Consider the following 144,179-nt stretch of genomic DNA (forward strand, 5'->3'; position numbering starts at 1 on the left):
GAGAAGAGGCTTTAACGAAGAAGAATGATTTCTGTGGCAGCCATATATTACACACCACAGCATTCCTCTGAGTCAATAATGATGACTAACAAGCACAGGACAAGAATGAGGGGAGAAAACAATGCCTGTGCCCTGAATGCTCTGAGAGGGAATGAAAGACAGCCTGTAATTAGGGTTTTAATTTTGTCTTTTTCCTCCAACTATGAAGGACTATGGAATTTAAAAAAAGATGGTGAATGGAAAGGAAGTACCACAAAACAAGCAAAATCAATAATGCGTTTGTATTTGAATAGATCCTCAGAAACATGCATTTACATTATAAGTGAGTGAAGCACAATGAGATTATGTAAAATGTGATTTCGCAATGATGCATCATGTGGAGTTGATAGTCACATCCAGAGAAAAACATGAATTTGCAATAACTGATCCTTCCTAAAAAGGAAGATTGTGTGTGGTAGGATAACAGTATCCAATGAACCAGGTTTAGAGGCCAAATAATCCACACCTGAGCCTAATTATGTCCTAGGGTCCACCTGGTAAAGCAAAGACACAAACCTACTTCTAAGTTTGCAAATGTCAGTGTAGAACCACTGTGCTTGGAAAGTGCTCATGATAGCTGTCCTGTCTAGCATCCTGGAGACTATTCTTTTTTTTTTTTTTTTTTATTAACTTGAGTATTTCTTATATACATTTCGAGTGTTATTCCCTTTCCGGTTTCGGGCAAACATCCCCTCCCCCTCCCCTTCCTTATGGGTGTTCCCTCCCACCCTCCCCCCCATTGCCGCCCTCCCCCCAACCATCTAGTTCACTGGGGGTTCAGTCTTAGCAGGACCCAGGGCTTCCCCTTCCACTGGTGCTCTTACTAGGATATTCATTGCTACCTATGAGATCAGAGTCCAGGGTCAGTCCATGTATAGTCTTTACGTAGTGGCTTAGTCCCTGGAAGCTCTGGTTGCTTGGCATTGTTGTACATATGGGGTCTCGAGCCTCTTCAAGCTCTTCCAGTTCTTTCTCTGATTCCTTCAACGGGGGGTCCTATTCTCAGTTCAGTGGTTTGCTGCTGGCATTCGCCTCTGTGTTTGCTGTATTCTGGCTGTGTCTCTCAGGAGCAATCTACATCCGGCTCCTGTCGATCTGCACTTCTTTGCTTCATCCATCTTGTCTAATTGGGTGGCTCTATATGTATGGACCACATGTGGGGCAGGCTCTGAATGGGTGTTCCTTCAGTCTCTGTTTTAATCTTTGCCTCTTTCTTTCCTGCCAAGGGTATTCTTGTTCCCCTTTTAAAGAAGGAGTGAAGCATTCACATTTTGATCATTCGTCTTGAGTTTCATTTGTTTTAGGCATCTAGGGTAATTCAAGCATTTGGGCTAATAGCCACTTATCAATGAGTACATACCATGTATGTTTTTCTGTGATTGAGTTAGCTCACTCAGGATGATATTTTCCAGTTCCAAACATTTGCCTACGAATTTCATAAAGTCATTGTTTTTGATAGCTGAGTAATATTCCATTGTGTAGATGTACCACATTTTCTGTATCCATTCCTCTGTTGAAGGGCATCTGGGTTCTTTCCAGCTTCTGGCTATTATAAATAAGGCTGCTATGAACATAGTGGAGCACGTGTCTTCTTTTTTTATATGTTGGGGCATCTTTTGGGTATATGCCCAAGAGAGGTATAGCTGGATCCTCAGGCAGTTCAATGTCCAATTTTCTGAGGAACCTCCAGACTGATTTCAGAATGGTTGTACAAGTCTGCAACCCCACCAACAATGGAGGAGTGTTCCTCTTTCTCCGCATCCTCGCCAGCATTTGCTGTCACCTGAGTTTTTGATCTTAGCCATTCTCACTGGTGTGAGGTGAAATCTCAGGGTTGTTTTGATTTGCATTTCCCTGATGACTAAAGATGTTGAACATTTCTTTAGGTGTTTCTCAGCCATTCGGCATTCCTCAGCTGTGAATTCTTTGTTTAGCTCTGAACCCCATTTTTTAATAGGGTTATTTGTCTCCCTGCGGTCTAACTTCTTGAGTTCTTTGTATATTTTGGATATAAGGCCTCTATCTGTTGTAGGATTGGTAAAGCTCTTTTCCCAATCTGTTGGTTGCCGTTTTGTCCTAACCACAGTGTCCTTTGCCTTACAGAAGCTTTGCAGTTTTATGAGATCCCATTTGTCGATTCTTGATCTTAGAGCATAAGCCATTGGTGTTTTGTTCAGGAAATTTTTTCCAGTGCCCATGTGTTCCAGATGCTTCCCTAGTTTTGCTTCTATTAGTTTGAGTGTATCTGGTTTGATGTGGAGGTCCTTGATCCACTTGGACTTAAGCTTTGTACAGGGTGATAAGCATGGATCGATCTGCATTCTTCTACATGTTGACCTCCAGTTGAACCAGCACCATTTGCTGGAAATGCTATCTTTTTTCCATTGGATGGTTTTGGCTCCTATGGTCACTTGATTTTTGAGACTCTTCTTTAGATCACTATGGTAACCTCACAGTGTTCCATCAGTTAAATCTACATTTCTTTCTATTTTGCCACTAAGATGCTGTCAAAGTAAAGTCCCAGCATTTGGACATTTTAAGAATGAGCATAGCATATTAGTTAAGGGTAGTTTAAATATAATGTGTCTACAGATGAAGCATGGAATATAAAACAATGGTGATGTCCAATTATCACTGTAATATGTTAACAAAGAGGACAAGTTTTCTGCAGCATTTTGCGTGCAAAGCATTATAAGTGGTCTACGCAGTTTTCTACGGCTCTCTATATGAGGATATGAAAAGAACTCCTTCGATCTGGAAGCTAAACAAGATGAAATCCATTTTGATTATCTATCATAAGTGAATTCATAACAAAAATGCTATTTTAAAAATAATTACTAAACTATAATGTCCTTTATTTCTCACTTGATTTAGTCGCTCTGGATAAAATTAGGTTTTAGTTGTTATTTTGTAAGTTGCAAACAATTTTATTCAGTTCTGCACATAGGTACTTTATATGTAATAGTAACTCTCTTCTATATGGAGACTTAGCTTCTAAGTCACTGCAACTTTTACTAAACTGCAGTAAGTATATTTACCACTAAGCTGGTTTATTTTTAAATTTATGACTAAACTAATTAAAATTATGTTCTTAATCTATCAGTTTTAAAGACACATGAATGAAGAATAAAAGGTAAGATAGAATTTTTAATTCATTTATAATTTGAATTTATATTAATTTCCTGATCTAGGAATCTAAGAAAATTAATTTTGAGAACAAATAGGAAGCATGACCTGACATGAAATATGGCAAATGCTGCTGTGTCAGATGAGGATGTAATTAAGAGAGAGATCGCGGGATCTTCCCATACATTGTTCTAAATGAAGTCATATATGCTTACAAAATAATAAAGGTCTAGGAACATTGTACAGATGATAGGGAGAAGGTATAAGATAATATAATTGCGTGTGGAAGGTATATCTGTAAAACCAGGAGGATGCAAAAGCCAGGAGAATTATGGGGCATGTAGATTTGTACACACCTGATACTCTTAAGTGCAGCAGATAAGGCATTCGGGTTCTTTTTGGCAACATGACGGCAGCAATGTTCATGTGGACTCAGGAAACAGACACAGTAACCCATCATGACGGCAGTGATGTGTATGTGGACTCAGGGAACAGACACAGTAACCCATCATGACGGCAGCAATGTTCTTGTGGACTCAGGGAACAGACACAGTAACCCATAGTTTAGCTCTTCTGTGGTGCCACGGGTCTTACTGCTCTTCGATGTAATGAGGTTTTCATTAGTTTTGCTGTTTGATTTAAAGTTCACTACATAAGTGTTGATTAGATACCAACTTAAATATTGGCTTCTGTAAACAAAGTGAATAATAAGCAAATGTGTGGGACAGATTCGTGGGAAAGTAAGGGGAAAATGCTTAAATCAGACTGGAGAGATGGCTCAGGACATACAGGGTTTGCTGAGCAAATCTGACAAGAGAATGTTTATCTGAGAACCTACCCAGGAGCCTCTTGTGTAGGTCTGTCTTTGACTTTCTCCATCATCTTTGTGTCTTTAATTAATAAGACACATGTGACTGTTTATATCACCCTTTTTTGAGGAGGCTTTGATTTTCATAGTACATGATAAATTACTGCTTAGAGCCCTATGCAACTCTCACTCTGAACTTCCTTTCTTCGTTCCCTCCCTCTCTCCCTCCCTCCCTCTATCCATCCATCCCACACCTCTCTCTCTTTACTCTTGTCCATTCTTATGTCATAACTTTCATCCGTTTACGACTTAATGATTTTTCTTATTTTAGTCCTCCTTAGTTTCCCCTCTAAATCTTTTATATTTTCCCCTCCCTCTATCCATCCATCCCACAGGTGGACCTCTCTCTGACCAAGCCTTTAGCTCTTGTCCATTCTTATGTCAAAATGAAAAAAAGTGTAAATTAAGGATTTCATCCACCATAGACTGACTTCTCTTTAATGATTTTTCTTCTTTTTATTTTAGTCCTCCTTAGTTTGCTGAAATATTTTTCTCATTACCTGTTAGAAGTACCCTAAATCTTTATATTTTAATGCACTATCTCCTAAGTAAAATATTTGTTTGGATTGTTATTAAATTTACTGGTATTGACCTATTACTTTTGACATTTAGAATTAAAGATGAAGTTGGGCAGTGGTGGTCAATTAGGCTAAGTGCATCTTTTAATCCCGAAGGACCAAGTCTTGATTTCCAACCTTTGGTATAATTGAGGTGGGGTTAATACATTGAGGCTTTAAAAGGTACTGGATGTCCTGGTGTCCAGCCTTCAGTGACCAATTGTAAGACCTGGTCAAAAGTTTAAAAGAGCTAATTCTGAATATATATATATATATAGATATATATATATATATATATGCATATAAAATTCAGAGGCCTAGATTAGACCCATACAGACTCCCATATTTTCTGTTCAGTCACTGAGAGACATTATAAGCCCTACTTACATGATTTGTGGGTTGTGTTCTTGTCGTGTCCTTGCCTCTCTGGTTACTAGAATATTTTATCCCTATCTTCTATAGGATTTGGTGATATCTACTTAATATTTGACTGTGGTCCTCTTCATCTCTTTCTTTAGTTGGTTACTGAAATCTCTCTGATGAGCATTGAAGAGAATCTGACTGGACATGGAGCACATCAAGTCCACTAGGCTGGCTTACTTGTTAGTTCCACATGTCTACCTATCTCTGATTCTCCTCTGTCACTGTAGTCATACAGTAACAGTTTCAGAGGTCTGAACTTAATTCTTCCAGAGTATATAGTAAGCATTTTAAACCAACCAAAAAAGGGAAGAAGGAGATATCTCAAAATCAATGAAAAACCTTTCAAATATATATATATATATATTTATTTTCTCAGAATTTTTTAAAAAATCTTTTTATTCTTCATTTTATTTTTGATATTTCAAATTTGGTATTATTCCTTAATATTTCCTGGTCTCTTCTCCATTGAACAATCAAGTCCACTAGGCCCTTGTTATCCCCCCTCCCTTTTTACCTCTAAGTAACAGGGTGCTCCCAGAGTATATAGTAGCATTTTAAACCACAGACTCAAATCAATGAAAACCCAGATGTCCCAAATATTTCAAAAGGTGGACCCCATCCCCCTCCCTTTTATAGAAAATATGATACATTCCCAAATAAAAATGGAATACTACTTAGCTGGATGATAAAAATGATGACAGCACAAATGATGGAACTAGAAAATATCATCCTGAGTGAGGTAACCCAGATCCTAATGGACACACATGGTATGTACTCACTGATAAGTGGATATTAGTCAAAATGCTCAGAATACCCACAATACAACTCATAGACCATATGGGAAACAAAATAATCACAGAAGGCAGAGATAGGGAGAGACTTGGGTGGGAAAGAAGAGGGGAAGGAAAAAAGGGGCAGAACCAGGTATGGGGAGAGACAAGAGAAAAGTCCAGAGGGCCAGGAGAATGAATAGAAATAAATAGCAGTGGGGGAGGGGGAGGGTGAACTTGGAGAACCACTGGAAAGTCCCAGACACTAGGGATGGGAGAGGCTCCTAGAACCCAATGGGGATGACATTACCCAATATACCCAACAGTGGGAGAAAAGGTAGAACCTGAAGAGACCATCTCCAGGATATAGGCACAGTCACTAGTTGAGGAATGGGGCCGGCCACTCACCCATCTCAAAAATTTTAACCCAGAATTGTCCCTGTCTGAAGGAAACACAGGAATAAATAGTGGAGCAGAGACTGAAGGAAAGGCCATCCAGAGACGGCCCTACCGTATAATAATAATTCTGTCTGTCTGCAGACAGCAAACTCTATTGCTTTAAAAAGAGGTTTAGAGATTGGAAAGGTTTTTTTTGTTTGTTTGTTTGTTTTGTTTTGTTTTTGTTTGTTTGTTTTGTTTTTTGTTTTTTTTTGAGATTGTGGAAAGCTGCAGCTGCCTGAATGTTTAACCCATCCAAACTCCTGACTAAGTATGATTACCACTGGAATAGGATTAAGGGCTTGGAGGATGGAAAGAAGAGTCTATACTGAGGATATATTATGTGAGGGGGTAAAGACGATTTTCAATAAAAGAAAATTCTCTACCCTCGTGCGTTGGATTGCCTCATATTAAAGGGTCAATTTGGCCATTAAAAAAAAATTGTCTGTGAACGTCTCCATAATTAGCTGACACAGCAATAATTCTCTTGCCAGACGCAGCCACCTTGACGCTGAAATTTCTACTCTGCAGACGTAAAAGCCAGTAAATTTCTTGTTAACATTCCAGCATAATAAAACAGACTAAGACAGTTTGGCAATTGTTGCAGGGAGAATATGGAATTGATGGACTGAAAACCTAGGCTACAGGCTAAACAAAAGCATTGTAAACCAAGCTAATCAACATGTTACTCTATCTGCTAGGCTAATGGTTGTCAACCCTGATTCTACTTGAGAATAAATAGTTTATCTTTTTAGAGGACATCCCTTTCTGGGTTTTAACTTTTCCTTTGGAGGTTCTCATTCGGTAAACAAAAGATATGTGTGTGAGCAATTGCATTTAAGATAGTTTTCAGATGACTCGAATAATAAAGTTTACTTTGAGATATGCAACTCTAGGTTCTAGGAAGTGGATACATATTTTAAAAATTGAAAGACAAAAGCAGAATTATCTGTTGTCCTTCAATGCAAAATTTAAATATGAAAGAAAACTTAGTACATGTGTATAAATTTGGCATATAATTTTTATAAAAAATAAATTCCCCCAAAAAAGAAATAGTTTTTTTTTGTTAGTATACTGCCAAGAAACATCAATTTATAAAAGCAAATATTTATTAGCAGAATGATATAAGACCTATAAAAAGCACTGCATCTATAAAAGTTAGGCCAATGTTACTGTTTCAAAATCTACCAAAGAAATATGTCTTTTAAACAATGTGCCTTCTTCCCTTTAGGATACCCTCTGTCTAAAGCATTTACTTTTGTAATTGGTGTGTGAATTTTCATATATCTGAAATATTCATAGGTTAGAAAAAATGTTTTATGAAGGAAGGTAGCTTGATGGATGCTTCTGTAAAAAAATGAATGGTCTGCATTCGGAAGTGACAAGTTTTATAACTGTGCATAGCGGTGATCTCTTACCAGCTATAAAGCACTTAGCAATGTGTAAAGCTTTGATGATAGAGAAATTTGTCAGGCTTTAATGCATTCTACAAAGCTCTGGGCTCATTTTAATTTTATTCGTACATGTCCTTTATATATTTTTATTCTAATATAAATGCAATTAAGCATATTTAAATATATTCTAAATTATTAAGCTTCTGTGTATTCTGTTCTTCACAGAAGTCACAAAATCCAAATATCTTCTGTTTGCAGTGGACACTATCTTTATTATATAATCTAATATAACCTACTTGAAATTTCATTATATCTTCATAAGATTAAAATCAATACTAATAACTTAAATTTTATATGGAAATTTCAACCGAGTTTATAGCAATGCATGCTTATATTCCCCAAAGCAGAGAAAGATGGTCCATTGAATGCTCACACTTCCCAGTGCTGCACAAAAAGGAACAGTGTATCAATATAACACCATTACCAAGAGTTTTCTTTAGAAATTCATATTACATCTAGTATTTTTCTTTTTGTGTTTGCAATGTTTTTGGTTATTTCTTTTATTTTTGATATTAGAAAGTTATTTCTGTCTGTCCCATACTTTTTTTCATCTAAACTCTGCCATATAACACTCTTTGTTTTCTTCAAAATCCATGCCATTTTGTATTAATGGTTATTGCATGCATAAATGTAGGTCCTTATATTCCTGAATATAAACTGCTCTAAGATTAGTTGTATGTATTGGATTCTTTTAATTACCATTTCAAACTTGTTGGTTACTAAGAATTTCTCTATGTTATTTCTATTCCCTCTACTTAATTATATATATATAAAATATAAATATAATATAATACTAAAATAATATTATATTATTTTATATATATTTCCCCTCAGGTTATAGTTCTGTAGATAACAGGGCCCTTTCCAGGGTGGAGGTTTTGTGGTTCTGTGGTAAAGATGTTGCAATGGTTCTTGAGTTCAGTTTAGATGTGAGTGCTTGAAAATTTGAATGGCATAAAATTCATCCTAAATGATTATTTTAGACAAGCATAGCACATGTTCTTCTCTTGATAACTGCTACATTCTTTGATGCAAATATAAAAGAAGAAAATACTAAGGTGTCCAGAAGATAGGAGTAAGTTCTGTGTTCCAGGAAAGAACAGTAATTATTTTTCATGTACAAATGTATGCATATAACATTTTGCATTAAATTCTTATGACTTTTAGGAAAACTGTTTTGCTAATTTATAACTGTAAATATTTGTATTTATTAAGCCAAAAATTGTTGCGGTAAATATTAAAAAATAACCACAAACCCTTGCTAGTTGGATCGTCAAGCCATATGGCATTAGCTGGGTAAATTCATAAAAACAATTTAATCACACTTCTATTAATACCTGTCAATAAGAAGCAGGCAAATTGTTAAACAAAGATTTTAACCCAAAATTTCTGTGGAGCCCACATTAGAGAAAATATGAACCTCTTGCTGTGGTATATATAAAAATTAACCACAAACCCTCACTAGCCAGTATTGGTGAGCCATATGACCTTAGCGGGGTAATTCATAAAAGTATTTAATCGCATTTTTACTAGTACCAATACCAATAAGAAGTAAGCAACTTGTCAAACTAAGTTTTTAGGCCAAAGTATATCTATGTGTTAAGCTCTCTCCTGGAGCGTCGGACTCTTATTTGTTAATAACTTCTATAATATATGTCTGTATTCACTCTGCCTGGTGTACAGACTTCTATTGTATAATAACCTTTAGAACTGGCAAATATCACCACTCTCTACTTGGAGTCAGTGACTAATCTTCCCTATCTAAGTTCTGGACCTTGGGTGAAAATCCCCACATGATTTGAATAAACTCTGTACTCTTTCCTTCTAACTATAAAAACAAATTTAATCACATTTCCATTAATACTTCTCATTAAAAAGCAGGCAGCTTCTAATCTCCAACTGTCTGTGTCCAGTGTATCCTGCACTTTTCACAGCAAGGGACCTACAGCCTGCTATCAGAGTGCCTCTGTATTTCTTTTGTTTAATGTCCCACACCCACACCCAGCCCCTGTCCCCTCCCCCGTGTGCTTGTGACATCACATGATTCAACATGGTGCTGAACCCCTCATCCCAATTCTGTGGCGGGCTTGGTACATCCCACCACTGCACCTTCTCTTGAACTCAATTATGTTGCCACATGAAAGAACATAGCACACAATAACCTCTGATCCAATTGATAATATATAATTTGCCCATCTAGACAACATAAAATCTTGTATACACCCATACAAATATGCATAGCAATCTGTACCTAGGTGCAGAGAAGAATCTTAACATCTGCTTCCATGTTCTCCCAGCTCCTTCTCCTGTGCAAGTAGACAATTGTCTCTTCAACTTGTCTCGGTTCCTATATTTTCAGACAATATTGGTCGTTCTCAGATTTCTGATGGGGTTCAAACTAGTTATAATCTCATAACCTACCCAGGCTGTTTAACTTTGACAATACATATTTAATTAGATAATTATCAGATAGTACACAGGCTAGCCAGGACATAACATGGATTTTAAGCCTTTGTTAGGCTGGAATAAATAACTAAATGTTCTGTTTAACTGACAACATGATAGAGTAGGTGTTAGGTATATTTTATACTTTTAAATTACAAAATGATAATGGTTGTACTCAGTTTACATTTGAGAGAAAAGTTTATTTTTTTTAATTGGACAGAAAGGGTGAAGTGTAGGCTGATGTCATTATGTAGGTGAAGACAGACAAGATAGAACAATGCCTGTCATTGTACACAAAGGAAGAATGGGCAGGACAAATATTTTAGAAAGAGAAGAAGAAACCCAAGCAAGGAGAAGGAGCTGGGAAAACATGGCAGCAGATGTTAAGATAAATATGTTTATGTACACACATATATGTAAATATTTTATATACATGCATATATTTATATATATACATATATATATATTACCTATACAATTAGGTAATATTTAGCCCTTAATTTTTTAGAAACATATTCAGAAGACAATTAAAAATTTTACACACCAAGCCCATACAATGAAAACAGTCATAATCTCTATCCTATTTCATTTATCATTGAAAATAGAAATGGACGATTTTGACTAAATCGTCCTATGTATAACCAGTTACACTATCGTAATAACAACAATAACATTTACATTTTTTCATTCATTCTTTTAACATCTAGTCTACAAAAAGTGTTCTTTTTAGTTATTTCTAAGTTGCATAGAATGTGATTTCAATTCTTTTTGTGCTTTCTCTCCCTCTCTTTCCCTGTCCCCTTCCCACTAATTTTAAAAGTGCATACTAATGGTGCTTACAAATTGGGTGTTTTGTGTGCCAACAAATTAAAAACCCCACTTGCTCTTCTAGCAGATTTGGTGCATTTGGCTTTGTGTTGAGGTCTTCGTCAGTCCGTAGTTGAAATTTGTGGGGGATGATAAAGATTAAATCATTTGCATTCTTCTACATTCAGCCATCGAGTTGACCAGCACCATTTGTTGAAAATGCTTTTGTTTCTCCAGGGTATATGCTTATCTTCTTTGTCCAAACAGAAGAATCTATAGGTGGGTGGATTTACATCTGGGGCTTCAATTCAATTTCATTGATCAATATGTTGGATTTAGTACCAGTGTCATGGTGTTTTTATAACTATAGCTATGTAATCAGAAACATCAAATCAGAAATGAAGATATGCCTATCAGTTCTTGTATTACTTAGGAAAATTTTAGCTATATTGATTTTTTTGGTTTGTGTGTGTGTGTGTGTGTGTGTGTGTGTTTGCATGTGAAGCTGAAGATTGTTCTTTCAGTTTCTATCAAAAGAACACTTGTTTTCTTCAAGTTCTTTATTTGCTTAGTTAGAGTTATAGAAGTTTCCCAGTATAGTTTTGGGGGTCTTTTATTCATTAAATCATATCATATTTAAATATAGATACTTTGATGTTCTTTTTCTGTTTGGATTCCTTGATATCCTTTATTTTTTTTTTTTTTTTTCGGAGCTGGGGACCAACCCAGGGCCTTGTGCTTGCTAGGCAAGCGCTCTACCACTGAGCTAAATCCCAACCCCTCCTTGATATCCTTTAATTGTCTTAATACTCTAGCTAAGGCTTTAAGTACTATATTGAACAGCGACAGAAGAATGGTCATCTTTTTTGTCATACCTGATCTTAGAGAAAATTCTTTGTTTATCTCCATTTAGGTTGATGTTGGCTGTGGGTTTGGTTCTAGTCTTCAACAGTTAATTTGACAAAACTAATCATAGCATACTTACACTTTAAGTCTGTTAACTCACAATCTTTATTAACCACCTAATACAGATCATGTAAGTATTTCCTATATAATTTAGTTTGTACTTTTTGTTTAGGACTACAATGCCTAAGCAACATTTGTGCAACTTCAGTTTCAGACCCTAAAGAACTAAGAACAAACTTCTCGAGTAAATGCAAAGAAAAAATACGTACAACTCAGCCGAAAAATATAAATATCCTTGCAAGACTATCATTGACTACAGAAATAGCTTCTGGCAATTACTTAATTCCATCTCTGGAGGTATATTACTCATAATTTATTTTATAAAAATAGTAGAAGACAAAGCCAAATAAAATAAAACTTGCAGTTATTCTTTAAGTATATCAAATTGTGTCATGCAAAATAAGAATAATTTTTGAACAGTTTGTATGTAGTTAATTATTTTAAAAAATATGCAATTGTAATTAAATGGTGGTGAATGAAGACTATAATAAAACATTAGTAATTTTTGGAGTTTTAAGACAAAGGGGATCATTTCCCTTGTGTGTTGGACAGACATGTGTTTGGCAGCCACCTTGAATTTTTGTCCAGGTCGTATTGTAACTAAACCTTATCTGCATTTCATACAGAGAGATAGGGAAGAAAGCCAAATCCCAGTCTGCTGAGGCAGGAGTGCACGCATTGTGAATCTGATACAGTTCATTCTCTCCAATGAACAAATTTCTGGCAGTTTACCAGATCATGGTAAGAAAAAAAAAAAGATTTCCTTTCAGAGGTAAAATTAATTTCTAGTAAAATTGAATAACTTTCCACTAGCAGTTTGGCTTTTGTTAATATGACTAGCAAATACAAATTTATAAAATGGGCTGCTATATGAAAAGGAAGCAATCAATTTTAACACTATAATATTATTTTTGCAGCCAATTTATTTGTTGTTATTAAGTTGTTCATGAGTAAGGTAATTTTCACTAATTTGAAAAATATAAAAAAGATAAAACCACATTATTTAAAATATTTTTATGAAATTGTCTTAGAAGTGACAATGGTGTTATATGTTAGGTTCGGAGAACTTAAAGCATCTTCTTCATATTCAACTTACATAGGTATATAAATATAAGTATATTAGTAAATATAAATAAGGCATAGTGTTTATTAAATCTGTTGTATATTTTGGCTAGAGAGCAAATATTTTATCATATGAGGTTTGGTGTAAGTAACTTTTAATTGCTATGTATTTTAGTGATTGACAAATACAATGATAATTATTGAATTCATTTATATGGATAATATGCAGGAAAATGTGTTATTAATGGTACCAGTTCATCATCATTGTTATGGTGATAGTAATAAAATTATTTATGTTTGATTATTGTAACTAAATACAAAGGGTTTTTTCTTTCATTTACGTTCATGGATGGACAATTTTCAAAATAAAAAGGAATGTAACACACATTTAAAAATTGTAAGACCTGGGGCATAATGGTTTTACTATGATAATGAAGATGGAGACAAAAGAGAAATTGCATGTTACTAACTAAATTAAATCTTTATAGGGTCAAAGTCAAAGGAATGAACACACAAACACACACACATACACAAATATATATACATGTAAAGCAATATGCTAGTATGTTTCATTGTTTGCTCATTTATACATGTGAACCATATAATGTCTTAAGTTATTCTTTTGCTTAATATTTAACTTGGAGCAATATTTTAAGAACTTAGACATATGTCTTTTTCTTCTCCAAAACCATGTACAATGACTAGTTAAATTACTTTAATTATAGAAATTGTTGATTTTAAAAAACATTTGTCAGGCAATTTACATAGAACCATTTAGCAGAATCACTTAATGCTAATAAAATTATTTAATTATAAGTAAAATATTTACGAAAGTAATTTAACAGATTCCGTAATTACGTATTCAGAGAACATAAAGCCTTTAGTACAATTATTTTACTACAATCATTTTAAAACATGAAATAAAGGTTTGTTTTTCATACATAATCTACATTTTGATAATGTGTGACTTGCATATGATTAGTTCTGATAATAATAGCTAAACATATTTTATTTTCTCTGGTATATATATATTTTTGTCTAACTTCCATGCTGATTTTCATAGTATCCTGACTTTTGCTCATATCTTCACCAACATTTTTGTTTGAAATATTTTTCCATTTTAATAATTAATTAATTAATATTGCATCAATTAAATTATTTATTCATTTTACATAAAAGTCCCCTGTCCTATCTTCCGAGACACACCCTCACAAACCCCTATCCCCATTACTTCCTCCTCTTCTCTTTAGAGAAGGGGAAGCCATCATGAGTATCAACCCACCCTGGCAGAAGTCACAGTAGGAGTACCTGCTTAATATTTTTTAAAGAAAAACTAGTAATTACAGAATATATTCTTTTGTAAAATGTAATACCATTTTATTTTAATAAGTCTTAATAATATCTTGATATTTTATATTTAGAGAAACAAAGAAGATAAAATTTCAGAGAGCCCCTATAACATACCCCAGTTTTGGGGTTTCTGCTTGTTTGGTTTGGGGTGTGTGTGTGTGTGTGTGTGTGTGTGTGTGTGTGAGAGAGAGAGAGAGAGAGAGAGAGAGAGAGAGAGAGAGAGAGATTCTCTTTTGTGTTTTATTCATTTACATCCTGTTCACTGCCCCCTCCCAGTCACCCCTCTTGCAATTGCCATCCATTCCCCATCTCCCCAACCCTTTTCCTCTGAGTAGCCCTCACCCTGGTACATCAAGTCTTTGCTAGACTAGGCACATCTTTTCCTACTGAGGCCAGACAAGGAAGACCAGCTAGAACATACCCCACATACAGACAACAGCTTTTGAGATAGCCTGGCTCCAGTCGTTTGGAAGGGAAAGTCCAGCCTGCATGTGTGCTCTTTGGTTGGTGGTTCATACTCTGAGAAACCGAAGAGTCCAGGTTAGTTGACTCTGTTGGTCTTCTTGTGGAGTTCCTATCTCCTTCAGGGCTCACAATCCTTCCCCTTATTCTTCCATAAGAATTTCTAAGCTCCACCTACTGTTTGGCTGTGAGTGTCTGCATTTAAATCAGCGCTGGGTAGAGGCTCTCAGAGGTCAGCCATGCTAGACTTCTGTCTGCAAGAACAACAGAACATCATAGTGTCAGTAATTGGTCCTTGCCCCATGGGATTTGTCCCCAGTTGGGCGCATTATTGGTTAGCCATTCCCTTAGTCTCTGCTCATCCCCAGTGCCGTGCCTGCATTTCTTATAGTCAGAATAGATTTTGGGTCAAAAGTTTTGTGGGTTGGTTTGTGTTTCTATTGCTTCCACTGGTGTTTCTGCCTTGCTACAGGATGTAGCTTCCTCAGTTTCCATATCCCCAACACTGTGAGTCACAGCTAAGTTCATTCTCCCTGATTCTTGAGTACCTCAGTTATCCCAGGTCCTCATCTTATACTAGAGATGCCCATGATCTCCCAACACCAGTTAGTTGAAGATCTCCATTAATTCTCATGGCCATCTGCCCATCTCTCCTGTCCCTCCCCATACTTGAATCTCCCCTCTTCCCTCCCAATCCCCTCTCTAACCCAATTCCCTTTCTCCATCTTCATCTCATGGCTATTTTATTCCCCCTTTTAAAGGAGATTCAAGCACCATCTCTTGTACCTTCCTTCTTGTTTAGTGTCCTTGGGTGTGTGGAGTGTAGCACGGGTATCCTGTATTTTATGGCTAGTATCCACTTGTAAGCGAGTAGATACATGACATTTCCCTTTGAGACCGAGTTGCCTCAGGATATTCTCAAGTACTGTCCATTTGCCTGCAAAATGTGTGATGTCTTTGTAGTTAGTAGCTGAGTAGTATCCCACTGTGTAGATATATCACATTTTCTCCATCCATTCTTCAGTTGACAGACATCTAAGTTGTTTCCAGTTTCTGATTACTATGAATAAATCTGCTATGAAAATAGTTGAGCAAGTGTCTTTGTGGGATGGTGGAGCATCTTTTGGGTATATGCTCAGGAGTAGTATAACTGGGCCTTCAGGTAGACTTTTTCCCAGTTTTCTATATTTGGGAAACATCCATTGACAAATAAGTTTACATATATCCTCAAATAACTTAAACATATTGAATCATAGGTAAACACAGATATAGTCACCAGATACACACTAAAGGACGTATATTCACACGTCATTAAGAAAATCAGCAAATGTGATATACAAGTTGTCAGACTCAGCATGAAGTTGCTTATGGCAAATGTAGTCAAAATTTTAAATACATTCTGATGATTGTGGTGGAAGAGCTTTTTTATCTGTTGATCTCAGAGCAAGAGTGTAGAAAGATTCTTCTATGAGCAAATGTTTCCAAAAGGATCCAAGCCTATTACACAAAATGAGGTTCCACAGCTGTGTACACAAACTTGAACTGATGGTGTTGTATGGATAACTGTATAGTTCCTGGAAAATTATAATCTCAGCACCCAACACCAGACAGAAGTACTTATGTGTTGGGCCCTACCTTGGTCTTTCCCTTCCCCCTCGCTGAGCCTTTTAGCCTGCTATAGCAAGAAGTTGTTTACACCCTTGGCAGCTGCTCTTAACCCCTGATTTGGGACTGGGATGTTCCATGGCACCCTTCCTCCCCACCTAGCCTTCCAGCTTGTTGTTGTTAAGAAGTTGTTTATGCCCCTGATTGGGCCGGGGACTTTCCACTACACAGACTTTTCCTGTTTTTCTGGTTGGGGATTTTCACTTGCCCTGTTGTTTTCCATGGCTTTTGCCTCGGATATATAAGGAGATCTCAGTAAAGCCTTGGTGGCACTCACTGAAAACGGGTGACCTGTGTACGTGTTTTCTTTCAATCCCACAGACCTATGCCCGGTATTCACACACTGGCGGTGCAGGCGCCGACATCTGGAGGCTCCACCAAGATCGGGAAAGAGAGGACAAACTGATGGGATCATTCCAAAAGGCTGGCCGGCAAGGAAGCGGAATATATTGGAGACAAGCGGCGACCACGGGGCAAAACTGGAAGTAAGTAGCGCTACAAAGGTTTTGCCTTAGCCATGGGAACTACAAGTTCCTCATTATTGGTCGTAGATCAGCTTGTAAGTTTATTCAAACAAGAAGGTACTGGTATTAAGGTAAAGATAGCCCAAGATTTTGTTAAAACTATAGAACAAGTCAGTCCTTGTTTTATAGCTAGTGGCGGTTTGAATATTCTGGATTGGAAACAGGTTAAAAGGGACAAGGTAATATTGGTAAAATGTTTTTGTGTATGTGTTCTTTTAGGGTTATGCTAAAATCTAGAGAAGCAAAGTCAATTCTCATAGATGCTTTTAGTCTTTGGACCCTGACTAGAGACAGTTTACACCCTGGACAAGAGAGAGAATGGGGTTGAGAAAAACAGTCCTCCCAGACTCTCCACAGATTCTTTGGCAAAAGAAGGAAATGAGATTAAGCATTTTTGGAGCTCTCCTGGGGACAGCTTTCTCTTGCCTCCTTGCTGGCTCCTATTGGAGAAGTGCTTATTTCTGGATCTGGGTCCTTTAGGTAGGATATCTGGGTCCCTTTGGTGGGACGCCATCTAGTTTTTTCCCTGTATGTCTATTCTCTGTCCTTGGTGCACCAAGCTGTCCATATATGTCAATTTATGTCTTGGTTTTGCTTCTCATTGCTTGAATGTTTTGTTTTTCATGTTTAAAAAAAATGGTTAACACTTTAAATGCTGGTTAATTCACCCATTGATGTAGTTTTAACTCCTTTCAAGAAAGGAACAAATAAATAAAAAGCAGTTTCAATTGGATTTTGGAGCCCTGCATCTGTAGCTAGGAGCCTAAGTCTGCTGGGCAAGCTCCCCAGGGGGCTGGCTAAATGTTTACACTAGCCGATCCTAAAGGGCCAGGAGCTTCACAGCTTCTATGGTAATGGAACTGATGGCTATTTCTCTTAGAAAAATCTTTGACTGTGATTATTGGACTCAACAGGTGACAAGGTGTTTCTCTTAAAACTACTGCTAGAAAAAGTAAAAATGGTGATTGATTTAAATATTAAAGATATGTGTAGCCACTTCATTTTTTTATTTCTGATTGGTTTTAAATGTATAATATGCTCTACATGTCTTGGTTACTGGCTTTTAAGTTATTGGGTATGTTTAAAAAATTGTACCATTGGTAACATAAATTGGCTTAAACTTCATAATTCAGATGGAGTAATTTTAGACAGCACGTGGCATGAGACAACCCAGGGAAACAGGTGTAAATTAGAATAATATTTTAGTATAATTGTTATCCGAGAAACCACACTTAGAAAAGAATTTGGGGCCATGTCTCTTATTTGAGGAATTAGAGCCTGCACCATCGTTTGTTCACATGCAAGAATTGGCAGTCAAATTTTAAAGCATGAGGAATGAACTTGGTGTTTTGGAGAGACTGGATTTTGGAGAATAGATGGTTTGTTGGAGGTTGAGTTTTGCTTTCCAAAGTTATGGTTGTACTCTGGCATTAAAAGGGAAACTTAAAGATTGTGGTTAAAGATTGCCAGTGTTACATTGGCTATAGTTTACAGTTTGATCACAGACAGGCTCAAGATTCTAACTCACACATATTTGTAATTAAGAAAAAAATCAAACAGGTGGAGATTGTTAACAGCATTTATGAAAGGTTGATGTGGCTATGGAACTTATAAGAGCATTACAGCCTGTTTGCTCACTCCAACTGCTATTTCAAGAAACACATATACAATTATTATAAATTTAGAAGATTGTTTTTATGCTCTTTCTTTACATCTTGGCGATTGTGAAAGATTTTCATTTAGTGAGCTTGCTTGTGATTTTGGAGAGCCCATGAAGTGATACCATTGGAAAGTTTTGCCTTGAGGAATCACTTTTGACCCTACATTATGTAAATTTTTTTGTCACTGCTTCAATACGAAAAGCTAAGACTTTGAATCTTTCAGTGTATATTATTCATTATATAGACATTTTAATTTTACTACAAACCTTTACTCTTACAACATCTTTATATTTTGGGAAGTAGCTGCTGCTCCAGAAAAGATTCAATATTTCTTTTCAATATTTGAGACATTGGTCAACTAAGAAGAGAGAAAAAATTTTCTAAAACCTGTGCCATGCACGTTGGCACCCTTTTCCTTTTTGGTTTGGAATGGGACTAAGGCAGTGTCAAGGGAGGAGATTCTCAATTGTTCTTCCAGGTACTGTCCTACCAGTTGCTGAGAACAAGAAGATTCTACATGGATTGTTCGAGTTCCTGGTGTAATCCCCATACCTCTGGATGAAGGCTGTTTCCCAGTGGTACTCTACAGGCATAAAAGAGACTTTGGAATTACTGCGACAGTCATTACTACCATCACCATTTCAGCCACTGCTGCTGCAATGGCCTGTGTGGCCATATTTCACTCGGCAGCTGTCGTTGGGACTGTGGTACTATGGATACATTCTGGAGAAGTCTCCACAGCATTGACTGTGCAGAATAGCATTAATATTCAGATTCAGTCGGTCATTCTTGATCTCAACCAACAAACTGTTCTAAATTGGATTTCCTCTGGAAAACCCATTGTTCTACCTTTTATCATTCTATGTGTATAACCCCTGTTAAGGTCCTTAATAGCAACAAGGCTGTTTGAGATGAATGCTTATCTTGATTGCTTGCTCTTAGAAGCTGCTCTTGGGCTGTTTTAAAGTACCAACAGATCCGGTCCTAGGCTGAAAGCAAACAGGTTTGGTTTTCATTGGCCGGGAATAATCCATCGGCCCAAATTAGGCTCAGTTTGTAGGACAAGTAGTTAGCCAAAGACGGACTACCTTCTGGGACCATACTCGCCTAAGACAAAAATCCTGAAGCTGGCAGGATTTTCAGAGATGGGAAAGAGTTTTAGAAACCCAGATTGATCCTAAGAGAGGCACTACTTAAAAAAAAATAAATAAATAAAAGAGGAGGAATTGTTGGGCCCTACCTTGGTGTTTCCCTTCCCTCTCACTGAACCTTGTTGTTTTCCACGGCTTTTGCCTTGGGTATAAAAGGAGATCTCAGTAAAGCCTTGGTGGCACTTGCTGAAAATGGGTGACCCGTGTACGTGTTTTCTTTCAATTCTGCAGACCTACGCCCGATATTCACACATTGGCAGCGCAGGCGCTGACACTTATGAACTATTTGTAATTACATATACTCAGAATATAAATAATTCAAGATTAAACATCACGAGCCACTTGGGCTGGGGGCTACCTGATGTGTTATATGAGATAAATTGGTTTAACAGCATAAAAACTTTACAGATGTTCCTTTTGCCTCAACAATTTTAAATTCCATATATTCTACTAAACTATATTGTCCCCCTGTCTATCATTATTCTTATGAAATTGCTTTCTTGATTTTAAAAGTTTTAAACTGATCACTGTACAATTCCAGGACAATTATAATCTCGCCACTAAACGTGATGCAACAGCACTTACCAAACATTTTTAGTAATATACTCAGAATATAATTAATTCAGACACAATCATCACAAGCCATTAATGTTTTGGGCTTACCTGAAGTCTCATATGAAATGAATTGACTTAACAGCATAATAACAAATTAGTTCTTATGCTAAAGGACGGTGACAATGCACACGTAGCTTTAGAAATGTACCTTACTGAGTTTAGTGTTGACATGTTTTTGAGGAATCATCAATCACATTTGCATGTGTGCTGTTTTTCTTCCTCCATCAGGGGAGAATTCCTTCATCGTTTTGTTATCAGAACACCACACTGACTAGGTCATTGTTTAGACATAAAGATGTATCAAAATTATTAGCATGTTTGTCTTGGACCTCTGTATTTTGCTTTAACCATTAAGAATAGTTGGTGGATGATAATGTATGGCATCCTGGGATGACTCTCTACCCCTTTGCTCTTTGACTTTCTCTCTTGTAGCATTTCACATGTGGAGCTCCTGTGATTAATATTTTATGCTGGCGTTCTTACGGACAGCGTGATACAGTGAGTGCCATTCAAGTCTCCAATAGCTCAGCTGCCACAGAGAGGTAACTAATAGCTAAAGCTACACATCCTGTGGCTCTGGGAGGTCTCCTATGAGGAAGAAACAGACAATATCTTGTCACATCATAAATTTATAAGGAGTTAATTAAAGGCCTCCTTTTGCATCTCAAACACATCCAGAATCCCCTATCACAAGAAATGATTTCCATTTAATTACCAGAGGCTTGTAAAAATTTGCAGCTCAAAGTGTATTTTAATGTCAAGTAGAATATCAGTACAAATGCAAACCTGTTTCTGGAATACACCCAAATCACATAGCGCGTCTCACCACTGTGTGCATGCATTTTTAAATTAGTTATGTGTAGACTGAGATGCATGGTTTGATTTTTTTTTAAAACATGAAACTATCACAATCATTTATGATGTCTTAGGCTGAACAAAAGAACACATGTTGATTTATTTTATTGTATTTAAAGTTGCCAGATTGAATATTTATTATATTTTGCTTGTTTCTATCCCACATATTGTTCTAAACAAACCCGTTCTATACATTGTTTTGCCTCTGGGATGTTGACCAATTTTAAAGAACTCTAGAAATGCCATCTTACAAGTGATTTGGTTTATATTGTGAATTTTCCAACATTCTGAATGTAAGAAACATGATAAAGATCAGATTTTAACAAGGTTCAAGGGAAATTGGGGGGATGAGTTTAAAAATCAGTTTAGATTAATCTAGAAGAAATTTACCCTAAAGGCATACTTGATTATTTCTGTTAGATGACCTATTTGGGCTAATGTATAATAGATAATCAGTTTAGGTGCTCTTTTCTGAAGCCCTGAAGCTGTTTCTGCAGATCTCAATAGATTATAATTTTTCTGTTGAAAAGGAAATACTCAAAATTACACTAAGTAACCATGAAGAGTGGTATTTGTATTCCAAACAGTTTTCAGTAACTCACAGTTGATGATTCAGAAGCATTTTTTTAAAGTTGTGAATCTCTGTTAGTAGATACAATTTAGCACAAAAGGAACTTTTATTCCTATACCTAGTTTAATTTGTTTGTTCATTTTTATGGTGACTAGATATGGGCTCTAGAAATGCATATTTGCTTTATAAAAAGTCTCATAAGTTATATTTACTTGGATTTTTTTGTTTTAAAGTAATTTAAACATCAGAAAAGGATGTTTATTTTTAGACCAGCGTATTAGCAACATGAGGGGTTTTCCTGGTTTCAGTTGTTTTATGAGTTTACTGAGAAAAAGAGTCACATTTGGAGATGGAAAACCTAAACAATGCTCCTCCTTTGAAGTATGTTTGTGTTTTATATACATTTATATTTTTCTTCAATACTCTTTGTAGGAATTTGAAGGCCAAGGGGCTTTAAAATTAAAAGAAAAAATGGAACAAGAAGACTGTGCATGAAATTTGTTTCTAGCCAAAGTTATGGGAAAGACCAGCCTTCTGAAGCAATGATAATGTAGAGTTATCCAGAGAGATTCATGATAACTTACCCAGTGTGCAGGAATGATCTGGTATTCTGGGCATGTTTTACTATATATTTCCCATAAACTTATAAATTATCAAGGTCTACTTTAACAAATTAACTTTGTATTCTCATTTTGGAAAGGCTCAATTCTTTTGGAAAGGAAGAAATTTTATGAGATAATGCATAATTAACGTTGGGCAGGTAGCTCTGTGTGCAATTGTTTTAGCTGTTGCATATCAAAGTACGAAAGCTTAACTTGGTAAAGAAAACTCTTTTCCTGGGTCTGATTCCTCCCCTGTTTTAGCGTGGTTTCATACAATTCATTTTAGGTGGGTTTGTCACAAACTGAACTGCAGTACTTTATCATGGTTAGGATTCTGCTTAATTGGTCAGATGAGAGTGAAGGGAAAATGATGGGTGGTGAAATTACTGACTTACGGCTTCGGTAACTCATTTCGGTAACTCATTTTAAATCCTTTGCAATTTGCCTAAGGCTTCCCTTAATTACATTCATTTACCAAGTACTGTTTCTTTCCCAGTACCTACTTTACTAATTGCGTTATATCTGCTGTATACGGCCACTAGATCCTACAGTTTGAAAAGAACTGAACAAGTACCAGATACCATAATGTATGTCACATATTTTGATCACGTACTCATTTTAACATTCTTATGACGCAGGAGTATTAGTTTGGCAGAAGGGAAATTTAGGAAATTTGGTTACTATTCAATGTAGTAGACCTCATTAACCCTGTATGTTAGATTCCTAACCAGCCATAATCTACATACATGACTCAAAGTACCCAATGCTCACTCTGCCACAGTATGTGTGTATGAATTGAAGTGCTAAGTACATATATAGAGTCATTTTTCTGACTGTAGACTATGAGAATACATACCATAAAATACCTTGTAGATAACACATTTTAAACAAAAAATTTCATACATATTTTAGTACCTTTTGCACATAGTCTGAAGGTAATGTTTTCTAAACATTTGTGCTGTCTCTGATGAGCCTAAGCTATCAGTGGTGACAATTTTCACTTCTTCTTTCAAGTGAAAACTTAGGATTTTTCAGTTTTTGGAGCATTCCCAATTTCAGATTTCTACATTAGAGATACTCAACCTTACTTTTAAGAAATAATTCCGTGAATTTTTATGAGGAAGCAGATGCTATCTAAGGGTCAGATGAACATTTGCCAAATATGTGTCAGCTAATTAAAGAGGGAACACAATTTAAATTCCCTTGGGACTCTGAATCACATTTTAATACCGTTCTAAAGAATTAACTCTTTAATGAACACCATTTTACTAGAAACTTGTTAAATAAAATCTATTATTTCTACTTCACATGTAGTCATTCTATAATAATTAAATTTAGTAGAAAATAGAAAAATGTGGAAGCAAAGGAAAACAAAACAAAGCAAACAATTCTGTAAGGACAGCCAGGCATACATGCTCTGTGCTATGGGATTTGCATTAGCGAGGTTTAGACCTGTGGTTAGTCGTTTCCTAGGAATATGTCAGTCTAGTGTGTGGTATTGGATTAAAAAGGGAAATCTGTCCTTATTTTGTGTGCTTATGAAGGAATATGGCAGAAACACTTTCTTTAGATACTGTTGCCTCTCAGACTAGCCTCTGATCTAACCTTGACAGGAATCAGAGATCTGCCCCTCTCTAATGTCATGCCTATATCTCTTGCACCTTTTCTTGTTTACTGAAGTCCACATAGCTTTGAGCATGGCTACTTAGACCTGCTACCTTATCCTTCCTTTGCCTCTAGTAGCCTTAAACCATTGCTGAGAAGAATCAATGATCCTTACATTTTGCACTCGCAATATAAATCCAGGTTTCTGTTTTCCAGTTCTCCAGACTTTGAGACTGGTGCTGAGTTCCTGTTATTGACTAAGAAGGCTGGTACCCGCCGCCCCCTACCCCCAGTGTAGGGGAATGTCAGGACAAGGAGGCGGGAAGGGGGTGGTTGGTGAGGGGGGAACACCGTTATAGAAGGGGGTGGGGAATGGGATCAAGGGCTTATGGAAGAGAAACTGGGAAAGGGAATAACCTTTGAAATGTAAGTAAAAAAATATCCAATAAAAATTAATTAAATTTAATAAAAAAGCCATAACTGTAAAAGGCTCCAAATGGCTCTTCTGAAAATCTAGACAGGCAAAAAGAGAGGGCAAATGTAAGAACTGTTCAGAAAAGTATTGTTATTTGGAGGATGGGTGGAGAATCTTGGTTATTAGCTCCCACCTAAGTGGCTGCCTTTCAGTAACTGATTGAATACTGTTTGCCCCAAACTCTCAGAAACTATTTTCTCTCTAAATGGATGTTTTTCAGATGAATTAAATAAACATCCTGAAAATGATATCACATTTAGAGCAGAGTGGACGATAAAGGCCTTCCTAGAGCTTTGTCACAAGTGGCAAAAATGAGCATCTAGAGATGTAGAAGGAAGGTATAGGTCAAGTGATGAAGATTCTGAACAAAAGAATTTAACAGCCTATGGAAACTGAAACTCCTGATAAGAAGATTCTTCTAGGATTTTTTTCTCCAACTAAGCAGGTCTCCATTACAGCATAACTTCAAATTCTAACTCATGAGAGTGCTAACAAACAAACAAGCAAACAAACAAAATAAGCCACTAAGTTTGGGGCCATTAAATATGACAGCGCCATAAATCTACTACGGCTGCCATCCCTTCCTTAATTCCCTGGGGTTTTTATAAAAATCTCATAGGCATGAAGGCACGTCCAAAATAAACCACCTGCCCTTAAGCCATTGACTCAAGTCTTGTTACAGGCCCAGATTTGGTCTGATTCGTGATTCAGTTTTCTGCAATATAATCGGTTCTTGAAATGACTGAAATTGAGTCCCGACAAGAAGTCACACTGTGTACATATCTGGCTTGATATTATGGACTTTCTCTGGGGACTGGATGATCTATAGACTCATCATTTAAAGAACTAAATCCACTGTTTCAACAAAGCTTTTTGTACACTTGTCCTCATATTTCTGAGAAGCAAGTTAGAATGACAGTAGTGGAAGTTAGGCTTGAGGTTTTGGCTGCACCGAGGTCAGTCTTAGCCAACTCTGCTGCTCTGACTTTGCTTTAGAATAATAATTATTGTTGACTTGAAAAAGGTCCAGGAAGTGCTCCATCAAGTGCCAAGAAAAATAAATTTATTTTTAGGTTTGTTCTGTAAAATCTATTCTCCTAAATGAGGGTAATTTTATTTGCTTTAGTGTATTTATTTTCTTTTTACTGAAGCAATTTCATGATATATCAAAAAATTCCAATTATGTAGGATAAAAACTTCTAACAAAGATGTATTCCCTTTCTTCTTAGTTATTTAAATGCATTAAAGTAAATGTTCATTAACTTTGGTCATTCAAGCATGTGCCTGCTTCTCAAGTTCAAGTGTATTATAACTGCTGTTTTCCCTAGAAAAGAATAATATATTTCTCCTAAATTGTAAGATATAACAAACTTCTAACATGTAATTTAGAGATTTATTGAAAACTTAAGACACAACTAATTTAATTAGGAGTTTTGTTTCACACTGTGATCTCTCACGAATGCTTTGTGAGTGAATCAAGACTTATTGTATTGAACATTGCTTTCATTTGTTAAGCATTTCACTTGCTATTAGTAGGTCTTCTGTCTCCAGGTGACCACGAGGGAGAATAATGTATAGAGCAGGTTAAACTGCACAAACGGACCTAAACTTTGGAATAAGCACTACCTTCCCAGTATCAAAGGGAAAGATTTTCTATTTCTAGTTCTTGTTTATTTTTGTTTTGTCATAAATGTTACCCAAAGAGTTTATTTTCTTCTGTTTGATGGCAAGATATGACTATTTAAAAATTATATCTTACTTATTTTATTTAAATTTAAATATAAGTACATCACTTATTGATTTTCTCCCTTTCAATACTATCCACCTCCCTCCAAACTCTCCCACTCTCACCACTCTTACTTCCTCTCAAATTTCCTATCTTTCATTATTATTGTTACATATACATATATCTTTATTACTGTTATTACATAAATGTGTAATACTTTAATATGTACATATAATTTACCCAAATATTTTAATTAATTTGCTGAGAATTATATACAACTTATTGATCATATTACCTCCTCCAATTTTCCCATATTAACTCTCTATCTGTATCAACCCATCTACCTCTATTAACGTACTATCCACTTAACTGTTGGCTGTGTTCTTATTTATTTTCTTCAGAGAGTCCAATTTGTGTTCACCAGCACAAGCAGGCCCTTCAGCCGATGGTAGTATTTTGTGCCCATGCTCATTCTATCTCCCATGCTGGGATTTTTGCCTGGCAAGATTTTGTATGTGTAACTGCCTTGTTTGGTCGAGAAAACATCATTTCCTTGGAGTTTTCTACCCCCGCTGGCTCTTATAGTCTTTCTGTCTTCTAATCTATGAGAGCCACAAGACTGAGGAGAAGGGGGAGTCATATGTAATGTCCCATTTATGGCCGAACACTCCATGGTCTCTTATTCTAAAAATGTTTGCCTGCTTTGCCTCTCAGTGTTAGTTGCCATCGACCTCACAAACAAGGTTCTCTGTTGAAGTTTGACAGAAACACTAATGGGCATATCAACAAATCACTGAGTCATTTAGGTATTATGGATATTATTAGCATAATAATATTAGTTTCTCCCATAATGCCTTTGACCTATCTAGGAAATGGCTCCCTCTACCATTTACCATTTACAGTGTCAAGTATGAGTTCTATCTCAGGGGACAGGCTTCAAATACAATCAGAAAGTTGTGGCTTCTTTAACAGTCATCCCACAAGGGAGCTCGTCGCTCAAGAGAACTTGTTAAATCTCGCAAGGTTCACAGTTGGATGAAATTAACGAATAATTTTTACCTTTGCAGGCAGGCAATACTTCAGCACAATAAAAGTTAGCTAGCTGGAATGAAGGTGTAAATAGGAAGCCGCTGGATTTCTCCATGTTTTATAATTCAAGTGTATGTTGTCTTCATTAATAATGGGTTATATTTAAGTATCAGCGGTGTCCTGTAATGCTTTATGGTCTGCAATAACCCTATGTCCAGAACTCAGAGAAGATATTAGTTCTGAAAAATTCATTACAGGACTTGAGGAACATTGGCTATTCGGGGGGGGGGGGGATAAGATTATCTCTATTCCTGTAAAGTCACTTGTCTAAGTCAGGTACTAAACTAATCTAAGACATAAGGTCACTTTCATGTTCTTATTCTTGAGTATGGACTATTAAATTAATACAGTTCTATAATGAATATAGAGCTGGAATTGCTCAATTAGTATATTTCCTAAATAAGGACTTTCCAGGGCGGGAAGAAATTTCTATTTTGAGTAACAATGAATGAAGGCTGATTCTTTTCTTCATACTATTTCCTATCAATTTATATCATTGAATTAAGATTCTTGCCACAGTAGTTATTACTGAGCTCTGGTAACCATATGCTTATGAATCACTAGTGGAGCCATATTTATTTGTACAGGGAAGAATATAATGTTTAGTGCTAGTTCATCATGCTAGATTGTAATTATCTTCTTCAATCTCATGGTTTACCTCCACAGAAACTTTTATAGAGATTATAGTTAATATAAGTTGTAAGTTATATATTAATATAAGCTATAATTAATATAAAAAATTACTACTTTATTTTCTGTATTATAGCACCATTTATGCAAATTATAATTAGTAAAAAGTATTACTTTATTTTAATGCAGTCAAAATAAATTCCTAATGATATAAATTAATATATATTATAAGTATTCACATCATTAAAAAGAATTTTTATTGCTTAATCTTTTTATTTTGCTTTTAAAATATAGACCCTATCCATGTATTTATTCCCCTGTGAGTAGTTTTAATTTCTGTCCCAAAGTCTGTGAAATTTGTTATTCTAGATGCATTTTTTTTGTGCATGAAAAAAAGTACAATTTAAAGCTTATTCAGCAAATAGAATGTTTTATTTGTTTAATCTAGTAAACATCTCGTTTCTTCATGATGGAACGGCTGTGCCATATTTGCCATTAAAACTCATCACAGCTGGTTCACATCCTCTCCTGCTGCTGCCTTGATCTATTAGTGTGTTATTACCATTGGGTTTATTTATGTTTATTTTGCAATGTCTTAATAAGTAATAGAGATAAATACAGACTATTTTTCTCTTAATTCTTGGTTGTATCTGATTATCATTCTTTCATAAAAGTTTTGAAAATAATTTTCAGCATTTCTCACACAAAACTTTAGAGATGATTAATGTTTATAAAATAATGCTACCACACTCTTATAAGCCTAAATAAATATGCTTATTTTATATATCAGCATGCTTGCATGTGGATTTATTTGTTTTTAAGATAGTGCTTATTTTTAATATCTTGTATTAGAGGTAAATAAGTTATTTTTATTCAATCATACGTTAAAAATATTAGCACAGATTTTCCTTTAGAAATTCTAATATATTAGCATGCTGACATTGGCATTTGCTTATTTCAATGGTTCCTTCCAATATATCTAATATTTTCTCTCATTTACGACTCATACAAAAGCCACGATATCAAATAATCTTGGAATTGCAAGTATCTCACTTCTGTTAATCATTTCTTGTTCGTAATATACCATCTGCCTACTACTATTGCCTGCAATTTATATGTGGGCACAGAGGGGGCTGCCCAAATTAGCATAAATTAAAAGTAACACCGGAGCCTGTGTAGGTGATCACTAGCTTCGGAGATAAACTTCCTGAAATGAGGATAGCTCCTGTGTGGGGGGTGGGGTGGGGGTGGGGGTTGGGTTGATTAGATGCCTCGATCACTGTCCTTTGATTAGCAGAGCACTGCTTTTCATGGGGTGTTTTATGCATATTTTTTATTTGTATAGTTTCCATGGCTTTTCTTTTTCTCAGGTCCCTTAGTCCTCTCCAGCAAAGCCCACAACTGCCCTTCAAATTTAATGCCGCAGGATGGATACCCATCGCTCTAGTTCCTCTTCCCTCTTCCCTCTTCTTCATCTATCATGGGCCATTATATAGCGTGCTTCACTCCAAAATAACTAGAAAAGAAAAACCAATCAATAGATAAATCAATAAAGACTCTCTCTTTAATGGAGGTGATATTATGTTGAGAATGTGTTCAATTATTTTATTATAATAAATAATAATAAAAATTAATATTTTTCAATTATTAATGATTTTGTTATAACACTAAACTTTTTATGTGGGATAAACTTTTCTCTAAGTATAACTTGGCTTCGTAACTCATATTCATATAACTTAAAAATAGAATTTATGTAATAGCTGTCATTTAAACACCAGTTTCCATAGTTACATAAATAAGAGAGGCTGTTGTTTTGAAGCTTCAATAACATGCTGTTTATTTAATGACATTAAAGATAGGCGAGGTGAAGTTGTGACACCAAAAACTTATTTGAAGTGTTTTTCTTCATCTCAGCAATTACATTGTCTACAGTTTTCTATGGAGTAGGAAGACACTTGGCATTACGAAGGATGTTTATTAACAACTTACTCTGTGCATGTGCATTTTTCTCAATCTGTCATAGTGGGAAAGTTATGACAGGCATTGTGCAACACTTTGGTAAAAGTAAATTTGTGAAGTTTCCCTTAACTTGAGGTGACAACTGGGAAAAATACAAGGGCAATTTCTCTGAAACTCACATATGCTTCAATAGTAAATAATTAATTCACACTTATGATCTGTGTAGTTTAATGAAAATATTATTAAGGCTTCTGATATAAAAACACCAATTAAGTCTAAGTGATAATATATGAAAATGGATAGTTTTGATCTCTACACTCCAAATAATGTATATTTTTATGATTACATCTTGCTAATTTTACCTTATTTTTTCATTTTTATTTATACATTTAGGATATGTTTAGAAAAACAAACTTTAGAAAAAATAAAATAATTATATTTCTTAATTCATGTAAATTAAAATATTCAATGAAAATTATAAAACCTTCATTAGTAACTATATTTTAGAAAAGTTTTTCTTTAACTCAATACACGTATTTATTAAGCATGCCTTCCTGTGTGTCTATATTTTACATTTTGGTGTGTGTGGTATTACCTCAATTGGTTGAACGAGCTGGACATTTCATTATGTTAAGTATTATTATATATTATCCATGTACAGCTTCTGCACACAAGAGGTGCTATACAATAGAATGCAAATGTTCCTTAATTGTGTAATAATTGCCTAAAATATGGATAGCCCTGTTTTCAGTTCCCAGAAGTTAAAATGAAATCTTCAAAAATAACACATGAACAAGTTCCCAGAGTAAGGTAGAAGCAAGCTGTTTACCTATTGTTCTAACCTTGGGATACGCCTCAAGACCCTCCACAAAATAAAATAACTAAGAAATTTAGCAAAGTAATTGAGGCTTAAGATTTATTTAATATAATAAAATCATTACCACTTTCTCTCATTACCTATTCGTTCTATGAATTCAAAACTCTAGTTTTAACTGATATTTGTATGTGTTTATGTGTGTGTGTGTGTGTGTGTGTGTGTGTGTGTGTGTGTGTGTGTGTCTGTGTCTGTGTGTTTTCATGTGTGTGCATTGCTTGCCCTGTATAAGCTTGTTCTGTTGTGTGGGCACACTTATATTTGAGGTTGTACATGTGTATGTGTGTTCACACATGTGAAGTTCAGAGGTACAATTCATGTGTCTTCTTTGATTGCTCTTTACATCATAGACTGAGACAGAGACAGGCTCTCTCACTTGAACATGGAGCACGTTAACTTTGCCAGCCTGGCTCATTCTGAGGGACCTCTGACTCATCATCCTGAGACGTGGACTACAGAAAAGGCCTAAAATCCACCAAATACACTTGGATGATGGAGATCTGATCTCCAGTTTTGACTTCAACATGTCATGCAATGTACTCATCATTAATTTTTTGTGAAACAATTTTCAAGGAGCAAATTTAATTCATGCAAATTAAAATTAATGAAATAAATGATATTAGACTTCAGATATTAGTAGATACACCACATCTTAAAGCATCTATGTACTTCAACAAATGTTTAAATTTCTCAACTGGTTTTCAGCATCTTTTGGAAATTACATGATTTTTTTCATAAATCTGTTAATAGAGACATCGCCCTAGCATGTTTTGAAGCTTATTTTAAACCTGAACCCTTTTTATTTGTTTGTGACATATTATTTGTAGGAGAAACAGATCCTGCTGCCAGGGCGGTGGCCACGTCTACATAAGCAGTCAGTAAATGGCAAGTGGGGTCCTGCAGCTAAATATTCCACATGAGAGCCAGACTGAGGCCTGCCTGAGAGCCTAGAGATTGATGACGCAGCCAGTGACAGCCAGTTGGGAACTACGACTTGGAGGACATACTTGCTTGTGACCAATGGGATATGGGTGGAGGGTATAAAAAAAAAGCTAAACAAAGAAACACACTTATAAATATGAGTCAGAGTTAAGTCTCCCACTCTCAGCATTACCACGTTGTTTGTGTTTTGTGAAGCACTAGGTTCCTGAGGGCCTTTCCCCATCTACTTCAGCGCGTCCATTGTTGTTATAGCTCAGCTCATGTTTACACTGTAACGTTAGTGCACTGCAAGGTTAGTTAGACTATGCATGTGGGTACTCTCCTTACTCAGACACAACTTCAAACTCCCTCATCTCATATTCGTCATAACAACTAAGAAAGATCTAACTCTGTCCTTCGGGAAATTCCTCTGTTTTACTTATCTATGAAAACTGGGCTTCATCAGTAATACACAAACAAAAAGCACAAGGAACAGTGAATTAATAAATTAATAGGTTGGTGAATAAAATATAATTTATAAACATTTCCAATCCATACTTACAGTTAGATACAATATTTATAGATTCTGTGCTAATGACAATTTTTTTGTAAATTCCCACTCTCTGTCCCCTCCTCTCCTCCCAGTAAGCCCCTCATATACTCCTTCCCCATTCCTCCCTTCCTGTCTTCTATGTGAAGTGGGAGGACCTCCTTGTGTATCACTCAACCCTGGCACATGAAGTCACTGCTGAACTAAGAACATCCTCTCCCACAGAGGCAAGGCAAAGCAGCCCAGCTAGGGGAATTGAATCCATAGGCAGGCAACAGAGTAGGAAAAGGCCCTCCTTCTGTTGTTGGAGAACCACATAAAGTCCAAGCTGCACATTTGCTACGAGTGTGTAGGAACGTAGGTCCATGCTTACACTTTGGATGGTGATTTAGCCTCAAGGATCCCGAAGGATCCAGGTAAGTTGACTCTGTTGATCTTCCTGTGGATTCCTGATCACTTGCAGTTCCTCAATCTTTCCCCCAACTCTTCTAGAAGACTCCCCGAAATTCATCCAATTAATATTTGGCAGTGAGTCTTTGCATCTGCCGCCATTGGCCGCTGGGTGGAGCGGCTCAGAGTAGTTATGTGAGGATCCTGTCTCATTCAGGATTCCCAGACTTTTTGTCAGACACTGTCACATTTCCATTGCAATTCGTATCACCAAGTTCCTTTATAAAAGTCTTTAAGGCTCAAAGGTGCATCTTTACTCTTCACCCTATAAAAGCGTGTAGATGTATTCTTTTCTTTGGCATCTATTTCTCTACAGTCTATATCTCTGCCATTCTTACGAATTTGTCTGGAATTTGAAGGAGTAATCAAGCTGAACTCATTAAAAACAGACAATGCTTTCCAGACCATGTGATAAGGTTAATTGAAAAAGCTTTTCTTTGGCAATGCTGAAGTTTTTCCTGATGAATTAAATTATACAGTCCATTAGAAAAAGAAATTTATATTAAGCCAGCCATATTCAATACACAGATTGTGTGTCTGGCCTTAAGGTTACGTTGCCTTCAATAGTTGCTCTTGGATTACTTCCTGGAAGAAACTATCAATACATGCCCAATATTTAAGGTATTTAGTCACAGCATGGGCATGTATTGAATATATCCTATATTGAAGTAATGCTAACAGAGAAGCCAATATTTTGTTAGAGGTTTTGTTTTACTTTTTAAATTTTATCTCTGTGAGTGTTTTATGCATGTATGTGCTCTATGCGTGTGCCTTGTGCCTTGCGGAAGCAGAAGAGCGTGTCAGGTTCTCTTGGAACAAGAGTAACTAATAGACATAGAAGACTACATGGATGGTTCAAAGCCAAGCTTGATACTCTGTTAGATCACAAACTTCTTTTAACCACTGAGTCACTGCTCCTTCCCAAGAATGATTATTCTTCTGTTCTTTGTGTTTCAGTCACACTACTATTGTCTGGAATTCTAATGTTATGCATATGCTCATATTTTGAGCTATTGGTCTCCAGTTTGTGGCTGTATTAAAACATGTTCAAGAGGCTTTAGAAATAGAGCCTTGCTGGAGGAAGTTGGTTGCTGGCATTAAGTCCTATTACCTTGGGCTGCTTCCCCTTCTCTCAGTTGGCATGTTACTCTCGCTGCCATGCATTCTACACATGACACAATATGATGTGCGCAAGAATTGTGAACCAGAAGGAAGTTCTTGCTTCCCTAAGTGCTGCTTACAAGGTATTCTGCTATAGCAATTAGAAAAATAGCTCATGTAGAAAATATGTAACAACAAACATCTTCAAATGCTGTAAGCAGAAATGAAGGGGCCATTGTGGAGGAAGATTGAATAATCAAAAGGCAAAGAGGAACATGAACAGTGGAGGCCCAGCTCATAAGGGCTCAAGGGAAATAAGACCTTACTGGAAACTGAGCTAGTGGTTAATTCTAAGATGTGCTCATAAAAAATCTACCTGCCTGTGTCTGAGAACACAAGTGAGTCTGAATATGATAGCATTGAACTAAATATGCTAAAATTATATGTGCTGAGTGACCATGACACATGTATTCAAACAGCCTAACTTCTAAAACAAATGACATTTTTTGTGTTTACATTTACTAACCTCTTTAATTAATTATTTTATTTACACTTCAAATGTTGTACATCTTCCTGGTCTCCCTTCTATGAACCTCTCACCATATCCCCCCATCCATTTTGCCTCTAAGAGGGTGCTCACCCACCCACTCCTGTTTCACCCCACTAGCATCCCCCATCTCTGGGGTATCATGGCTCCACAGAACCAAGTGCCTTCTCTCCTTCTGATGTCATATGAGGCAGTCCTCTGCTACATATGTAGTGGGAGCCACAGACAGGCCTATGTATAATCTTTGATTGGTGGTTTAGTCCCTGAGATCTCTGGGTGGACTGGTTAGTTGATGTTGTTGTTCCTATTGGGTTGCAATCCCCTTCAGCTCCTTCAGTCCTTCCCCTAACTATTTCATTGGGATCCCCTGGCTCGATCCAATGGTTGGCTATGAGTATCTGCAATGTTTTCTGAGCCTTAGATGAAGGGATTATATTGTAGAAGTACCAGTTGAAACTGGGTTCTACAAGTCTGCATTTCATTTGGTTGTTGTTTTATTTAATATTCTTTGTGGCAAAGATAAGATTGTTTGACAAGGATTGAGAAATACAAGGAAGAAGGAGGGTAAGAATGTCTGCAAAAGTCATGAAGAATCATACTATTAACTATTTCCAAAAACCCCATAATTCTTGTATGTATATATATATATATATATATATGAAAATTTCTCATATAGACTGACAATGTTTCTTCAATGCATTAAAGGCCACCAAACAAATACTCTAATGACTGACAATAAGAAGCCCTGTTTGGAAATGCTGGTCAGTGCTTTCAGAAATCTCCCAAACATAAAGCCTACTGCTACTGCTGACCTTTGTTACTCTTCAGAGATAGAGAGTAATTCTTATTGAAGTTGCCCTGTGCTTTCAGACATAGGTCCCAGACCCCTCAGAAGTGGAACTAACCTAAATGCCTCACCAAAGGCTAGCTTTTATGGTAACAGAAGGTACCACGCAAGCTTCCAATGGAGGAAGACAAACAACAGTCCTACCAAGCGATGATGCCTATAACTGCAGTACTGAACAGCATGACACCATTTTCCTCAGTGTGTATCAATGGCATGCATACATCATTGATAACCAACAACTCTTTTGCTGAACATGAGACTCACCCTAACAAGAAGGACAGACATAATGCCTAGTACTGGAAAGTTACTATCTTGGGCTTTTAAATTTACAGATCTTGGAGAAGAAGGTACAAGCAACACTTTATTAAAAATAAAATAATCCATAACTACATTCTGAATGGTTGTCCTTATACCCACCTTCCTTTGGATTTTGCTTCATCAGTTCAAGTTTTATCACCACATAGTCCTGTTTGGACAAGAACCTCTCCACCTCTGGTAACTGATCCTTCCAGTCTGGTCTCCACAGAACATCCATGGTCCTTCTGGTCTGGTTTAAGAAAACATTCCGTGAGTGAACACAGCACAAGATCCCCTCAAGATTTCTCTGCATCCATTTTACTGACTTCCCCTATGTAGTCTAAGCCTCTTGTCGTATCCACAGTTGTGATAAATCTCTCAACTCAATAGGCATATCTATTGGAAAAACTTATCTGCAAACTTTTTATTTTTGTCATTTTGACAAAGATCAGGAGGGTATCTGTGTTTACTTAATACTGTTTGGCTTTGTGTTAATGAGATAGCCTTATATTTACTTCATCATTAGATAAATCTTAGCAAACATGTCATTCCTTCATAGTATTATATATCAATTGTTAGAGAAATTCTAATGGGGAAGGGATCTGTACAGTGTTCATGCTTTACACTCCTGCCTTTAATGATAGATCAGTATTCAGTACATGTTGCTACCGAAAACAAAACAAAAGAGAAAGCAGATCGCCTATGAAAAATTATTATGTGCTGTATTTGAACAGATAGAAAAGGAATCTTTATAGATGAACATGAAAGAGATTGTGAAGAGTAAGAAATGAACTCCATGATTGAATTATACAGAATGTTATTTTTTACATTCAACAATACTTAGCCCCAAATTGGGAGAAGGAATTCTAGATCTTAATTTCAATGAGTAGTGAACAACAGCCTGGACTGTATTTATTAATATCAAAATTTTGAATACTTGCTCATATTAAATAACATCAAATTAGGAAAACATCAACTTGATAAATTTGATTTTAATTAATATTCTGTAGAAGTTATTCTATTAAATACCAAGATTATTTATTAAAATAAATCAGTTAAGTAAAAGCTTTAATTGGAAGTAATAAGGATAACATGTTTAATTTTGTTAATTATAAAAATTGCAAATTAATATTAAGAGTACAGAAGCCATGAAACATTTTACATATATGCCATTAATTTTTACATGATAGTACATTTGTGGCATATGACATTTGTAAATACTTAACTTTCTCATTTGTTTTAAAAAAATGGTTTTTCCTATTCAGTGTTTATGCCCCTGCTGTTTCAACAGGACTTTCTTTCAAATCCAGATCTTTTATTTTCTTTCATTAATGATAAGAGATGCTGAGATTCATGTCTCCTATCCAGAAAAGATTTTCTAAATAAATGTGGAAGTTATGTATTACAAATATTCAGTTGCATCTTGTATAAAGATGTTTGCTTTGGAAGGGATTCGAAGAATGTTTCTTTGCTTTTCAGATTAAATCCTGTTGTATGGATTTACTTCATCCAAAAGATTTTATTTTCCTGTTTTCGTAAGATACTTTAGAAATTCATTGGATGACATTGGATTACCATATAAATAGATTCCAAAACAATTTTGTTCAACATAATGCAATATGTTCCTTTTTACTGTATTCTTTTGATTTGTCTCTTTGAAAAATGTAGGTAAGCTCTATTGTGGGAAAAGATTATAAAGTCCTATATTTTTGAAAATCACTTTGGAATATATGAATTACATTACAAAAGAAGTTACTCTTATTCTATGAACAGTCACTAAAATAATTATCAAAAGTAGAATAATATAATATATCACCTTCAATTAATCATCAGTATCAAGATTTAAATATTAATTTAATGAAAAATTAAAATTAATTATTAATATTAGGAATTAAAAATTAAATTGAAATTCCTATCTTTAACATAAGAACATGTTTGAATTTATCAAAGATGTTTAGAAGCAATAAAATTAATATCACAAACTTTATAAATAAATTATAAGTATGTGATAATGAAAAATAGGTTAATAAAAATTTATAATTAATAACAATTGGAATTTTTCCCAAATCATATAGATTATAAGGCTGAGGATACCAGAATTTAGTGCCTATATTTATCTTTTGTATATTTATTATATGTACTTTTTAACTGTAATTGTAATGATTTTATATTTTATTTTATCATGCAAATTTCTTCTGTGTATATTTCCCCATTAATTAATTTATTAATTACATTATTTATTTACTTTGTATCTTGACTGCACCTTTCTCTCCTCTCCTGCCAGTGATTTCCTCTTCTCCCCCCATCCACTTTTACCTTTCTCTTCAGAGAAAGGAGGCCTCCCAGGGATATCACCCTGCCTTGGTATATCAAGTACAGTAGGACTAGGTGTATCTATTGAGGCTAGCTAAGGCAGATCAGTTATGGAAAAGGGATCTAAAGACAGGGAACAGAGTTAGAGACGGTCCCTGCTCTTGCTTTTAGGGGCCCCAAATGAAGACCAAAATTCATATCTGTTTCATATGTATAGAGGGCCTAAGTCTATCCCATGCATGCTCTCTGGTGGGTCAGTCTCAGTAAGCCCCTGTATGGACCCGGGTTAGTTGACTCTGTAGATTCTCCTATGGTGTCCTTCAGATCTTTTAATCCTTTAATCTTTTCTTCCCTTCTTTCCCAAAATACCTTTGACCTCTTACTAATGTTTGGCTGCATCTATTTCCCTCAGCTGCCAGGTGAAGCCTTTCAGAGGACAGTTATGCTAGGCTCCTGTCTAATACTCCAGCAGAGGATCATGAAGTATGTCAAAGTTGGGTTCCCTTTCATGGCACCAGTCTCAAACTGGGATAGTCACTGTTTGGCTATTCTTCAATTTTTGCTCTCTCTTTATCCCTGAACATCTTAAATGCAGGAAAAATTGTGGGTTGAATGTTTTGTGGCTGAGTTGGAAGTCTTACCTGGTTAGAGGTGCTTAAGGTTCCATATTCCCCATTGCTAGGAGTCTTAGCAAGGGTCACTCTCAGAGATTCCTGGGAGATTCCATTGTTCTAAGTTTCTTTCTTTGTTTTTAATTAATTGGATATTTTATTTATTTACATTTCAAATGTTATCCCCCTTCCTGGGTTCCCCTCCAGAAATCTCCTATCTCATCCCCTACTCCTGCTTCTGTGAGGATGCTCTGCCACCCACCCACCCACTGTTATTCCTGCCCTGGCATTCCACTACACTGGAGCATCGAGCCTTCACAGGACCAAGGGCCTTTCCTCCCATTGATGTTCAACAATGCCATCCTCTGCTACATATGTCGCTGGAGCCATGGGTCCCTCCATGTGTTCTCTTTTGTTGGTGGTTTAGTCCCTGGGAGCTTTGGGGGGTCTGGTTGGTTGATATTATTGTTCTTCCTATAGGTTGCAAACCCCTTCAGCTCCTTCAGTCCCTTTAAGATTTTAGCTCATCCTTGAGATGCCCCCTCATCTCCCTGCAACCAGTTCCAGTTATCTTTCCCAATTCGCTCTCCCTCTGTCTTCCCTGCAATTGATCCTTCCTGTTTCCTCTGAATTTGCTCTCCCACCAAGGTCCTTCTCTCTATCCATCCCTATGTTTATTTTATTTCCTCATCTTTGTGATAGTCAAGTATCCTACCTTGGGCCTTCCTTGTCACTTCTCTTCTTAGGTTCTGTGAATTGTCATATGGTTATCCTGTACTTTATGGGTAATGTCCACTTGCATACAAAGTTTGTATTATTCAATGATATTGTCTGTCTTAGTGGTATTTGTATTATTTGCAAATATTTTGTCATCATTGAATTGATATAATATCCTCATAGAAGACAATACTGTCTTCTACTCACAAAATTTTCTTGTAGTGTCTTGCTTTACTTTATTTTTTTGTGACATTGGTGTGACAAATGCCACAAAGATTAGAGATTCTTCATAACCGTACAGATCGGTTAGTCAGGATGGCAGAAGTGTAATATAGCTTACCACATCACATCCATAATCAGGAAGCACAGAATAATGAATGTGTGCTTCTGCTCAACTCTCTCTCTACTTAGAGTTCAGAGTCCCAGGCAGGGAACAGTACCACATATGACAAATGTGTGCCACTCAGTTTAATACTTCCTCCCAAATACTATTGACCCTGTCTAGTTGCTGGCCATCATAGGCCTTAACAAGTGGTAGAATACTTCCATTACCTCATGTTTTTCATACCAAAATATTCTACATTTGCTTTAATTGAACTGAAAATTACAGAGTAATTGTAAGGATTAAATAAAATAATTTATAGTACTGAAAAAGTAATGCTATAATCCAAATTCAGTAAGTATTTCTACAATGTTGGTTAATAATTCATATAGAAATTATATAATCTGTCAGTCTTATTAAGAATTGATAATATATCCACTAATTATACCCCACTAGTTTACCCACTAACTAAAATCAGCCAAGACAAAATATTTCTCAAAAGATTTATCCACTTTAAATTTTGGAAGGAAGAAATGTTTTTCTTTCGTTTTAAAAACTACATATTTTTCCAGAAAGTCATCAATTTCATAAACATTGAGTCCAGTCAGAGCTTTACATCAAATTGTTAGGTTTGGTCATACTAATTCGGGTAGCCACGGAGGCGAAGGTGTCCTAGTGTGATGTATGGGGGCACTTAGTAAAGCCAGGCTTTCATAGCATTGACCATGAATAATAGGTCAAACTTTTCACAGACTGTTGACGACATTCAAGGACTGAGCATAGTGAAGATATGCTCAGACACCTTTGACAAGAGAAGGGTCACTTCTGAGAAGAAATACTTGTTACAGAATGACATGCTCAAAATTATCCAAGCTACACTGGAAAGAAAGGAAGATTCTTCAGGCCTGTCCTTCTGTGTAATATCACTGTGTTTTCTAAATATCAACTTTACAATTGCTACTAGTTTTCCATTCAGTTTTTCCCAATTCTTAGTCTTAGCAAAATATTTTAGACTAATATGTAAGCTAGTTGGTATAATAGAAAGGCATTTCTCACATTTCTATTGTCAGGGAGTTATGAGATCAAGGATTCATGCATTCAGTACCTGATGAAAGCTGCTTTCTGTCCACAGTATGTACCTTGCTGCTAAAGAGGTTGGGGGGGGGTAACATTGTTATATCACAAGATGTTTCACTAAAGTTCTAATATCCTAATACCACTAATGGTATAACAGTCTTAATAATGTAATGGAATGTATTAATATGTCAAGATATATGATTATTAATTTTCAGCATATGATTTTCATGAGTTATATTCAAAGGATGTCACACTTAATATGTTGGAGTAGTGTAATGTGTCCATATGATATATGTGCATGTGGTATCTGCACTAGCTTTCCATTCAGTTTTTCCCAGTTCTTAGTCTTCTTTTGTGCTACAATAGCAAAATATTTTAGACTAATATGCAGATCTTGTGTTACCATGTGTGTATGGAAGGAGCAGTGGATGGAGGATGCTGGGTATCTTCTTTTATCACATTTCATCTAATTGCTTTAATACAGTGTCTGTCCAGAAAGGGAATGGAGCCTATGGGAGGTGAGATGGGGAATAACTGGTAGGACCATGGGGAGTGTTGTATCAGGATAGTATAAGGAACGAATTAGTTTTCACTGAAAGGATCTCTCACTGCCTATGGAACTTGCTAATTTAGGTCCTCTGGCTACTAGAGGACTTTTGGGATCCTGTCTATCACTCAGAGTGCTGAAGTTTCAAGCATGTCAAGCATGCCTGGCTTTTATGTGCATGCTGAGTATTTGAACTGAGGACCATGTGTTTTTGCAAAGATTCTTACTGAGTCATCTCACTAGCCTCCAGAATACACATGTTTAACCTTTCCAGGATGTTTCATCAATGTAGTAGTTCTTCCTTTATCTTTACTAATACATATTTTCTTTATAAACAATGATAAACTATAGAATGAAACCATAAGCACAAAAATATCACATACAGAATTATTTGAAATATTGGTGACTATAAAAAAGTGACAATAATCTGTTCACCATGAAATATTTCCATGTATATTTCCAGAGAAGCATTCTATCTTCAGACATCTAATAAGGGAATGTAAAGTGTCAAAATATGTTATTAGACTCGAGTGGTATAATTGTTCAGGGAGCAATTTTTATATTAATATGGATTTTGAAATATATCCTTTCTTTTAAAAATATTTAAAATACATTTATTTACATAAGGCATGAAGCGGCACACATGTAGATTAGAGTATACCCTGTAGTATTCCGATCTATCCTTCCTGTTAGAGTCCCTGGGGCAGGACTCAGTCCTCAGTCTTGTAAGCAGGATCCTATAATCACTCTGCCTTCTCACCAGCCCACTATATCTTTTCTTGAACCAAATTCTTTTGATAATACAGTTTGTATCTTAATGAGAACTGCTGCAGAATATAAGTTTTTCAAGCCTTCTGGGGCCTTCCAAATTATTCTATACAATCCTCACATTTAAATGGAAGTGAAATAGTCCTTCGAAACAAGAAGGTCACAGTTGTTAGGAGAAACAGGATTCAAATTACCATCTCTAATCAGCATCTTTTCTTGTAAAAGTGCCGAACCTTTGCTTGCTATTAGACATTCCTTTTTAAGAGATTTACATGAAGCTTCCTCTATCATTCCTATATCAGATATTCAAATGCTTCTCAGCACCAAATGACTCCAAAGTTACACAGAACAAATCTACATGTATTAAGATTCCTGATAAAAGCAGCTGGGGATTAGGAAAGACTTGTTAATTGTGGCAGATCTAGAGATCTCTACCTTAATGAAATAAGAGATTATTAATGGATGCTGAAGCTTGAATTCAGCTGAAAGAATTCTTTGCACCTGACAAGTCCAATTATAATTTCATTTGACTTTAAGTGCTAAAATTCAATTTTCCTTCACCCTTGTTTAAAATCATGGGGTCATTAATCTAATTTCATTGTTGTATATGATTAAATATTATTTTATTGAATGCATAATGCATTCTTTTAAAATATTACTGATACAATAATGAAATTAATTATCGTTTTATTTGATTAATATCCACATGCTTCAAAACCCTGTTTCCTCAGAGTTTATGCTAATATGTAGTAATCTTCTTTTAATCCTAGAGAGAGCCACAAGTGTGAATTGGGAGGGGTAAAATTCTGCATGCTCAATATATGTTAATTCCAAAAGGATAGAGAGGGATCATGGTGTTCTAAATGCAAATTTATAGGGGCGCACAGAAAACTCATGATAAAATCTGCCTCAAATGAGAAGGATTTTCAATAATGATGAGAAAACATGGGTCATGGTCTCTGGAGACATTGGTAAAAATCTACAATGGTAATCTCAAGCAGCAAAGCCTATTATGCAGCAAGCATCCTAGAAAGAACAATGGGGTCACAAACTGAGGAGAGAAGAAAGTAAAACATTCTCACAAGAAAAATGCTCTCAGAGAAAAACAAACCATAGAAGACACAGATACATAACTGGAAAGATTTAAAGAATATTTGAATCGTAAGAGAATTAAAAGAGAAAAGATAGAAAAGTTAAAACTAGAATGTTTAAATTATTCATTGAATACAATTTCCAAAATACATTGCCCAGAAAATAATCAGTATTTTTTTAAGAGACTGGCTATAATATGGGAATATGAAGATCATGACTTTTATAAGCATCCAGTATTCTCAGTTAAGCAATTCCTCTAGTTAAACTTCAATCTAATCATGTACACTTTCCTCTACTTTTTACTTAAAATTTCAGAATATACAGCGAGGAATGACATTCAATTTTTCAGACCCTGAATTTAATTGCAAATAAAATTACTGATTTAATTTACTACTACATTCCACAAATTAAAATTGCTTTAGCATTGATATTTCAGCTTCAGAATACCCTGGTTATCTTAAATTTATCAAATAATGAAACTGAGATTCAATAAAGTAAAAATGATTCTAAGTTCTACCTGTCCAGACACAAGCATTGTGAACGCTTTAGAAAAGTGCTTTCTGATATTCATGCGACTCACATTATTAGCAGATACTTTATGACGATATAATAGAAAGTGTAGAGGAACTTTATTCCAGCAACATGATCGTCTTGGCAAGGGATTTTATCTAAAGACCTTCTGGGTCTACATGATCTGCTGAAATACAGACATGCCAGGCACTTTTAATCTCACTGCCTGAATACAGACTACCCTTAGTACATACATTTAATTCTAAACAATGAAAATAAGGTAAGTTTAAACAAAGGGCAGCCATATTTTAAAGTGACATTTAATTGAGGGACAAACAAAGTGATGGATTGGAAACATTTGATAGAATGAGTCAGAGATAGGATATACCCAAGTCTCATAAGAACTGACAGGAAGAGAGGCTATTTAAGAGCAGGGAAGAGTGAGGACAAGTGAAGAGTGAGGGCAAGTCAGTCAGTCAGTGGAGTTAAGTTTGGTTGAGTTCAGTTCACAGGCAGCTTTTACCAGGAGAGTTCAATAGAGATCGGTTGCAGAGAGAACAACCTAGACACTGATGAAGATGAAACAAGCCAGAGAATGAGAAGAAGCCAGGTAATTAGAACCTATTGTCAGAATTACTTTGAGGTCTCACAGAGCAACTCAGTAAGAAGCCAAGAGAAACCAGATTGAATCGGTCAGCATTGAGAGGTGTTTGAGCCTAAACAACTGAATTGAACTAGTTATACAGGGTTCAGAAAGAGCTTGAAAGGGTGTGATTATTTATCAGTAAGACTCTCAGATGAGAGTTACATCTGATAAATAAAATTTACTCTTACAGATTATATATTTATGGAATATGATTGATGATGATTTTTGTGTCTTTTTATTGAATATTTTCTTTATTTACATTTCAAATGTTATCACCTTTCCCAGTTTCCCCTCTGGAAACCCCCTATCCCATGCCCCCTCTCTCTGCTTCTATGAGGGTGCTACCTCACCCACCCAACCACCCACCCACCCACTCCCTCCAACCTCCCTGCCCTACATTCCCTTATACTGAGGCATCAAGCCTTCACAGGACAAAGGCCCTCTCCTACTCCTGATGCCTGACAAGGCTGTCCTCTGCTACATATAAGGTTTGAGGAATGGGTCGCTCCATGAGTACTCTTTTGTTGGTGGATTAGTTCCTGGGAGCTCTGGTAGGGTCTGGTTGGTTAATATTGTTGTTTTTCCTATGGGGTTGCAAACCCCTTCAGCTCCTTCAGTCCTTCCTCTAACTCCTCCATTGGGGACTACATTCTCAGTCCAATAGTTGGCTGTGAGCATCTGCCTCTGTATTTGTCAGGCTCTGGTAGAGCCTCTTAGGAGACAGCTATCCCAGGCTCCTGTCAGCAAGCATTTCTTGGATCCCCAATAGTGTCTGGGTTTGGTAACTGTATGTGGGATTGATCCCCAGGTTTGGCAGTCTCTGGATGGCCTTTCCTTTGGTCTCTGCAACACACTTTGTCTCCATATTTCCTCCTGTATTTTGTTCCCCCTTATCACCTGTGTAGGTTTTTGTTGTTGTTGTTGTTTTGTTTGTTTTGGTTTTTTGTTTTTGTGATTAAGTTACCTCACTAAGAAGGATATTTTCTAGTTTCATCCACTTGCCTAAGAATTTGTGTCTTAATATTATACAACAGATTCTTGCAATACCTGTCTAAAATCAATGAATTGTATCCTCATTGTGAATACTTGATGTATTTAAGGCAAAAGAAGTTGATAATAATTATCTTTTTGTTATATCGCCAAACTTTCTAGGACTCTATTACTCTAGAAATTATTAATTCTATTTGCTAAGAAATTATTCTTGGGTTAGAAGTGACTCTGCTTCATCCTCTTCTGTAAAATGGGGAATGTCACCTGCCATCCTTGTTTGAAGTAACCTGACTTATCAGAAAAAGTATTTTCAAGTTCACATGCTTGCCATTTTTCTTCATGTAATTTGATCAAAAATTCTTAATCTTTACATTAATAAAATTGATCTATTTCTACTGGTACTATTTGCTATGTTCTGTAAGTTTGAAAGTTGAAGTTTATATAGTAGAACTCACTATAAAAGCTTGATCTTTTATACTTACATTTTATTCTTATTTTAAGAATATCATAGAAATCAAGTTATTCTGAAATGCAAAAATAGATTTGGAGAAGCACTCAAAGTGTAGGTATCTAAATCCATTTAATGAATCATATTTATACTTTTGACACTGATATAAGGTAAATATTTAGACTTCTTTCTGATCTGGTAAGTAAATGAGAGTTAGTCTTAAGTAATATACTTTTGAGGACTGTCCATTGGCTGTTTGTCCTTTTCTGTCCATCCTAGACACTATTTGCTTTACTTTTTTGGTATGCAGATCTTTAAGTGGTGTATAAGAAGTCATCCTAGGAAAACATGTAATTTTGCTTTATAAATCATCTTTCATAGATTTAATATCACATTTAGAAAGCTTGCATTTGAGCATTTATTTTATTCATATATCATTAAATGCATAAAATCATCACATTTAAGGTGAGGCATGAAGCATCCCTTTTTAAAGAAAGGGATGGAGAACATCAGAATAAGGAGGAGCAGGCAAAGAATAGGAATGTCATCGCATACCTGATGTCATGAGTATCACAGGACGAAACCTAATACATAAGCTGGCAGTCAGAAAAAGAAATACTTGAATGCTGTTCAGGAAAATACGATTTTTCTCAGGCAGTATGCAAATGTTTATGCACCAATTTCATAATGCATAATAGGACTATTATCAAAATACTAAAATACTTAGCTGTTTTAATTGATAGATATTAATAAGAAGATGTCTACAGATGGTTGTGTTTCTCACCACTAATTTTTTTATTTCAAGATATTTTATTTTCAAAATGGGTCGCAACATAAACTTTTGTCCCATCCTGGCAATGTACAAGCAACAAATGCCTGCTCAGCAGCTGAGGGGCACTCATTAGTATCAGGTCTGAAAAGTGAGTGAAAACCCATATAAAACAAACATTAAAGTTTCCATAGCAACACAGTGTGACTGCCATTTCCTAGCCTTCCATATGGCATTGATGCCAACACTGCTCTTACAAAGACATTCCAAACTAGCAGTAATAAGTTAAATGCTTCACCCAAATGCTTTAATTCAAGTTGAACTTGCATGTAAGAGCTACAAGAATGGCATCTACACCTTGATACTAGCAGACACAGGCTGCAGATTGACGGTCCATTCTGCTCTCCTGAGCACAAGATATGGGCATTGTGCCAATATTCTGCTCCTCCACTTCCAGCGGGAAGTCATGCTTATGGATCTGCTTCATGAGTTGCCAGATTGGCAGTGACTTTACATAGTAGATGTTTGGTCTCTGGAATCCATTGAAAGTAGAAGCAGCAGCAAAGGTGTATGCACCCATATTCTCCAACAACGTCCAGTCCCCCACATGCATTTCAGGCAAGTTACAGTGCTCAACAATCCAATGAGGGCATCACATGTTAAACAAGCTTCTTTATGTAACAGATAGAGACAACAGATAGAGATTAGAGATTACGGGACTGTGGGATGACCAACTCCAACTGGTATAGCCACAATGATGCTCTACACTTAAACACTTAAGGCTTAGGGAAAATGAAAGATTGTTAGAGCCTGAAATTCAAGATGCCTGTGTCTAGTGTCCCATAGTGATACAGGGAAAACTCATATGAAATATCAACAATATGGTTACAGGGACAGTATAAGTATAATGGCTATCCCACGTGCAATAGCAACATAGAAAGTAGAAACTCTTCAGAGCTCTACAGGTAGATGAAGAACTACAGGTAGTAAATGGTTACTAAAAGAGGGAAAAACCATTTCCTTCATAGGCAAGTTCCTTCATGGGATGTCAAATCCTAGTGGTCAGCTCTGAACACATATTAAAAAGGACAATGCTAAGTACAATAAGTATATTGTATATGCATGGGTTAATTTGATTTCTTTGGCTGTGATAAAGCATCATGATTAAAAGCAACTAGGGAAGAAAATAATTTATTTGGCTTACAGATTTCAGTCTTTGATTTTTAAAGCTATGTCAAAACTCCACAGGCAGAAACTGAAGCACAGTCCACACATGGCAGCCTACTGGCTTGCTCTGAAGGGCAGTCTGCTTTCTTATGAAACGTCAGACAACCAATAGGGGCAACTCCATGGAGAGGGGACCGGGCCCTCTCATATGAAATATTAATAAATAAAATAATCCTCACAGGCTTGCTAACAGGACATTGTAATTTGGGGCATTTTCTTTCTTTCTTTCTTTCTTTCTTTCTTTCTTTCTTTCTTTCTTTCTTTCTTTCTTTCTTTCTTTTTTTTTATTAACTTGAGTATTTCTTATATACATTTCGAGTGTTATTCCCTTTCCTGGTTTCCGGGCAAACATCCCCCTCCCCCCTCCCCTTCCTTATGGGTGTTCCCCTCCCAACCCTCCCCCCATTGCCGCCCTCCTCCCAACAGTCTAGTTCACTGGGGGTTCAGTCTTAGCAGGACCCAGGGCTTCCCCTTCCACTGGTGCTCTTACTAGGATATTCATTGCTACCTATGAGGTCAGAGTCCAGGGTCAGTCCATGTATAGTCTTTAGGTAGTGGCTTAGTCCCTGGAAGCTCTGGTTGCTTGGCATTGTTGTACATATGGGGTCTCGAGCCCCTTCAAGCTCTTCCAGTTCTTTCTCTGATTCCTTCAACGGGGTCCTATTCTCAGTTCAGTGGTTTGCTGCTGGCATTCGCCTCTGTATTTGCTGTATTCTGGCTGTGTCTCTCAGGAGTGATCTACACTTCTGCACTTCTTTGCTTCATCCATCTTGTCTAATTGGGTGGCTGTATATATATGGGCCACATGTGGGGCAGGCTCTGAATGGGTGTTCCTTCAGTCTCTGTTTTAATCTTTGCCTCTCTCTAGCCTGCCAAGGGTATTCTTGTTCCCCCTTTTAAAGAAGGAGTGAAGCATTCACATTTTGATCATCCGTCTTGAGTTTCATGTGTTCTAGGAATCTAGGGTAATTCAAGCATTTGGGCTAATAGCCACTTATCAATGAGTGCATACCATGTGTGTTTTTCTGTGATTGGGTTACCTCACTCAGGATGATATTTTCCAGTTCCAACCATTTGCCTACGAATTTCATAAACTCGTTGTTTTTGATAGCTGAGTAATATTCCATTGTGTAGATGTACCACATTTTCTGTATCCATTCCTCTGTTGAAGGGCATCTGGGTTCTTTCCAGCTTCTGGCTATTATAAATAAGGCTGCGATGAACATAGTGGAGCATGTGTCTTTTTTATATGTTGGGGCATCTTTTGGGTATATGCCCAAGAGAGGTATAGCTGGATCCTCAGGCAGTTCAATGTCCAATTTTCTGAGGAACCTCCAGACTGATTTCCAGAATGGTTGTACCAGTCTGCAATCCCACCAACAATGGAGGAGTGTTCCTCTTTCTCCGCATCCTCGCCAGCATTTGCTGTCACCTGAGTTTTTGATCTTAGCCATTCTCACTGGTGTGAGGTGAAATCTCAGGGTTGTTTTGATTTGCATTTCCTTGATGACTAAAGATGTTGAACATTTCTTTAGGTGTTTCTCAGCCATTCGGCATTCCTCAGCTGTGAATTCTTTGTTTAGCTCTGAACCCCATTTTTTAATAGGGTTATTTGTCTCCCTGCGGTCTAATTTTTTGAGTTCTTTGTATATTTTGGATATAAGGCCTCTATCTGTTGTAGGATTGGTAAAGATCTTTTCCCAATCTGTTGGTTGCCGTTTTGTCCTAACCACAGTGTCCTTTGCCTTACAGAAGCTTTGTAGTTTTATGAGATCCCATTTGTCGATTCTTGATCTTAGAGCATAAGCCATTGGTGTTTTGTTCAGGAAATTTTTCCAGTGCCCATGTGTTCCAGATGCTTCCCTAGTTTTTCTTCTATTAGTTTGAGTGTGTCTGGTTTGATGTGGAGGTCCTTGATCCACTTGGACTTAAGCTTTGTACAGGGTGATAAGCATGGATCGATCTGCATTCTTCTACATGTTGACCTCCAGTTGAACCAGCACCATTTGCTGAAAATGCTATCTTTTTCCATTGGATGGTTTTGGCTCCTTTGTCAAAAATCAAGTGACCATAGGTGTGTGGGTTCATTTCTGGGTCTTCAATTCTATTCCATTGGTCTATCTGTCTGTCTCTGTACCAATACCATGCAGTTTTTATCACTATTGCTCTGTAATACTGCTTGAGTTCAGGGATAGTGATTCCCCCTGAAGTCCTTTTATTGTTGAGGATAGTTTTAGCTATCCTGGGTTTTTTGTTATTCCAGATGAATTTGCAAATTGTTCTGTCTAACTCTTTGAAGAATTGGATTGGTATTTTGATGGGGATTGCATTGAATCTGTAGATCGCTTTTGGTAAAATGGCCATTTTTACTATATTAATCCTGCCAATCCATGAGCATGGGAGATCTTTCCATCTTCTGAGGTCTTCTTCAATTTCTTTCTTCAGAGTCTTGAAGTTCTTGTTGTACAAATCTTTTACTTGCTTGGTTAAAGTCACACCGAGGTACTTTATATTATTTGGGTCTATTATGAAGGGTGTCGTTTCCCTAATTTCTTTCTCGGCTTGTTTCTCTTTTTTGTAGAGGAAGGCTACTGATTTATTTGAGTTAATTTTATACCCAGCCACTTGCTGAAGTTGTTTATCAGCTTTAGTAGTTCTCTGGTGGAACTTTTGGGATCACTTAAATATACTATCATATCATCTGCAAATAGTGATATTTTGACTTCTTCTTTTTTTCCGATCTGTATCCCCTTGACCTCCTTTTGTTGTCTGATTGCTCTGGCTAGAACTTCAAGAACTATATTGAATAAGTAGGGAGAGTGGGCAGCCTTGTCTAGTCCCTGATTTTAGTGGGATTGCTTCAAGTTTTCTCCATTTAGTTTAATGTTAGCCAACTGGTTTGCTGTATATGGCTTTTACTATGTTTAGGTATGGGCCTTGAATTCCTATTCTTTCCAGGACTTTTATCATGAAGGGTGTTGAATTTTGTCAAATGCTTTTCAGCATCTAATGAAATGATCATGTGTTTTTTGTTCTTTCAGTTTGTTTATATAATGGATCACGTTGATGGTTTTCCATTATATTAAACCATCCCTGCATGCCTGGGATGAAGCCTACTTGATCATGGTGGATGATTGTTTTGATGTGCTCTTGGATTGGTTTGCCAGAATTTTTGTTGAGTATTTTTTGCGTCGATGTTCATAAGGGAAATTGGTCTGAAGTTCTCTTTCTTTGTTGGGTCTTTGTGTGGTTTAGGTATAAGAGTAATTGTGGCTTCATAGAAGGAGTTCAGTAGTGCTCCATCTGTTTCAATTTTGTGGAATAGTTTGGATAATATTGGTATGAGGTCTTCTATGAAGGTCTGATAGAATTCTGCACTAAACCCGTCTGGACCTGGGCTCTTTTTAGTTGGGAGACCTTTAATGACTGCTTCTACTTCCTTAGGAGTTATGGGGTTGTTCAACTGGTTTATCTATTTCTGATTTAACTTCGGTACCTGGTATCTGTCTGGAAATTGTCCATTTCCTGCAGATTTTCAAGTTTTGTTGAATATAGGCTTTTATAGTAAGATCTGATTATTTTTTGAATTTCCTCTGAATCTGTAGTTATGTCTCCCTTTTCATTTCTGATTTTGTTAATTTGGACACACTCTCTGTGTCCTCTCGTTAGTCTGGCTAAGGGTTTATCTATCTTGTTGATTTTCTCAAAGAACCAACATTTGGTTCTGTTGATTCTTTCTATGGTTCTTTTTGTTTCTACTTGGTTGATTTCAGCTCTGAGTTTGATTATTTCCTGCCTTCTACTCCTCCTCGGTGTATTTGCTTCTTTTTGTTCTAGAGCTTTTAGGTGTGCTGTCAAGCTGCTGACATATGCTCTTTCCTGTTTCTTTCTGCAGGCACTCAGCGCTATGAGTTTTCCTCTTAGCACAGCTTTCATTGTGTCCCATAAGTTTGGGTATGTTGTATCTTCAATTTCATTAAATTCTAAAAAGTTTTTAATTTCTTTCTTTATTTCTTCCTTGACCAGGTTATCATTGAGTAGAGCATTGTTCAATTTCCACGTATATGTGGGCATTCTTCCCTTATTGTTATTGAAGACCAGCTTTAGGCCGTGGTGGTCCGATAGCACGCATGGGATTATTTCTATCTTTCTGTACCTGTTGAGGCCCATTTTTTGACCAATTATATGGTCAATTTTGGAGAAAGTACCATGAGGAGCTGAGAAGAAGGTATATCCTTTTGCATTAGGGTAGAACGTTCTATAAATATCCGTTAAGTCCATTTGGCTCATGACTTCTCTTAGTCTGTCTACGTCTCTGTTTAATTTCTGTTTCCATGATCTGTCCATTGATGAGAGTGGGGTGTTGAAGTCTCCTACTATTATTGTGTGAGGTGCAATGTGTGTTTTGAGCTTTAGTAAGGTTTCTTTTACGTATGTAGGTGCCCTTGTATTTGGGGCATAGATATTTAGGATTGAGGGTTCATCTTGGTGGATTTTTCCTTTGATGAATATAAAGTGTCCTTCCTTACCTTTTTTGATGACTTTTAGTTGAAAATTGATTTTATTTGATATTAGAATGGCTACTCCAGCTTGCTTCTTCTGACCATTTATTGGAAAGTTGTTTTCCAGCCTTTCACTCTGAGGTAGTGTCTGTCTTTGTCTGTGAGGTGTGTTTCCTGTAGGCAGCAGAATGCAGGGTCCTCGTTGCTATCCAGTTTGTTAATCTATGTCTTTTTATTGGGGAGTTGAGGCCATTGATGTTGAGAGATATTAAGGAATAGTGATTATTGCTTCCTGTTATATTCATATTTGGATGTGAGGTTATGTTTGTGTGCTTTTCTTCTCTTTGTTTTGTTGCCAAGACGATTAGTTTCTTGCTTCTTCTAGGGTGTAGCTTGCCTCCTTATGTTGGGCTTTACCATTTATTATCCTTTGTAGTGCTGGATTTGTAGAAAGATATTGTGTAAATTTGGTTTTGTCATGGAATATCTTGGTTTCTCCATGTATGTTAATTGAGAGTTTTGCAGGATACAGTAGCCTGGTCTGGCATTTGTGTTCTCTTAGGGTCTGTCTGACATTGACCCAGGATCTCCTGGCTTTCATAGTTCTGTCCAGAAGTCTGGTGTAATTCTGATATGTTTGTCTTTATATATTACTTGACCTTTTCCCCTTACTGCTTTTTATATTCTTTCTTTGTTTTGTGCGTTTGGTGTTTTGACTATTATGTGTGACGGGAGGTGTTTCTTTTCTGGTCCAATCTATTTGGAGTTCTGTAGGCTTTTGTATGCCTATGGGTATCTCTTTTTTTAGGTTAGGAAGTTTTCTTCTATGATTTTGTTGAAGATATTTACTGGTCCTTTGAGCTGGGAGTCTTCACTCTCTTCTATACCTATTATCCTTAGGTTTGATCTTCTCATTGAGTCCTGGATTTCCTGTATGTTTTGGACCAGTAGCTTTTTTCCGCTTTTATATTATCTTTGACAGTTGAGTCAATGATTTCTATGGAATCTTCTGCTCCTGAGATTCTCTCTTCCATCTCTTGTATTCTGTTGGTGAAGCTTGTATCTACAGCTCCTTGTCTCTTCTTTTTGGTTTTCTATATCCAGTGTTGTTTCCATGTGTTCTTTCTTGATTGCTTCTATTTCCATTTTTAATTCCTTCAACTGTTTGATTGTGTTTTCCTGGAATTCTTTCAGGGATTTTTGTGATTCCTCTCTGTAGGCTTCTACTTGTTTATTAACGTTTTCCTGTGTTTCTCTAAGGGAGTTCTTCACGTCTTTCTTGAAGTTCTCCAGCATAATGATCAAATATGATTTTGAAACTAGATCTTGCTTTTCTGGTGTGTTTGGATATTCCATGTTTGTTTTGGTGGGAGAATTGGGCTCCGATGATATCATGTAGTCTTGGTTTCTGTTGCTTGTGTTCCTGCGCTTGCCTCTCACCATCAGATTATCTCTAGTGTTACTTTGTTCTGCTATTTCTGACCGTGGCTAGACTGTCCTATAAGCCTGTGTGTCAGGAGTGCTGTAGACCTGTTTTACTGTTTTCTTTCAGCCAGTTATGGGGACAGAGTGTTCTGCTTTCGTGCGTGTAGTTTTTCCCCTCTACAGGTCTTCAGCTGTTCCTGTGGGCCTGTGTCTTGAGTTCACCAGGCAGGTCAGTTGCAGCAGAAAAGTTGGTCTTACCTGTGGTCCCGAGGCTCAAGTTCGCTCGCAGGGTGCTCCCCACGGGCTCTCCTCGGTGGCAGCAACCAGGAAGATCTGCGCCGCCCCTTCCGGGAGCCTCCGTGCACCAGGGTTCCAGATGGATTTTGGTGTTTTCCTCTGGAATCAGTAATGTGTGCAGAGAGCAGTCTCTTCTGGTTTCGCAGGCGTGTCTGCCTCTCTGAAGGTTTAGCTCTCCCTCCCGTGGGATTTGGGTGCAGAGAACTGTTTATCCGGTCTGTTTCCTTCAGGTTCCAGCGGTGTCTCAGGCAGGGGTCCTGCCGCTCCTGGGCCCTCTCCCACGGGAGCCCAGAGGCCTTATACAGTTTCCTCTTGGGCCAGGGATGTGGGCAGGGATGGGCAGTGTTGGTGGTCTCTTCTGCTCTGCAGCCTCAGGAGTGCCCACCTGACCAGGCGGTGAGGTCTCTTTCCCACGGGTTCTGGGAGCAGAGAGCTGCTTCAGGCCGGGATCTGCGGGTGTGGGACTTCCGGTAAACACAGGACGTGCCAGGTCCTAGAGGAATTCTGCCTCCGTGCGTCCCAAGATCACCAGGCCGCTTTCTTGCAGCAGAAAAGTTGGTCTTACCTGTGGTCCCGAGGCTCAAGTTCGCTCGAGGGGTGCTGCCACGGGCTCTCTGTGGCGGCAGCAACCAGGAAGCGGGGCATTTTCTTAATTGAAGTAATCTCTTTGGATGCTGAGAAAAAAACAAATAAAGCAAATCATTATACCCATTTTATATGTGTGTACACATATAACAATTATTAAAAATTGACCATGATTATTGGAGGGGATAAAAGAAAGGTGTTTGAGAGAGCTGGTGTTAATATAGACAGAGTACTCATGTACAAGTTTGCAGAATCTTTAAAAATTATTTTTAAAAATAACAAATTGCCTTTTCTTGGGTTCTTTACTTCTGTTGGTTTGACTTGCCCAACACTTAAGTGATAGTTTTCGTTTTACCTTATATTTTATTTTGTTGTATATTTATAAATGAAAGAATGAATGAAACCTAGGCATTAGGGTAAACGTTAACAACGGACCTGTCATGTATACCTCATGAAAGTTAAAATCAACTTTCTCTAGTGGAATAACATTTAATATATCAACCTCCAAACCATCCCCTATGTTCAGGAGTAATTGAAGAACATAGATAATGAACTTCACAGGTTTTTCATTTGTTCAATTTGTTTAGGTTTTGTTTTGGTGTTCGTGTGTGTGTGTGTGTGTGTGTGTGTGTGTGTGTGTGTGTGCTTTTATTTGGTGTTTTGATATGTTTTGTCTTGTTTCTGTTTGTTTTCTTTGTTTGTGGTGCTCCTGCTGCCTATTGGATTTTTTTTTTCTTTTTTGTTATTTTCTTAAGAAAAACTTTAAGCTGAGTGGTTAGGCAGGGAAGCAGAACTGAAGGGATGTGAAGGAGGGAAAGTATATGATCAAAATACATATAAATTTAAATATTGTTTTAAATAATAAAATAATAAAATGATTTAACAATCAATTGATTCATATTCAATATATTTTTATCAGTTGAAATGAAAGTATTATTGTACTCAATCACTGCTTATTAAAAGTTAGCAAAACTACTAGCACAGTGTATATATTTCTTCAAAGAGATCTCTATTTTTCAATAATAATTAGAATTGTAAGTTCCCAATAAATGTTTCCAAATTTGATATCAAGTGAAACAGTAAAAATACAAGTTGTTTGGTTCATATAATATCTCTAATATGATTATAATTTTAGGAATAGCCATTTTGTATTACATGATCAACTGATATGGTCTATTCTAGGGGAGATAACTTCTCTAGTTCTCAGCTTTCTGGATGTGCCTATAAATTTTAACTAGACTTGAGGTGTCATGAGCTTTGCCTAGCCATGTTAACATGTCTACTGTTATCATATTTGATCAGCTCATGTTTATGCCATCATGCTGCTGAGTCTTTACTTGTGTAGCTTCTGAAGTTTTGAGGAAACAGGTACCACTTGTTTTCTTTATAAACATTCTATTTATGGAGCATCAATATTTCAAAAAATTACAGAAAGTCAGCTTATTAGTAAGCAGTAGCACATCTATGCTTTAAGCGTGTTACATAAATTATGCATTCCTAGACCTTTATTTCACTGCACTGAATATTAAAGTTTAACCACATGAGGAGCTATTCAAATGTATGATTGCGCTTCTGGTGCCTGCCTTTGAGCAGTTCTTCAATGTCCATTCAAATCCATCCTCTCTAATTGTCTATGATTTTCTGCTCGAAGAAAGTATCTTACATAAGAGAAACTCAGGAAAGTTCAAAGGAAAAGATTACTTTGAAGAAATATATAATCCTCGAAAGGTTACTTATTATAAGGATTGAGGAAGTTTTACTGGGTTTGTAATTTTTAATCAAGTAATTTTAACTTTCTTCTGGAGGCTGCATCTTAGAAATTCAAAAACTCTACTCAAGGTTCATGGTGTTCACTATACCATACTAATTTGAACATTGTTCAGTGTTTGTTCTCAATGAGGGGGCCATTTGAGTTGATGATTATCAAGAATATGAGAAACATTTAATCCCCATTGGTATGATTTATATGTGTCTGTAAAAATATGTTTTATTATCTTCTTGACTTGATTACACATGAACAATATTTTCATGCATATGCAAACCTTTGAACCTGGATAAAGGTATTTGGTTATACTTATGAAGATGTTAAGAGATGGTAATGAGGAGTTAGGTCCGGAAGCAGTTTAGTGACTAGTAGAGGTAAAAAGGCTCAAAATAGATTTCCAGCCTGGACATAATTCCCAAATAATTATTTAAACACACCATATTTAAAAAAAGAAAAATTGTAATGCCAAAACTACTGAGAAAGAATTTAAACCATGCATTTTACACTTTGCATATTAAATATGCTAAGTATGTCTACAGAGTGGGAATCACAAGTTGAAATTCAATTAGTACACTTCATTTCTTTAAAATATAATTTAAAAAATACTTTAGTCTTTTCTAGGTTTGATTTCATGCCAAGTATTAAAATATAAATTTCTACCTCTCTTACTGATTTCTGAGATGACTTGATAACAGGTTAAAAATAAGTATTTATTGTGCAACATATAATACTCTGAGACTAGATGGAACATTAGTATGCGTTAAGTGTTCAAAAGGTAATTAAATACAGTAACATGGTAATTATCAGCTCTAATTATGATACATAATTACTATAAGTGCATATAATTGGATAGTTACATGAAACTTCCATGAGATAAAAATGCTGTATTATTATTATTGCAGATAAAAGTGGAGAATTCAATAGTAATGTTCAAAATTCAGCAGAAATATTCATTGCACTTTTAGGATACTTACAAAATCTCTTCTCTCCTTATTTTGATTTAAATGAGTTATGAGGTTAGGTGTGAATTTGTTGTTCTTGATAAGAAAAGTAATTCCTTCCCTTCCACTTTTAAGAAATGAAAGAAAAAGAAAAAAGAAGGAAAAATTAGGCATGCTAGAACAAGTAATCTCAAGCTCAGATGACAATCTGATTCACTGGAATGATTTTCTCTTTTACAGAAACTAAATTTCATAATCTCAATAATAAAAAATAGGATATATTAAGACACTCAATTTAGAATAGCTTACATATGTGAACCATTCACACATTTCAATAAAAATGATACTTAATGTATATTTATAGTTATAAAATTTATTTATTTATTTTTTTTGTTCTTTTTTCGGAGCTGGGGACCGAACCCAGGGCCTTGCGCTTCCTAGGTAAGCGCTCTACCACTGAGCTAAATCCCCAGCCCCAAAATTTATTTTTAAAGAATGAGTTAATTTGTTTCTATAAAAGTTTTTGACTAGAATAATGTCCAGGTCTGTTATACCTCTTATGATGTGTACTGAACTGCATACATACTAAGATATTGGTAAAAGCTGTCTCAACTATTTATTAAGGCAAATTTATAAAGACTATTACACATAGTGTCAAAAAGCAAAATCGAAGCAAAACAAGCCAACCAACACACAAAAATCCCATAATTCCTGAGGTCAAGAGAACAGAAGAGGATTTGTTGTCCTTCAGTTGCTGCAGCACTGTGGACAGCAGCCCTGAACGTCACATGCACAGTGCTGTAGTCCAGTAGGCCCTGTGGAGATGAGCTCCCTCCACCACCTGAAGCAGTCTTGGTGAGCTGGACCCAAGGTCATGAGACCAAGACAGCTAACCTAACTCCTCACTATCTGCAGCACTCAGGAGCCTGTACCTCCACTGGGCAGCAGAGTAGAGCTGGCCTTGGTTGCAAAGGCACTGTGAGTTGCCCTGAGGACATGAGAGTAGGAAAGCTGACCCTCCCATTGCTGGAAGCCACACTGGGTGAGTTAGCCAGAGCAGTGCTGGAGTGTTCACCCAGGTGGCTCTGTCATAGGACTGCTGGCCGGCAGACCAAATTAGACACCTTCCAGGCCCAGATACCCCATCTATGATCGGCTGGAGCACATGAAAGGGCAGGTCCTGAAGATGCAAAGATGCAGGATTTTCATGACTTAGGAGAAAAAACCAATAATCAAGAGGAGGCTCCATGAGGAGCCAGTATAGGTAGGATACTTAGAAAACCACTTCTCGTCTTATTTAGATTGAAATGAGTTATGAGGTTATATGTAAATTTGCTGTTCAGAATAAGTAAAGTGGGAGAAGCCAGAGGCTTCTAAACAGACGAATGATTCATTGCAATGATCATTTGCATGTAAAGATGTATACTGTGTGTCTCTGTGAAATAATACAGCTTCCACACCAAGATTTTTTCTATCTTATTTTATTTCAATTTGAAGCCAGTTGCAAGGGCAGAGGGTAGAAATGAAAGGACATGAAGATGAGGGAATTGGAGTGCATGATGAGAAATTCACAAAGAATCAATTAAAAATTAAAAAATTAATTCAATGCATGTATGTGTATGTAGATATTCATAAAAGTAGATATTGCATAAGTAAATATTCATCATTTCAGAATGAGCACAAATATATCAAACTCACTTCTGAATCATGTTTATACTCTTGCTTTCCTGTAAATGCTAATGCATAGATGGTTTTATAAGAAGTCAGTATAGTCTAACATAATATGTCCTTATTAAGTCGTCCTAAATGGCCTTATGCTTCCATTACAGTTCCTGAAAGCTATAGAACTCTGTCATTAATGTCTGAATGTTCATGTACAAACCTATGTCACAAAATATAACTGTTTGGTGCATACACACTTAAATAATCTAAATACTAAATATCACACAAAAACACAGATAATTTTGTTCTCTAGCATACTAATTACCTCCATAGTAAACTACATATTTACAACTTATCCAATTTTCATGGCTAATTTTTATTAGTTCTTTCCTTCTTTAATGGATGCAATAATTATCTTCACTTTGAGGTTACAAAGAATCTTTACCTCAATATAACAATGCAACTGATAAATACATGGTGGAAATTGCCCATGTCAGCGTGTAGAAAGTACATTTGTACACAGAATTTTAGGATGGTTCTGGGTTCTGTGTTCTGAAGAATGCAAATGGAGTTTTTTGTTCATGTTATGAAATTTAACAGAAATTATTCTAAATTTTGGGGAAAAAATCTGAATGAGGTCCAAAAATCATAAGGCAATAAAATATTTTATTATTAAATCTAATAAGCTAGACAATACAATTTAGTCCACTCACACAAACATACACACAAACATACATACATACATACATACATACATACATACGCACACACACATATAAACATACACAGCAAGTCACATTTTATAATAGATCTGCAAAGATTCCTTATTGTTTTGAAACTACTTTTCATTTTGAAATTACTTTGAAAGGTAATTTTCTTTTTACATTTTAATCTTAATAGTACACTGAATTGTTTCTTCTTTGCTTGGTTCATTTTATATTAGTCATTTTCTGATTATTTGTAAATAATCTACAAAAGGCTTGTAATATCATGAATGTATCATTAACAACTTAGTATGTTACACACAAAGGAATGTTAGCAATTTCAAAAAGAATTGAGTGTGCTTTGAAATTTGAAACTATAGTACTGTAAGCTTAAATTTTTGTCTTCAAAATTTCAAAGTGTATATTACTCTCAAATTACTGTTTGTCCAAACAACATCTAATGAATAAGTTGCATCAATATTACTACCTATGAAATTCTTCATTAGAACAAAGGCTGAAATACTTTGTAGTTGTTCAGACTTCTGCCTTAGTTTGTTGGGCCTGCTATGCTATGACAAGGGTTGGATGAACTATCAACAATAGAATACAATCTCTTACAACTCAGGAGCTTAGAAACTCCCAGATAAGATACTTCTGTCTGGTGAAGAGCTCACTCATGATGGATAGCTTGTTGTCAAGTCCTCACATTCAGAAGATACAAAATAGTATACTTTTGTAATGCGATGACAGCATATGATACTTGTCACGAGGGTGAGATTTGTAAGGTTTGACCCCTTATAACCTCATCACCATCTAAGAACTCTATCTCTTGCGGATATTTCAGTGGTAATTACACTCAAAAAATAAGCAATACACTGTATGTGTGAAGTTAATGTTATAAGCATTCTAGTACACTGACAAGTCCAAATATATTTACATTTTCAAAATTAATTTCTAAAGTTTATGTAGTGAAAATAGTAGTACCCTTGATAGAAGGTAGAAGCATAAAGATTTCTTAAGCTAATATTGGAGTTTTCTATTAAGTGCAGGGGGGCAGAATATATTTCATATCACTCAAGAGTCATTTAATCACTCACTTCACCTTGAAATAGGACCCAGCGAAATACATTGAACATATAAAAAAAATGCAAGAGATGAATCCGCTCCCCCTAATTTTAGTACTTGTTTTACCTTATCCAAAAATCCCATCATTCTATCAACACTAGTAATTATGTAGTGATAACTTCATAGTAACTATGTAGTGATAACTTCGCACCAAATAAATAATATTTATCACACTGCCTTTAATAGTTTGTATATTGCTATATTATGTGTCACACACATATGCACAATGCATGATAACTGAACATGACAGTCTATTATAACCTACATCCTTGTCACCCACAGTTACAGATGAAGAATATGAAAGAAAGGAAGGTATTCTATGCAACCTTAAGTAACAATGTGAAGTGACAGAATTATCACCTGCAACTAAGTATGAAATCTAAAACACAAGTACAAAAAATACCTGCATTTTGGTGCAGTCTCTGGTTTATTTGAGGCAATTCCAGGAACCTTATCTAGTATCTATAACTATTTGAGATAAAGGTAATCCTTTACCTTTATTTACAATTGTGCCCAATTTCTAGTTCTCGTGTTTTCATTTAAGATCAACAGCCAAGGTCTGCATAACTTTTCTTTCCCTTCAGAAGGACTTGATTGTTTTTCCTTTGTGTAATTAATCATTTGTAATGAGGCACAAACACACATGTGCATTGCCCTCTGTCAACTAATTTATCTACAGCCCATATTTCACAATTTGTTTAGGCTTCTGTGATAAAGACTCATTGAATCACAGTAATTTAGCATTTATCTTCATAAGACAACTGTTGGCATTGGTCTCGAGGGGAAAAGTTTCATAGTTTTGAACCGAAGATTAATTCTATTACTTTAAAGTAATGCTCCTTGCTTATTTTAGATATCAAATAAATATGTTTAATACAACATTTCAGTGGAGCCTTTGAATTTTTTCTCAAAATCAGGCTTATATAAAGCAGTTTGTATCTTCCTATGGATACTAAGTAGAAAATATTCACCCAATGACAAATGCCTCCACCTTTATAGAGAAGGAAGAATTGAATCCCATAGAGATGGTAGCCTTGTAGTTAATTAATGTTTCCATTCCTCTTTCAGTTATATTATTAACAATTTGTGATAAGGATGATGAAACTTGCAGGTAAATATAAAAATACTTCATCATTTGGAATGAAATATTATGCAGAAATAAACCAAGAAATACAATATAAAAGACTAAGGATACTGGACACATCCAATGAGACTAGAAGAACAGTATGTCTAAAAATTCTCTCTCAAATTATTCCTTTTGTTAGAAAATAAAAATTGCCATTCCTGCAACTTCCCATAGGTCTTAGCTGGGCTGGTTATTGAGTATAGTATTAAGCTGTTAAGACAATATCATATTCATTCATTACATATCAACAGAACTTGGAAGAAACACTAAGCTTTCTTTATTCCCACCAATTCCTGTTCTCCTGAATCTCAGAATTTTTATCAGTTGACTCTAAGCTAGTTTGAACATTATAGCATGATATAAATATAGTCTGTATTTTGGGGTCTAAAGTTGTGCATACTTTCCTCAGTTTGTTTAGACTTCTGTGACATGAATTTCTCATGTTCTAAGAGAGGTTGAGATATCCGCAGTCAGATGAACTGTCTGGTGAAGCCTCCTTTCCTGATTTATGAAATGACACATCTGTGTCCTTACACAGTACTCATCAATTACTCTCTGTATTTTCTTTTAGGGGACACAAATATCATTATGAGTGCACCTGGCTCCTTAACCAAGTTCCATCTAACGTCTTCGAAAGACTCCCATCTTTCTGCTTAGGATATGAACTTGGAAGAATAAGATAAAATGTCCAGTCCCTTAACACAACATATTGACTTGGCTTTGGAATACCAGTATGCTATTTAGAATGCCAGTGTGGTTAGATATTTTATAACTTCAAGCACAGAGATGCCCACTACCATCACTAATTTCAAATGACAATGTGACCTATAACAGAAACTGTTATCAGATGTGTAGGGTTTTTTTTTTCATATTTGTGACAAAACAATATAACTAAGGGGGCAAAGGGGTTTTTTTTTCTTATGATTTTAGGGCTTTTGGTTACTGTTATGAGTCCGGATTTGTGGTAAAGCAAATTATTATGAGGCAGAAATATGTCGCAGAGGTTAATTACCTCATGGAAATAGGAGAGATTGACCAATATAGGAGGGAGGAAGAGGGCTAACAAGAGGGAGACTGAGTCAAGGACAGAAAAGAGCGATAATCTTCAAGGACAAAGTGTCCCCTCAAGTTTCACTTTAAAATAAGTGGGATCATGAATAACACATGAAACCTTGCATGACAATGAATACTTAAATCATAATTGTGGGAAATGAAACCAATCGTTAACAATGTAGTGTGAAGGTTGTATTCCTAGTGAAATGATCATTGATCAAGACGATGAAAATATGATAGTAAGGGTCAGGCATATGTATATACTTATCTCCTTCTCTAGACAGCTTCAAGATAGCTTGTTTTACAAAATAAACTCAATGCAAAAAAAGAATATATGTTGAGGAAATAATATTGTCTCAAGTTCTATGAAAGTCGTTAATATGGTGAGTTCAAATGTGCTCTGTTCCATCACTGCTTGGTTATCTTATTTTTTTTGTCTCTTTCCTAAATGTAAACATACTCCACCACAAAAAAAAAGAAAAAGAAGAGGAAAGGAAGGAAGCAAGGAAGGGAGAGAGGAAGGAAAGAAGGAAGGAAGGGAGAAAACTGACTGTAGATGAATATTGCTCTCAAGCTTAATTTAATAGTAAATTGTAACTGGATCTGTACTAAATATATATGACTTATGCATGATTTGAACCAGATGTGTGACAATGCTATGTATATTGTACCCTATTGATTTTATTCTAAAATCATGGTACCTTAAAACTGAATTTATGTGCTTATGTTAATGATCAAATATTTCTGCTATGAAAATAAATAATCTAGTGGAGACTTTATGATTTGTATTCACAGTCCATGAATTTTGAAAAAAACGTAACATATATTCTGTTTCTTTCTTTGACCATTTCCTGCATGTGAGGGCTCTCCACCTTAGAGAGAGAGCTACTTTCAAGGCAGATGTAGAAATTGCACAAAACAAATTTACACGATAATGTTTAAGGAAAAATAAGTTTTTTTTACATTAAAAAATGAAGACTTCATACTTAAATTAGACTTGTTACTAGATCACTTAGAGTTGTTTCAGATACTTAATACCACTCAAGGGTATAGGCCAACTTCATCATATTCTAGGAGGTTCAAGTTGAAGGAACTTATAGTGAATTGGGACTCTACATGTAACATCTGACAGATTGACACAGTGGGACTTCCTTCAAGGGAAGTCACTGAGAAATGGAAAGATAGTAGAAGACTGTAGTTAGCCTAAGTCTGTGGAACTTTGAATTGTGTAAGAAAGATTCTCTGGGTGCTTAAGTATCATGCCCTACCTACAAGAATCAATCTAAAATTGTGAACATGACACTAAAAATTCATGATATTCTTTCTTAAAATAATGTTACCTTACTTGAGATTTACAACAACTCTATTATATGGGTTTATATTGCATTGCTTAGTAGTCTTACATCATCACCAGAATGAAAATGTTTGAAAAAAACAAACATATACTATCTTCAACTAATGAAAAGTTCACACTATTACAAAAATTGGAGTTTTCAGTTTTAATAACTACTGAAATGGATATTAATTTAGATTTTCTCTAGAGGAATGTAGTTTTAAAATACATGAACCATTTCGGCATGCATATTTATGACCAATTTCGATATAATTCAATTTTCTATGTCGCCTACAGTGATGATTTATATTTCAGTGAATTTTATCAAGTCATTTTTTAATATGTAAATTCTGTATTAGTTAAAATTTTACCAAGAAGTTATTGAATATGAACTTATTATCTTTGGCACAACATAATTATGCACAGCGAGGACTGCCAAAAATAAACCTCCCCTAGCTGATGCTCTTTTCCACAGCAGCATTCCAATGCTTTAATTTAATTCTTGCTGCTTTCATTTTACTCTGCTAAAACCTAGGTTTGTCAATAAGGTAGCCACAATAAAGCTTGTCACATGAAGTCTTTCCTAAATGAATTCAAATTTGAACATTGAAGTACATTTTATATAGAAGTTATATTCCTATGAGATTTGAGCATCACTAATGCTTCTTTGCTTAAGTTAGCCTGTGTGTGTATGTGTGTTTGCATGTGTGTGCATAAGCATATGTAACTGAATGTGAGCTGTACCATTATAGAACAATGACTCAGCATAAGCCATTAACATTAACAGAAATTCTACATAAAATAAAGTTCTAATTAATAATTTACACTAGTCTTATCACTTGTAGTGAATATATGACAAATCTTGTGAGGGCTAAGCCTTGTTAAAAGTTCATATACCTCAAAGTCTGAGAGCCATGACTTTTGAAGCATAACATTTAACTGACAGCAAATACCATTTAGACTTTAAAATGAATATTGTTGAAATTGTTGGTCTTCCAGTGGGGTCACCCTCTTCAGTTTCTTTCAGTTTTTCTTTAAATCAACTACAGGGCTCCCTGACTTCAGTCCATTGGTTGGGTGTAAGTATCTGAGTCTGCCTCATTCAGCTATATGTTGGGCTTCTCAGAGGACAGCCATGCCATGCTCCAGTCTATAAGCACACCATAACATCCGTAATCGTGTTAGGCCTTGGCAACTCCCCTTGAGATGAATTCCAAGTTGGGCCAGTTACTAGACCTCCTTTCCTTCAGTCTTTTCTCCATTTTTGTCCCTACATTTCTTTTAGACAGAAACAATTCTAGATCAGTGTTTTTGACAGTGGGATGGCAAACCCATCCCTCCACTTGATGCCTTGCCTTTCTACTAGAGGTAGACTCTAACATTCCCTCTCCCCAATGTAGGGCATTTCATCTAAGGTCCCTCTCTTTGAGTCCGGAGAGTCAGTCTTAACTAACCTGGACCCCTGAGATCTCTCACACACTAACCAAGCAGCATACATAAGCTGGTACGAGGTCCCCAACACATATACAGCAGAGGACTGACTGCCTTGTCTGGCCTCAGTGAGAGAAGAAGCACTGAAACGTCAAGAGATTTGAGGCCCCAGGCAATGAGAAGGCCTGGTTGGAGGCTTGGAGATGAGGATGGGAATGGGATATGGAACTGTGGGAGGGGTAAAGACTGAGCTATAAAAATAAAAGTAATTAAAAAAACAAATTAAAATATACATCAGAGAAATAATCTTCTCAAGCTTGAACATATTAAACTTTTGATATTTTGTAAAATAAAACATAATTACCCTAAAAAAATAAAGGTAAGTGAAAATAAATAAACATTAAATACTGATGAAAAATTTGCTCATCAAATCTGACTCTATTGCCAATTTTAAGATGCTATTTCTAGAGGGCTCATCATATGAAAACAATTAAATATTTGAATAGTATTTTGTTCTATGTTTATTAATATTCATATGGAATAATTCATCTGTTACATATTTATATTTTAAATATATATTATATGATATATTTATAATATAATACAAAACATTTGTTATAAATATATAAATATATTTGTAAGTATGTATATTTAAATTGTGGTTATTTCTATTTAATTCTAAAAAATGCATCCTTGTATTTAAATAAACCAGGCTCTCCAAATAGAAAGACAGACAGACACACTGATAGAAAGAAAGTAAGCAAGCAAGAAAGAAGTAGGAAAACATCGTGGGAATGAGTTGTCCAAAGTCCATCTCATTTTGAAAGTACTTTTGACGACAGTCAATTGGATTTTTTAAATAGTTTAGCTGGGTATAGACTGTAGGAGTACCTGAGAGCATTCATTCACTGTGGAAAGAATGACAACATAAACTTGAAGCACAATGGTCTAAAGTGTAAGACTGAATGGGGGGGGGGAAGAGCCACAAACAACCATATGCAAGCCAATAAGTTAAGAAAAATTTGGCCTAAATATAAGATATCAAACCTTTCTAAAATGTGTGGATAATTTAATTATAGGAGCCTAAAATCACATTGATTTCATGTATAAATATTTAGTATCAATTAAACTAAAAGTAATAACTTAATGTTGACTTAACAGAATTATTTAGGATCTGGTGGTCCCCACAGTTATCCTCTGCCATCCCCAGGCTTTTTCCCAGCTGTGCAACAGAACACCAACTATAGATTTCCTTCCCTACTCTATCTCCACATAAGCTTCTTTCCTCCGTTTGGTTGTCACCCTACTAACCCACAGGCCACAGCTGTCAGATAACTAGGTAGGTTGCCCACAGATCTTCTCTTCTCTCCCATTTTCCTCAGATAACCCCCCAGTCTCTCCCCAGGACTGCAGCAGCAGGTACAACCTTTCTTGCCACCCTGTTCCCATCTTCTCTGGATTCCATAGATATTCTAACTTTCTTCACTATTGTTGTAAAATTATATATATATATATATATATATATATATATATATATATGGCTGTCCTTATTCCCCACTAGGTCTGGGACTGCAGAGACCCAAAATATCTGCTAGATATCTTGCCAGAAGCACACATCCCAATTCCTGTGGTAGCCCAGTGTCTCTAGCTGCCACATACTCTCTTACACTTAAATCTGCACATGAAAGAACACACAACACAATAACATTTGATCAAATTAATAAGATATAATTGTCCACCTACACATACAGAGCCCTGTACACATCGATCCCTTAAGAACACTCATAACAACCTGTAAAGGTACAGCGTGGAATCTTAACGTCAGCCTCCGTGTTCTCTCGGCAGCTTCTCCTGCAGTCTCCCCAGTCTCCCATCATTTCTGTTCCTGTCTCCTCCTCTTCCCTCAAACTTTTCTCCCGTCCATCCTACCTTCTCATCCAATGACAGGCCTCATTCTGTCTTGTACCTGCCTTACCTGCGTCATGACATCATCCCACATTTCACCCCTTTTGACTAATTAAAAAAAACCAAGACTACATGGCACCATCGGAGCCCAATTCTCCCATCAAAACAAACATGGAATATCCAAACACACCAGAAAAGCAAGATCTAGATTCAAAATCATATTTGATCATGATGCTGGAGAACTTCAAGAAAGACATGATGAACTCCTTAGAGAACAAGTAGAAGCCTACAGAGAGGAATCGCAAAATGCATGAAAGAATTCCAGGAAAACATAAATAAACAAGTAGAAGCCCATAGAGAGGAGACAAAAAATCCCTGAAAGAATTAAAGGAAAACACAATCAAACAGTGGAAGGAATTAAAATGGAAATAGAAGCAATCAAGAAAGAACACATGGAAAACAACCCTGATATAGAAAACCAAAAGAAGAGACAAGGAGCTGTAGATACAAGCTTCACCAACAGAATACAAGAGATGGAAGAGAGAATCAGGAGCAGAAGATTCCATAGAAATCATTGACTCAACTGTCAAAGATAATGTAAAGCGGAAAAAGCTACTGGTCCAAAACATACAGGAAATCCAGGACTCAATGAGAAGATCAAACCTAAGGATAATAGGTATAGAAGAGAGTGAAGACTCCCAGCTCAAAGGACCAGTACATATCTTCAACAAAATCATAGAAGAAAACTTCCCTAACCTAAAAAAAAGAGATACCTATAGGCATACAAGAAGCCTACAGAACTCCAAATAGATTGGACCAGAAAAGAAACACCACATAATAGTCAAAACACCAAACGCAAAAATAAGGAAAGAATATTAAAAGCAGTAAGGGAAAAAGGTCAAGTAACATATAAAGGCAGACCTATCAGAATCACACCAGACTTTTCGCCAGAAACTATGAATGCCAGAAGATCCTGGACTGATGTCATACAGACCCTAAGAGAACACAAATGCCAGCCCAGGCTACTGTATCCTGCAAACTCTCAATTAACATAGATGGAGAAACCAAGATATTCCATGACAAAACCAAATTTACACTAATATCTTTCTACAAATCCAGCACTACAAAGGATAATAAATGGTAAAGCCCAACATAAGGAGGCAAGCTATACCCAAGAAGAGGTAAGAAACTAATCGTTTTGGCAACAAAACAAAGAGAAGAAAAGCACACAAACATAACACATCCACGTATGAATATAACAGGAAGCAATAATCACTATTCCTTAATATCTCTCAACATCAATGGCCTCAACTCCCAAATAAAAAGACATAGATTAACAAACTGGATATGCAACGAGGACCCTGCATTCTGCTGCCTACAGGAAACACACCTCAGAGACAAAGACAGACACTACCTCAGAGTGAAAGGCTGGAAAACAACTTTCCAGGCAAATGGTCGGAAGAAGCAAGCTGGAGTAGCCATTCTAATATCAAATAAAGTCAATTTTCAACTAAAAGTCATCAAAAAAGATAAGGAAGGACACTTTATATTTATCAAAGGTAAAATCCACCAAGATGAACTCTCAATCCTAAATATCTATGCCCCAAATACAAGGGCACCTACAGTAAAAGAAACCTTACTAAAGCTCTAAAAACACATTGCACCTCACACAATAATAGTAGGAGACTTCTACACCCCACTCTCATCAATGCACAGATCATGGAAACAGAAATTAAACAGAGACGTAGACAGACTAAGAGAAGTCATGAGCCAAATGGACTTAACGGATATTTATAGAACGTTCTACCCTAATGCAAAAGGATATACCTTCTTCTCAGCTCCTCATGGTACTTTCTCCAAAATTGACCATATAATTGGTCAAAAAACGGGCCTCAATAGGTACAGAAAGATAGAAATAATCCCTATCGGACCACCACCAAAAAAGCTGGTCTTCAATAACAATAAGGGAAGAAACTGGAAATTGAACAATGCTCTACCAATGATAACCTGGTCAAGGAAGAAATAAAAAGAAAGAAATTAAAAACTTTTTAGAATTTAATGAAAATGAAGGTACAACATACCCAAACTTATGGGACACAATGAAAGCTGTGCTAAGAGGAAAACTCATAGCGCTGAGTGCCTGCAGAAAGAAACAGGAAAGAGCATATGTCAGCAGCTTGACAGCACACCTAAAAGCTCTAGAACAAAAAGAAGCAAATACACCCAGGAGGAGTAGAAGGCAGGAAATAATCAAACTCAGAGCTGAAATCAACCAAGTAGAAACAAAAAGGACCATAGAAAGAATCAACAGAACCAAAAGTTGGTTCTTTGAGAAAATCAACAAGATAGATAAAACCTTAGACAGACTAACGAGAGGACACAGAGAGTGTGTCCAAATTAACAAAATCAGAAATGAAAAGGGAGACATTTCACAGATTCCAAAATTCATCAGATCTTACTATTATACTCAACAAAAACTTGAAAAATCTGCAGGAAATGGACAATTTCCTAGACAGATACCAGGTACCGAAGTTAAATCAGGAACAGATAAACCAGTTAAACAACCCCATAACTCCTAAGGAAATAGCAGTCATTAAAGGTCTCCCAACCAAAAAGAGCCCAGGTCCAGACGGGTTTAGTGCAGAATTTATCAGTCATAGAGAAGACCTCATACCAATATTATCCAAACTATTCCACAAAATTGAAACAGATATGTAACTCCTTCTATGAAGCCACAATTACTCTTATACCTAAACCACAATAAAGACCCAACAAAGAAAGAGAACTTCAGACCAATTTCCCTTATGAACATCCATTTAAAAATACTCAACAAAATTTGGCAAACCGAATCCAAGAGCACATCAAAACAATCATCCACCATGATCAAGTAGGCTTCATCCCAGCATGCAGGGATGGTTTAATATCTGGGAAAACCATCAACGTGATCCATTATATAAACAAACTGAAAGAACAAAACCACATGATCATTTCATTAGATGCTGAGAAAGCATTTGACAAAATTCAACACCCCTTCATGATAAAAGTCCTGGAAAGAATAGGAATCCAAGGCCCATACCTAAACATAGTAAAAGCCATATACAGCAAACCAGTGGCTAACATTAAACTAAATGGAGAGAAACTTGAAGCAATCCCACTAAAAAAAAATCAGGGACTAGACAAGGCTGCCCCTCTCTCCCTACTTATTCAATATAGTTCTTGAAGTTCTAGCCAGAGCAATCAGACAACAAAAGGAGGTCAAGGGGATACAGATCGGAAAAGAAGAAGTCAAAAATATCACTATTTGCAGATGATATGATAGTATATTTAAGTGATCCCAAAAGTTCCACCAGAGAACTACTAAAGCTGATAAACAAGGCAAAGTGGCTGGGTATAAAATTAACTCAAATAAATCAGTAGCCTTCCTCTACAAAAGAGAAACAAGCCGAGAAAGAAATTAGGGAAACGACACCCCTTCATAATAGACCCAAACAATATAAAGTACCTCGGTGTGACTTTAACCAAGCAATAAAAGATTTGTACAACAAGAACTTCAAGACTCTGAAGAAAGAAATTGAAGAAGACCTCAGAAGATGGAAAGATCTCCCATGCTCATGGATTGGCAGGATTAATATAGTAAAATGGCCATTCTGCCAAAAAAGCGATCTACAGATTCAATGCAATCCCCATCAAAATACCAATCCAATTCTTCAAAGAGTTAGACAGAACAATTTGCAAATTCATCTGGAATAACAAAAACCCAGGATAGCTAAAACTATGCTCAACAATAAAAGGACTTTGGGGAATATCCCTGAACTCAAGCAGTATTACAGAGCAATAGTGATAAAAACTGCATGGTATTGGTACAGAGACAGACAGATAGACCAATGGAATAGAATTGAAGACCCAGAAATGAACCCACACACCTATGGTCACTTGATTTTTGACAAAGGAGCCAAATCCATCCAATGGAAAAAAGATAGCATTTTCAGCAAATGGTGCTGGTTCAACTGGAGGTCAACATGTAGAAGAATGCAGATCGATCCATGCTTATCACCCTGTACAAAGCTTAAGTCCAAGTGGATCAAGGACCTCCACATCAAACCAGACACACTCAAACTAATAGAAGAAAAACTAGGGAAGCATCTGGAACACATGGGCACTGGAAAAAATTCCCTGAACAAAACACCAATGGCTAATGCTCTAAGATCAAGAATCGACAAATGGGATCTCATAAAACTACAAAGCTTCTGTAAGGCAAAGGACACTGTGGTCAGGACAAAACGGCAACCAACAGATTGGGAAAAGATCTTTACCAGTCCTACAACAGATAGAGGCCTTATATCCAAAATATACAAAGAACTCAAAAAGTTAGACCCTAGGGAGACAAATAACCCTATTAAAAATGGGGTTCAGAGCTAAACAAAGAATTCACAGCTGAGGAATCGAATCTGAGAAACACCTAAAGAAATGTTCAACATCTTTAGTCATCAGGGAAATGCAAATCAAAACAACCTGAGATTTCCCACACCTAAGATCAAAAAACTCAGGTGACAGCAAATGCTGGCGAGGATGCGGAGAAAGAGGAACTCCTCCATTGTTGGTGGGGGTTGCAGACTGGTACAACCATTCTGGAAATCAGTCTGGAGGTTTCTCAGAAAATTGGACATTGAACTGCCTGAGGATCCAGCTATACCTCTCTTGGGCATATACCCAAAAGATGCCCCAACATATAAAAAAGACACGTGCTCCACTATGTTCATCGCAGCTTTATTTATAATAGCCAGAAGCTGGAAAGAACCCAGATGCCCTTCAACAGAGGAATGGATACAGAAAATGTGGTACATCTACACAATGGAATATTACTCAGCTATCAAAAACAACGAGTTTATGAAATTTGTAGGCAAATGGTTGGAACTGGAAAATATCATCCTGAGTGAGCTAACCCAATCACAGAAAGACATACATGGTATGCACTCACTGATAAGTGGCTATTAGCCCAAATGCTTGAATTACCCTAGTGGCCTAGAACAAATGAAACTCAAGACGGATGATCAAAATGTGAAGGCTTCACTCCTTCTTTAAAAGGGGAACAAGAATACCCTTGGCAGGGAAGAGAGAGGCAAAGATTAAAACAGAGACTGAAGGAACACCCATTCATATATAGAGCCACCCAATTAGACAAGATGGATGAAAAAGAAGTGCAGACCGACAGGAGCATGGATGTGATCTAACCTGAGAGACACAGCCAGAATACAGCAAATAGAATGCCAGCAGCAAAACCACTGAACTGAGAGCGGGACCCTGTTGAAGGAATCAGAGAATGAACTGGAAGAGCTTGAAGGGGCTTGAGACTCCCATATGTACAACAATGCTAAGCAACCAGAGCTTCCAGGGACTAAGCCACTACCTAAAGACTATACATGGACTGACCCTGGACTCTGACCTCATAGGTAGCAATGAATATCCTAGTAAGAGCACCAGTGGAAGGGGAAGCCCTGGGTCCTGCTAAGACTGAACCCCCAGTGAACTAGACTGTCGGGGGGAGGGCGGCAATGGGGGAGGGTGGGGAGGAACACCCATAAGGAAGGGGGAGGAAGGGGATGTTTGCCAAATGTACATAAGAAATACTCAAGTTAATAAAAAAAAAAAAAAAAAAACCTTTTTCCTCAAATATAAGCAGAGTACAACTATTATCATTTTGTAATTAAAAGTATAAAATATATCTCACACCAAGTCCTACACTTTATCAGTTAAACAGAACATTCAGTTATCCATTTCAGCATAAGAAAGGCTTAAAATCTATGTTATATTCTGGCTAGCCTGTGTACTATCTGATAACTATTTAATAAAATATGTATTTTCAGAGTTAAACAACCTGATAGGCTATGGGACTATAATCAGTCTTCAACCCCCTCAGAAGTTTGAGAATGATTAGTATTACCTAGAATATAAGCGCAAAACATGGCTCCCAAACTTAGCCAACTTATAGAGATCACTTGGGCAGTCCCCTATTCCTCAAAGTGTCAGAGAATTGTTCTTCAGCCTTCTGGCTCAGGATCATCTGAAAGACCTTTGTAATGCAGAGCTGATCACCCTGTCTTGGCAGAGCTTATCAGTCAACTATTCTGCATAATTTGTTCTTTTCTGGGCAGTATTTTGTCTGTAGATGAATTGAAGCAATTTTTGCCTAGTGGCTGTCTCACCACAATTGGAGCAACTCCACTGATGCTCAATTTCTTCTTAGAATCCAAGAAGGGTCCTGTCAGGAGCAGACATGTCTCAACAAAAGATAACTAACTTTAAATCTCATAGTTTGTGGATTTCTGACGTTTTTGAAAATCATATATCTATATAAGGTAATCTGGACTGTTGTCTGTTAACTATCTATTATCTTGAATGTATTCTAACAACTTGGAGCCATGAATTTGTATTTTGGCCCTTAATTCACATATGTAATCAACTCAGAAGTTTGTAAAGACGTCAATAGAAGGACTGGCTCTAAACCTTGTACTTTTAATCTTTTTAAACAAATAAATTCTATACCAAAGCAAAGATATGATTTTAGCTTAGTACACAATCTAGCTAATTCCTCCCTGTTAAATTAACAATCGTTTCTAAATTCCTCATAAAAACAATCTTAGAATAACCATTTTCAGCCCGCCAAGGGTTCGGGAAATTGGGGCGATGACTCTTCTATAACTTCTTCAAGCTGTACATGGGTGTTGAGATATCCTTGGGGTTAGCGGGTAGGAAAAATGAAACAAATGCTGTAGCTGGATGTGTCCTGACTAGACCCAGCTGAAAGTCCTTGAGACCAGGATTCCAAGTAGGCACTCTCTGCAAAATACAACTCTCAAGACAAAAGTTTAGAATTGAGATATCTTTTTGTTTGATTCTCCTGAATCTAGTTTTTCAGGTGGTCTCCCTCTCTCAAATCTGATCAGTATGACTCTGTGAGGTTTCCAGAGCCTAATCACACTTTTTTAAAAACAGAAAGACAAAATCTTTCTTCCAAAATACTGTGTTCCTTATCTGTAACCAGAAAACCTTATATCTTGCACTCTCCCCCAGAGTAAAAATATAACCATAAAAGTCAAAGTCACACCCATTATGAAGATTAAACAATCTTAAAAATAAAAGGAAGTAAGGCAAACAGTAGTGTTAAACAGAGAGCCTGATAGGCTTTTGTAATCTGTCCTATTGGGAAGCTAAACCAAAATTCCTGTGGAGCCCACGTTAAGAGAACTTGAGCTTCCTGTTGTGTAAATATCAAAAATAACCACAAACCCATGCTAGTCGGCATCAACAAGCCATATGGCCTTTACAGGGTTAATTCATAAAACAAACTAAACACCTTCTATCAATCCCAATATCAATAAACAATTATCCAACCAGGACTTTAGCCCAAAATATATCAATCTATCAAGTTCTCTACGTGGAGCCACAGATTTTTATTTACTAATAACTTCTATAATATATGTCTGCATTCACTATGCCTGGTGTTATAGACTTTTATCACAGCTCTCTACTTGGAGTGAGTGACTAATTTTCCTTAATCCCGAACCGTGGATGAAAGTCCCCATGTGATTTGGGTAATCTCTGTACTCTCTTCATAAAAAAAATTAAATCACATTTTAATAATACTTGTCATTAAGAAGTAGCTTGTCTACCTAGGATTTCAACCCAAAATTTCCATGGAGCCCACATTAGAAGGAATATGAGTATCCTGAAAGACTTTCTAAACAACTTCCTTTAAAAAGCAGCTTTTAATCTCTAACTCTCTGAGCTGCCATTACTTATCACACAGAAGTGGACCCCACTAGGACTTTTTTGTTTTGTTTTGTTTGTTTAAGATTCCCGCACTTGGGCCATCATGTGATTCAACATGGCGCTGACCCCCTCTTAATTAGAAAATAAAACTTTCTCTCAACTCTTAGTATTACCAGTGGATTTTTGCTCATCATGCTGGTTCGCCATCTGTTGTTATAAAATTATTTTAAAAAGGGATGTCTTTATCCCCCACTAGGCCCAGCATTGTACTGCCTCAAGATATCTTCTAGATATCTAGCCAGAAGCACACATCCCAATTCTGTAGCAGCCCAGTGTCTCTAGCGGCCGCAAACTCTCTTACACTTAAATCTGCACATGAAAGGACACAAAATACAGTAACATTTGATCCAATTGATAAGATATAATTGCCCACCTAAACATACAGAGCCCTGTACACATCCATCCCTTAAGAACACTCATAAAAACCTGTAAAGGTACAGCGTGGAATCTTAATGTCAGCCTCCACGTTCTCTCAGCGGCTTCTCGGCGGCTTCTCCTGCAGTCTCCTCCAGTCTTCCATACTTTCTGTTCCTGTCTCCTTCTCTTCCCTCAAGCTTTTCTCCCACCCTTCCTACCTTCTTGTCCAATGACAGGCCTCATTCTATCTTGTACCTGCCTCGCCTGCGTGATGACGTCATCTCTCACCACCCTTTGCTTATTGCTTTGCCTCAGTCCACAAAAACCGCAGGCACATCTTGCTATCGCATGGCCTGCTCCTCTCATGCAACAACTAGGCTGAGGGAAGACCCACACATCTCCTACAGCTCCTGACATCCACTCCCCCAAGTCTCATATACAGCTCTGTAGTATAAAGCCTGCTGAGATCTTTCTTTCTTTGTTTATACCATTCCCAACTGATCACAAAGACCATGTCCCTCAACCTTTCTTTCCAGTATTCCAATCTCCAAGACCAGAAGGCTCTTCTGACGAACATACTATTTGGTCTGGTGAGGAAAACAAACAACATAGAACAGTTACACTCCCCAAAAATCCAGAGAAGACATGGAAACCAAAGAACAAAACATGCACCCAATAAAAACAAATTCAGAAATTATCATCTGGAACTTTAATCATCCCACACACAGATGCCTAGATGCTAGCATTAAAAAAAAATCCACAATGAATAACAGGCAGTGCAATAGACACCACTGGGTTCTAGTAGAACAAGAAGCAATAAAGAAAACACAACCAGGAAATTCTAGAAATGAAAATGTAAGATTTTGAGCAGGAACTACAAAGGCAAGCTTCACAAACAGAATATAAGAGAAGGAAAGATGAACCTGGACATTGGAAATACAATACAAGAAGTGGGTACATCAAACAAAGAAAATGTTATACCTAAAAATGTTCCTATCACAAAACACCCAATATATCTGGGACACTGTGGAAAGATCAATACTAACAATAAAAGGAGTAGATTAAGTATGATAATCTCAACTCTAGGACCCATAACCATCTCCACATTATCACAGGAAGAACTTAAAACAGGAGATGCCTCTAAAGGTTCAAAAAGCATACGGAACAACAAGTAAATTGGAGAAGAAAGAAGAGTTCTCTTGCCACACCATAACAAAACACTAAACATACCGAACAAAGAAAGAATATTTACCCTCTCCATCCCTTGCCACCTGCCGGTTGTGAGAGCTAGAGAGCTGACCCTGAATTTTAACAGCTCCATCTCTTTATTTTTTTTAATTGGATATTTTTTTATTTAAATTTCAAATGTTATTCCCTTTCCTGGATTCCCCTCTGGAAACCCACTATCCCATCCATCCCCCCCCCCGCTTCTGTGAAGGTGCTCCTCCTCTCACCCACTTCTGCCTCCCCACCCAGGCATTCCCCTACTCTGGGGCATCTAGCAATCACAGGACCAAGTGCCTCTCATCCCACTGATGCCTGACAAGGCCATCCTCTGCTACATCTTTGACTGGAGCCATGGGTCCCTCTATGTGTACTCTTTGGTTGATGGTTTAGTCCCTGGGAGCTCTGGGAGGAGGGTGCTGTCTGGTTCGTTAATATTGTTTTTCTTATGGTGTTGCAAACCCTTTCAGCTCCTTCAGTCCTTTCTCTAACTCCTTCATAGGGACTCCAATGAAGGAGTTCCTATGCTCAGTCCAGTGGTTGGCTGGGGCATCCACCTCTGTATTTGTCAGGTTCTGGGAGAATTTCGAAGGAGACAGCAGTATCAGGCTCCTGTCAGCAAGCACTTCTTGGCATCAGCTACAGTGACTGGGTTTGGTGGCTGCATATGGGATGGATCCCCAGGTGGGGCAGTCTCTGGATGCCCTTTCCTCAGTCTCTGCTCCACACTTTATCTCAGCATTTCCTTTAGGCAGGAGCATTCTGGGTTAAAAATTGGAGATGAATGGTTGGTTCCACCCACCAACTGGAGGCCTTGCCTAACCTCTGGATATGGTCTATACAGATTCTGCCTCCCCTTTCTTTGGCATCGCTGCACTTCCCCTAGGCAGCACAGTGGAGCTGGCCATGGTGGCAGTGTGCTAGCAAGTCCCGAGGTGCTGAGAAGAGGAATGCTGATCTTGTCCATTGGTGGTTGCAGCATTGAAAAAAAATAGCCAAAACAGTGCTGAAGAGCTTGCCCTGGTGGTGCTAGCACAGGAGTACTGTCAGGTTGACTAACTCAGCTACCTACCCAGGCCCAGGCCAGCCCTGTAGATCCAAAGCTGCAGGATCTCCAGGACATGGAGCAACAACTGGATATTCAAGAGGAAGCTCCCAGGAGGATCTAGTATAGATAGTGTAGCAGAAGTCTGAGTCATCTAAACAGACTAATGACTCATTGGAATGAACATCTGCAAGTAGAGATGCATGGGAAAAGGGTGTACTGCTGGGCACACAGTGGCACACTACAGCTTCTACAAGATTATTTTATTTTAAGGGAGAAATTGCATGAAGTGGAAGACAGATGTGATGGGACAGGAAGAGGGGTGGGATTGGTTACCATGATGTGAAATTCACAAAGAATTGATAAGAGTTAAAAATAGAAAGAATATTAAAAAACTTTAAGGGTAAAGGGCAAGTATCATATTAAGGCAATGCTATTAGTATTATATGTAACTTCAAAATGGAGATTCTAAAAGCCAGAAGGGCCTAGATGGATGAGCTACAGACTTTATGAGACTACAGATGCCAGCCCAGTCTACTATAGCCAGCAAAACTTTCATTCTCTTATTGTTGGAGAAAATAAGGTTTTTGCAATAAAGCCAAAATGAAACAATATTCATGTACAAATCTAGCACTACAGAAGGCATTCTTTGGAAAACTCCAACCTAGGTCACTATCATTCATAGTAGCCTTATTTTTTATTAATCATTTTATTCATTTACATTTCAAATGATATCTTCCTTCCCAGTTATCCCTCTACAATACCCTTCCCTTGCCCCTCTTCCCCCTCCCATTTATCTCTATGAGGGTACTCTTCCATCTACTCGCCCACTCCTACCCCACCACACTAGCATCCCCTATGCTGGGGCATTGATCTTCCACAGGACCTAGAGTCCCCACTACCTTTAATGTCAGATAAGGTTACCCTCTGCTATGTATGTGTCTGGTGCCATGGATCCCTCCATGTATAGTCTTTGGTTGAGGGTTTAGTCCCTGGAAGCTCTGGGTAGTCCCATTCGTTGATATTCTTCTCCCTATGGGAAGAACAGCTCCTTCAGTCCTTCTCCTAGCTCTGCCACTGTGGTTCCAGGGCTCAGTCTGATGGTTGGCTCTGAGTATCTGAGTCTGTATTGGTCAGGTGCTGCTAAAACCTCTTAGGGAACAGCCATAACAGACTCCTGTCAGTAAGTGCTACTTGGCATCTGCAATAGTGTCAGGGTTTGGTGTCTGCAGATGGAAAAGATCCCTAGGTGGGGCAGTCTCAGGATGGCTTTTCCTTCAGTCTCTTCCATTTCTGATCTTTGTCTTTCCTTTGGGAAGGAATATTTCTGGGTTAACAATTTGGAGAGAGATAGATGGCCCCATCCGTCACCTGGAGGTCATGCCTGTCTACTGGAGGTGGCCTCTACAGGTTCTATCTCCCATCAATCTGACAGGTCCTCAGAAAATTGGAAATAGTTCTACTTGAAGACTCAGTTATGTATGCCACCACTGGATATCTACTCAAAAGATAGTCCAACATATAACAATGACATGTGCTCCACTATGTCCATAGCACCTTATTTAAAATAGACAGAATCTGGAAACAACTGAGATGTCCTTCAACAGAAGAATGAATAGAGAAAGTATGGAATATTACTCAGCTATTAAAATACTATTGAGATACACAAATATTAAAATTATGTGTGTAAGATAAATGCAAAATTTGCAAAAGTATTTTGTATTGTTTGTATTTATGAATGATCATTACTACTGGAATTCAAGTTTCTTACGTTTTCAAAGTTTCAGGGAATGGGAATCTAAGATATGCTAGCTGACTCCTGCCACTGAGTCTGTAGTAGTACTAGTGTAGTAAACTCTAGCAACATAGAGAACAATAAATAATGTTTAGTATTTATTATTATCCTACTACATTATGTAATATTGCATATAATATATATGTTATGTATTTGTATTAATATTAGTTAAATGACTTTATTTTTAATTATAAGAATAATATAATCACAAAATACAAAATGTAAATATTATAGAAATATTGGTATTCAGTAGCTCACTGGGTTTCTAATGTGGCAGGACAATGATATGAAAAGTGAAGTTAGTTGACAATTGGAAAGGGACTATGTATCAGAATTTATGACTGAATTTGGAATTTGAACCTACCCTATAACACTAGACTCCATTTGGTGTCATTTCCACCATAAGTAGTTCTTCTTCCCAAGCCACATTTTTATTTCTGCTACACTGGAAAACCATGAAACAGTTCTGCCAGGAAAAAAAAAGTCAATTCTTTTCATGCCCCATACCCAATGCCAAGTCACTGTTCATAAATATGTATAATGATAAGTTATAACATTTTCTCTGTATTAACTCCAGGTTTTGATTTTGAGAAAAAGTCCATGTAACAAAAAATTGGAATGTTTACTGTTCAAAACAGAATTTCAGAACTCAGACAGCTAGCATAGTTTCTAGGAGTGTTAGAATAAGGGATAAGGAGTACAAATTTAGAGAGGATTAGAATTATTCAAGTGAATGAAATTATGTCTGAGTAGACTGTATCAGATTTAGAAATGATAAATAATTCCATGTATTTATTGATTGGCTTTTAGGAATTTGATTCTGATATTAATTACACTATGATTTAAAAGTTCTTCATCTAATGTACAAATAACAGTTTTATGCTTTAGAGTTATGAGTGATTTAGATATTATTGCATATTTTCATGTACCCTACACTACCCAGTGATGCTGCTCAAACACCTAGAAATTAATTTCTTCATCATAACCATGTTACAGGTAGGAGGGCTAAAATGTTTAAGTACATTACCAGCTATTATTAACTGTGCTTGATTATACTGGCAATGATAAAGTTAGAAGATTTTTAGAATATGTAAAATAAAATAGTATGGAGTATACATTAACACCCTATCTATATGTTTAAATTCAAACTACAAAGAGATAAACTATGATGATAATTTTATCTTTATGTAAATAAATAAAATAACCAATAAAAAAGAAAAAATGATGGTAATTTTAAACTGTGACACATAAAAGAAATAATAATTAAGATAAAATGCTGTCTTGTGGTTGGTTCTATATCTGTGTGAGAGTTGCTCCACAGGTAGAGATTAGATACAGCGACACACAAGTGAGGGATGATTATCAGAGGATACAATAAGAAAATGGCAAAATGAAGACAGTAAAATCTCGAAGAAAGTAGCTTTGGACATGAAAGCATCTATGGTTTATAATCCCTTCATGTCAGTGTCCGCAACCTGAGAAAATATATTTCAAGCATGTAATTAATCTCTATTATGGTATTTTGTTATTTTATTAGTTATCATTTCATCACTGGGATAAAACAACATGACCATGACAACTTACAAAATGAAGGGATATTTGGTTTATTGTCCCAAATGGATAAAAAATTGTCATGGCAGGGAGACAAAGCAGCAAGCAGGCTATGTAGTGATTGCATTAGAAGCTGAGTTCTTATCTTGAACCCCAAGCACAGAGCAGAGAAAACAAGAAAATCCCCCTGAATCCATCTCGAGAGAACTTCGGCGAACAAGCACACTCCTTTTTAACTTTCAAAAATTGTGCCACCGACTGGAAGCCAAAAATTCAAATGGCCAAAACTTGGGATGAGGGGGTATTTCTCACCCAAACCACCACAGGTATCATAGCTATAAAAAAATCTAATACAAGAAGTTACATGAATAACAAGTAAAACAAATAGCTGTGATTTTCTACAAAACAGAATGAGATTGAATTTATTTAATTAATTATTTTTGATATTAATATATATACATAATTTTGTGTTTCAAACTCTTCCAATATGCATTTTCCTTTGCTCTTTCAAATCCCTTGAGTCTTTTTTTAATATCTTGGGCATATGTGTGTGTGTGGGTGTGTGGGTGTGTGTGTGTACACGCATGCCCATGCATGCATGTATATGCTTGTGAATATGTAATGGGAATTTTTAAATTCTATTTAGTATATTAATTGTATAATCTGAAGATTTAAATTTATTTTTAGATTTATTCAAAATACTAATGTATCTAAGTATTCTGCAGGTTCTTTAAACCCAGCAAACCAGCTATGATATATTTTACAAACTTATTTATGCTCTTTTGGGTTTTTTATTTTTGTTTGTTTATTTGTTTTTTATTCTGTTTTTCAAGACAGAGTTACTCTTTGTAGCTGTGGCTGTCCTGAAACTTGCGCTGTAAGACAGGTTGGCCTTTAACTCACACACAGAGATCTACATGCTTCTGCCTACTGAGTGTTGAGCATAAAGGCATGCACCATCCTCACTGACTTAGCTAGTAATTTTCAATGATGATTTGTTATTATTTTTATAGTATAATGGGTGGCAAACACAGTATACATTCAGTATCTTTGTGTGATTCTGAAATCTTGTTTTCATATCCTAGTGTTAGGAGCTGTTGATTCAAAGATGGAACTTTTATAAACCTAAAATAGCAAATATCTTCTTATATTTTCCCTCAAGACCATTTAATGGATGAAGAAAAAGGTGATCATTCTCCCATGAAGACAGATATAGAGATTACAGAATATAGAATCTTAACAAGAATAGATCTTGTTTTTTCCCAATTTTAATTGCCTGTCTGCTAAAACATGCAGCACCTAGTTCCTATGCTACCATTACTTGGAGAACAAGTCATCCATCATGGCTCCCTTCAGACTCACTGCATAGATAATTCAGAGAGTAAAATTCTCTGTGCAATTACCGATTACCTAAATCACTACCACCTCCCACCTCTATAAACACATTACGAGTGTAATAGAGCTTCTGACTGAGCCTAATGAACCCTTCAGTATCACTATGTACCTAATCCAGCAGAAAGACAAACTTTTAGAACCCTACTGTTTTCATTTTAAATGATAGCTTGTAAGAGTTGCTATCTCCCCTGACGTGTTATATGCTTTGAACTATAAACCAATAAACTGTGATTTTTTTGACTCATAACTAGATTGGGCATGTTTTACAAAGACCATGAAATTGAATACAGCATTGTGATCATAGGTTTATCATCACATTTTCATATTTATTAGCTTTCTGTTTTCATGCATTTAGTTTCAAAAGTTTAGAGAAAGTAGTTAGTTTGTAATCTATGCCCTGTAGGTCAAATTTTACCTATTTTGCTTCAAAATTAAGTTCTCATTTCTACCACCTGGGAGCCAAAGGAGGAAGGTTTTGTAAGAACAAATTAAGAAGCAGGCAGATTCAGAATTTCACAAACTATAATTTTCAACGTACACAACTCAGAATCACAGGAGGATCCTTGCACTCCAAAGCAGGAAGACGATTTTTAGGTACTGATCTAGAAAACCAAAGACAAGTCATCTTGGAAAGACTCATCTTAGAACCTAGCCAATGGCTAGGAAGAGTTCTGTATTTAGTAGTCATGACAATGTTCTCGACAGACTATCTTAATGTCTGCCTGGGATGTAAACGTTGTAGTACACACCAGCGTTATTGGTAGACAAGATGACCGTAGAGCTCAATTCCTGCAACACATTATACAAATCTGGAGCACAGTCAAATCTGTTTATTTACATGTTGTCTTATAACTGTTTTCAGGCACCAGCAGTAGAACTCATTAGCTGCAAAAGAGACCATATGGCAGAGAAAGCATACAATATTTACTATCCAGCCCTACAAATAGTTTGCCTATCCCTGGCTTTATTTCTCAAAATATCTAAGCAGAGGCTATCACAGTGTTCAAAAGGGAGTATAATAGTTTCTTTATCAAAATATAAGGTATAATCTTTTATTTATGAATGTTTTGTATCACTGTTTGAACTGATAGAACAAAGGCTACTTGTTTGACATTAGGTAAATATATACATTGTAATATTAAATACGTTTGGTGCTGTATAAAAAGGAAACTAGTAGAATTTAACAAAAGAGTAAACTACCAATTTTTATGGTTAGGAACATCATGAACTCTTGTTATTCAGACTGAAAATATGGTTCATCTCATACAGCAAATATGTGACTGTGTTCAAGAAGACAGACATGGACAGGAAAGAGGAAGAAGGCATCAAGCATCAGCACCAATCATGTGACCCACAGTAATGACTCTAAGTTGTCTATTGTTATATCCTCTCCCAGTACACACAACCCTTCAATATTTTCCTTTTCCTCAATACAGTTCTGCACTTATTTTATATATTTATATTTCTTTTTTTGTTTTATTGTTTTTTCCTCCATCTTTATTAAATTGGGTATTTCTTATTTACATTACAATTGTTACAATTTGCATTACAATTGTTTCCGGGCCAACATCCCCCAACCCGTCCCCCTCTCCTTCTATATCGGTGCTGCCCTCCCCATCCTTCCCCCCATTACCGCCCTCCCCCCAACAATCACGTTCACTGGGGGCTCAGTCTTGGCAGGACCAATGGCTTCCCCTTCCACTGGTGCTCTTAGTAGGGAATTCATTGCTACCCATGCAGTTGGAGCCCAGGGTCAGTCCATGTATAGTCTTTGGGTAGTAGCTTCCCTGGAAGCTCTGTTTGGTTGGTATTGTTTTTCATATTGGGTCTCAAGCCTCTTCAAGCTCTTTCAGTCCTTTCTCTGATTCCTTCAACTGGGGTCCCGTTCTCTGTTCAGTGGTTTGCTGCTGGCATTCACCTATGTATTTGCCACACACAATGGAATACTACTCAACTATCAAAAACAATGACTTTATGAAGTTCATAGGCAAATGGTTGGAACTGGAAAATATCATCCTGAGTGAGGTAACCCATTCACAGAAAAACACACATGGTATGCACTCATTGATAAGTGGATATTAGCCTAAATGCTCAAATTACCTTAAATGCACAGAACACATGAAACTCAAGAAGGGTGCCCAAAATGCGGATGCTTCACTCCTTCTTTAAAAGGGGAACAAGAATACCCTTGGGAGAGAATAGGGAGACAAAGTTTAGAACAGAGACTGAAGGAACACCCATTCAGAGCCTGCCTCACATGTGGCCCATACATATACAGCCACCTAACTAGATAAGATGGATGAAGCAAAGAAGTGCAGGCTGACAGGAACTGGATGTAGATCTCTTCTGAGAGACACAGCCAGAATATGACAAATATATTTATATTTCTAATATCAGAATTTAGAAGTTGCATGCAGAATAACTTTACAAAAGGTACAAGACGAAGTAGATGTTAATTTAAATCCAAAAAGCTGATCAATAGGTAATAAAATCCCCAGTTACATTACTTACTAAACTGAGAAACCATACTCGCTATGTTATAGAAGTATATAACTAATTGTTTATATTTCAGCCAAATTACATAAACTATAACCAAAGTGCCCTGTTTGTCATCTTCAACAGTGTGGGCAAGAAATTTGAAATATATTTTCTTCCTAAAGTAATACTTATGTGAGAGATAAACATCTTATTGCTTCTTTGGTATCATGATTTTAATTTGGAGAATGTGTAGGCTTAGATTTTTAAAAACCTACTTTTAATAAGGGTTCTTAAATGTTTAACCTCCGTTTTAGCCCACCACCCACCAGAAGTAGTGGGAAGGAAAGATTAATAGGACAAGGAAGACATAGACCTGTTTCAGGATTTTTTTTTTTTTTGGAGCAAATCCAATCTACATTATCGGAATATCACAGCTCAGTTCGCAGGACTCAGCAGTGGTAACCCGATCCACTCACAAACACCATTAATTAATCAGTAACAGCAGGTCAATTCAGAAGAAATAATGAGACTATGACAAAACTGAGTCTCCAAAGAAACCAGAAATTTCCACTTCAATAACGAAAGATATTTATCATGAACAATTTCTTTACCATTTATTTCATTTCAGTGTGAAGGCTCTCCAGACATTGATTCCTAATTCATATTTTATTTCCTACTAACCTTTGAAGGTGCATACAGTTTGGGTCACTCAACCATCTAGGCTCAAATAAATATTTGGTTTAAAACAATAATATAATAATGCAAAGATAATATAGAATCCATGATTGGGGAAAGTGATAGGCATGGTAATAATCAATATTTTGTGCTGTATTATATATCATCAGTACATTATAGACAACATGAAGGTGAGTGTAGACAATGTTCTCAGTTCCATGTGCTTCAAATCTGGCCCTCTATACTGACCACTCTGCATAATAACCGATTATCGTATTCCTTTAAAATCCTTTTAGTCCTGAATTAGATATGATGGCATTTGTTTCAGGCATATGGATTATAAGCAAAAAGATAAAAAGCTACAAATCACAATAAAACAAACATTTTTGCCTGTGTTATTTGTGGTGGGGATCACAAATGAACCGAATGGATGATAAACACATTATATACATCTTCTACGTGACATGTTGATTATATTTTGAACAATTTTTATGAATGTGAAAGGAGAGGATTAAAAAGATTTAAATCTACATAAACATAGTTCTTCATTCATTATTCCATGTGTGACTTAATATAAATATCAGAACCTCGATTTTTATATACTGGATATGCAGCTTGAAAAATAAAATGATAGAAATTAACAACTTGCTCTAAAATTATCCCATTTGTATAATTCACCACAAGCTAAGTGCTCGTATTTTCTCTGTATGTTAATCCAAAATCTTTTAGCGAAATGCTCCTTTTTTTGCACATTTTATGTGATATTTACTCAGCTAAAGATTGACAATATAAACATGCCTTTTTATTCTAATTTTATTTTATGTACCTGAATTTAGCATTGTACAGTTCTATATTTATCCTGGGTCTCCTACAATTTTTGATTTACAGAATATATTTATAAAATTGTAAACATGGATGCATAGTATTTGTGGCAATTTTCCAAAGTAACAGACTAATCAGCATGCCATATGTGGAGTCTACCAATACGGGCAGCAATGAACCAGCATCTGTGTTTGTGTGCAAATGTGTTTTAAGGAGAGGAAAGGATCGTAAAGATGATAAAAATTCAATTCACCTCTTACCATTTTAAAGGTCATGATATATGTAAAAGTGTACAATGAAGAGATTAATGGGTATGTGGATCTACATGATGGCTTTGATATCTTTTATGTTTCTCAGATTTCTTGTTTGAGAGCAGACTTAGCAGATGTCAACTACAATATGTATTATATTTTTTACAACTGCAGTGAAACTAATAGACTATCACAGGGAAATATTTCAATACTATATTAATCCAATGGTATAATCTAATTAGACCTCATAATAGAAAATAATGTATTAATTTTAAAATTTGTCTTCAATTTTTCTGGCATAATTAAAGTAAAACAGCCTTTGTTAATTTTTTAATATATGACTTCTTAAATGTCAGTGAAATTATTATTTTCTTAGAATTACAGAATTTGTAGAAATCAGCAAAACTTCATTGGAAAAACCAATATTCTGATAAGTGAATTAAATGTGAATGGTTATAGTTTCTATTCCACAAATACAATCTTATCAATAAGTTAAACAATTTGATGGTACATTCCATGTTGAATATATGTATTTTTATAGTTATACTTTACCTAAAATTCATAGTAAGAATAAATAATGATTGTTACACACTGCTATAATAATGAAAATAGAAAAATAAGCAAAGTTTATTGAAAGTTAAGTATGTTTATTATTATTTGAATGTAAGACAGGAATAGTGTAGTTTCCAAAAACTGTGTTTCCCTTTGAATTTCTAACATTATTCTTTTACAACAGCCAGAAATACAACAACAACAACAAAACCAAACTAGAAAATTTGGCATGAAGTACACAAAAAGGAATATATTATTCCTTTATATTAACACAATATATTATTTAAAGTATTATGTAAAAAAAATTTACCAATGTTTTTAATGATTACAGATTTTTTCTAGTTTCCCTGATATTTTTTGAAGAAAGTAAATACATTTTGTGCTCTTTATTTTTTATGATACATATCTGTAGCTAATTTTTCATTTTCCACTAGTCCATTTTCCCAATATTAAAAATGCTAAGAATAAAGGCTTGCTTTAGGGCTCAAAAAGATGGAATCTAAAAGGAAATATTACACTTAAAAGGTCAAATTGCCTCAAAATAAAAAAGGTCATTTTATGTAATGACTTATGTTAAAAGAGACTGTTTAATAGTACAGCTATCACTGAGTAACCCACGAATAATGGGAATGTTTTCTCATAGAGTCTGGAAAGTTCTTCTGTGTGTAGTAGGTACTGGCATCTGCGTGTAGTAGGTTCTAGCATCTTCAGGGGTTGGTGGAGGTGGTTACCTGCTATCCCCTAGGGGTGCTATCTGTTCTCACACTTCAGAAGGAAAGGTGAGTCCAAGACACTAGTAACATCAGACACCACTCCTCAATGACTGGTCTTTTCTTCTCTTTCTCATTACAAATGTCTAAGTTTGTGCTTACCCAAAACCTACGAATGTGAATTCATATTAATGGACAACAGGCCTATGTAAAAAAATCATGCTAACACTAGTTCATGCTCTATCTGATAACTCAGTGATTCAGAAGTGGGAAATTTATAAAACTGAGGAGAAGATATAATGATCATTTAGTGAGTTGAAAGGTCACTGACTCTGCTACAACCTGCAATCTAGAGTGAAACCAAGTAGTTGGGAAACAGGGTAGAAGGGTTCAAGGGATTATGGTCGCAGGGTTTCAGTCTTCCTCTTCAGAACACTATGATGATGAAAGGTATTTTGTTATAAACTCTTTTCATTGGTAGAAAGTAAAACAATTAATATTTCTAGCAAGAGGGAAAGAAAAGAAGACCATGTGTCCTGGAGTTACGGTGATGCTTACATCAAAGTGATAGGATGTTTGGCCATTTCTCTTTGTCTTATGTGAACATTAAACTAATAGCAACTAACTCATTTATTTAGCTGAAGATACTTTTAAGTAAACTGGAAAGACATTATAATTTTATTTTACTGCTTGGTAAGGGTAAATAGTAAATAATAAGTAATAGTAAAATATGAAGGAGAGAGATAAACTAAAAATCTTCAAAGTAATGTAAAGGTCAGAAGTTAAATATTAAGAAAAAATTTTTTTAAAAAAAGAAATACTTTTCCTCCCTGCTGCTGATCCATCTTGGGAACAAGCTAGAAACCTAGTGCAGTGGAAACTCCCAGTAATCCACACAGGTGACCCTACCTAAGACTCCTTGGAGGGGATACAGAGCCTGAATCTGCTAGCTCTTGGAACCAGGCAAGATTTCCAGTGGAATGGTTGGGACACCAACCCAGCAATAAAACCTTTGACGGATAATTGCTTCTGCCTCCAAGTTGTGCTGGGGTACAAGTGGCAGAGAAATCGTGGGAGTTGCCAACTACTACTGGTTCAACTTGTGACCCATGCCAGGAGAGGAAGCCTAATGCTGATACTGTCAAGAGGGCCTAGACTTAGAGGCTGAATATCCCAGAGACCTAGGCTAGAATTCAAGATGGCTGGAGGACTGAAAAAAAACAAACAAACAAACAAACAAACACCAACCAATCAAACAAAAAACAATGATAATGTGGATTGCTGTCGATACACAGGTGAGGGCAGGTGAAATAGAAGGCTAGGGTCTGTGATTGGGAAATGAAAACGGAAGGCAGAATAAAAGTTACAGAGACAGACAGACAGAAGGACAGAGAAAGAAGGAGGAAAAGAATGAACCAGACGCATGTGGCTTGAAATAGCCACAGGTATCTATGAATATCAAGGAAGGGATAGATTATTCTCTATATTATTATAGAGCACTTTGTCCACTCTAGTTGGGCAGCTTATATCAATAGCAATTGGCGCTGAGTTCATCATGTGGGTGTTTTGTGGTTGAGAATTTAGTTATAAATCTGATCGATAATTTACAAGAAATGGAAGATAAAGAAAGTCAGAGAGAGGCGATCATAATGGAGGAAGGTAGAACTGGAGACTTGAGACTGGAGGGTAGTGAGGAACAGCCTGATGTCGCCTGTGACCATGGCAGGACGCTGTGTTGCCACCAGGAAGCATATATGGGTCCATGGTCCATGTCCCTGTATCAGCAGGTGTGTTACCACCAAAGACCATGTAGTGGTCCCCAATCGGGGCTACCACCCAAGGCCATATTGATGTCTACGCGATGTGTCGTCTTTCACCTGAGCATCATGGGACACATGGACCTGGGTGGCATGAAAGTAGGAGAGCTGACCCCACCCTAACATCTGCAATACTCCAAAGAACAGGCATAGCACATTTCAGAAGTTGTTAGTAAGCTGGCCCAAAGGATTTGTGAATGGATATGGACAAAGAAGAGATATTTTTCTCTGCCTCACCTTCACCTGCAGAGGGCAGAAGACCTGGCTCTGGCTCTTGACAGGAGGAGGCTGGCCCTGCTCACCTACTTCAGCACTCAGTAGAATAGCCTCTAAGACATCTCTCCTGGGCAGGGCAGGAAAATTGATGCTGACGGCCAGGGTACAGATTAGCCAGCTCCAATGATGTGAGCATGGGAGAGCTAACCCCGCAATTTGTCTGCTGTGCAGCAGCATGATTAGAAACAATGTCCTTTTCCACTCTCACACCTACCACCTACGGCAGGCACAAAAGCTAGCCTTGGGGTCATGAGAAAAGGATAGCAAGCCCTGCCCCTCACAAGCTGAGGTACTTGGGAGATTGGGTCCTGCACCTTACCTGGGCAGCACAATAGAGCTAGCTCTGGATGTGGGAGTTGTAGGTTATCCAGTCCTGCCTCTTGTCTTTTAGAGTGGCACAGACAAGAGAGAGATACCCTCCTCCTATACCTTCTCCCTTGCCAGATATGGAAGGTGGGAGAGCTGACCTTGTCATGAAAATGGGAGAATTCGGCCTGTTCCTATTGGCTGCAACACCTGGGAACAGCTCTAGGTCTTGTACCTCACCTGTTCAGCAGACTAGAACTGGCCGTCCTTGCAGGAGCTGTAGGTGAGCTTGCCCTGAGAGCACCAGAACAGAAGAGCCGGCGAGCTTGCCCTGAGAGCACGAGAACAGGGAGAGCTTGCCCTGGCTGGTGAGCTTGCCCTGAGAGCACCAGAACAGGAGAGCTGGCTGACTGAGCTCAGATACCGGGCAGACCCAGTCCTATATCACGGAATCGGCACACTCCAGCATCTAACCAGTGGGTAAGCTGTTGGAGTACCTTGTAAACGTCACCCATTTCCTCAAAGTGATGAGACAAAAGCTGAATGAAAGCTGTGTGAACACACAGCTTGAGCTAAGCCCACAGCCTTTCCTTCTCTGTTGTAACTATCCCTAGGTCTAGGCCTGAAAGCTTATAGTGTCTGTGTAAACTAATCGTCCAGCCTGACTCATTCTACTTCTCCAAGCTTTTAAGTAAATTGCTCTGCTTGCCCCAACACTAGCTTTGACAATATGTTCTAATCTTCTAGCTCCTCTTGCTCACCCTATATTCATTGTGTCTAGGTTATTCTTTTCTCAAAACTGTCCCAGTAAATCTGCCACCACACATGTATTCTCTCCCTGTCCCTGTCCTTGTCCCTGTCCCCTCCCTCCCTCCCCCCTTCTCTCCCCCTACCCCAAGATGTCTCTCTTTACTGTGCAGTTATTCTGTGAGTTGGGTGTATTCTATCTATGACTGATTCTGTCAAATATGGAGACAAGGTGTGGAGCAGAAACTGAAGGAAAGGTCACCAGGAAATTGTCCCACATGGAGATCAATTCCATATACAGAGACCAAACCCATACACTATTGTGGATGCCAAGAAGTTCTTAATGACAGGAGCCTGATAGAGCTGTCTCCTGAGAAGCTCTGCCAGAGCCTGACAAATACAGAGGTGGATGCTTACAGCCAACCATTGGACTGAACATGGGGTCCCCAATGGCGGAGTTAGAGAAAGGACTGAAGGAGCTGAAGAGATTTGCAACCTCACAGGAAGAATAACAGTATCAATCAACCAGAGCTCCCAGGGACTAAACCAGCAACCAAAGAGTACACATGGAGGAACCCATGGCTCCAGTTGCATGTATAGCAGAGAATGGCTTTGTTGGACATCAGTGGGAGGGGAGGCTCTTGGTCCTGTGAAGGCTTGAGGCCTCATTGTAGGGAAATGCCAGGGTGAGAAGGAGTTGGTGGGTGGGTGGGTGGGTGGGGGAGCACCCTCATAGAAGCAGGGGGAGGGAGGATGGGTTAGAGGTTTTCCAGAGTGGAAACTGGGAAAGGGGATAACATGTGAAATGTAAATAAATAAAATAACCCCCCAAAAAGGGAGGGTTACTATGTGATGCAATGTGACACAGTGCAGCTTTCATAACAGCTGCTGCTTCTTCCTCTTCTGCTTTTTCTTCTTCTTCCTTTTCCTCTTCCTTTGCTGCTGCCAGTGCCACTGCTGCTGCTCCCCTCCTCCTCCTCCCCCTCCTCCCCTCCTCCTCCCCCTTCTCCCCTCCTCCTCCTCCTTCCTCCTCCTCCCCCTTTCTCTCTCCTCCCCTTTCTCTTCCTCCCCACTTTTCTCCCCTCCTCCTCTTCCTCCTCCTCCTCCTGCCTACTGCTGCTGCTGCTGCTGCTGTGGGGAGGGTGCAAAGGTGAACAGTGGGTATAGGGAAGGAGATGAGTAGGATTATGGTACATGATGTGCAATACAATAAGAACTAATGAAAACTATAAAAAGATTTATATGCATTTGTCTATGGATTTAAGTACATGTTTTGAAAATGGCTTGGCCTTGTATAAATTTATAAAATTTTTAATTTAAAATTTTTTCAAAAGTTTTAATCGGAGAAATTTTTACCAATTTTTTAATTAAAAAAATCAGAAAAACTTATTTTTGCAATGGAATGTGGTAAACGCAGAGGGCTTGTAACTGCTCTAGACACTGAGCAGGAGCTCAGCCCCTAACTACACACATTTGAGACTCAGCGAGTCCTGCACGAGAAGAGGAAGAAGCACAAGGTATGAGGAAGAGCTGTGAAGTCTTTCCTGTCAGCATGACAAAGCCAATGATGGCACTGGAGCTAGACTGGGTGCCCACCATAGTCCTGTATGTGCCTGTCAACAGTCTGGGGGAGGTCACTGCTTCTCTACCACTCTGTATTGAACAATGGACTACTGAAGGGAGGCACAAATTAGTTTGCAGTTTTTTATCCTCTGGTGATATGAAGTTCTCCAAGAAGATCACCAAAGTCATGGACACAGATAGTCCTGATTAAACTCAGTAGCTCACAAATAAAACAAAGCAAAAGAAAACAAAAAGAAAATATCTGTGTGAAAAGGATAGGAGTGATTAATAAGGACAAAGGAACAATAAGTGAAGGTGAAGGTAATAAGAACATGAATACATGTGAATATATGTGTATAAAATCTCATAAAATATGAATATATGTGTATAAAATCTCGTAAAATATTATAAAACATTTAAAAAATTCTCAGAGGGACTACAGAAAATACGCCCCTGAAAGAACTTTGGACAAGCACTGCTCAAGATTACTGGCTGTGATTATGGATCCAAGCAAAGATTTCAGCAGAGACCAAGCTTACTTATAAAGGACCTATGCTACACACTTCTGCCTAATATGTAGGTACACATGTATCACAAAAGGTTTAGAAATTTTACAATTCCTATAATCTTTCCTCCTCTTTCTTGATGGGTTACATTTATTTATGTCTAATTGTCTTATTGAGTCATATCCAACAAGCAGACTCTAGCAGTTGTTTTATAGTTTATAGTGAGTGAGGAATTTTGAAGATTTTATGCTCTTTCAATCAAGCTATTTGCTCAATGACCTTTTCATGAGTGGAAATTATTTTTCTTAACTACGTGTGTTCTGTTTGCCACATCCTGGTTTTGACTATGCAAGGCAGTACAAATGAGAGCTTAATCAGATATGAACAAATTCAGTTCTGTGTTCTTAAGCTTACCAGCCTGAAGAACTCTATGCTACAAAAGTCAGTTTTTAGCCCTTGAAAAGTATTCAAATACTTGGAATAAAATTCAAACAATAGGCAATATATAAAACTAAGTAGTATGTATATTGTGTCATTAAAATATTTTCATGCTGATTATGTGGCACACTTCATTCTAAACATGTATTCAGTGTCATTCACTACAAAATTGGGCTTAAATTATTGAGTCTATATTTGTATTATATTTTGAAGCCTACCTAAGAGTTAATTGAACACAGCAAAAGGTAAAAAAAATTCTCCCCACAAAAATAATCATAATCATTAAGTAATAGTTAAATTACATTCATACATAACTATTTAAATGTTTAAGAATAATTTAAGCCTTCTATAACTTTGACTGTGACATGAGAGAAATCATCTCGTTTTTCTCTTTTGTTTTTTTCCCCAATGCTTGAGGGGGAACTAGGCTCTTGTATATGCTAGGCAAGTGTTTCACTACATGGCTATGTCTCCAGTTCCATGGATTTAACACTCAAAGGTAACTGTCTCAAAAGTCAAGTGGAGAGGCTGTTGAAGAAGTATAATACACTTGTTCCTTCCATAGCAACTTTGATGAATTATGGGAGAATTCAGAGTCATAAATTGGCTACCTATCCAAGAATTTAGATATTTAAGAATCTGATCAAATTTTTTCCAGACTGCATGTTGGTTTATGGTTTCCTTGCATGATTATCAATAATTCTCTGATCTCTGAACAATCTCTTTCACAGTTGTACTGTTGTTCTCATGGAATTAGTGGGATAGTGATATTTTGGGGGAATCTCACTTTGCTGATTCAGAAATACTATGCTCAGATAAAACCCAAATTTCCATTTCTTTGAGAGTCATTGCTGGTGAACATTTTTCATACGTATATTGGCCAGTTGAATTTCTCTTTGCAATCTGCATGATCCATATTTTTTTTACTTGTTTTGCAATTAAGTCCTTGGTCTTATTCATTTTCAGTCTTTCTAAACTACAGAAAGCGTATATCTTCAGTTGAAAATGTGAATTACAAAACCGTTCACCACCTTAGAAATTGCCTTTTAAAAACACACTTCATTAGTTTCTTCTTTTTAAACTTTTTGTTTAATTAAAGTATAGTTACATTTCTCTTTTCTTTTCTTCCATCCAACCCATCCTATGCCCCCAACATTCTCTCAAATCAATAGGCTCTTTTCCTTTGATTATTATTGCTGTGTGTGTGGTGGGGATAGTGGTGACAATGTGAAGTATCTACCATAATTTGACACTAATAGGTCACAGAGACAATTGTTGAATGATTTGTTTTCATAAACTTCATGTAAATCTACAGAAAAGAATATCTTAAGTGTAAATTGTACCTTAGAGTTTTAGAAATCCTGAAATACTAAAAGACAAAGATAAGTTGATACACATTTGTGAGAACATCTATATAAAAAGTCTCCAAACCAAGATTTAGTGCATTTGATGTTGAAGATGACATCACTTAGGATCATCTTTGAAACTATTTATTCTCTGTTATGTTATCATCTTCCCTGTGTCAAGGTAGCACCTGCATAATAGTTTACAGCATGTTACTTTCTGATTCTTCAACTATAGTCTGCTAATTTGGCTTCACTCAGCTTATTAATAGTCTATTCCTCTATTTTTACTTTTTGTCCCATTCTCAAGATCATCCTATGTAAATGATCTCCACTCCTGCTCTGAAATTTGGCCCCAATAAAACCACAGTGTACAAATGAAACACTGTGGATCTGATAATCCCCTGTGCCTTGAGAAGAGATAAACTGTGAGTTGCATATTTCGGGGTACTGTATGTTGTTCTTTATCTTTCCATGCCATTGCCTTCAGCTTTATTTCCTTGTTCCATCTTAAATCACATACAAGAAATCCATAAGCTTGTTTTCATTCATTGAAATATTTTGTGCACTAGTCTCTAAGGTGTTTCTCAAAAATAAATTTAAAGTGTAAGCAAAAATAGGAGGGAAATGCAGCCAAATAATTTATATTGCTTAAGAATGTAAAAGTGAAAATGTAGTGAAATGAATTAGTGGAGCTTTAAGTTTACTAAGTACATGTTTATATGTAAATCTATAGTACGAAAATGACCCATAGAATACAGGATAGGCTTCAAAAGAGAGACATGTATTCCAATTCGACATTTCCTAGTTTTTACACCATATAGGTTTTTATTTGCTTTAATCACTAGTGTGCTTATCTTGTAATAATATTGTCAGATAAGCATAAAGAGGGAGAAGAGTACAGCTCTTTTGAATTTTAGTTCAAAGTAGTCAAGATGAAAGAGCTGGTTTAGAGAATGTAAGAATATATATTTCTGTTTTTAGTATGTTGACTATAGTTGAAGACAGTTTGCCCCTAAAGAAAGAGACAATATTGTAGTCTCAATGCCCAAGATATAAATGTATCACTCAGCATTACTAGTTTTTGGAAATGAAACAAAATATTGACTTCTATTCACAAAAGAAATGGAAAAATTAGATTTTTTGAAACAGAATTAGGATTCCACTTTTGCTCATTAGAATAAATAATTTCTTAAAACATATCCATGTATTAAAACTCTACTCTTCAATCATTGCATAAATAAATCTATAAAAAAGAAATTGTTCTATTTTTAATAGAACACCAAATTTTTGCTTTGTACTCAATAACTTTTCTTCTACTATTAAAATATATCAAGTTTTATTATTCCTACCTATAACAGCTAATGTTTAGAGAGAACTATAAGGATACATATTCCCATTGAATGTAGACTAGAGCCAACCATCAGACTGAGCTCCAGGACCCCAGTGGGGGTGGGGAAAGGACTGGATGAGTGGAGAGGGATTGTAACCCCAAAGGAAGAACAATGTTGGCTGGCTAGACCACCCAGTGCTCCCAGGGACTAGACCATCAACCAAGGGGAGTACAGGAAAGGATCCTTGGCTCCAGAAACACAAGTAGCAGAGAATGTCCTTGTGTGACAACAATGGGAAAGGAGACCCTTGGTCCTTTGGAGGTTTGATGCCCCAGCATAGGGGGATGCTGGAGAGTTGGGGTTGGAGTTGGTGGTGGGTAGGGAAGCACCCTCATAGAAGCAAAGGGGAGTGGGGAGAGAGTAGATGTGAGAGGGGAGGTTTGTGGAGGAGTAACCAGGAAGGGAAATACCATTTGAGATGTAAACGAATGGAATGAATAATAAAAACAAAAGAATGGACTTTCAAATGAGTGAACATAATATATTCCCAAAACATGATCTCAGATGACATATCTGTAAATATTTTCCTATGAATATTTTATCTTATTTTTTGACTTTTGTAGACAATAGATATATTGTTCATTAAAATGACCCTGACCGGTTACATGATCAAAACATTAGCATAGAGAAAGAAAAAAAGAGAGAAGAGAGAAGCAAAAAGAGAGAAGCACATTTTTATTTGAGATCTCCTAGTTTTTGGACCACATATACGCTTTAATACAGGTTTTTATTTCATTTAAACATTGGTGTGCTTATCTATGCAGTATACTACTGCATAAATAAACTTAAAGGTAAGATGCTGCCTCTGCATTCACCTTACCAAAGAATGTGTTTTGGGTAGACACAGTTATACTTACACAAAGAAGTGTCAGTTTGTAAAATCAAATGTAGTAATTATTTCTCTTTGGTACAATTTTATGACATAGTAGAAAATGACTTTCATTTTCCTTATTTTTATGTAGTGAAAATTTGAAATACGATTATATTCACCTTAAAGACTCCAAAGTGTTGTTTAATCAATTCCTATGAAGAAGATATATATAAATACATCAAATTGAAAAAGAAAAGATTATAATCTAATCAACATAAAATATAATTTAATGTGAGGATTGCATCAGGGTATCCATCATAATAGAGTGATGCAAAATCCTTGGTTTTTTTCTGTATTTTCAGCAGAGTTTTAGATAAATGTTAATTATTTTAGTGGTACCAGCCATAGAGTTTATTAATAAAGGAAAATAATCAAATACAATGAAATAAATAAAACATGTTCACTGGAAATATGAATTGCCCAGCTGATATTCTATGAAATTTATTATATATGAAATATCAACGAATGAACAGATGGTAAAGAAGTATTTCATTTTGATATTTTAAAAAGAGTCAATTATTTCAAAAATTCTCCTTAAATTTCTTGACTTTTCTATGAATAATAATAGATTTATTATTAGAAAATTTGTTCAAACATATTACTGTGTAAGTAGAAGCACTGATTATGCTAATAATGTCAATGTTTAATTTAGGGGTCATCATTATAACTTACCACTAAGAGAATATAATTCCAGAAGCATCATAAACTATCATACAGATTCATTTTTATTTTTTCATTCTTAATTATTATTTTACTTATTCACTTTACATCTCACTTACTGCCTCTCATGTCACCCACTCCCACAATCCTTCCCCCATCTTCCCACACTTCTCCTATGAGAGGGTGGCAGCCCACCTTGGCATTTCACATCTCTGCAAGGTTAAGCATTTCCTCTCTCCTGTGGCCTGACAAAGCAGCCCCACTAGTAGAACATGTCCCATGTACAGGCAAAGGCTCACTCATAGATAACCTTCATTCCTGTTGTTAGGGACCATGAAGACCAAGATGCACGTCTGCTACAAACATGCAGGGATGTCTAGGTCCAGCCCACATATGTTCTTTGGTTAGTAGTCCGCATTCTGAGAGCTCCAAGTATTCATGTTAGTTGACTCTGTTGGTCATTCGGTGGAGTTCTTATCCCCTTCAAGGTCTGCAATCCTTCCTCCTATTCTTCCATGAGACCCCAAGCTCCATCCACTGTTTGAGTGTGGGGGTCTGCATTTGTCTGAGTCAGTGCCTGTGTGGAGACTCTCAGAGCACAACATGCAACTGTCTGCAAGCATAACAGAATCATTAATAGTGTTAAGGATAGATGTTTGCCCATTGGATAGGTTTTAAGTTGGGCTGGTTATTGGTTGACAACTCTCTTGGTCTCTGCTTCATCTCCTGTGCCTGCATTTCCTGGAGACAGAATACATTTTTGGATGAAAGTGTTGTGGGTAGGTTGGTGTCTTCATAGCTCTACTGGGGTTTCGGCCTCTTCACACGTTCCTGCTCCTCCACAGAAGGTAGCCTCCTTAGGTTCCATGTCCCCAGTGTATTCATAACTAAGATTACTCCCAATGATTCTTGAGTGCTTCCCTTATCCCAGGATTCTGTCTCATCCTGGAGATGATCACTACATCTACATCTCTGTTGGTTGCAGATTTCCATTCATTTTAATGGTCATTTAGCCATCTCTCCTGCCCTTCCCAAAACCTGATTCTGAACACTGCATTCCCCTCTCCATCCCCATCTCTACCTGCTTCCTCCCTACATTTGCCTCTTGTGACTATTTCATTCCCTTTTGTAACAGATGAGAAGCACTTAAAGAAATGTTCAAAGTCCTTTGTCATCAGGGAAATGCAAATCAAAACAACTCCAAGATTCCATCTCACACACATCAGAATGGCTAAGATCAAAAACTCAAGTGATAGCACATGCTGGAGAGGATGTGGAGCAAGGGAACCCTCCCCCCTTGTTGGTGGGAGTGCAAATTTGCACAAGTACTTTGGAAATCAATCAATTTGGGGTTTTCTCAGAAAATGGGGAATAGCTCTACTTCAAGACCCACTCCTGTGCGTACACACAAACCGGCGCCAACATCCCACAAAGATATGTGTATATTTATGTTCATAGCAGCTTTATTTGTGATAATCAGAAACTCAATTGCAGAATAGATAAATGTGGTACACCTACACAAAGGAATACTATTCAGCTATTAAAAAACAAGACATTATGAACCGTGCTGTCAAATGGATCCAGCTTGAGAATATCAACCTGAGTGAGGTAACCCAGTCCCAAAAGGTCATGCACGATATGCACTTACCTATAAGTGCATTAAATACAGGAACCATACTTCACAGACCCAAAAAAGTTAAACAAGAAGGAAGGCCCAAGTAAGGAAGCATGAATCATACAGATTTTTAACTTGTTGTTCTCTGTACAATCCATGCTGGCCTTAAACTAATGAAATCCCTCTTGACTCAATTAGTTAAATACTGAGATTACAGGTGTGCAACACAACAATAAACTTGAGGCAAGCCCTTTCCATTTATTATTCATTTCTCAAAACTTTACATTTCTCTGCTATCTTACTGCATACCTTTTATATTTTTATTTGAAATTTTTCTGATGATTTATGTTTAAATAGTATTGAAGTATTTTGTAAGTCATCAGGTAATGTAGAAAAGAGGACATAAAGGAATGTAAGATGTGTATATTGGTATGTTTGAAGAGATGAAATAAAAGGTTAGGGAATGATGTATGCATATAATAATGTTAAAATTTTAAACTCATGAAAATCTTAAAAATTACTCGAGTCATCTACATTTAGAGCCTTGCAATTAGTATTTTATTAAATTGTATTCTAACTGTGATATCAGGATTCCTTGCTTCTGTAAATTAAACATTAGCAAAAATGTTGATTTTAAGGTTCTGTACGTTGATAGAACCAATGCTATACTTTGTGGAACACCAGGAGATGAATTTTTAAAATAACATCACGAGATTTATACCAAAAAAATTATCTGAGCAGCATAACATTTTACCTTTTCTAAGTTATCTGATAAGAAGGCTCTGAGTCTCTGCCTCTTTTTAATTTGTTCCTGTGGTACAAAAGCATCCAGGGGCAACATCTAAGAAGCTTGGATTTGTTCCCGTGCCAATAAAACTGAAGCTATAAATAGAGACCATTGTAATGTTGTACTGTATCACCTATCACTGGAAAGTCATTGAAAATCCATCAATTTTAACTGCAACTCTTTTCTAATTCAATTTTTATGAATGGCACTTGATCAGAAGATTAACGTATCCAGTCTTATATATGGTGAGTTAATAATGCCAAATAGTGACAAGAATAAGCTATATCATTGGGAATAGTTGTGACAAGTAGAACTTTTAAAACTTGCACAAGTTTTTCTGTAAGAAAAATTACTAGAAATAAGAAAAATTGAAATAACATGCCTTATTACATTTTAATTAAATATATTTAAGCATAGATTAGACAAAGTATTGTCTTCTTACCTGACAAATGCATAAAGACAAAAGAACAATTAAATAATTATTATACATTTGTGTACATTACAAGTTTAAATATTTTATGTACTTTGCTATTTAAACACATGCATTATACTTTAGGTTAATTTTGTGCCAATTACACAAAACGATATATTTTGGTTTTGCCTTCTAAATATTTTCCTGAACTGAGTGGATAATTTGTGTATGATTTCAAAATATCTGCAGTAAAGGTCTTCTTTTTTCTCACACAGAAAGAGAAGTGTGAAGAGAAACTGCAATGAGGCTGTGTCTTCAGCTACTTCACTGAGAAATTGAATACAGTGACTCAAATGCGAGGAAGCGAACTCTGGATTTCAGTGAGTGTCTTTAAAACCTGGGGCATGGCGCAATTTTCTGAATTATTCACACATAATCACTACAGTGTATTACATTTAAGTATCATGAAAAAGCGCTTCAGAGCAGACAGCCATGAAGGGCCTTGGCTGTGGGTTGAATGCATTAGTATGATAATACCAAAGCACCCACTGCCTTAATGTGTTAAATTTACCTACTCACTGAGGGCAGCACAGATAATGATGATACCTGATGCCTGTGATTAAGCATTTAATCATGATTTCCCCCCACTTATTTGTTAGTACAGGAATATAGACTCTAAAATGAAGAAGAAAAAGACTAGTTTACTAAGTGGCACTGATTCTGAATTACAGAGTCAATTAGATCTGTCCATCAAAAGTATGCCTAGTTCAAGCCATGGATTAAGTAAATTCTATCTTTCAAGCTAAAAATAAGACTATTAATAGTGCTGTGAAAAAAAAACCCATCTCTGAAAAAGAAAATGCATTGCACTCCTACATCTAGGAAATTTAAGCTGAGGTATATCTGAAATATCTCAATTCAAAAATCACAATCAAAATGTATATTAAGAAAAAAAAAAAAAAAAAAAAAAAAAAAAGATTGGCAATACACAAATTGGAGAAGGATCTTACCAACCCTACATACAATAAGGGCTAATATCCAAAATATACAAAGAACGCAAGAACTTAGACTCCAGAGTACCTAATAACCCTATTAAAAATGGGTACAGAGATAAACAGAATTCTCGACTGAGAAATCTCAAATGACTGAGAAGCACTTAAAGAAATGTTCAACATCCTTAGTCATCAGGGAAATGCAAATAAAATCAACCCTGCGATTCTACCCCCACACCAGTCAGAAAGGCTGAGATAAAAAATTCAGGAGACAACAGATGTTGGCATGGATGTGGAGAAAGAGGAACACTCCTCCATTGTTGGTGGGATTGCAAGCTGATACAACCACTCTGGAAATCAGTCTGGAAGTTCCTCAGAAAACTGAACATAGTACTACCTGAGTAGCCAGCTATACCACTCCTAGACATATACCCAAAGGATGCACCAATATATAATAAGAACATATGCTCCACTATGTTCATATCAGCCTTATTTATAATAGTCAGAAGTTGGAAAGAACCCAGATGTCCTTCAACAGAAAATGTGGTATATTTACAGTATGGTATAATACTCAGCAATTAAAACAATGATTTCATTGAAATTCTTAGACATATGGATAGAACTTGAAAGTATCATCCTAAATGAGGTAGCCCAGTCACAAAAGAAGATACATGATATACACTCACTGATTAAGTGGATATTAGCCAAACAGAAGCTCAGAATATCCACAATACAACTCATAGACCATGTGAAACTCAAGAAGAAAGATTACATGAAGTGTTGGTGCTACAGTACTAATTAGTAGGGGGAAGAGGGGGAAAGAAGGATCACTGGAAAGTAGAGGAAGAGAGGGAACTGGGAGGGAGAAAGGAGGGGGAGGGAAAAGGGGGGATATGGGAAGAGATGGGAGAGAAATACAGAGGGGTCAGAAACTTGAAAGGATGCATGTAGCATTTGGGGAAGGATTAACTGGTGGTAGCCACTAGAAAGTCTCAGATGCCAAGGACCCAAGAGGTTCCCAAGACTCAACAGGAAGGATTTTAGACAAAATAACCAACCAAAAGGAGATAGAATCTGTAGAGACCTTATCCAGTAGATAGGCACAGTCTTCAGTTGAGGGATGGGGCCACCCACCCACCTCAAAAATGTTAATCCAGAATTCTTCCTGTCAAAAGGAAACGCTGAGACAAAGAATGGAGCAGAATCTGAAGCAGAGGCCATCCAGAGACTGCCACACCTAGAGATTTAACCCTTTTGCTGACACTAAATCTAGACACTGTTGCTGATGTAAAGAAGTACTTACTGACAGGAGCCTAATATAGCTGTCCCCTGAGAGGCTCGGCCAGAGCCGGACCAATACAGATGCAGATGTATACAGCCAAGTATTGGACTGAGCAGGGGGACCACAATGGGGAAGTTAGGGCAAGGACTATAGGAACTGAAGAGTTTCACAACCTCAGAAGAACAACAACAATATCAACCAACGAAATCCCCGCCCCAAGCTCCCAGGGACCAAAACACCAACCAAAGAGTACACAGGGTATACCCGCAGCTCCAGCTGGATATATAGCAAATGATTGCTTTATCTGGAATCACTGAGAGAGGAGCTCCTTGGTCCCGTGGAAGCCTGATGACCCAGGATAGAAGAACCCTAGGCAGCTGAGAAAGGAGTGTGTTGGTAGGTGGGGGAGCACCCTCATAGAAGCAGAGGGAGGGAGGAGGAGAAAGAGGGCTTGTAGAGGGGAAATTGGGAAGGGGGAAAATGTAAATAAATAAAATATAAAATAAATTAGCATAACATCTCAAGTTTACAAAATAAAATACATTTTGAATTTCTAGAGTACTATATAAAGTAAAATGTCTCCTGATAAATGAAATTAGGAAGAGTATTATACATTTATATTATTTTATAATATTTAATATGTTTATAAAACTTATTATCATGCAAATAACCATCCCCTCAATTAAAAACTAGTGAGCATTCACTATTCAAGCATAAGATTAGATGCACATACTTTTTTATTGAAGTATGTGAGGAAGACTGAATCTAGACATAGTTTAATATAAATGAGTTTTGAAACAATTACATATTTAAAATCAAGAAGATGGCATCCTGTAGAATATATAAACTATTGATATACACTGATGTCTAATGAGAACATGTACTTCCGTTTAAAATGGCACCTTCATTGTGCTCCAGAGATGCTTTTTATAACATAACGTAGAAAGCAACATAATCTGTTAAAAACTGTAAAATATCCTATAAGCACCAGAAAAATAGTAGTGCATATATTCATAACTTCTCTATTACTATAAAATGACAAGATGACCAAAGTCACTTATAAAAGAAAATATTTAATTTGAGGCTTGGCGTTTCAGAGTGTAGAAGAATCCATTAATCCATAAGTCTGTAGCTATGGCTGAGAGTTTTCATATTGAGACAACACCCAAAAAGTAGAAAAAGGTTAAGTAGGAGCTACATAGGGTTTTTACATTTCAAAGCCCACCCAAGTGACACACCCACTGCAACAAAACCACACTTCCCAATCCTTCCCAATCAGTTCTACCAACTGTAGAATGAGTAAAAATTCATATATATTCCACCAACTGAAGAAAGAATAAATAGATATACACATATACATGCTCGCACACCCGTAACCCACACCCACACACATTCATGTACATATACATATACATCATATACATCATTATATTATATACATCATATTCATATATACATACACATACACATATTCATGAGCATATGGGAGCCATTCTCATTCAAATTACCATGGTGCTAGTTTTAAGGCCTTGAAAATGTATAGGGACTACAGAGTCAGCAGGATAGAAGCAGATTGAAGACACGTTTAAGAAATATCCAAGAGATTTGTGACCAATTCATTGTATACATTTCTGGTTTGTTTGCACCTCTGAAGACATGAAATAATTGTCAACATTGAAATAACATTTAAAATGATGGACCTCTGAGTAAGAACCAAGGGTTATCCCCACAGATGAATGTTCTTTCATTTTCATTAAGTAAGAAATTTCATTTCCATCCCTATTGCAGCTTCCCCTCCCTGCTCTTATCTCCATCTCTCCCACTGGTTCTTCTTCCAGTCAACCCTCTCTTTTTCCTCAGGTGAGAGGCAGACTCTGGTGGATATCACCCCTCCTTGGCATAGCAAGTTGCAGTAGGACTAGGTGCATCTTCTATTGAGACAAACAAGGCAACCCAGTAGGGGTAAGGGATCCAATAACAAGTAAGAGTCTCTGAAGAAAGAAATTGAAGAAGACCTCAGAAGATGGAAAGATCTCCCATGCTCATGGATTGGCAGGATTAATATAGTAAAAATGGCCATTTTACCAAAAGCGATCTACAGATTCAATGCAATCCCCATCAAAATACCAATCCAATTCTTCAAAGAGTTAGACAGAACAATTTGCAAATTCATCTGGAATAACAAAAACCCAGGATAGCTAAAACTATCCTCAACAATAAAAAAAAGGACTTCAGGGAATCGCTATCCTGAACTCAAAGCAGTATTACAGAGCAATAGTGATAAAACTGCATGGTATTGGTACAGAGACGACAGATAGACCAATGGAATAGAATTGAAGACCCAGAAATGAACCCACACACCTATGGTCACTTGATTTTTGACAAAGGAGCCCAAACCATCCAATGGAAAAAAGATAGCATTTTCAGCAAATGGTGCTGGTTCAACTGGAGGTCAACATGTAGAAGAATGCAGATCGATCCATGCTTATCACACTGTACAAAGCTTAAGTCCAAGTGGATCAAGGACCTCCACATCAAACCAGACACACTCAAACTAATAGAAGAAAAACTAGGGAAGCATCTGGAACACATGGGCACTGGAAAAAATTTCCTGAACAAAACACCAATGGCTTATGCTCTAAGATCAAGAATCGACAAATGGGATCTCATAAAACTACAAAGCTTCTGTAAGGCAAAGGACACTGTGGTCAGGACAAAACGGCAACCAACAGATTGGGGAAAAGATCTTTACCAATCCTACAACAGATAGAGGCCTTATATCCAAAATATACAAAGAACTCAAAAGTTAGACCTTGGGGAGACAAATAACCCTATTAAAAATGGGGTTCAGAGCTAAACAAAGAATTCACAGCTGAGGAATGCGAATGGTTGAGAAACACCTAAAAAGAAATGTTCAACATCTTTAGTCATCAGGGGAAATGCAAATCAAAAACAACCCTGAGATTTCACCTCACACCAGTGAGAATGGCTAAGATCAAAAACTCAGGTGACAGCAAATGCTGCGAGGATCGGAGAAAGAGGAACACTCCTCCATTGTTGGTGGGATTGCAGACTGGTACAACCATTCTGGAAATCAGTCTGGAGGTTTCTCAGAAAATTGGACATTGAACTGCCTGAGGATCCAGCTATACCTCTCTTGGGCATATACCCAAAAGATGCCCCAACATATAAAAAAGACACATGCTCCACTATGTTCATCGCAGCCTTATTTATAATAGCCAGAAGCTGGAAAGAACCCAGATGCCCTTCAACAGAGGAATGGATACAGAAAATGTGGTACATCTACACAATGGAATATTACTCAGCTATCAAAAACAACGAGTTTATGAAATTGGCAAATGGTTGGAACTGGAAAATATCATCCTGAGTGAGCTAACCCAATCACAGAAAGACATACATGGTATGCACTCACTGATAAGTGGCTATTAGCCCAAATGCTTGAATTACCCTAGTTGCCTAGAACAAATGAAACTCAAGACGGATGATCAAAATGTGAAGGCTTCACTCCTTCTTTAAAAGGGGAACAAGAATACCCTTGGCAGGGAAGAGAGAGGCAAAGATTAAAACAGAGACTGAAGGAACACCCATTCAGAGCCTGCCCCACATGTGGCCCATACATATAGAGCCACCCAATTAGACAAGATGGATGAAGCAAAGAAGTGCAGACCGACAGGAGCCGGATGTAGATCGATCCTGAGAGACACAGCCAGAATACAGCAAATACAGAGGCGAATGCCAGCAGCAAACCACTGAACTGAGAACGGGACCCCCGTTGAAGGAATCAGAGAATGAACTGGAAGAGCTTGAAGGGGCTTGAGACCCCATATGTACAACAATGCCAAGCAACCAGAGCTTTCAGGGACTAAGCCACTACCTAAAGACTATACATGGACTGACCCTGGACTCTGACCTCATAGGTAGCAATGAATATCCTAGTAAGAGCACCAGTGGAAGGGGAAGCCCTGGGTCCTGCTAAGACTGAACCCCCAGTGAACTAGACTGTCGGGGAGGCGGCAATGGGGAGGGTGGGGGGAACACCCATAAGGAAGGGGGAGGGAAGGGATGTTTGCCTGGAAACCGGGAAAGGGAAAAAAATTAGAAATGTAAATAAAAAAAACTCAAGTTAAAAAAAAAAAAAAAAAAAACAAGTAAGAGTCAGAGACAGCCTCCATTCCCAGTGGTTGTTTTTCCAGATTTTACTTTTTATTTACGTGGAAGACAAGAGGATTATAAAAATCCCATAATAGGGGTATTTTTAGGAAGCCTAATTACAGTTGTTTGTTTGCATTATTAAAATTCCTAAATCTCCCTCATTCTGGATTTGAATCATCACCTGAAAGCATGTGGCCTTAAGATTTTCTGGAAATAAAGGCAAGATATATTTTGATTTGGAGGATCCGCTTTTGCAAATGTAACTTTTCAACTGTTAAGCTTGAGAAGGTTTAAAAGAGGATAATGATCATATCTCTACCATGGGACCTACATGAAGACTAATGTGCACGTATGTGTAGGGGGCCTAGATCCATTCCATGCTAGCTCCCTGGTTGGCAGTTCAGTCACCTTGAGCTGCTATGGGCCCAGATTAATTGTGTAGGCACCAGTGAGAATGGCTAAGATCAAAAACTCAGGTGACAGCAGATGCTGGTGAGGATGTGGAGAAAAAGGAACACTCCTCCATTGTTGGTGGGATTGCAGACTGGTACAATCATTCTGGAAATCAGTCTGGAGGTTCCTCAGAAAATTGGACATTGAACTACCTGAGGACCCAGCTATACCTCTCTTGGGCATATACCCAAAAGATGCCCCAACATATAAAAAAGACACATGCTCCACTATGTTCATCGCAGCCTTATTTATAATAGCCAGAAGCTGGAAAGAACCCAGATGCCCTTCAACAGAGGAATGGATACAGAAAATGTGGTACATCTACACAATGGAATATTACTCAGCTATCAAAAACAATGACTTTATGAAATTCATAGGCAAATGGAGGAACTGGAAAATATCATCCTGAGTGAGGTAACCCAATCACAGAAAACACACATGATATGCACTCATTTATAAGTGGATATTAGCCCAAATGCTTGAATTACCCTAGATGCACAGAACACATGAAACTCAAGAAAGATGACCAAAATACGAATGCTTCACTCCTTCTTTAAAAGGGGAACAAGAATACCCTTGGCAGGGAATAGGGAGGCAAAGTTTAGAACAGAGGCAGAAGGAACACCCATTTAGAGCCTGCCCCACATGTGGCCCATACATATACAGCCACCCAATTAGACAAGATGGATGAAGCAAAGAAGTGCAGGCCTACAGGAACCGGATGTAGATCGATCCTGAGAGACACAGCCAGAATACAGCAAATACAGAGGCGAATGCCATCAGCAAACCACTGAACTGAGAGCGGGACCCCGTTGAAGGAATCAGAGAAAAAAAGAACTGGAAGAGCTTGAAGGGGAAGAGACCCCATATGTACAACAATGCCAAGCAACCAGAGCTTCCAGGGACTAAGCCACTACCTAAAGACTATACATGGACTGACCCTGGACTCTGACCTCATAGGTAGCAATGAATATCCTAGTAAGAGCACCAGTGGAAGGGAAGCCCTTGGTCCTGCCAAGGCTGGACCTCCAGTGAACGTGATTGTTGGGGGGAGGGCGGTAATGGGGGGAGGATGGGGAGAGGAAGCCCATATAGAAGGGGAGGGGGAGGGGTTACGGGGATGTTGGCCGGGAAACCGGGAAGGGGAATAACAATCGAAATGTAAATAGCAAATACTCAAGTTAATAAAGATAAAAAAAATTAATTGTGTAGGTTTTCTTGTATTGTCCTTGATCTCTCCAGCCTTCAATCCTTCCTCCTCATCTTCCACAGGATTCTTTGAGCTCCTCCTAATGTTTGGTTGTAGGTTTCTTCATATGTTTACATAAGCTGCACTGAAAAACCCCTCAGATGACAATTACGCTGGCTACTCTCTGTAAGTATAGCAGAGTATAATTAATACTTTTAGGGATTGCTTCTCTCTCGTGGCATGAGTATCAAGTTGGGCCAGTTGTTGTTTGGCCTTTCCTTCAATTTCTGCTCCCTCTTTATCCTTGAACATCTTGTCGGTAGGAAAAGGTTTGGCTCTAAATCTTTGTGTCTGGTTTGTTGTCCGGTTGTAGAAGGTGGCTATTTCAGGTTCTAGATCCTCCATTGCTAGGAGTCTTAGCTAGACCACCCTCATAGTAAAAGCTACTGTTAACTCTCCATATCTAACCAAGTGCATACCATATCTTTTTGCTGAATCTCATGTGATTTTGATAAGAATTGAATTCTGTAAGAAGAAAACTGTTGGACCTCATGGAGCTTCCCCTTAGTTCCAACATTCCAGAGTCAGAGGCTGGCAGATATATGTGAGTTTGCCAGCCTGGCCTCCCAGAGTTATCGTGAGGCTTTGTCTCAACTTATTAATTACTTAATTAAATAAGAAGGAATGAAGGAAATAGAGAAGTTTTACTCTAGCAAATATTTTTGTGTAATTTTCATTTTACCATTCAGCTAATAATCTTCAACTAAACAAAAATAGTTGGGTGAATACATTCACTCAAATTGCATTGTTCTTTACTATTTTTACAAGTAGAATCTACAGCATAAAATATTGCTTGAAAATAAGACCTGAGACTGATTTGCATATTATGCATTGAATTTTAGTCATTTTGTATCATTATTGAAGATTTAATTATATGTTCTCAATATATATCTTTGACAATTAGCCAAGAAATAGAAGGAATAATTTGAATAAATACATATTTTACATATAAGTTTCTTTAGGTCTAGAATTAATAGTTTCTTTTCACAAAGATTATTTTTTCATAGAAATAGTACATCAGGAAATTTTATTTTATACTTTTTGGAGCATAGAATTTATGAAATTGCTGATTAGCTTTAGGCTGAACTATACAGAAAAAAATATGTAATAAGAAGAGGTAATTCAAGAAAAATAGTTTTCTTGGATTTATAGCACAAAATCACATTCTGTAGATTAAATAACTATAATACCTGCAGCAATATTCTATTTCTATATTTTCTAAAATCCAGCTCACTGAAAGGAGAAAATTTTTATTAAAAATTGATGTCTTACTTTAACTACATATTAAGCTGTGTTTGGAGTGACACTCCTTGACAGAATTATTTGAGTTGTTACTCAAATTTAAATATTCATATCATTAACTAATTTTATGTATTTTTAATAGAAGACCACTTGTCAGTAATTTTAACAGAAATATTTTATATTATTCTTAATTGTGGAAGGAAACATTCATGGATAAACAACAAAAATCATACTAATAATTTACTAAACATTTTCTTGCATGAAAACCATTTTTATTTATTAATGTTGTCCTAAAATTGTTTAAAGTTGAGGCAAGAGCTTAACCATGAGTCTGAAGATATTATGGACTGCATCTTCAGTACTAGGTGATATAGAAATATATAGGAATATCTTGTCAAAAATCTTCTCATTTTGACAATTTCTATTAATATAGCATATTTATATATAGTTTTAATGTCCGTTCTTTTGAAATTAAAATTACATTTTAGATTTATCATTAAAGTAGAGAATAAGCCTGTATTCGTTTTCCTTGTGATTTTCTTACCTACAAGTTAAGCATATTTTAACATAATTAACAACTTAATTCATAGTGTTTCTGTGTTCGATCATCAAAATATTTGGTTTTTCTTCTTTTGAGACATTTTTCTTTAACAATAAAAAAGTTTATATTTTATTACTAATTTGCTTATAAATTATTTTTGATCATAAGGTAAGCCTAACTAAAAATTCCTAGCTATAACACTGCATATAAAACTATTATGTTAAATAATGAGTGGTTACTCAAGTCTATGGATTATAGTAATTCTGCTCAGTCATGGTCATCGTCCTCTTCTGAAAGTGCCCATTCAGCCCTTTAGAATTCTTGTATCCAACAAAATAGACTTTCAACCAAAACTTATCAAAAAAGATGAGGAAAGACCCTACATACTCAACAAAGGAAAAATCCACCATGAGGAACTTTCAATTCTGAACATCTATGCCCCAAATGAAAGGGTATTCACATTTGTAAAAGACATTACTGAAGCTTAAAGCACTCACTGAACCTCACACAATAATAGTAAAAGATTTCAACACCCCACTCTCAGCAATGGCCAGATCATAGAAACAGAAATTAAACAGAGACACAGAAACTAAAAGAAGTTATGAACCAAATGGATTTAACATATATCTACAGAACTTTCCTTCCTAAAACCAAAGAAAATACCTTCTCATCACTGCATGGTACCTTCTCGAAAATCGACCATATACTCATACACAAAACAAACCTCTACAAGAACACTGAATTAATACTATGTATTTTGTAGGACCACCATGTTCCAAGGCTGGTCTTCAAAAGCAACAAAAACAACAGAAAACCCTCATACATGTAGAAGCTGACCATCTATCTTCTAAATGATAATTTGGTTAGAAAGGAAATAAAGAAATTAAATATTTTTTAGAATTCAGTGAAAATGAAGGTACAACATATTCAAACTTATGAGACACAATGAAAGCAGTACTAAGAGGAAAACTCATAGCTCTCAGAGCCTCCATAAGGAAATTGGAGAGACCCTACACTAGCAGCTAAACAGCTCACCTGAAAGATCTAGAACAAAAATAAGCAAATGCATCCAAGAGGAGTAGACAGCAGGAAATATTCAAACTCAAGACTGAAATCAACCAATTAGAAACAGAAAGAGCTATACAAAGAATCAACAAAACCAGGAGTTGGTTCTTTGAGGAAATTGAATAGATAGATAATCCCATAGTCAGACTAGCCAGAGGACACAGAGACAGTATCCAAATTAACAAAATCAGAACAGGAAGTTAAGACATTCAGAAAATTATCAGATTCTACTACAAAGGTCTATACTCAACGGAATTGGAGAATCTAGAAGAAATAGATGATTTTCTACATAGATTCCCAAGGACCAAAGTTAAGTTAGGATCAGATAAACCATAAAACCGGTACTTTAAATCCTAGGAAATACAAGCAATCATTAAAAGTCTCCCAACCAAAAAAAAGTCCCCAAGAACAGATGAGTATAGTGCAGAATTCTACCAGACCTTCAAAGAAACCTAATATCAATACTTCTCAAACTATTTCATAAAATAGAAACAGAAGAAACACTACCTACTACATTCTAGGAATCCACAGTTACACTGACACTTAAGCCACACAAAGACCCAACAAAGAAAGAGAACTTTGGACCAATTTCCCTCATGAATAGCAATACAAAAATACTCAATAAAATTCTTGCAAACCAAATCCAAGACCACATCAAAACAGTCATTCATCATGATCAAGTAGGCTTCATCCCAAGGATGCAGGAATGGTTCAATATATGGAAATCTGCATGTGTAATCCACTATACAAACAAACTCAAAGAAAGAATAAGCACATGATCATCTCATGAGATGCTAAAAAAGCATGTAACAAAATCCAACACCCCTTCATGGTAAAAGTATTGAAGAGTATAGGAACTAAGGTCCATACCTAAATACCATAAAAACAATATAGAACGAGCCAATAACCAACATCAAACTAATGGAGATAACCTGAAGTAATTCCACTAAAATCAGTGGCAAAACAAGGTTGCCCACTCTCTCCCTATTTATTCAATATAGTACTTGAAGTTCTAGTCAGAGCAATTAGACAACAAAAGGAGATGAAAGGGATAAAAATTACAAAGGAGGAAGTCAAGATATCACTATCACTATTTGTAGATGATATGATAGGATAAAAAAGTGACCCCAAAAATTCCACTAGAGAACACTACAGCTGATAAAAAACTTCAGCAAAGTGGGTGGATACAAATCTAACTCAAACAAATCAGTAGTTATTCTCTATCCTAGGGATAAGTGTGCTGAGAATTAGGGAAATGACACCCTTTACCACAGTCATAAATAATATGAAATATCTTGGTATGAGGCTAACCAAGCAAAGGAAGGATCTGTATAAGAAGAACTTCAATTCTGTGAAGAAAGAAATTGAAGAAGACCTCAGAAGATGGAAAGATCTCCCATGCTCTGGGATGGACATGATTAACATCGTAAAATTGTCTTGTTACCAAAAGAAAACTATAGATTCAGGGCAATCTCCATCACAATTCCAACTCTATTCTTCACAGAGATAGAAAGAGAAATTCTCAAATTTATCCAGAATAACAAAAAACTCAGTATATCAAAAAACATTCTGGGGGTTGGGGATCTAGCTCAGTGGTAGAGCGCTTGCCTAGCAAGCACAAGGCCCTGCTCCAAAAAAACAAAAAACAAAAACAAAAACAAAAACAAAAACATTCTGAAGAATAAAAGAACTTCTAGGGGAATAATCATCCCTTACCTGAAGTTGTACTATATAGTAATAGTAATCAAAACAGAATGGTATTGGTACAGACAGTGACAGGTACATCAGTGGAAAAGATTTGAAGATCCAGAAATTAACCTATACACCTTTGGTCACTTGATTTTTAACATAGGAATCATACCCATCCAGTGGAGAAAAGACAGCATTTTCAACAAATGGTCCTGGTTATATTGGAGGTCAGCACGTAGAAGAATGCAAATTGACTAATTTTCATCTCATTGTACAAAGCTCAAGTTGAAGTAGATCAAGGACCTCCACATAAAACCAGATAAACTCAAACTAATAGAGAAAAAGTGGGGAAGAGCCTCGAACACATTGGCACTGGGAAAAATTTCCTGAACAGAACACAAATGGCTCATGCTCTAAGATCAAGAATCGACAAATGGGACCTCATAAAATTGAAAAGCTTCTGTAAGGCAAAGAACACTGACAATCAGACAAAACGGCAATCCCAGATTGGGAAAAAATCTTTACCAACCCTACATCTGAGGACTAACAGTCAAAATATTCAAATAACTCAAAAAGTTAGACTCCAGAGAACCAAATAACCCTATTAAAAATGGAGTACAGAGCTAAATAGTGAATTCTCAACTTTGGAATCTCAAATGACTGAGAAGCACTTAAAGAAATGTTCAACATCCTTAGTCATCAGGGAAATGCAAATCAAAATAACCCTGAGCTTCTACTTTACAACAGTCAGAATGGCTAACAACAAATGCTGGCAAACATGGGAGAAAGGGGAACACTCCTCCATTGTTGGTGGAATTTGAAGCTGGTACAACCACTCTGGAAACCATTCTGGAGGTTCCTCAGAAAATTGGACACAGTACTACCTGAGGACCCAGCTATACCATTCCTGGGCATATACCCAAAATATGTTCCAACATACAGCAAAGACACATGCTCCACTATGTTCATAGCAGCCTTCTTTATAATAGCCAGAAGCTGGAAACAATCCAGAAGTTCCCCAACAGAGGAATGGATACAGAAAATATGGTACATTTACACAGTGGAGTTCTAGTCAGGTATTAAAAACAATGACTTCATGAAATTCTTAGGCAAATGGATGGAACTTGAAAATATCCTCCTGAGTGAGCTAACAACATCACAAAAGTACATATGGTATGTACTTACTGATAAGTGAATATTAGCCAAAAAGAAGCTCAAAATACAGATGATACAACTCACAGACCATATGAAACTCAGGAAGAAAGAAGATCACACAGGGGGAAGAGAATAACCTCTGGGAAGTAGAGGGAGAAAGATTTTGGAGAGGGAGAGATGAAGAATTAAAAAAATTCAGGAATTTGAAAGTAGATTGTAAAAAAAAAAGGTAGATTGTAGTAGTGGGCGAGGGACAACTGGGGGTAACCACTAGAAAGTCCCAGATGCCAGGGACTTAAGAGGTTCCCAGAATTCAACAGGGAGCACATTAGCTGAAATACCCAACAAAAAAATTCTAGAACCTGTAGAGATCATATCCAGTGCATAAGCACTGCCTCAGTTTGAGGGAACGGGCCATCTACCCATCTGAAAAATATCAATCTAGAATTCCTCCTTTCAAAAGGAAATGTAGAGACAAAGAGTGGAGCATGATCTGAAGGACAGGCCATCCTGACACTGCCCCACCTAGGGATCCATCCCATTTGCTATTAAGAATTCTTAATTGTTATTAAGAATGAGTTTTGCATGCAAATGGATAGAACTAGAACATATCATCCTGAGTGAGGTAACTCAGACCTCAAAGGACATTTAGGGTATGTTCTCACTAATAAGGGAATATTATCCAAACAAAAAACAAAACAAAAACTAAACAAAAATACAGAATACCCAAGATACCAATATACAGTCCACAGAACTCGAAAAGGTCAACAAGTTAAAGGGCCCAAGTGAGGATGTCTCTGTTCCACTTAGGAAGAGGAATAAAGCAACCACAAGGAGGGAGGGAGGGACATGGGAGGAAAGGGGAATGGGGATGGGGGAGAGGGAAACTTGATCTGGTATTGATTGGATGGGGAAAAGGAAGGAAGCCCTGAGGGTCAACAGAAAGAATGGAAACAGTGGACCTCGGGAGGAAGGAGGTTGGGAAGACCCTCTAGAATGTAGCAGAGACCTGAGAAATGAGAGACTCTCAGGTCTCAAAGTGGGGTACCCTAGATGAAAGGCCCTAGAGTCAGGAGAAGGTACTTATTGAATCACCTCCAGCAGAAAGACAGAGCATCAAGTGAGGGATGGGGTTGCTATCCCACAGTCAAAGCTCTGACCCATAATTCTTCCTGTCTGGAAAAACTGCAGGGACAAAAATGGAGAAGAACCTGAGGAAAAGGCGATCCAGTGACAGGCCCAAAGTGGGATCCAGCTCAAGGGGAGGCCCCAAGGCCTGAAACCATTACTGAGACTATGGAGCACTCACTAAAAGGGACCTCTCATGACTGCCCTCTGAAAGACCCAACAAGCAGCTGAAAGAGTCAGATGCAGATATGTGCACTCAACCAATGAACAGAAGCTGCTGACCCCTCTGGTTGAATTAGGGAAAAGCTGGAGGAAGCTAAGGCGGAGGGCGAAGCTGTAGGAAGACCTGAAGTCTCAATTAACTTGGACCCCTGAGATTTCTTAGACACTGGATCACCAACCAGGCAGCATACACCAGCGAAGATAAGGCCTGCAACACATATACAGCAGAGGACTCCCGGGTCTGGGTTCAGTCAGAGAAGATGCACCTATTTTCAAGAGACTAGAGGCCCCAGGAAGTTTAAATTCTGGTGGAATGGATGGGGTGGGGACATCCTTGGGGGGGGTAGTGAGGGGACGGTGCAGGAGGTATGGGATGTGGAACTCTCAGGGAGAGAATAAAATCTGGAGTGTAAATATAAATAAATGAATTAATAAAAAGAATATTCTAACATGTAGAATGTGGAGGGTAGAATGCCTGCTATACACACCCTATAAACATCCTTTGTCATATATACATCAGGGGTTGGTACCCATCTTATGTTGATTTATTCTGAAGGTATTCAGACACCCAACAGTGTTAAGAATCATGACACAAAATTTATCATTTTGCTTCTTTCATGACCATATACTGAAAACAATGTATAAAACAATAGAATAGATCATTTATCTTTATTAATATAATATTCTTAGTCGTCTGCATAAAAAGCAATAGAATCTCCAGCCCTTTCCCTATTAACCTAGTAAGGAGGTTAAAAATATAATGCCAAATTTAAATAAAATGCCAGTTTTACTCTAAAATACGCTGCCAGTTGCATTTGCAGCAGAAAGAGGCACCAGTGATTATAAAATTAGTTTAAAAAATTCTCAGCCTTTAATGACTTTTAAATCTATTAGTTATTCTACCAGATAAACGTCATCCAATAATAAATCTTAGTTTTGCGTTTCTTGTTTATGTGCTTTATTAAGTAGTTCGAAATGATCAGTTTTATGCATACCATACCTATGTATAAAATATGTACATTTTATATATGTACTGAATTTTACCACTCATCTCCATTTATAAATTTATATTATATATAAAGCCATCTGACCTATAAAAGCTTTTGAATTCACAAAATTAAAATTATATCCTAATTCTCTAATACTGTTTCATTTTCCTCTCAATTCATTTAGTTATACATTAGTCAGGATGATACTATAAATCAAAACTAAGGATGAGTTTCTTCCTTGCAAAGTAATTTCTGTTTATGTCCACCATACATACCATCCAAAGGCTAAACAGAAATGCATAACGACAGTACACAGGCAGCTGATAAGCCTTTAAGGATGCTCAGAATCAGGTTTCATCAGTGACAAATATCTAAACAACCGTATATTCAGCCTTAATACTAGAATGGTGTATTCTGATCACCAACCAAAGCAAATGCTGGCATGTTATGAAGCAATAAGAGCTCAGCCAATTGGTAGAATTACAAAATATCTATTAATTTTCAATCATAGTATTTTATTTTACTTTATCCTATTTGATACTTAACTACTGAGCTACAATGTGTCCACCCAAAAATCTTTTATATGAATGTTTATATCTCTTTATTCATAAGACTTTAAGACTGCACAAAATTGAACCAACTCAATTATTCTCCGGCAAGTTACTAAAAATATACTTTAAGATATTTTAACAGTGGAATATCATTTAGCACTATAATAAATGACATAACAAATCATGAAAAAGTGTGGACAATATGGAACATAGACAATCTCTAGAAACTACAGTAAATTTGGTTGGTTGTTCTTCTCTCACACAAGATCAGAAATCACAATTACTTCACAGTTACAAAGAATGGAGGTTTAAAGAATAAGTAGTCAACAGATCTTTCTTGAGGTCTGCTCTCTTCTCCTCAAATTGCACGTCTCCTCTCTTATACATATCTGATGTAATCTTTTACATAGTCACCCTCAGCTTGTGATGCTTTTCTCTAATTTTTTCTATGGGTGCAGTCAGATCATAACACATCATACAGCTTTTAAATCCAATTGTCTGGGTAATGTCGCCATCATTTTTACATAGGAGTTTGAGAACCTTAAGTAATCTACAAGTTTCATAGTTTTTATAGTGATGCTATACACTATAGCAGAGCCGTGGGGGCATTCAAGGAAAGAAAAATCTAAGAAAACAATGATGAGAAATTTCCATGTGTTAGGACGGAAAGTGGAAAGTGTTGGTATAACAGAGTGGACTGGGAGACAGTACAATAATTGTGTAAAACATCAGTAGAGGACAAAAGTCATTACTCATTTTTCTAAGCACAAAAAAAAAAAAAAAAAAAAAACAAACCCTGAAAAACTAGTTTGGCTTTTAACGGTAGGCTTTCAGTTAATACAATGTGTCATGGTGGTTCACAGACTATAATGAATTACCATTCTGCTTGTAATTGATAAAATCACAGTGTATTTTCTACTAATGCTATTGTAACCATAAAAATATTCTAAAATATAAATGATATTTTTAAATGACACAATAATTTGCCTCAAAGAATGTGGTTTACATATTGTTCTTTTAGAGCAATCATTCTCTCTCCTCTAGTCTCTTCCACAGTAGACAGAAGTGTATCCCATGACACTTGCGATTCGTAAATATTCTTGTGATGCCCTTCATAAATAAAGTACTGACATCTATGGTCCATGTGCCGCCCTTGTCTGCTCAGTAGTGAATGGGTTTTACACATCTGTCCATATGGCCATAACGCCCTCCTGTGACTAGGAATAGCGGTTGATGAAACAGATGCTCAGGTTTAAGATTCGAGGCACTGAAGAGAGCAAACTCTTTAATCTGGAAACAAATCCCATGACTATCTTGTTGTCAGGAGAGATCTCAAATATAGCAATAAGTATGAAATAATCCCTAAACTGTAGTTAAAACTATGTGGTTTTTTCCTTATATATGATCTCCAAGTTTACCAAAATAGCAATTTTGAGATATTTCCTTTTAAACATTGAAATAATTTTGAAAACTAAGTATTTCAGGGCAGCTAATTTAGCATTAAACCATGCACATTCAAGCTTGGAACTTTAATTAATCCTGCGTGAGTTAGTAAACATAAATAAATCAAATTTTATATTATTACATGTCAATAAATTATTTCAACATGTTAATGCAAGGGAGAAAAATGTTCAGACTATACAACTGGATCAAGTGGTTTAGGTAAATTCAAATTGTTATAATCTGGAATGTCTAATTCCATGAACTCTAAGAAACTTCAAATTATGAGAGCATTTTGAACAATGGAAGGCTATTAGTATGGATATCATGTAACTCAGAAAATTTAATTTGCAGCATTTGCAGTAGCAAATTGTATCTTTTAAATTTGGACAGTATAAACTTTTGTGAAGTGGAATGAAGATATATATATATATACATTATATATAATTACATTATAAATATATTATATATAATATATGAATATGTACTCTATGTACATGAACACATATGTATATATGTAAATGTAAGAAGAGCTTTTTATTTAGGTTCTCAACTTTGAACAATTGAGTAAAAGGAGAGAAAAACCTTATTTATTAAATGATCATCCAAAATCAATTCACACATAGCAAATGTAGATTAGAGTATAACCAAAAGCAAACATTAACACATCAGATGGGAGACAAAGCCATTTCAAATCTGTAGCTCCACTCAGTGTCCAACTTAACTACTGATATTATAATGTCTTAGTCAGTAGGTGTGGTTGTCCTCAAATGGAACTCATATGCTCAATCCCATTCTACTAAGTTCAATTGATTTTAAACCACCTTTCCTTTGAAATGCTAATACTATTCTTATAACACTTGTACAAGTAAATCGATCCTTCCAATTGGTACTCAACCTCTGTCTGCTGTTTCACATATTTAGTCAGTCATTGACATAATTCATGGTACAAAATATTTCCATTGACAATATTGCCCACAGTAAGTTCTGCAAAGGTACAGCAATATATGAATTTAGGCAGAGAATATCTTCATAGTTTCCTTTGTGAAAGTCTTTGTCATTCACTCACTGTAGCTTCCAACAAATCCTGTTTATTATTTAAATAATATTTGAGTTTGTATTTTATTGTTTTTATTTTATTAATAATGTTATTTGTTTAAATTTCAAATAATATCCCTCTTCTTGGTTACCCTTCCATAAACCCTCATCCCAACCTTCCCTTCTCCCCTCCTCTTTCCCTCTATGAAGGTTCTCCTCCACCCACCCATCCATTCCGCCTCACTGCTCTAGCATCCCACCATACTGGGACATTGAGTCTCCATAGGACCAAGGGCCTACCCTCCCATTGATGCCAGGTAAGGCAATCTTCTGTTACATATGTTCCTTGAGCCATGGATCCTTCTATGTATAATCTTTGGTTGGTGGTTTAGTCCCTGCGAACTCTGGGTGTTCCGGTTAGTTAATATTGTTCTTCCTATGGGGTTGAAATTCCCTTCAGCTCCTTCAGTTTTTCCCCTAGCTCTTCCATTGGGTTCCCTAGGCTTTGTCTGATGATTGGCTTGAGTATTTGCATCTGTATTTGTGAAGAGCTGTTATAACCTCTCAGGGAACAACCATACCAGGCTCCAGTCAGCAAATGCTTCTTAGCAAGAGCAAGATCTGTAGATCTGATGGATCCCTAGGTGTGTTGGACTCTGGATGTCTTTTCCTGTAGTCCCTGTTCCACGTTTTTGTCCCCATCTTTCCTTTGCACAGGAACATTTCTGGGTTAAAATTTTTGAGATACATAGGTGGCACCATCCCTTAACAGGGGGCCATAACTGGATGTGGCCTCTGCAGTTTAAATTTCTCTTCTCTTGAGAATTTCAGCTAATGTCATCACCATTGGGTTCTGGGAGCCTCTAGCCTCCCCGAAATCTGGAATTTTCTAGTGGATACCCCCAGTTCCTCATCTGCCACTGCTACATGTTTCTATTATATTTCCTAACCCTCTGTAATTCTCTCCTGTTCCTTCCAGTACTTGATCCTGCCCTTTCCCCTCTACCCTCTCTCCATCCCTCGGTCTCTCATGATTATTTTCTTTTCCGTTCTATGTAGGATTGAAATATCTACACTTGGGTCTTCCTTTCTTAAAGCTTCCAATGGTCTGTGAGTTGTATCATGGGTATTCTGAACATTTAAGCTAATATCCACTTACCAGCTAGTATATACCATATATGTCCTTTTGGGTCTGGGTTACCTCACTCAGGATGATATTTTCTAGTTCATCCATTTGCCTGAAAAATTCATCATGTTCTTGTTTTTCATAGCAGTGTAGTCCATTCTGTAAATGAACCACATTTTCGTATTTATTCTTTGCTTGTGAGACATCTGGGTAGTTTACAGCTTCTGGCAGTTACAACAAAAGGCTGTTATGAACAAAATGGGGAATCAACATCCCTGACTTCAAGTTTTACAACAGAGAAATAATAAAAACTGCATAGTATTGGTACAAAAACAGAGAGGTCAATCAAAGGAATAGAATTGAAGACCCAGAAATAAACCTACACACCTGTGGACCCTTGATCTTTGACAAACGAGCCAAAACCAAACATTGGACAAAAGAAAACATGATCAACAAATGGTGCTTGTTGTCTACCTACCAGTCTGGACGTAGAAGAATACAAATTGAGTCATATTTATCACCTGGTACAAAGCTCAGTTCCAAGTAGATCAAGGACCTCCACATAAAACCAGACACATTAACTCTAAGAGAAGAGAATGTGGGAAATAGCCTTGAACAGATCACCGATGGCTCAGGCTCTAAGGTCAACAACTGTCAAATGGAACCTCATGAAACTTAAAAGCTTCTGTAAGGCAATGGACACTGTCAATAACAGAAAATGGCATCTACAGATTGGGAAAAGATCTTCACTAACCCTACATCTGATAGAGGGATAATATCCAAAATATATAAAGAACTCAAGAAGTTAGACTCCAGAAAATCAAATAACCCAATTAAAAATGGAGTACAGAGCTAAACAGGGAATTCTCAACTAGGGAATCTCTAATGGTTCAGAAGAACCTAAAGACATATTCAACATCCTTAGTTATCATGGAAGTGCAAATCAAAAGCAACCTGAAATCCCAGCTTACACCAATGAGAATGGCTATGATAAAAAAACTCAAATGACTGCACTTGAAAGAGCAACCCTCCTCCATTGCTGCTGGAATTTGCCAACTGTATAACCACTCTGGAAGTCAATCTGGATGTTCTTAAGGAAATTGGAAATAATTGTGTGTGAAGATCCAGCTACACCACTCCTGGGTATATACCAAAAGATACCCTACTGTACCACAGGGGTACATGCTCCACTGTGTTCATAGCAGCCTTATTTGTGTTTTTGTTTGTTTGTTTGTTTGTTTTTTATTAACTTGATTATTTCTTATATACATTTCGAGTGTTATTCCCTTGTTTGTTTTTTTAAGAATTTCACACTGTGGACTTTGATTTCATCCATCCAATTATTTCTCCCACTAAAGTAATTTTTTAAAAAAAATTAGTAGTTATTTTTATCTAACTCATTTTCTTTGTCATTTTTTAACATTTAGATTATGATGCAAGTACAAGTGTGTTGATTCATTGAATTGATATTTATTGTTTCATTCTATACATATATTAGTAATTACTGAGTAATTTAGCTGTCATTTCAGTTGCTCATAGGTAGGAGATAATATAAATTATAAAATATGTTTAGTAAACTGGATACAATGAACTGAATAAAATCGCTCTTGTCTCTACAAATCGTAGGAAGCCCAAGTCACCTAGTGGAGTATATTGTTTAGGTATCGTGTTATCTGAATGAGGTTTTAATTATCATTCATTTCCCTTTGTTATTATTTAACAATTCCTGACATGTTTATGCTGAATTTGTCACTTTTCATCCATTTCTCTCTCTTTTCTTCATCTTTTCCTCTGAAAGAGGAAAAAAAGCCCAAAAAGCCCCTCCTAATTCAATATACCTCATTTAGATCATTTATAGTTGTTTCATTGAGCATGAGGAGGAGGAGGCAGCGGTAATTTCTATGAGTTAAACATGTCGGTGGCTAGACAATTTAAAAAATGACTCCCCCTGACTATTACCACCCACTAACTGCATAGTTTCTCACTGAGTGTTGATTCCTCATGAGCTCCTCCTTCATACATGGAGAGGTGATGACAAGTGAATTCTTGGGTAGGTCTTCAGTAGGTCATGGCATCTTCAGTGCATTCCTGGGTACAATAGCCATGTGATGTCCAAGAAGAAGTATCACATCTCTTCAATCTCTGCTCATTTCATTCCTTCGCTTTTACTTCTGTGCTATTCTCTAAGCCCTGGAAGGGGTTATTTATAGGACTTCCTTTAGAACAGAACTATACCATCATTTCCTATTGTCACATGTTGATCAGATATGAATGTTTACCTTAGCCTCTACCTATTTTGAGGAGAGCTTTAGTGATAAGGGCTAGATGGGTAGTGGCACATATACAAAGAATGAGTTTTGTTATGTGCATTTGGAAAAGCAGCAACAGGGGGTGCTCCCTTAAGATCTATGACCTCCCTAGTCACGAGTTTTAACTATGATTGCAGTTTAGAAAGGAACATCTACTCTTTTAAGTCAATTAAAAACCTGGACTGATGCTTATTTTTTATTGGTTTTATTGGTTTCATAATCCAATCTATGGGTTCATTTGTTTAAAAAAAAAACCACAAATTAAAAGATGGAGATACTTTTCATAGGTAAATTATGTTCTTCCCAGAAACAAAAAGTATTTTTTATTGAGAGTTTCTTAGATACAAGAAAATAATTCTTAAGAACAAGAAAATAATAATTCCTGAATATATAAAATAGTTGTAAATATCACGAAAATGTTTACATGATACAATGTATACATGCCAGGAATATGATCAAATCTCACATCTGTTTTCTCTCCTCCTATTCTTCCCTTATTCCCCAAACACTTTTCACCCTCCCCTTTTATTGAAACCTGCAGAGTGTACAGACTGCTGCCCGTATATACATTGATATAGTGTCATCTATTATAACATCGATTTCATTGCTAAAGGAAGGCGACTCCTATTCCTCCAGCAGCCATCGCCTCCTCAGCATGAGCCCGTCTTCAGTCCTTGTTGGGATTCTGTCTGCCTTGATCATGTGAAGGTTTATGCTAGAGTCACAGCTGTTGTGAGAGGATGTAGGTATCAGAACTATCTTCTCTACAAATGTGTTTATTGGAGACACTCACTAACTCTGCCTCTTTTATAATCTTTCTTCTCCCCACCCCGCCTCTCCGATAATAACTGGGCCTTAGGGAGAGCAGATGCAGTTATCAGTATGAGATACTGGATGCTTTTCTATATATTTTTTTCTTCTTCAAGAAAGCACCAAGGGCCCTCAAAACACTACAGACTACTAACAATTTCCTTTGTTGCTAACCAGCTGACACCTTTTTGCTTCAGATATCACATATGTTGGTTGTTAGACCCTGGGAAAATCAAGCTGTATCTGAGATGGAAGTTACATCCTACTCTCTTTCATAGTACTATGAAAGATAGGGAACTAGGTCTGGTTAGAGAGGTAGTCTTTCCCCAGATCTAGTTCAAACCAGCTACAATGGTTGCCTGACAGTGGTACAGAAATGTTAAAATAGTGATACAAAAAATGGTCCAATAGTGGCTCGACTGATATGGCACTAACCAATCACCTTCTGATTTGCAACAATTTATATCTGAAATAAACTTGTGCTCAAATGCTAATTAGTCATTCATATATTGCATAGTGTAAAACATCAATGAAATATTTCCCTATTTTGAGTAGTCATTAGTTTTATTCTTGTCATAGTTATTAGTGATATTATTTCAATTAAATTAATAGAAGCCCTTCAGTGAGACTGGAGAGGTTATATATGCAGGCATTAGCTTCTTCATTTGTCTATTGTTTTTATAATAATGCTATAAATAATCCCTTTTAAGGAACACATATTTTTTCAATTTTAAAGAGGTATAATCATTTACTTTTATATTAACTGTGATATTTGAAGGCATAGTTATTTTCATAGTTTATGTTCAAACGCATAGAATAAGATTTCAAATATGTTTATCTTTTTCAGTACTTTTTGGCTTTTGTAGGATCTGAATTTTCACATAAAGTTTAGAATAAGCATTGAACATATCACATATAAACAACGTGTTGAAATTACCATTATGGTTATATTTAATACCTTCAATATACTTAGAAGCTATTTAAAATTTCAGTATGCTGCCTTTATTATCTTCATAATATAATAATGTGATTCTATGTGACTGTTTCCAATCCTGTTTTCCCTGTATATTATGCATAATGGCATGGATTATAAATGTTACACTTTTGAGGTCTGTTGGGCTTTCAAAGAAGCATTCCATAAAATGATAGATCTTTTTTGAAAAGTAATTAATTTGATTACAGTTCTGTTTGATCCTTTTAAGATTTGTTGTTAAGCTTCTTTAGTTTGAGCACAGGAATCCTTTGTTCTGGTAGTTAATTAGTCCTGCTTTCATGGTAAATCCCTTCTAGAATCCCCCCTGAATAGCCCAAGAATTCAGTTAGGTCAATTCCTTGCTTTTACAAGGTATTCAAATGTTTCAAAATCACGGGAGGCCTTTTGTTTTATTTCTCCATTGTAATTATGTTCCAAGATGCTGGTTTCATGGAGGTACACTTTAGTGGATCTCAGTAGCTATTGATAATCACCAGAGGAAACAGTGAAGCCTAGATCTGTCATGTCCCCTGGAGGTATTGAAGAGCAGGGTAAACTCTCTACAATAACATATCTTGTTAATTCAAATCGTCTTTAAAACAACCACAGCCTGGCTGCAAAATGAGGCTATAGCATACAAAACAATAGGTGTTATTTAGTTTTGTGTATCTAATGAAATAATCAATTGAAACTATGTCAGTTGTGTTTCTGATTAAGAAAATATGTTTCAGTGGTTGATTTTTCTATTTACACATGAAGTATTTGCATTTCATTTCTCATTTTGGGGGCAGATCCATTCACAAATATGTCTTTAACTTGTAATCAAATTTACTTTCTTTTGATAGACCTCTACACCTCCAATTTTATTTTGCAATTCTGTTTCTGCTAACATTTATTTATTCACTATTTTATGTTTTATTATTATTTTATATGGCACATTGGATATCGGACTGAGGTCCAGCGCCTGTTAGAAAGATTCTCTACTTTTTTTTTTTTTTTTTTTTTTTTTTTGGTAGAAGGCTCTCTAATTTGCTCCTTCAGGACTTGAACTTGCTATAGTGAAGATTGAATGTGACCTCACTGTCCTTTCTGAGCCACTTGGGAAACTAGGATAAAGACATATGTCAGCATGTCCACATAAATCCACTCTTAATTTTTTTACTCTGAAGAGTTAATATTTATAATATAATATAGTATAATTTATATCAATATTTATATATAATATGCAATAACTAATATAATAAAATACTTAATATTAATCGTACTCAGTTCATGTTTATAATGATCTTCTAATATTTATCCTTATAACACTTAATCAAATTTGTAACTATTAATATAATATCTAATTCATATTCCTGTTTCTCAGCAATATATTGAATGACTATGTAAAGATTTTATATGAACTAATATAAAATTCTGGAAACTAAATCATTTAAGTAATGGTGAGTGGATTAAAAATTATCCTGATATCATTAATGCTAGATTGTTTACATATATTATTTCAGAATTATTGAAAAATATTGAGTGTCCTGATGAGAGAAGAATAATGCTGATAAGTATGTTATAAAGTTGATAGGAAAGAATGTATACTTAAGATCCTATTACTTAAAACAATATGGCTACCCAATATTGCAATAGATAGTTGATTTCTAAAATATTGACAACAACATTTAAGTAAACCATAGAAAAAATAACAATATTATGAAATGGAAATGAAGTTAAAATATGACAAATTTAAATAAAAATTCAAGACTGAAGTAATTGTTATTCGTACAATATGGGTATGTAAATGTGTATTATCAAATAAGTAAAATAATAGAAAAATGAATAATGTTTATTTATTGATTTAGTTTATAGTTAGTGAAGCAGAGGACGGTAGTTACGACTCTCTAAGGAGAGTCACACAATGAGTAGCACTGCTTTGCTCTGTGTTCTATAGTACGACCTCAGTGTTAAAAACAGGACTATGTACTCTCCAGAATGAGTGTCTCATTACATGAGGCTGCAGTAACAAAATAGAACTCCTCGGGCTGTTTGTAATCGACAAAAACTGACTCTTTTCTACTTTGTCAATAATGTGTGGTTAGCAAAGATTCACTTCCAGGGAAGAGAAGACATCTTTGTTTGTAAAACTGATATTTTCCTTACTATTATAGACATGAGTGTATATTTGTCCTCAAAGTCTGTTATTTAATTTTCTATGTGGTTAAATATGAAAACAATTTGAGCAACTTGCTCTAATTTTATAGTAGATATTCTAGTGCTTATGTCCTGTGTGGTGTGTTCTCATATACAAGGGAATACTGTATCATGAATATTCAAATATTATGGAAATGCCACTTTTTCTATTTTTAGTTGGCTAATTCATTGGGTCCCTCTTCTTCTGGTCTTACTTTACCACTCCACATCCAAGATCACACAACAAAATGTTATACATCTGTATTCTAACTAGATTCATTAGAAACTGTGTCACTTGTCTATGCCTGACCATGCTGCTGATTACAGAGCAGCCTTGTAATTATTTAGTTAATAAAATTTCCTTTCCATACAACAAGTTAATATTATAATACTTGGTAGGCTACTGTAGTGTAAGAAGTGTTAGAGTTCTGTTGCCGTCCTAAGATATCTTCACATTATTTCAGTAGAAAAGGTTGTCAGATTTTTAAGTAAACATATAATTATCAAGCCTCATGCATTATGGATTTTTTTAAGTTTTACATTTCATGCACTGAAATGTTTCTTATCTGGCTAGGGTTTACTGACTCCACAAGGCCTAGCCCGTGTATCCATGTGACAGGCATAGTTGAATTAAGGGTGTGACACCAGAGCGAGGCTATTGTGCTTAGGTAGTTTACAATTAATTTAGTGTAACAATGCTAATTTAAGCCTGCATTGATATTCCATTTCAAGCATGCTGAAAATGTAATTGCAGTGTACACAGGACAACTAATAAGAATGGCTCTCCCAATTTATTATTCTAGAAAAGAATTAGTGAGATGGCCAATTAAAGGATACATTTAAATATAGTTATTATATTGTTTCTCATGCAGAACTAACTCTGAGAAGGTTAAAGGTGTTATTAAAATCATTAATTTGATTCCCTATATAGATGACATAAAATTATAATCAAATATAATATATGGTCATGAGAGAACACTTTAACGAACCCTCGGAATAACTGGGGGTTAGACCAATTACATGGTACTAATAAGATGAGAAAAATAATAGCACATTTTCTTTTTTCCTATTCTCAAATTATGTGATTCATTTGAAAAATTGGTTCTATATCAATTGAACACATTGAATATACACACAAATTATTTTGCTAATGTCTTTTGTCAGTAGTTACACTTTTTGCTTGTCACTTTCATATATGATTGCTTTGTTGCAAATATATAGAGCAACGTTGTTAGTGTAGCAGAGAGCACAGCTGATGTTCACATGCAGAAAGTAAATGATTTTCATAAAACCAAGTATTAACGCTGATGTTTGAGTCCTAATGCTTTAATTAAAAAGGAATGACCACATTTCTTCCTTCCCTTTGTATACTTTAGCCTATATCAGCAACCCTCCCTCAAATATCTTCCATGTAATTCACCCTTAAGTTCATTACACACACACACACACGCACACACACATGCATATATCTGTAACATACATACACATACACACACAGCCCCTCCCAAAAGCCCTCCCTCAAACCTCTTCCATGTAACTCAGCCTTAAATTAGTTTCCTGTTTTTCTTTGATTGTATCTGCACACACACACACACACACACACACACACACACACACACACACACACTATACTTACTCTGTTTCTGGTATTTGTGGGGTATGCTTTCAGAGGCTGAACATTCTGCATTAAGAGAATAAATTCCTCTCTCCCAGAAGTCAGTATTATAATTCTTGTAGTTCTTTATCTAAACACGGCGAGCTGAAAATGTTCCCTTCTATCTCAACATATCAATTTTTAATCTCTCCTATGGTGTTATTCAACCCCCTTCCAGTTCTTATATGTTCTCATTGACTTTCCCCCAGATATTTTTTAAATAATAATTAATTGGCAATTTGGTAAAAAACTACATATTTTGGTTTTATTTCTAATTATATGTTCATATATATGATTAAATGTTAATCTCTCATATCATTATTTTTTAGATTTTTTTTTTAGTTTGTGCTATTAAACATAACAAGCCTCTCCAAGGAGAGGTAAAACAGATTTCAAGGTCTGCTAAAAGGGATTCAATATTGAAAGAAAATGCTGTTATCTAATAACAGTTCTAAAAATGTTAACATATCTATGTAAAATGTTTTTAATTGTTTGTAAAATCTTACATAAAAACAAGAAAAAAGCTAGCTCTCAAATAGCCATTCATGCACATCAATTTGTCACTAGTGATGAACCACGTAGTATTTAAGTATTTCAGATAATACCCGTAACATTATTAACAAGATGTATTTGAACTATATTATCATCCCATAACCTATCTTTAGTAAATAAAGGTTTTACAAGGGGGTACATATATTTAGACATGGTGAACTTTTTATTTTTTAAATAACATATAAGTATATTTTTCTTGAAGCTAGATAAGTATTGCAATTAGAATCCATTTTATACTTTGATATGAATAGTAAGTTAACAATGCTGGTTTTATATCCACTTGATGGCCAAATATGAAGCAATAGATTATGGATTACAGTGATCAATGACTGGCAAGAGACAACCTAAGCTTTAACATGGTGTATTTGTTACATTTCAAGTGCATGATGACACAGTGGCATGGATATTGCTGTTGTTGCTCGTTGGGGACAATACTTCCTCCAGTGCATGTATTTTACAACTAGCTTCCCTGAATATGGTGTCTTTTCCTAAAGGTTGTGCCTTTAAAGTCACCACATTTCTTAGTCTCCTGTCTCTGTTGAATGTTCACGCTTTTCTTGAACTATGTCTTCCTTCCGGCCCTGAAATGCGAAGCTATGCATGACTTGGTTTCCTTCTATGGCGGGGTGGGGAACGCTGTGAATCATACAGCTAAAATGAAAGATAACACATGGACATGCCATTAGTATTAGCCACCATCTTGAAAGATCAGTTGAACTTTTACACCGGTTGATAAAAATTAAAGAAATGAGTTCTTGTTCACAGAGAAGGATGTGAGCCCATCTCTTAGGAAATCAAAATTCATTACAATCAAGAGAGCCACTGTGCAATATCCAGTTTATAAACTTCACTTTGTCTCTGACATGTTGAGGAGTATGAGCACATTTCAAAATTAAAATAATTTTTCTGTGAACAATTTGGCTTGTATTTATTGCTTTTTGTTTCTGGTTTAAAGACGATTTATCCTTGTGAGAAACAGACTGAACTAAAAATTATTAAACTTCTGTCTTTGCCTTCTGAGTGCAGGGATTACAGACAAGAGGTGTCCTGTGGACCACTGTATCTTCATATACATTTGTAAGGGAACGTTCTGTTCCTAACATCCTGTTCCCCAATTGGTTCTTGATGTGTGAGTAAAGAAGGCTGGGGGCTGATTGCTGGGTGGAAGGTACAGGCTGACCTTCCAGGTCCCAGAAGGTAAAGGAGACACAAGGAAGGAGAGAGGGCTATTCTGCGGTGCTTTGGAGGAAGAAGAATGCAGCAAGGATGTGAGGTCGCGCTGAGCTTGGGCATGTGGCCTCAGCTATAGGCAGGTGGCCAAGGAAGTTTGCCAGGGGCTAGGTAGGAGTAGCCACTGAAGTTTAGTCAAGTGGAGAGACAGAGATCATAATTTGGTAAAGGGTATGTGTTTCCAGGAGGTAGATAGCAACACCTAACAATTGTGCCAAGAAGGCAAATTGTAAAGTAACAAGCTGTGTGTATGTGTGCCTTTTATCCGCAGATTCAAGGGTCTTGGGAGTGGTTTGGTAGAGTGGTCACCTCCCAGAGCTAAACCAAATAGATAAAAGGGAAGCAGGGAGGAATTGTTAACTGGGCCGATCCCAGGCAAAGGTAGTCGTGATTTAAAACTACAAGCAACATAAATTCACACTGATAAATAATAAATAATTGGCAACTCTCCATTTCTCATTGTAATATATATATATATATATATATACACATTTGTATACTTACACTCACATACAAATAGCAAGAAAGAAGATGGAAAGCATTCTAGCAAGACACCGGATATTGATTATTGATGTCTGTCTTTTATATGTGTACACACAAAAATATATGCATAACTCCATGCTACATATCCAAATGTACACAAAAAGTTCATACATGTACATGTAGCACAAAATCACCCCCACCCCTACACACACACAGAGGAGTCTTCAGTTTTAAGTACTGAATGTAGTGTTTTAGTCCATTTATGCACATCGATCCTTTGGTGCTTCACTATCCCTACAAGGGAATTAAACAACAGCATTATTAAGTTATCATTATGCTTACTTAAAATACACAAATGAGTATTTCAGTGTCATTTTTGCTAATTAAAATCTGTTTGACAGTTCCTTGAGTAGGCTGTCTTCTGCCTTTTTGCAGTCATTTAGGACTTGACCATTATTGTCTTCTCCGTTGTACATTACAGTATTTACTTGAATAAAATGAGGGACCTTTACATTCTCTTGTCAAGTATTTCATATTAAGATTATGAAATAGTTGTTCTAACATTTCTATTAAAGTTTTGCTGTTTTTAATTATTTTTGTTATAAAAAAACAAACTGGGTACACCTGTGCAAGTATTTCCATGACATCGACCATGGAGACTGAATTTTGTTACACTTGTTTTTCAATGGGTTATGTTTTCAATATTGTATTAATAATCTGTTTTTGGTCAGCATAACAAATACATGGGGGTGAGCAATTCATGGAGAAAGAGAATTATTAAGCTTCTAGCTTGGTGGTTGATCATTTAAGACTGAGTAGAAACTGAACTAATTTAGCCTGTGGTGAGGGCCATGTCATCTGGCCATGTCACATGTTAGCAGACACCATGGCAGAAATGCTTTTCAGAGAGCAAAGATCACATGGTGAAATAGTTAACACATAGTAATGTGGGACAATATTCCTTTGTAGCTGCATCCCATGAGCACTATATTAATTTTTTTAATGGCCACATATCCAGTAACAATTATATTGCAGAAAACCCTCGCTCTCAGCACATTGCAATTTCTCAGTGTCACCACGCTGAAAAACAAGCCTCCACCTGGTGAACCCCAGAGAACACTACACAATACATTAGCATAATAGCAATATCTGCTCTTAGGCACTTCTTGTGTGTTCCTGGTCATCTTTTGTCTTTCTATTCACAGTTATTTTTCCATATGCAGAGAACATAACAAACATCCCATTGGTTGGTCTATTATCAATTTTCTCATCATTTTAATTTCTATTGACAATTTATCCATTCAAACCCTGATTTTCCTTTCTTCAAAAAGAAGCCTACATTAATTATTTCAAACAGTATTTGGTTCCTATCCTACATATCATTATTTGATTTCAGTAACAGTCTAATATCAGTTGATTTATCTTCTACAGTACTTTGTGTGGGCTTCCTTTTCATAACTCAGGAGTGTTTTTTTAATGTGATAATCTATATTGAATTTAATCTGTAGATATTTGGGGGTAGGGGCTTAATTTCCAAGAGTTCCTTCAAAGAAGATTTTTTTTTTACTCACACTTGGCATGCATCTAAAAGCATCAGAACTAAAGAACCTTGGGGATTCTAAGTTTAACCATACATAGTTACTTGCTTTAAGATGAGTAGGTTATCATAAAATACTTTTTACTCCTCTCTCTCTCTCTCTCTCTCTCTCTCTCTCTCTCTCTCTCTCTCTCTCTCTCTGCACTGCATTAGATCTATTATCACATTGGTAGGTTTCCTCCAGATATTTATCTACTGGTTGAGGTTTGCGTATACCTCTCCCTGAAAAATTTATCTCAATATGTCATAGGATAAAAGTTTTGATTTTCTCCAGCATTCTCAAATCCAATTTCTCACCCTTCAAGGGCATCAGGAATTACCTCCTGTTCCTGACATGTGGCCTATTATAACCATGGCAGTGAGCCAACATAACACTGGCAGTAAACAGAGAAAATTCCAATATCAGCTTCTCTTTAGGCTCTAGTCTAATCTTAAAATGTTCTTTGATGAATATGGTTAGTTATATTGTGATCTTTAATGTCATTTAAAAGATATTTTAGCTCATACTCTTGCATGCATTGTATAATTTTCTCAGAAAATTAAGAAAGTTACAAGGTTTTCTATCTTGTTTTAAATACATACACATTCATTTGAAGAGTTATATAGAAATCACTGTCAAGTGTTAAAAATGAACTTTCTGGCATTGGGAATTTATAACAGAAGCTGACAAGATTTATTCTGATATTTTCATGCAAGTGTTTCGGATACTTTGAAATATTCATCCTGTATCTCTTATCCCTCTTCCTTCTCTGGTACTATTCCTCTTCCTAAGTAATTTCTCATTTAGAATCATAAACTTAGACTTTCTTGCAACTAAAAAAAAATATCTGACAAAAGCAACCAAAAGCAGGAAAGATTTATTATGGAAAAAGAATTTCATGGTACAGACCATCCTGAAGAGCATGATAAGTGTCGGAGTCAAGGATGTTATTTTTACTACTACTCAGGAGCAAAAGTATGATAATATTGTTGCTCAACTGGCTTGGTTCTTTCTATTAAGTTTGAGAATCCCTGGTTCATAGAATTTAAGTTGATTTTCCTCTACTCCACTCAACCTATACACTCCCTCTAAGACATGACCAGAGATTTCTCTCCAAGATAAGTTTATATTCTGTCAAATTAAAAAAAAAGGCATCACCATATAGAACTGATATATGTATGTGCCTTTTGATAGCCCATACAAAACATCCAAGAAATGAAATTGTCTAAGATGCCGAGAAATGGGTGTCAGGATAAAGAGTGTGAACTACATATACCCAGGGGGATAGTGGTATACCTCAAAGGAGATGGGAAGGGTCTCATATGAAATGCAGGCAGAAATCATCATGTTAAGTGAAATAGGCAGGCCAGTTTTGAACCATGTTTGAATCTTCAATGCTTCATCCACTCAAGAAACTGTTCAAAGTATCAATGAAGGATTCACAGACTTGGGTAGAAAATCTGTGCCTGACAGATCTGAGTAACTATGACAGAATAACTGTGTGGTATCCCGTTTCTTGTTTTGTTGACCTGTCTTGGAGGTTAGAGTATTTCACCTTAAGTAAATACTCGTATGTGGGACATATGTAGTGTCACTTGCAATCCACAGCCATGACTTCTTCCAAATCAGAGTAGAGAAGAGGATGTTTCTGACATAGGTGTTAAGCTGAGACTTGTAAATTTTCTTCAGAAATTGGCGAAAATAATTTGTGGGGTGTCACATATCTAATAAACTTTATGCTTTTAAAGATTAGAGCGGCCCTGTTTTATAACACAGAGTTATGTGTTATTTACTCAATGAATATATCATGTTGTTACATAAAAACATTGAAACAAGAGTTTTCAGAACATTAGAATTTTAATATTTAACTATTATCCACTAAGGTCTTATTCATTTGAAGTGATTTAATAAAACTATTTTTCTAAAAACTTGGGGTACTTTAAATGATTTAGAATAAAACAATGTGTCCTTACGCCCTGGTTGGAAAAATGTTAATAGATTCTTATGAAAGTGTGCTATAATAATAAAATGTGTAATTTCATATTTTCTTTTTTTCTGCCGACAATTGTTTCATTTCATTATTGCAAATTTATCCCCTTATTACTTATATTGCTCCTAAAACTCATGTAGTTAGGTGTGATTGGGGACCCAGTGTGAAAGTTTTTATATTAATATTGTGATAATGCAGAAAATAAAGAGAATTAGAAAAGTGTTTCTGAAAGTAAATAACATCATTAAATAAAATGCACATTCATTAATTATTTAAGTCACATCAGGGGAAGAAGATTTTCTGGAGATCCGATGGTGCAATAATGATATTTATATTTACTCCGCTAAATTGCCCAGCATACAGTCTTCACAGAACTTGAAGATAACATATTGTTGAAGGTAGCGATTAGTTAACTATTAGTATATTTAATTCCCTGTTTTTTCTATCAGTTACAATGCATCTGCCAAAGCTTACCTGCATTCCTACCTCTGTGTATTTGCATAGGTCATATAAAGTATAAGTAAAAGATAATGAAACCCAGATCATTCTAAAACATGTCGTTACCTATGAACTATGCAGCTTTTGAATGTTAATTATTTAATTGTATTTTATCCATATTATGAAAAATCAAGCTAATTATGTTAAGTTTGAAAGGAACAACACATATTGATCAGCACTAAGTAGTAAAAATTTATTGCACTGTTGTCAGTTGCCTTATTTCAGATCAATATAAATTTCACCCAAAGCTTCTTAAATGTAATAAGAATCTGACAAGACCCTTTTGTCACCGATTAGTGTGAAAGCTATGAAAGAGCCCCCAAGGAAAATTGTCTCTCTGGCTGCAGTTCCAGCTGCAGCCTGTTTCTATAGTACTCAATGCATGCAACACGTCTTTATTGATGTTTGGAGGTAGCCGAATTCTTTATACATGTTGTAGGCTGAGTAGTGCAAATGAGACTAATGCCATGAGAGCTTAAATGTAGATTTATTACCTGTATCAAAATGCACCAGTCGAAGCATATTGCAATGGTAAGAAGAATTACGGTAAAGAAGTATAACCACATGTCATATGACCTATTTAAGGTGGTCTAGCATCTTGGTTTAAAATTAATAAGAAGACAATGTGGTACTTTTATTAAGGTACAAGACTAGGTTTACAAAATATTTATGTTTCCTAAATAGGATGAGATTCCAAAATGGACATGGCCCAAATTTATAATTCACATAAAAACCATACATTTAAAATAGTAAATTCTAATTTGGAACTGAAGTAGTTCTCAGGAGCCTAAGACAATCTGCTCTACGTGAAATCTAATATCATTAGAATTTAGTCTTTTTGGTAGGATCCTTGAAATCATTTTGCATCAGGGGCCTGTTGAAGTTAATTATTTAAGAGAATGTTTCTTGTGGTACTTTCTTTTATTTGCTAGAGGAGGCATTTGAAAATTTCAAAACATTTATGTGCATTTAATTTTATAAAATGTATCAGTTTAACCTCACCTAATTGGAAGGCAGAATTTGATATGGAGATTAAAAGTGCTACTGAAAAATATTATTTTAGCAGCCTATTCATTAGTTAAATAAATGGGTACATGATTTTCATGTTTATCTTGTTTTCCATTATTTTCTATAGAATCTGACATTTATAATCTTAAATAAGGTACATTGCTGCCTGTACCAAAGTACCTCTAATTATTGTAATTTATATTAATTGCCAGTACTAATCTTTTTAATTATATTAATAGCATTTAATAATGTAAACAATAATGTAGAGATTATATATAATATACTCAGATATAATTTTGCAGTAATATAACTATATGATAAACTCAGAATGAATCTGATAATCATGAAAATATATCAACACATGGAACACACACACACACACACACACACACAAGCTACCTGAAACAATGTTGTCATATTATAGCATTATGATAAAATATCAGTGCATATGCTAACTCAAATCTCATCATTTTATGGAAAAACAAAAAATCCAGGATTGCTAAATTAACCCTCTATAATAAAATAACTTCTGAGATATCACCATCTCTGATTCCAACTTCTATTATAGAGTGATAGTAAGAAAAACTGCATGATTTTTGTATAGAAACAGACAGATTGATCAATGGAAGAGAATTAAATACCCAGAAATAAACCCATACACCTATGGACAAAAACAAAAACCATGCAATGAAAAAATAAGGAAGCATCTTTAACAAATGACGCTGGTTTAACTGTATATCTGCATGTAGAAGAATGCAAATAAATCCATAATTATCTCCTTCACAAAACTCAAATGAATCAAAGACATCAACACAAAAACCAGATTCACTTAATCTAAAAGAACAGAAAGTGTCAAATATCCTTGAACTCATTGGTACAGAAGACAGCTTCCTGAAGAGAACATAAATGGCTCAGGCACTAAGATCAACAACTGATAAATGGCAACCTTTGAAAGTGGAAAAACTAAGTCAAAGGACATCATCAACAGGACAGAATAACAGCCGACAGATTGGGAAATGATGTTCACCAACACTATGTCTGACAAAGGGCTAATATCCGAAAATTCATTGTCAAATGGATGGAACTAGAAAATATCATTCTGAGAGAGGTAACCCAATCACAAAAAAACACACATGGTAAGCACTCACTGGTAAGTGGATATTAGCCAGAAAGCTTGGATTACCCAAAATACAATCCACAGACTACATGAAGCTCAAAAAGAAGGAAGACCAAAGTGTTGGTGCCTCAGTCATACTTAGAAGGGGGAACAAAATAATCAAAGAAGGTTGAGGATGGGAGTGACTAGGGAGGAAGAGAAGAATGAGAGGAAAAAAGGGGGCAGGATTAAGTGTGGGAGGAGGGGTAAGATGTACAGAAGGTCAGGAAATTGAACAGAGGGCTAATATCCGAAAATTCACTGTCAAATGGATGGAAGTAGAAAATATCATTCTGAGAGAGGTTACCCAAACACAAAAAAACACACATGGTATGCACCCATACCATGATGGGTATGTCCTAGATGCCAGTAAAGCAAGAGGCTCCCAGGACCCAATGGGAATGACATTAGCTCAAATACCCAACAAAGGGGAAAGAAAACCTATAGAGACCATATCTAGAGGTTAGACACAGCCCCTGGTTGAGGGATGGGGCCACTCATCCATTAGGGACAAAGAGTAGAGCAGAGACTGAAGGAAAGGCCATCCAGAGATTGCCCCACCTGGGGATCCATCCCCTATGAAGCCACCAAATCCAGACATTTCCTGATGCCAAGAAGTGCTTGATGACAGGAGTCTGATATGGATGTCTCCTGAGAGGCTCTGTCAGAACCTTACTGATACAGATGTAGAAGCTTGCAGCCAACCACCAGACTGAGTATGGGAACTTCAATACAGGAGTTAGGGGAAGGACTGAAGAAGCTAAAGGGGTTTGCAACCCCATAGGAAGAACAACAATGTCAACCAACCAGACACCCCAGAGCTCCCAGGGACTAAACCATCAACCAAAGAATACACATCGAGAGATCCATGGCTCCAGCTGCATATGTAGCAAAGGATGGCCTTGTCTGGCATCAATGTGAGGGGAAGCTCTGGGTTATGTGAAGGCTTGATGTCTCAGTGTAGGGAATGACAGGGCAGTGGGGTGTGAGTGTGTGGGAGTGGGTAGGAGGGTGAGGGAGTGGGTAGGAGGGTCGGGGAGTACCCTCGTGGTGTCAGAGGGAGGGGGTGGAATGGGGGAATTTTGGAGGGGAAAATGGGAAGGGGGATAACATTTGACATGTAAATAAACAAAATACCCAACAAAATGGAGAAATGTTTTTGTTAAAAAAAATAACAAAAAATGGGGTATAGAACTAAACAGAGTTCTCAACAGAAGAATCCCAAATGGCCGAGAAGTACAAACAGAAATGCTTAACATCCTTAGGCACCATAGCAATGAAAATTACAAGAACCATGAGCTTTCATCTAACACCCATCAAAAATTCAACTGACAGTGAATGCAAGAGAGGATTGGAACGAGGAGAAAGCTCCTCCATTGCTCTGCTCGGACAAACTTGTGCAGCCACTCTAGAAATCAATTTGGCAGGTTTTTTTTTTCTTTCAGAAAATTGGGAGTAGTTCTACCTTGAGACCCCACAATGCTACTCCTGGGAATATAAGATAAAGATGCTTTACAGTCACAGAAACACACAAATTTCACTGTTCTTAGAAGCTTTATTCATAACATCAGTGAGGCAACCCAATCCCCAAATGACATACTTGATATTTGGATATTGGCCATAAACTGAATGATGCATATGATATATCCCTCAGACCAGAAGAATCCGTATAACAAGGAGGGCCTAAGGGATGATGGTTGAATCTTTCTCAGAAGGAGAATTTAAGTAGATCTCAAATGTGGATAGAATGAAGGAAGTGGGTAGAAGAGATAGGGAAAGGAGTAGGCTAGGGAGAGGAAGTCGTGTAGGGAGAGCAGGTAATTGGGGCATCTATAGGAAGTGCCAGAAACCTAGGTTGTGGGGATGCCCCAAAGTGTTTATGGGGGCCACTCTAGCTGAAACTCCTATCAGTGGGGGATGTGGACCCTTAAGTGTTCACTTCTGGAGCCAGCCAGAACTCCCAGTTGAGGGCTAAAGGCAGCAATTCACCCAAAACCTTCAAACCAAAATATTTCCTGTGTACAAGATGTGCAGGGAGAAGATAGAACAGAGATGTAGAGAATGGCCAACCAATGGCCCAAGTTAAGACTATCTCATGGGTAAAACACAATGCCTGGCATTATTAATGATACTGTTATGCCTGCGAACATGAAACTCATAGAGTTTTCCTCTGAGCTCTAACCAGCAGCCCAATGCAAACAGATGCAGAGAGCAAAAGCCAAACATTAGATATAACTTGAGGAGTCCTGGGAAGAGTTGAGAAAAAGATTGAGTGACCTGAAGAGGACAGGGACTCCACAGGAAGACCAACAGAGTCTACCACCCTGGATCCTTGGGAGTTTCCAGAGACTGAACCACCAATGAAAAAGTGAACAAGGGCTGAACCTTGACCCTAGGCATGTATGTAGAAGATGCACAGCTTGGTGTTCATGTGGGTCTTCTAACAACTGGAGCAGGGAGTGTCCCTGAATATGTTGTCTGCCTATACATCTAGCTCTCTTAATTGAATTGCCGTGTCTGGCCTCAGTGGGAGAGGCTGTGCCTAGTTCTACAATGACTTGATGTGCCAGGGACGGGTTTGCTGAGCAAGGTGGAACTTAACACCCAGAGAGGAAGGGAGGGGAGACTTCAGGGAACGATCTATGGGACAGGACAAGGGGAGAAGAGGAAGATGCTGATATTGGGCTGTAAAGTGAATAAATAAATAAATGAAAAGAAAAAAATGTTAAAAAGTCTCTATTAACATGCATAGAAAAGGAACGGTTTTGTGAGGAATTTTTATGTAATCTAAATATAGGCTCTGTTACTATATGGTCTCTGAATACGTGGAATTTACTTAAGATCTTTAGTTCCAGGTCATGGTCATTAAATGTGGAAACCATGACATGCAATTGTGAGGGCACATTCAGGCCTTAAACTCTTTAAACCTATCTCAGTTTTCAGCTAGATGATTTGTTTGTTTATTCAAGTCCTTTATCTATAACTGCAAGAATAATACTGCCCCTAATTCCATTTATTTTGGACATTTCTATAATTTTGGGACAAACCAAAATCCTTATGCTTTTTGACTAGAACTTCAACAATTGCTCTCTTAGATATGAGATGCATTCAAGGATGTGATCCAGTAACTTTGGAGACCTGTAGACTGTGACTCAGGTTGCAAACTGTATAGGAACCTACCCTGCCGTTTTATTTATGTCTTGTCTCTGGCTGCTCTTCTTCTGAAGAGAAAGACTGTGACAGCTATTGTGACTTCATAGCCTGAAATAGTACCCCCACACAACCCTTCACACAATGTTTGCAGATCTGTGCACCAGACATAATGGTCGCATAATTTCTTTTTTTTTTTTTTTTGGTCGCATAATTTCAAATACTGTCCCCTTTTCATTCATACAGAGGCAAGATCCAAATATCTCATTTGACTATGTCATTACATTTTCACTGCTGTTATAGCAGCTAGTAAAGGTCATATACTAATAAGGTTAGATGAAAGGATGAGGGATAATAAAAATGATTCCTTCTGATGTTGCTGTCACAAACATTTCTTTATCCTGAAATATATTCAAATAAAAAAGATTATATTAAAAACATAATGCACAAACTGACCCTATTTCAGTTCCTGAGTTTTGTTTATTTATAAAACCATTCACACGTGTCAACTATCTTTAATCTCCCATTTTTAGTGATGTGTATACTTAAATAATGTAGAGAAATCTTCAGTTACTCACTCAGGTGTCGCTAAGATTTTTATGTTTCTTTAAATTAGCATAATTCTGGGAAAAAAGAAATTCCACTTTTATTATAAATACAACACTTATTGTGACTCCTAGGCCTGGTGAAGGAATCATTAAACAGATATATTTTTTCCTTGAGATATCATGCTCCTATGCCTATGTTCGTGGCATAAATCAGGCTGAGAAGGCATGCTCTCCCTGAGGGTGCCCAATTGGGTTGAAATATCTTTCTGCCTGGAGTCATATGGTTTGGAATCTAATCAAAATGTGTGGATTAAGATTCCTGAGCATTTTGACAGTCTTAGGAACAGATAGGGATGGCAAAGAGAGTCTCTAAGTAATTTCTGTGTCAATGCTTTTTCTCAGACATTGACAATGGTAAAAGGAAAATATAGCTTATTTTAATTTCCAGTAAATCAAGTATGGCTTCTATGTGTCAAGTGTGTGATTTAGTGTGCACACATTAACTGCCTTCAAAGGATAACCTTAGAGACAGAAATGACAAGAGAACAAATTGAGTTTTATAAAAGTTGTTCTAAAAGTAATTTGTATAGAGGTGACTTCTATAAATGCAATGTGATTTTTAAAAACTACAGGGCACTTTTACCATCAATCATATACCTTTACAAAGTTTCTTCTTTTTTACGTTTTGACCATATAAAATTATAATTTTCAAAGCACTGAATAACATTTTAAAATAATAATAAAACTCTTTTTATTATTAGACAGAACGAAAGTTAAGAAAATTTTAGGAAGATTAATACAGAGCTTTATATATATGAAGGATATTTTCTCAACACACTGCTAGTTTAGATATCATGTTTAATGTAGTAAGGGTTAGTGCTTCAGAGAATATTTGCAACAAATAAATAACATTAAGTATCCAAGAGCCTGCATCACCTTCGCATGACAACTGTAACTTTAATAACTTCCAAAATAATCATCTTTAACCATAATTGATCTCGCCCTATTGTTCATAAATATTTTATTCCACCCATGGTAGTCCCTCTTTCTTGAAACCTGGCTCATCTGAAGGTGTTTTCTGATCATTAGTTTATAGTTATAGTGATCGTATCATTTTATGACTGAAATTTTCATAAATTTATCAGTCATGCTTGCCCTTCCTCTGTGACACTCTTCACTATACCTTAAGTAGAAATACACTTGACTGTGGAAAGCATGTATGGGTTAGCTGTGTAGTTAAGTCTAGAGGTTGCACTCTTCGTAGTCTCTAGGTAAGAGTCTCGTCTCTCTTGAGTGTGTCTGTCTGCTGATATGGTAATGGTCAAGATGTCTTCTTCACTGCTATCTCTGCCTGAAAAGGACACAGGGTGGTGGACCGTCTCTCAGTATTGATTTCTCACAACGTGATCTATCTGGACCTCTCTTACTGAGCAGATGTTCCCCAGGACAGTTAGAGTCTGTGAGTTTTTACAGAATGTGTGATGAAAGGCTTTTTTTTTTCTCATCTGGAAATTTAGTCTCTGTGGTACCCAAGGTCACTTTAATTATAGCCTATTGATCAAATAGTTCTGTAAGACTAAGCAGGATTCAAAAGAGAGGGACTACAATGGATTGATCAAACTATACTGGCAAAGTGGGGAGAAATCTGCTATGGTTAAAATTTGTTATGTTGGAGGTTATCAAAGGTTAGCTTTATATGTAAAGACAGACAGTTGGCTGATGGAGTCCCTCAGATACTTCACTGTTATTCTTACTTTTGTCTGTCACTTTTCTAGAGAAAATAAAAAGAATCCAAAAATAGGAGGTTAAAAAAAGGAGCGTTGATTTAGCTCTAGGGAATCAAGGTCTGCATTTATTATTGTGCATTGACTCTTACCCTCCGCTCACTGAGTAGATACCTGGGGTGCCACTTTATTGATACTTAAAGAATAGAAATTGTTATTCGTGTTTCCCTAAACTTAACATTGCTCTTCTCTTTTCATAAGTTCAGAATTTAGATGAATCATATCATTATTACCTGTTACATATGAATGTATTATCCATTTTTCTTCTCATGAACAGGATAATAAAACAATGTGAAGAAGGGATTTGAAATATGTTAAATATGATATTTGTAGCTTCAGGACATGGGGCAGGAAGGAAGAGTCTGGGAGTTGAGTGGGACTGGGTTTCATGATGTGAAATTCAAAAGGGATCAATACATGTTTTTTTGAAGGTGGCTTAGAAGTGGTAGGAGCTACATTATGCAAGCATCTTTATGTTCCCAGAGGAATGAAAAAGAAAATTTGCAGCAATGGTCACTGCACTAGGGACTCACGGGAAAGAACATCTGCCGTGTGCGGTGGTGCCCCTTGCGCATCATAAAATAGAGGAGAGCTGTCTCACTAAAACAGAAGCTTTTGGAATTCAGAACACAGCAGGTAACAGATGTTTCAGTCAGATGGTCAAGCTAAAATATGTATTATAACTGGCATTCCAGGCAGGAAATAAACTGGATTTATAATGTACACAGGGCTTTAATGACCCTGTACTCAGAAAAGTTTTATTGTTAAATTTAACATTTTTTTTTTATTCAGAGGCTGTGATACCATTCCTGAGAAAATCAGCGTTGTTTGCAAAAAAGGTATTTGGCTACTGTTTACCAATACTGCGTGGTGAAATGTGTTAGCCTATTGTTTGCCAATATTGGCTTTTAATTTCACCTAGAGAAATATATTATACAAATCAATACTGGATTCTATATTTCTGCCTATATTTAATATGTGTGAAGTATTATATAAACATTTATAATAAATATTTTATTTAGCTTTTCTTGTTAGTGGATAGACTTGAGACTAGCAAAATCACAGCAATATTGGGTAGTTTTTGAATGTAGATTTCAGCCTGAGTTTGTTGCCTTCTCAGATGCAATGGCTTCACTTACAGATCAGTCTTG

At 36.5% G+C, this 144,179-nt stretch overlaps 1 pseudogene; it reads left to right on the forward strand.

Moving 5' to 3' along the window:
• The first annotated feature begins 143,537 nt into the window (after positions 1–143,537).
• LOC116898379 overlaps positions 143,538–144,179 on the forward strand; it is a 17,039-nt pseudogene continuing 16,397 nt past the window's right edge.

This window comes from Rattus rattus, chromosome 4 (assembly GCF_011064425.1).
Source record: "Rattus rattus isolate New Zealand chromosome 4, Rrattus_CSIRO_v1, whole genome shotgun sequence".
NCBI classification, from domain to species: domain Eukaryota; kingdom Metazoa; phylum Chordata; class Mammalia; order Rodentia; family Muridae; genus Rattus; species Rattus rattus.